Source organism: Erythrolamprus reginae, unplaced genomic scaffold (genome assembly GCF_031021105.1).
Source record: "Erythrolamprus reginae isolate rEryReg1 unplaced genomic scaffold, rEryReg1.hap1 H_70, whole genome shotgun sequence".
NCBI lineage: Eukaryota > Metazoa > Chordata > Lepidosauria > Squamata > Dipsadidae > Erythrolamprus > Erythrolamprus reginae.
This window is the reverse complement of record NW_027248529.1, coordinates 1-120,417: the sequence shown is the minus strand read 5'-3', so window position 1 is coordinate 120,417 and position 120,417 is coordinate 1. Positions and strand designations below refer to the sequence as shown.

The 120,417-nt window shown below is 45.0% G+C and overlaps 3 protein-coding genes across 3 annotated transcripts; 1 reads left to right on the top strand and 2 right to left on the bottom strand.

The window, feature by feature from the left end:
- Nucleotides 1–1,094: 1,094 nt before the first annotated feature.
- LOC139155866 (transmembrane and coiled-coil domain-containing protein 4-like) lies at nucleotides 1,095–15,878 on the top strand (the record flags this gene model as incomplete). The annotated part of the gene is made up of 5 exons (XM_070731207.1): nucleotides 1,095–1,280; nucleotides 3,345–3,429; nucleotides 3,710–3,827; nucleotides 6,063–6,180; nucleotides 12,369–15,878. Coding segments are annotated over 5 exons (870 nt in total), but the record flags the coding sequence as incomplete, so codon positions are not given.
- Nucleotides 15,879–20,446: 4,568 nt separating this feature from the next.
- Nucleotides 20,447–65,801, bottom strand: LOC139155865 (5-hydroxytryptamine receptor 6-like). Its single transcript, XM_070731205.1, has 3 exons — nucleotides 65,079–65,801; nucleotides 24,189–24,347; nucleotides 20,447–20,842 (listed from the first exon to the last, which is right to left on the bottom strand). Exons 1-3 carry the CDS (start codon nucleotides 65,799–65,801, stop codon nucleotides 20,447–20,449), a joined length of 1,278 nt encoding a protein of 425 aa, XP_070587306.1.
- A 7,702-nt stretch (nucleotides 65,802–73,503) lies between these two features.
- Nucleotides 73,504–87,470, bottom strand: LOC139155864 (neuroblastoma suppressor of tumorigenicity 1-like). Its single transcript, XM_070731204.1, has 4 exons — nucleotides 87,099–87,470; nucleotides 78,304–78,492; nucleotides 75,660–75,771; nucleotides 73,504–74,632 (listed from the first exon to the last, which is right to left on the bottom strand). The coding sequence occupies exons 2-4, from the start codon at nucleotides 78,468–78,470 to the stop codon at nucleotides 74,477–74,479; spliced, it is 435 nt and encodes a 144-aa protein (XP_070587305.1). The 5' UTR covers nucleotides 78,471–78,492; nucleotides 87,099–87,470; the 3' UTR covers nucleotides 73,504–74,476.
- Nucleotides 87,471–120,417: the final 32,947 nt, after the last annotated feature.

The window sequence follows — 120,417 nt, the reverse complement described above, 5'->3', positions numbered from 1 at the left end:
TCCTGACTCCCTGAGGTCAGTAAGGGGCATGCATAAGTGCATCAGAGTGCCTTCTGTCCCCTGTCCTAATGTTTCTCTCTTACTACCATCATGTATCTTATTATTATATCTTTGTATACCACCAATACATTCTTGACGAAACAAACAAATAAATAAATGAATAAAATAAAACCCGATACTGATCCCCATCCTCCATTTCCTGATTTCCAGTGGGCCCATTAGGCCTATTTTTCACCCTCCCAGGCTCCAGAGGCTTTCTTGGAGCCTGGGGAGGGTGAAAATGCCCTCCTCTGCCCCCCAGCGGCTGAAAATACCCTCCCAGAGCCTCCATGTGAGCTGAAAATCAGCTTGCCAGCATGCACATGGTGCGCTGGAGCTGACCTAGAGCAACGGCTCGCATGGCCAGCAGATATGGCTCCATGTGCCACCTGTGGCACCCGTGCCATAGGTTTATCACCACAGATATAGGGTCTCCTGCCCAAGCAGGGGTTTGGACTACAAGACTTACAAAACTCCTGTGTTCTATGATTTCACACCAACTTATCCAGGCCGTTTTCTTGGCGTCTCCAAAAAAACAAAATAGAATAACACAGTCAGATGGGACCTTGGAGGTCTTCTAGTCCAACCCCCTGCTTAGACAGGAAAGCCTATATCATTTCTGACAGCTGGTTGCCCAATCTCTTCTTAAAAACTTCCAAAATTGGAGCATTTACAACATCTGGAGGCAAGCTGTTCCACCGATCAGTTATTCTAACTGTCAGGAAATTTCTCCTTGTTTAGTTTCCACCCATTACTTCTTGTTCTACCCTTAGGTGCTTTGGAGAATGGTTTGACTTGTTCTTCTTTGTGTCAGCCCATCAAATATTGGAAGACTGCTATCGTGTCTCCCCTGGTTCTTCTTTTTGTTAAACTAGAGACATAGAAGGACCATCTCTCTTTCCCCTGTCCGAGGATGAACCTGATTCTATCTTTTTCATTGCCATTATTAAGAGGGCACAATGGCCCTTCTCCTCCCCCCACCCCCCCACCCCATGGGCTTAATCCATGGCAGCTGAAGTCCCACAGCTTCACAAGGCTACGTCGATTCCCCTCAGGCATTTTTTCTCATTTTTCACCCATCCCGTTGGCTCCTCTTCCTCCCAGGGATCGTGACAGCCCTCACCTTGCCTGCTTCTCTGCTGGCGGTGGCTGGTGTGATCGACAACCCCTGGGGTGTGTGTCTCCATCGCTCCACTGAGGTCGGGAAACACTTGGCACAGATACTACTCAGCCGGCAGCAGGTAAGTCGAAGAAAGGCTGCCCCCTCCCACTCCCATACCAACCCTGTTGTAAGCCTTATAAGCTGTTGTGACTCTCCAGCAGAGCTGGCAGTAGATTCGGACAGCGAGGAGGTTGGGGAGTCTGATGAAGGCTCAAACGAGTGCTCTCCACCCAAGGCAGAAACAGGGCCAGAGATGTCTGACAGTTATCAGCTGCCTTTGGAGTCAGACGTCAGTGACGCAGAAGAACACCTGGAGCCTTTTCCCAGAATTGCCAGATGAAAGGAACAGCTGAGGAACAAGGGTCGACTTGGGAGTAAGGCCACAGGTGGACGATGAATGGGAATCCTCTCCCAAAGGGAATAAAAAAGGAGAAAACGGGGAGGGGAGTTTGCAGAAGACAATTAGTTTGCTTAATTGGTTCATGATTCTTAGAGACTCCTTGCCAGGTTTTCAATATCTCGGCCTGGCAGCTCTCCAAGCCTGATAAGGTCTGTGACTGTAGATTCACCCTTGAAAGAGTTTGCTGTATGCGAATGAGAAGAATTCATGGTAACTTAATGAAAAAGGGATTTTTGCCCTCACACAGAGTCTGCTTTATGGTTTGGAGAATGCCTAGGTCGGACTCGGAACATAAGCTGTGGAATTATGGGAGTTGAAGTCTGCCCATCTTAAAGTGGCCGAGGTTGAGAAACACTGGGCTTGATAGGGTTTCTTTAAAAGGCATGTCATCCGTGTTCGTCTCGGGCTATAACACAGAGCCTGCCCTCCAGTTTTGTAGAAATCCACACTGGCCAGGAAAAGATTCCAAAGCCAGAGGATTCCCAGTAAGGAAGGTGCTGAGACTCAGCTCCCTCGTTTGCTGTCTCATTCCCACCCACCACCCACCTACCTCACTGCTACCACGGGTGGAAGAATATAAAATGCAATTAGGAAAATGGCTGCCTTGTTTCGGATAGCCTGAAAGCAAATAAGCCACTCCAGTCACAGGGGTGGGCGTTGCATGTTCTCACCACCCGCATCCTAGGGAACTTTGGCTTGCATCTCCCAAAATGAGGACTAGAGACAAGATAGTTCAGGGGTGTCAAACTCGATTTCATAGAGGGTTGTATCAGGGATGTGTTTTGAGCTTCGGGTGGCAGGACTTCTCTCAACCCCCTCCCTTTCCTCTCTTTATAATCCATCCTTCCTTCTTTCCTTCCTTCCTTTCTGGTGTCCAGCAAACCCGGAAAACAGGGAAATCAGAGAATTATCAGGGAAATCGACAGTTCGGGAAATATTAGGGAATTATCAGGGAATTCGTGAAAAAAACGGAATAAACCAGGGGGGGAAATCAAACTGTATTAAAATGTTTAAAAGTCAGAGAAAAGTCATGTTTTTAAAAAAGGATCGGCTGCCTAGCAGAGTCAAGCAATAATTGTGCAACAATTTGCTTCCTCAGCTTCCTCCACGGCTTAGCCATTTGGTATGACGTCATCTACGACCGTGCCTTACCTAGATCGCAAGTTACAGGAAAATGTCAGGGAAATATCAGGGAATTTCAAAATGCTTTCCCCCTGGACACCCTATTCCTTCCTTCCTTCCTTCCTGCCTGCCTGCCTGCCTTCCCCTCTTTCCTTCTTTTTCCTGCCTTGCCCTCTTCCCTACTTTGTCTTCCCTCTTTCCCTTTCTCCTCCTTTTCCTGTCCCTTCTTGGATGCTCAAATGCAAAAGGAGGAAACATTTCTCCTTCTGTTTTGTTTTTAGTTTCTTCTGCTGGCCCTCTGCCAGTGAAAACAGATCCTGGAAAGCATCCCTTCCCTGCGTGTCCCCCAAGCCCAGTTTTTGGCTGTGACAGCCTCCTGAAGCCCTTCACCAGAGAAAAGGAGCCTGCTAGGCACATTTCTCTCCCAAGCTCCATTTTCACTGGCAAAGGCACCGTGGGCTAGTCATTTGCTGTTTCCAGGGCTGCCCAGAGGGCCAGATCTAAGCACCTGAGCCTATGGGCCTTAAGTTTAACATTCCTATGAGAGCTGTTAGTTTGTTTATTCGTGTCGGATACCTGTTTTTCTCTTCTCATTTTTCTTCTCTCCCCTTCCTCTTGTAGGGCAAGCGGCCAGTGACCCTGGTTGGGTTCAGTCTTGGTGCGAGAGTGATCTACTTCTGCCTGCAGGAGATGGCCAAGGAGAAAGGTAGGACAGCTCTCCCTCCCCACTTCTGTTTTGGGGTTCCTGCTCTGAAGCTAACCCCCCTGCAACCCCTCGGTGCGGATGACCAAATTGATTTTGCTCAGATCCTTCCAGCAATCCTTTTGATTATCCTTCGAATTTCAGAGAGACACGCAAACAGCTGGCAGTTCAAACCGCCCACCAAGGGGCAGCGCTGGGATCTCCCTGCAGGGGATCCAAAGCTCAGCGGGTTTCTTCTGGGATGCCACGGGGGCTGATCTTTGGGTGGCTCTCTTTTTTCCAGACTGCGAAGGGATCATTGAAGACGTGGTACTGTTGGGGGCCCCTGTAGAAGGCGATCCCAAATCCTGGAAACTGATCACCAAAGTCATTTCAGGCAGGATCATCAATGGCTTCTGCAGGTATTGTTGGGCTTAACAATGGTACATACACACAAACACACTTTTCTTTTTCTCTTCCTTTCCTTTCAGTTTCCTAATTTCCTTGAAAAATTGGCTTTTTTAATTTTGACCCTCCACTCTGACTTCAATTCTCTCCCGAGAGAGAGCCACAGGCTTTAAGCTGAGGTTCTGAAAAGATATTCATTCATTCATTCATTCATTCATTCATTCATTCATTCATTCATTCATTCATTCATTTGGATTTGCATACAGCCCAACTCCCAAGGCACTCTGGAGATCCCTTTGCTAGGATTTAGTATTGGGAAGATTAAATTTAGTTTTTCTCTTCCCACTCCCCCCCACTAATCTATATCCCCAAGCAGCGGTCCATAATCTTTACAACTGGGCTGGGCTAGTCTAGTGAAGAGAAGGACCAGGGGAGACAGGATATGGCAGCTGTCCAATATTTGAGGATCTGCCACAGAGAGGAGGGGGTCTAACTATTTTCCAAAGCACACGAAGACCAGACAAGGAATAACGGATGGAAACTAAAGAAGGAGAGATTCAACCTAGAAATAAGGAGGAATTTTCTGACAGTGAGAACAATGAACCAATGAAACAGAAGTTGCCTTCGGAAATTGTGTGAGCTTCATCACTGGAGGCTTTCAAGAAGAGACTGGACTGCCATCGGTCAGAAATGGTGTAAGGTCTCCTGCTAAGGTAGGGGGGTTGGACTAGAGGACCTACAGGGTCCCTTCCAACTCTGTTAATCGGCCCAGAGAAGAGGAGAACTTGAGTTGTGTATGCAAGTCCGCCCACTTCTTGCACAAGTCGAGCTGTGTGCGTGCACACCAACCTGCCACTCACACAAGTCAAGTTGCATTGCCGGCTTGCTTGGCCCGGTTCTGAATAGGCCCTATCCCAGTAGTGGGCCACACCCCATGCATTGGTGAACCTTATCCCAAAGTTTAGGAACTATGTGCACAATGACAAATAATCTGCATGCAGACAACTGGTGAGGGAGAACTGGGAAGGAGGCTGTGGGATTTAAAATCTCCTTTCTGGGTGAATTGAGAGGGGACTGCGGCCTCTGTGCTCCATTGTCATTTCTGTAGATCGCGTCTTTGACCCATCCTGGATTCTTGACTTCTGCCTGGCAGCCTTTCCGATTTATTTATTTATTGTATTTATATGCCGCTCACTCCAAAACGGACTCAGAGCGGCTAACAGCACTCATAAATACAACAGTAATAAAAAGAGCGATAAAACACAACAATAAACTCTACAGTGCGATAAAACTATACAGGGAACACTTAAACAACACCATATAACTCCCAAGTAAATCAAACTTCTGTGAAATCAAACTGTCCACTTAGGAATCAACACTGATTGACCATCCATTTCACATGCTGTTGTGCACATTCAACTTTGTACAGAACAAAGTATTCAATGAGAATATTTAATTCATTCAGATCTAGGATGTGTTATTTGAGTGTTCCCTTTATTTTTTTGAGCAGTGTATAATATAATTTTAAAAATCCATAGATACTTGCAATCAAATTTAATTCCAGGCCTGCTGGAAAAACCAGGTCTTAACAGCTTTCTGGAAGACTGATAGGGAGGAGATAATACAGATCTCTGGGGACAGTTGATTCCACAGGGTCGGAGCTACCACAGAGAACTTCACCAAGGTCCCGCCAACCAATATTGTTTGGCAGATGGGACTTGGAGAAGTCCGACTCTGTGGGCACTTACTAGCCACAGCGAGATATGAGGCGGTCCCGTAAGTAGCCTGGTCCTGAGCCATTTGGGCTTTAAAGGTGATAACCAACACCTGGAATTGCGTTCGGAGACCCACTGGCAACCAGTGCAGCTCGCATAATGATGGAGTAATACGGGCGTACCTCATTGCTTATTTGACCCCTATGACAGTCATTAAGTGTTGTACGACATGATTCCTGACAAATGTATCTTTTTCTTTTATGTACACTGAGAGCATCTACACCAAAGACAAATTCCTTGTGTGTCCAATCACACTTGGCCAATAAAGAATTCTATTCTATTGCACGCACCACTGCATTTTGCACCAGCTGAAGTTTCCGAACGCTTTTCAAGGGTAGCCCCATGTAGAGCACATCGCAATAGTCAAGACTGTTGACAATGTTACAAAGACTTCAGCCCCACGTCCCACCCATGTTCTCCAGCTGACATGTGAATCCAGCCCCGTTCCTCCCTCTCTCCTCCTTCCTCCGCCAGGGGAGACTGGCTGTTGAGATATGTCTACCGTACCGCGTCCATTCAGCTGAACGTCGCAGGGCTTCAGCCCGTCTGTCTGGAGGACCGCCGGATGGTGAACGTGGATCTGTCTTCCTTGGTAAGTCAGCGGGAAGCAACGGCGGAGATCCAGCAAAGTTCAGAGGTCGACAAAAGGGGCAGTTGGGGGGGTTGAGTGGTGGTTGAAGAGATGGTAGGGTTTGGCGTTTTTAGGTGGCCTGAATACAGACACAAAGCCGTCTTTCTCAGCCTTAGTGGCTTTAAAATGCATGGACTTGTGAGTGGTCCACGACCGGGTCAGTTAATGACAAATTCTGAGGAGAGTGAACTGAGCCCATCTTGGTACCCTAAGCCAGTGTTCTTGCCAGCTGAATCAGAGAGTGAGAGTGAGGGAGAATTGGAACCTGAGAAACCTCCAGAGACTGTAGAAACTCCAATGATGGTAATGTCTGACTGAGAGGAGGAGGGGTAAATTGGGGGTAAGGAGCCCTTATTAGATGCCCAGGTCAGAAGATCAAGAAGCAGACAGGAATATCTTTATGGGAAAAAGTTCAGAAAGTGAGTCTATGAAAGGAAGTTTAGACAGTTACATCTTTAGGAAACAGTGGGCCACACCCAGACAGTATATAAAGGAAGATTTCTAGGTAAATGGGTGTGGTGTTCCAATGTTCATAATTTATTTATATATTTTATTTATTTTTTGGATTTTTATGCCGTCCCTCTCTGAGGACTCAGGACGGCTTACAACATATAACAGAACAATATATAGTACCTTAAATCCAATTAATTAAATTTAAAATCTAACACACACATACCCCCAAAAAACCCCATAAAAAGACAGTCATTCACATTTGGTCAACTTTCTCTCAACACATTCATCGGCCAGGGGGCTAGAGTCTAGTGGCCTCAAGCCTGGCAGCATAAATGACTCTTGCGGGAGGCAAGGAGGGTGGGGGAAGTACGAATCTCCGGGGGAAGCTGGTTTCAGAGGGCTGGGCCCCCCACAGAGAAGGCTCTTCCCCTAGGTCCCACCAAGCAATATTGTCTAGGTGACGGGACCTGGAGAAGGCCAACTCTGTGGGACCTAACCAGTGGCTGGGATTCATGTGGCAGATAACCTGCTGCTCCATTCTCCACCATCCAGGTAGAGCTAAAAAAGATTCTTTGGAGGAAAAACAAAACATCTTCAAAAGAAAAACCAGAAAGTCCAGTTGCCTCTTGCGGGAGGGGGAGGAGGGGGAAAGGCACCTTTGGGATTCCCAGAAGCTGTTTTAAGATAATATTTTTTTAAAAAAAACTGTTCTCCGTTTCTCTTTGAGAAGCCAACAAGAATTGGAAATGCCTTTCTAAACATATACTGCATTGCATGAGGCAGGGGTTCAAGCGGGGGGGGGGGGGGCTTGGCAGCAGAAAGGACCAGGTGGGGGGGCACTGTACTTGCTAAGGTGCGCACCTGCGCGCTCGCGCAACCCAAAACACCCCCCTGCCACCCAGCACCTCTGGCCCCCTCACGCCCCTGGCTTCTCGCCGCTACCCCTCGCCCGCCCACCTGATCAGCCCCTTTTTCTCCTCCTCCGCTTCCCCCCTTGGGGTGCGGCTCCTCCCGCAGTGGTGACTGCAGCAGCTGCAGCTTCTCGTCCTCCTGATCCAGCCGCTAGCCGCTCCGAACGCTTTGGAAACGCCCGCCCCACCCTTCTCGCAGTCCCTTCACCGAGAGCACTTTCGTCCTGGCTGTCAGCAAAGGGGCTGCAGGAGAGGTGGGGCAGGCATTCTTCTCACAGCGGAGGCCGGTGAAGGTTAGTTTGAATGTTGGACGCACATACGTGCGCGCTCCCCATCCCCCTGCCAGCCCGCCCAGAACATTCAAACTAAGGAAAACCTTTTACTGGCCTCTGCAGAGAAGAAAGGAAGAGAGAGAAAGAGAGAACGAGAGAGAGAGAGAGAGAGCAACAGACAGAGCAAGATAGAGAGAAAATGAGAGAGAGAGAGAGAGAAAGGGGGGAGAAAGAGAGAAAGCAAGAGAGAGAGAGAGAAAATGAGAAAGAGTGAGAGAGAGAGAGAAAGCAAGAGAGAGAGAGAGAAAATGAGAAAGAGTGAGAGAGAGAGAGAAAGCAAGAGAGAGAGAGAAAGCAAGAGAGAGAGAGAGAGAAAGCAAGAGAGAGAGAGAGAGAGAAAGAAAACCAGAGAGAGAAAGAGAACAAGAGAGAGAGGAGAGAGGGAGACAGAAAGTGAGAAAAAGAGAGAGAGAACAAGAGGGAAGAGAGAAGGAGAGAGAAAGAAAGCAAAAGAGAGAGAGAGAAGATAGGAAGGAAGCGAGAGAGTGAGAGAGAGCAAGAAAGAGAGAGAGAGGAGAGAGGAAGGAAGAGAGTGAGAGGGAGGAAAAAAGCAAGAGAGAGAGAGAGAAGAGTGGAAGGAAGAGAGAGAGAAATGATAGAAAAAAGGGGAGAAAAAAGAGAAATGAGAAAATGATTGAGGCAGAGAATGACAGGAAAGAGAGAGAAACAGAGAGAGAAGTGACTCTTGATTTAAAGCATATGGTAAAAGCACTTAAATAATAACAGAGAAAAAAAACCCAGCCCTCACCTGTTTTTATTAATAGTTATGTTTTTGATTTTGCTGGTTGTTTTAGTTTTAATAGTAATAGATTTTGGTTTTGTTTTTTTATTAATTTCTTTTAATTAAAAAAAAGGTATTTATTTATTTATTTATTCATACATTCATACATACGTACGTACATACATACATACATACATACATACATACATACTTCTATGCCGCCTAGTCCCAAGGGGACTGCCACTCAGACACTATACTTTTCCGCCCACTCCGAAAAAAAATTAGAGGGAACATTGTGGGGGGGCTTCCTGTGTTGCACATTTTGTTGGCACATCTTGTTCCCCAAACGGAGCCCAGGGCCAAATGGCGCTTTTATCCTCCCTCTCTGCCGTTAATTCTGACGGTTGTGTTCTGATGCTAAACCTTGATTGGTTTCTAGGCCATCTGCTTTCTTTTGTCACCCTTTGAGCTCCCCGGCTGGCATCAGAAGATCAGAGGCACATTGGGGGCTTTCGACAGGGCTTTTTAAAAAATTAACGCTCCAGTCTTGCTAAAAAATTAAAAGAAAGCAGCGGAAAGGCAGGCGGGAGAATTGTCTATAGTGGCAGATTGCCTGGTAAAGCCAAGGATCAGGCAACCGGGAAGCCCAAAACCTTTTGGCATTTCGGGATAATATCAGCATCTCCAGATGCCAACGGGCTTCCGGTTCCTCTTTGCATTCAGCCAAGACAGTTCAACCAAGCATTTTAAATACAGGAGCTAAGTGGAGCCTCCATGAATAGGGACAGTGCGTCCCTGTATTCTAGAAGCAAACAGAAGAACTTTTTTAAAAAAAGAAACTGCCCACCGTCCACATTCAGAGCCATTGCACCAGGACACATGGCAAATGTTCTTTTGGCAGAGCTGGGTGTGTGTTGGTTCAGTTAAATTCTAAATTTTAAATTCAGTTGTGGGGAAAAATAAAAGAACCAATTCAGAGAATAGAATAGAATTCTTTATTGGCCAAGTGTGATTGGACACACAAGGAGTTTGTCTTTGGCACAGATGCTCTCAGTGTAGAAAAAAGAAAATATACTTTCGCAAGGAATTATGAGGTACAACATTTTTGTCATAAGGGTCAATTAAGCAATCACAAAACAATATTAATAAAAATCTTAAGGATACAGTCATAAATGGGAGGGAATGGGTGATAGGAATGATGAATAAAAACTAGTAGTAATAGTAGTGCAGACTTAGTAAATAGTTTGAGAGTGTTGAGGGAATTATTTGTTTAGCAGAGTGATGGCATTCGGGGAAAAACTGTTTTGTTTCTAGTTGTCTTGGTGTGCAGTGCTCTGTAGCGATGTTTTGAGAGTAGGAGTTGAAACAGTTTATGTCCAGGATGCGAGGGGTCAGTAAATATTTTCACTGCCCTCTTTTTGACTTGTGCAGTATACAGGTCCGCAATGGAAGGCAGGTTGGCAGCCATTGTTTTTTTCTGCAGTTCTGATTCTCCTCTGAAGTCTGTATCGGTCTTGCTGGGTTGCAGAACCAAACCACACAGTTATAGAGGAGCAGATGACAGACTCAATGATTCCTCTGTATCAGCAACTGTATCAGAGAAACATGTGGGTGAAGTTTAACCTAATTTAATTGATCAGGATCCGAAAGATTGATTAAATAGAACAAATGTAGGTTGCCCTACCTGATTTATTTACATCAGGTTAGGCAGTGGAGATTAATAACTTTGCAAATTGAGCTTTTGGGGAGCCACTGCTCCCCCTGGATTGAGAGGTCACCGGACGTCTGGCCGTGCTGGGTCCTTTCCAGAGGGAGGAATGTCTGTGTTGTGGCCTGTCAGCAGCCGAATCACATGAGGAGGCGGAGTGGGAATCAGGGTCAGCATCAAGGCAGCCTGAGAGCTCTGAAGGGGAAAAGGGAATGGAACTGGTAAACAGAGAGAGAGAGAGGCAGAGCCTGGGCCATCCGTCAGCCCTCAGAGAGTCAACAGCCCCCAAGTCTGGAGGTAGCTGATGAGTAAGAAGAGGAACAGCTGGGCCCAGTGCCTGACGCGCGAATGTGCAGAAAGCAGAGGAGAGGAGAGCAGTGTGAATCTAAAGACAGGTCTGTGGCCTTTCGGCCGGCCACTTCTTCCCCAGTTGAATCAGAGGAGACGGAGGGGGGACCAGGGTTGGCATCAGGGCAACCTGAGAGCTGTGAAGGGGAAGAGGGAATGGAGCTGGCAGAGAGAGAGAGATTGTGCTGTCCATCAGCCCTCAACATCTTGAGGTCTGGAGGTGGCTGATGAGGAAGAGGAGGAACAGCTGGGCCCAGTGCCTGATGCACAGAAGGCAGAGGAGAGGAGAGCAGTGGAAATCTATGGGCCGGTCCTTGGGACGGAAGAGCCACCACTGCTAGCGAGGCTCCACCCTAGCTCTGGGGAGAAAAGGCATGGGGTGGAGATGAATAGGTGGGGCAGACAACTCTTCATCTCCCTGCCGGATGGACTTGGCCTGAGGTGAGAGAGAAACTTTTTGCCGAGACTGCTGGCGCTCCTAATAAAGGAAGTGTTGATTTAACTTCAGGAATTTTTGTCGACTTTGGGGAGCTGGGTCAGAACAGTCTATTTCTGCCTGTGAGGAGGGTCTTGTTGGCTTTTTACTACTCTACCACATGCTTGCACTGTCTTGTAAACACGTCTCTATGATCAGGTCGTGGTTAACTGACCAGTGTGTCACCTTTTGATGACCAAAAGAGGCATGTAATCTGCAGACTATATAAATAACTGCAGAATAGATGGCCCCTCCCTTTTGACCCTTCACTTCTTCCTTTCTCCTCACACGTCCTTCTACCTTACTCTGTGCTCCATTGTCTTCGGTTGAGGACATATGTGCAAAGGTGGGCAATCCAAAACCATCCCTGCACATGGAAGCATCCAGAGACTATTAATATGGACTGGAATACTGTATAAGCCTTTCTGCCTGCAATCTGTAAATGCATGAACCAACACAATTGTAAGTAAAGATTGCACTTTTCATCTTTATGAAGGAGTGGTCATTTATTGCTAACAAATGGGATTCACACAGTCACGGGTTAATTTCTTGCCATGCTGAATTCGCTGCAAATTAAGCCAGCTGAACGCTGCTAATACTAATAATAGTAATACAGTAATACCTCATCATACGAACTTAATTGGTTCCAGGAAGAGGTTCGTAAGGTGAAAAGTTTGTAAGATGAAACAATGTTTCCCATAGGAATCAATGGAAAAGCCAATAAGGCGTGCAAGCCAATTAGGAAAATCCAAAACATTAAGGCTTTTTTTTTAAAAAGCTGCCAGCAGACGAAGTTGAGGCGAACGGAGTGGGGGGAGGGACAGCGAGAGGTGGCAAGAGGTGGCAGTCCCAACGAAGCAAGGCGAAAAGAGCCTCTCTTGATCTCCATGAGTCCCTCCCGTTTTTTCCCACCCTGTCCTGCACCTTTCTCCCCTCTTGATCTCCATGAGTCCTGGAGAGGAGAAAGGTGCAGGACAGGGTGGGAAAAAATGGGAGGGACTCAAGTCTGGAGGTGGGGCATCCCAGCGGCCGGCGGCAGGTTCGTAAGGTGAAAAAAGTTCATAAGAAAAGGCAAAAAAATTCCGAACCCTGGGTTCGTATCTCGAAAATTTCGTATGACGAGGGGTTCGTATCATGAGGTACCACTGTAGTAACCAAAATACCCAACAGGTCTGACCCTTGATTTTGACTTCCCTTTCAGGTAAATGGTCACCTGGACTACATGAAGCAGATGGACGCCATCTTGAAGGCCGTGGGGCTCAAAACGAGGCCAGGCCTGCAAGGACAAGGGGGCCTCCTGGCAGGGCCTTCCCCCCCGAGCGAGGAGGAGGTGGAACAAGGGAGACCTCCAGACAACACAGCCTCCAAGGGACCCAGTGAGCAGGACAAACCTGATGTGGGTGGATCCAAGGAAGCAGGTGGCCTCGACGGCGATGAAGACTCCTGGTGCTGGGAGCCGGTCTCCTCCACTCGTGCACAAGATTGCAGGGTTTCTCCAGCATCTAAAAAGGATCAGCCTCCTGAAATTCTCTCCCAATCCCCCTCCTCCTCCTCTCCCTCTTGACATTCCCAAAATCTTTTTTTGCAGACTTTGGGGTGGCCGGACACCCAGGATAGATGCAATTTTGCACGGAGCCGTTCAGGAGAACCGTGTCTTTATTTTTGTCCTGTGCTTGGTCTCACGGCAGCTGGGGACCTTGGAAACCTCCAAAAAGTTGACATGAGAGTCCGCAACTAACTCCCTCTTGCACTCTTTTCTCTTTGACGCCTGGTATCCTTCCCCTGAACGTGGAGGCTCTGTTTATTGCCGCCCCCCCCCCGGCACGGTCTCTGGGCTGCGTCAAAAGCAGCCACTCCGAAAAACCTCAGCTCTGCAAGGTCCCTGACTACAGATCCCATTCTCCACTGGCAGCAGAAGTGGCGGCTTTGTAGTCCAATCATTTTCCGGGAGGAAGCAAACCACGGAAGGGCTGCCCCCGACCGCCCCCCCAGCGCAGAGCGCGTCTTTTTTTCCCTTTCTCTTTAAACAAAAATAGCAAGATCATGTGAAGAAGATCTGTTTTGATTGCCCCCCCCCCCTGAGCCAGATGGTGAGGAGGAAGGATCTCTCTGGATTTAGGAGCCTTGGATCCTGCGCCGCCCTGGGGAGCAGAGCAGAACAGAGCAAAAGAAAGGTAGCCTGCTTCTGAAGAGAGAGGCTCTACTGCTGCAGGGATGGCTAACCCCAAAATGTGCATGCGAATCCCCAAAATGCAGTGTATATGTGGACCTCATGCATGCACCTCATGCATGCGCCCCACACATGTGCATATATTCCTCCACATGCAGTCAACAATCTGCATGCGTCCTCTGCATGCAGCCCACCCACCGCCCGCATGCACACGTGGCACCTCTGCCCTCCCCCTGCACAGACACATGCATGGCCCCAAATGCGCCCCCCACCTACAAACATGCACAACAGAGACCTGAAGACCAGCTGGCCAGCGTGAGGCACATGCGCAAGCATGGTGGAGCTTAACTGGGGCGACGGCTCGAGTGCCCACAGAGGGCTCTCTGTGGCACCTCTGGCACACATGCTATAGGTTTGCCACCACGGCTCCATTGCATACGTGCAGATATGGGATTCACTAACTACGCCACTTAAGAATTTCAATTGCCCTCCCCGCTTGGAAATGGGCAAAGGCCAGCCGTTGTTAAAAATGAGCCGTTTTAATTGATAAATTCCTTGTTTTTCCACCCCTCTGAGCACCCCTTGACTGAAAGCAGGGTGCAGATCAAAATTTAAGAGCAACCCGATCTCTCTAGAATCAATAGTTTCCTTGGAAGGGGGTCTTTGGCTGTCCATGGGAAGGAAGGAAGGACGCTCAAAAACAATAAATTTAAAAAAAATCACCACTGGAAGGAATCTCTGGCTGGGGTGGCCTTATCCAGCAGTTCCCCGGCTGTTTTCATTTCATTCAGTGATGGCGAACCTATGGCACGGGTGCCATAGGTGGCACGCAGAGCCATATCTGCTGGCACACAAACCTTTGCCAATCTCATCTCCAACATGCATGTATGTGCCAGCCAGGTGATTTTTTGCTCACACAGAGGCTCTGGGAGAGTGGTTTTGTCTAACAGAGAGCCTCCGGGGGGGTAGGGGAGGGCATTTTCACCTTCCCCCGGCTCCAGGAAGCCTTTGGAGCCTGGGGAGGGTGAAACACGAGTCTCCTGGGCCCACCAGAAGCTTGGAAACAGGCCATTTCCGACCTCCAGAGGGCTTCTGGGGGGGGGAAGCTGTTTTCACCCTCCTCAGGCATTGAATTATGGGTGTGGGCACTCACGCTTGCGCGATAGCATGCACACATGCTCTTTTGGCACCCAAGAGAAAAAAGGTTTACCATCACTGTGTTAACCTGTCAACGCAGGCTGTAGTGACCACAGGCATCCACAGGAGGGCAGGCTTGCTTGCCCTTCACTGCTCTCCTTGCAAGGAGATGCCGTCATAATCCAAACTAGTGTTTTCAAAAGGTACCGATCAGAAAATAAAGGGCTGGTAATAAGAGGACAGGTAGCCCTCGACTTGTGACCGCAGTTGAGCCCGACATTTGCTGAGTGAGACATTGGTTAAGTGGATTTCTGCCATAGCTGTCAGTGACCACAAGAGAGCAAATTCCCTGGCCTCCAATAGCTACTCTCGGAGAGGATGTCAATTGGTGTTTATAATCTTTCATTATTATTTCATTTCTAAGTGCTTAGAACGTTCTGAGTCATTGTCCGAGCAGAGAGAGAGAGAGGGAGAGAAATTAAGAATAAATGACCCCCAGAAAGGCTGTCCCATCCCTCAAAGGTTCAGTCTCAGCTGGCCTTTGCTGTCGGGTTAAGTTTAATTTGTATTTTTCATATCCTCTTCCCTTTTTAAAAACATTTTATTAGCTCCCTTGGGTCTCCTCAAGAGCGGAGAGGGCTCTGGCAGTGGTAACAGGAGCAAGAATCATCACACAAATGGAGCATTTGTCTTGCAAATTCACTGCTCTGTGCAGCATTGGCCATGCTGAGTCCTCGGAGCATTAATTTTTTCAGCCAGGGAGCCTAGAAGAAACGGAGCAGAGACTAAGACAGCAGGCGGGTGTAAAGAGAGACAGATCTCTTTACTTTGAAATTTTCAATTAGTACAGAAGACTTATCAAAAGGCAACCAAACTACAAGGGGGGGGACTGAGGGAGACCACCCGCTTTGCCCAGCACAGGACTGCCATCTTTGGCGCTACTGATGCACCCTCTCAGGCCATCATGGATGCACGCACATCCAGCAGGAATGCGCAGGCCCTTTGATGTGAGACTTCTGCGCAAGAGAAATCTTGCACGAGGATGGGCAGGCAGGATTTCGGCGATTTTTGGGGATATCTTTGCTTCCGAACATCTGCTGAAGCAAAAGAAAAATCATTGAAAATCGCTGAAATCTCACTCGCACAGGCGTCTTCACGCGGGATTTCGCTTGCTGCTCATGCGCAGAAGCCAAATCTCACACAGGTGTTCCAGTAGCGGCCCATCTCTGGCTTTGCCCTATATAAGTCCCAAGTCCATATGAACAAACACACTGGGTAGAGTGGGGGGTGCAGGGGCCATTATCATTGCTACTGTGCATTGCGTGCACAGTTTCAGTTCTATTTAATTTGACTTCTATGCCACCCAATCCCTTAGGACTCAGGGCAGCTTACAAAAATAAGAAATAATACAATAATACAGTGGTACCTCTACTTAGGAACTTAATTTGTTCCGTGACCAGCTTCTTAAATAGAAAAGTTTGTAAGAAGAAGCAATTTTCCTCATAAGAATCAATGTAAATGCAAATGATGCGTGTAATTGGGGAAACCACAGGGAGGGTGGAGGCCCTGTTTCCTCCCAGGAGATTCCTAGAGAGGCCCCACGGAGGCTTCTCCCTGCCTTTTCTGGTTACAGTTTCAAAGGCTCGGGTTTGTAAGTGGAAAATGGCAAAAAAAATCTTGAACACCTGGTTTTTATCTAGAAAGGTTCGTAAGTATCGGCGTTGTTAGGTAGAGGTACCACTACAATAAAAAGAACTTGAACAACAATAGTAATTAAAACCCCATAAACCTAACAACCCATTAAACCCCCCAAATAAATCTAACAACTTACCAAACAAACATGATTCGGGCACGTCTGGTGTTAAACATCACGGCTCCCAGGCCTCTCGACAAAGCCAGGTTTTAGCAGCTTTTCAAAAGGCCAGTAGGGTGGGAGCATTGCGAACATTGGGGGGAGAGTGTTGGTACCATAGAGCCAACTCTTATGTGTGCGCACATGCATCCCAGCATGTCTTTGCTTCTGCCTAGGAAGCAAAAATGAACTGAAATGTTGTGATGTGCGTGTGCGAGAGATTTAGGCAATTTTTTTGCTTCCGTGCCTGCGCAAAAGCAAAAAGTCACCTAAATCTCTCGCACATGTCACCTCATGAGATTTTGCTTCTGCGCATGCACATGAAGCAAAAGTACGCTGGGACGCACACGTGCACACAAGAACTGAAGCTGCACCATGTACTACCAGTGCTGTATCCTCTATCGCAGAGCTCCCCAACCTTTTTTTGCATCAGGGACCGGCTTTAAGCTAGACCAGTTTTCCATGGCCCGGGGGGGGGGGGCTTTGGTCATATGGGGGTGGGGTTATGGAGGGGTGGAGCTTAGTGACACAGCCCTCCACACTTCTCCACAGGGCGGGGAGAATCAGGAGGCTCCTTTGGCGGCTGGGGGCTGCCTGGCTTTGTGATTTTGGCTGGGGGGGGAGTTAGGAAGGTCCTACTTCTCCCCCCCCAGCCAAAAATTCAAAGCCTATCTGCTGGATACGGGCGATGAGTGGGACAGAGCGGCGCGGAAGCCTCTTGCAGCAGCTGCCACAGCCACCAGCTTCGGCGCCGCTCGTCCCGCTCATCGCCCGTATCCAGCAGATAGGCTTTGAGTTTTTGGCTGGGGGGGGGAGAGGTAGGACCTTCCTAAGTCCCCCCCAGCCAAAAACTCAAAGCCAGGCAGCCCCCAGCCGCCAAAGGAGCCTCCTGATTCTCCCCTTTGAATCCCGCCGGCCAAGAGCACTCGGGCAGCAGCTTCTGCCAGACACGGGGAATGAGCGGGACGAGCGGCGCCGAAGCCGGTGGCTGTGGCAGCTGCTGCAAGAGGCTTCCGCACTGCTCGTCCCACTCATTGCCCGTATCCAGCAGATAGGCTTTGAGTTTTTGGCTGGGGGGGGGAGAAGTAGGACCTTCCTAAGTCCCCCCCCAGCCAAAAACTCAAAGCCTATCTGCTGGATACGGGCGATGAGTGGGACAGCGGCGCAGAAGCCTCTTGCAGCAGCTGCCACAGCCACCGGCTTCGGCACCGCTCGTCCCGCTCATCGCCCGTATCCAGCAGATAGGCTTTGAGTTTTTGGCTGGGGGGGGAGAAGTAGGACCTTCCTAACTCCCCCCCAGCCAAAATCACAAAGCCAGGCAGCCCCCAGCCGCCAAAGGAGCCTCCTGATTCCCCCCACCCTGCCCGACGCCCCACCCTGTCCTGCATAATGTCCTCTGCCGGGAGGGCAGCAGCGCCGCGGACCGGCTGGAAAACCCCAACGGCCCGGTCCCGGTCCGCGGACCGGCGGTTGGGGACCTCTGCTCTATCGTATCGGTTGCAACCCACTACTGGTGTGGGGGGGGGCATGTTAAGGTCACAAACTAGACTCGACCTTACTTAAGGTTCAGATATTGAAACAGAAGGTAAATTGCCACCCACCATGCTTAGAAAGCCCTTAACTGGCCTATAATAATCACGACCACAACTGGTACTCGGATTCCTTCCACGCCGCAGTCAGATAGCGCTCGGACAGGCAGGCAGGCAAACTCGGGATAATAGGCTGCCGTGGCTGGTAAAAAATGCAGAAAGCTGGCCAAGAGCTGTGAATTGCGAGGAGGGGAACCAGTGGTCCTTTTCTTTTAGAAATAGCAGGTTTCCCGTCCAAAAAAAAGGATGTGATAGAATGTCACTCAGATGCTGGCAGGGGCACAGCATTGGAATTTCAAACTGTAAAGGGAGGCCAGGATTAAGCCACCGACAGGTGAGACGATCACTGATTATCCTGGCTTGCTTGTTGCTAACCCTGATTTGAAAAAAAAAACGATTTCCTGTTGGGCATTGTGTGTGCAAAGTGGAACACGGGGTTCTGGTTTGGGGAAAATGGCAGTGGGGCAGTGAGTGGCCGGTCTGTAGGTTGGAGATGTTCTAACCTAGGCATTCCCAAACCATGAAGCAGATTCTTTGTCTCCACAAAAATCCCTCTTTATTAAATTCCTGGCAATTCTTCTCATTCACATCCAGCAAAGTCTTTCAAGGGGGGATTTACAGTCAGAGACCTTATCTGTCTGGGAGAGCTGCCAGGCCGGTATCTTCAAAACTTGGCAAAGTCTCAAGAGTCACAAACCAATTAAAAGAACTAATTGTTCTCCCCCTCCTTTCACTTTTATTTTATTCCCTATGGGAGGGGCCATTCATCGTCCACCTGTGGCCATATTCCCAAGTCAAGCCTTGTTCCTCAGCTGTTCCTTTGGTATGGCAACATTGGGAACAGGCTCCAGCTGTTCTTCTGCCTCACTGATGTCTGACTCCAAAGGCAGCTGATAATTGTCAGACAGTCCTGGCCCTGTCTCTGTCTCGGATGCAGAGCCAGACTCCAGGACTGGCCCCTGTTCCTCCCCAGCCTCCTCACTGACTGAATCTGCTGCCAGCTTTGCTGGCAGGTGACAAGAGGAGAGGGGATGGGAAGATTGCAGCAGGTGTAACTCCAGGAGGTAAAAAAATACAGCCGGGGTTTTTAATTAATACTAGTATCAAAGTATATACCAAAATAAATAATAATAATAACAACAACAAATGTGTTTTAAGATAATTTTAAAAATAAGAAAATTGATAAAGTAATAAATTAAAAATACCAGATTGATAATCTGCCAAATGAAAAGGTTTTCTTTTTTTTCGGGAAGGAGGAATCACTCAAGAAAGGATTAAGAAGGAGAGGGAGGAAGTAGGTTTTCTTGGAGAAGGTTAAAGGAGAAGAGGCGAGAGGAAGAGGGAAGGTTGGAGAGGGGAAGGAAGGTAGGTGGGAGAGATAGAGGGTGCAAGAGGGGAGTGAAGAAATGAATTTTGAATGCAGGCTCTTGATTTTAAAAGGTGAAAATCAGGATATAGAAATGGAGTAATGGACTATTTGTAACATGTATGTAAGATATATGCATTGACATTTGTATGGGTATGTGATGAAAAAATAAAAAAATTCTTCAGGAAAAAAAAATACAGCCAGGGCAGGCCTCTGCTGTGCTTCCCTCTTAAACACTAACACACATGCACACATATGTTTACTTGGCCATGTTCTGCAACCGCATACAAACTGGGGGGTTGGGGAGTGGTGGAATCACGCTAGATGCCATCCAAACATAGAAACATAGAAGATTGACGGCAGAAAAAGACCTCATGGTCCATCTAGTCTGCCCTTATACAATTTCCTGTATTTTATCCTAGGATGGATATATGTTTATCCCAGGCATGTTTAAATTCAATTCCTGTGGATTCACCAACCATGTCTGCTGGAAGTTTGTTCCAATCATCTACTACTCTTTCAGTAAAACAATATTTTCTCACGTTGCTTCTGATCTTTCCCCCAACTAACCTCAGATTGTGCCCCCTTGTTCTTGTGTTCGCTTTCCTATTAGAAACACTTCCCTCCTGAACCTTATTTAACCCTTTAACATATTTAAATGTTCCCATCATGTCCCCCCTTTTCCTTCTGTCCTCCAGACTATACAGATTGAGTACATGAAGTCTTTCCTGACCAGTTTATGCAGTGGGGCTACCAAAATTTTGACTACCACACTATGGGGTGGCTTATGCAGGACACCCTGCATTTTCTTTCAACATCTTTTAGTGCAAATTGGGTGCCCTGGGGTGGAGCTCCATTTTCACTGTGTCCCCCCCTCAATCCGGGCAGTAGCCCATCCCTGGTTTTATGCTTAAGACCTTCCACCATTTTTGTAGCCTGTCTTTGGACCTGTTCAATTTGATTCATATCTTTTTGTAGGTGAGGCCTCCAGAACTGAACACAGTATTGCGTTCTTAACTGTGAGCAGAAAAATCAAATCTGAGGAAGGAGAAGATGAATCTGGGTGGGCCTGAAAGTGGATGCTTGACCGGTGGAATTGTCTCCCCCACCTCCCCAGCACAAGTCAGAAAAAAACAGTCAACCCAGAGCTGAACGAGGCAAGTGGTCAGTCTGAGGGTGTGTTCAGATAGATGAGGTTCAACTTCGGCTCTGTCCGCTCAGTGTCAGAAAGATGAAGGGAGCTGGCCCGTGTGACTGGGAGGAAGCCAAGCGTCTGGCTGCTGGGGTCGTTGGAATGGGCCGAGTCTGTTTCCCCCGGCAGAGTCATGTCGTTCCTGAGGGAAACCCCCAGCCGAGGGCCGCTATTGGAATTCCTGAGGGAGAGCGAGACGCGGCTGGGCCTGCGTTCCCAGGCGCGAGGACAGCAGGGCAGGTACTTGGCCATGGCCCTCTTGAAGTCCCGCATGAAGAGCGGATAGATGATGGGGTTCATGGTGCTGTTGCAGTAGCCCAGCCAGGTCAGGAGGTCGAAAAAATCATCCGAAATGCAGTTGCAGACCGCCTGGAGGAAGCAAGGAGAACACCCCCATTGAAGGAGAAGCGAAAGAGAAGAAAGACGGAACAAGAGGGGCTGCCAAAGCCGGCGTTTTGCAAATACGTACGAGCCCAAAATTTATGTTGCTTATCAGGACAGTCGTTAAGTGAGCTTTGCTCCATTTTAGCACCTTCCTTGCCTCAGTCGTTAGCGTCTGCTGTATGAATCTCAGTGATCAGTGAGGTCTCACAGAGTCGGCCTTCTCCAGGTCCTGTCAACCAGACAATGTTGCTTGACGGGGCCTAGGAGAAGGGCCTTCTCTGTGGGGGGCCTGGCCCTCTGGAATCATCTCCCCCCGGAGATTTGCACTGCCCCCAGCCTCCTCACCTTCTGTATGAGTCTTAAGACTCATCTATGTTGCCAACCCCTGTTCCAACCCCTCATAGATTTATTATTATTATTATTATTATTATTATTATTATTATTATTATTATTATTATTATTTCTTCAGTGGTACCTCTAGATATGAGCTGCTCCACATGCGAGTATTCCTAGTTATGAGCCGCGACACGAGCGAAATTTCTGTTTGACACCTGAGCTCAAATTCGGGATACGAGCCGAGCTTCCACTAGGTGGCGCAAAAATCTCCTTGCTTCCAGTTATCTCTGCGTGAAAAACAAAGTCTAAAGGCATTCGTTTGAGATGCGAGTTGATCGACTTACGGGTCTGAAATGAATTAAACTCGTATGTCGAGGTACCACTGTATTATTATTATTATTATTATCATCATCATCATCATCATCATCATCATTATTATTATTAATTAGATTTGTATGCCGCCCTTCTCCCAAGATTTATGGCAGCTCACAGGATACAAAACCACACGACAAATCTAATTAATTAAAAATTACTACTAAAATCCCAGATATAATAAAATCAGTCAGCCAATTCATTCACAACCACACATTACATCTCATAAACAGAGGAAGGGAGCTTGATCTAATTGCCCCATGCCTGGTGACATAAATGAGTTTTGAGGCTTTTGCGAAAGGCGAGGAGGGCGGGGGCAGTGCAAATCTCTGGAGGGAGCTGATTCCAGAGGGCTGGGGCTGCTACAGAGAAGGCTCTTTCCCTGGGCCCACCAGACGACATTGTCTAGCCGATGGGATCTGGAGAAGGCCAACTCTGTGGGACCTAACCGGTCGCTGGGATTCATGCAGCAGAAGACAGTCCCATAAGTAATGTGGTCCGATGCCATGTAGGGCTTTATAGGTCATAACCAACACTTTGAATTGTGTCCGGAAACCAATCGGCAGTCAGTGCAGTACACAGAGTGTTGGAGAGACATGGATGTATCTGGGAGGAATCATGACCGTTCGTGCGGATTTCAGCTTAGTTATCTAGGTCAGTGTTTCCCAACCTTTTTTGAGCCGCGGCACATTATTCATATTTTCAAAATCCTGGGGAACACTGAACGGGGGGGTGGGGGGGTGGCTAAAGAAAAGTTTTGACAAAAAAAAATCTTCCTCCATTTCGCTCTATTTCTCCCTCACTCTTTCTCTCTCTTCCTTCCCTTCTTTCTCTCTCTCCATCCCTCTTTCTTTCTTCCTCTCTTTTTTGCTCTCTTTCTCTCTCCCTCCTTCCCTCCCTATATGTCTTTCTCTCTCCCTTGCTCTCTGCCTCTCTTGCTATCTCTCTTTCATTCTCTCTCTTTCTTTCTCTTTCTCTCTCTCTCTGTCTCTCTTTCTCTGTCTCTCTTTCTCTCTCTCTTGCTAGCTCTCTTTCTCTCTCTCTCTGCCTCTCTTGCTATGTCTCTCTTGCTCTGTCTCTCTTTTTCTCTCTTCCTTTCTTCTCTGCGGAGGCCGGCGAAGGTTTTTCTTATTTTAAATGTTCCGGGTGGCAGGGGGATGCGGAGCCCGCACGCACACACACCCGACATTCCAAATTCTGCCTCAGCTGTGAGAAGAACGCCTGCCCCGCCTGTCCTGCAGCCCTTTCGCTGACAGCCTGGGACAAAAGCGCTCCGTGAAGGGACTGCAAGAGGGGCCGGGCGGGCATTAGCAGCCGGATGAGGAGGACGAGAAGCCGCTGCAGCCACCCCCAATCCCCCCCCTTCCCTGGGTGCCTTCCAAAGGCCCCTGGAAAAAGGCAGGAGGTAGCAACAAGGCGCGAGGACAAGCAGGCAGCTTGGCGGAGGGGAAGCGCTGAGGGGTTCTCCTCCTTCCCCACCCCCGCGCTTCTCTCCCGCCCTGGCTTTTGCTTCGCCTGCAGATTTCCCCGCAGTTCAAAAGGAGGCAAGAGGTGGCCTGGATGAAATTGCGGGGAAATCATGGGGCGAAACGAAAGCCAGGGCGGGAGAGAAGCGCGGGGGTGGGGAAGGAGGAGAGCCCCTCAGCGCTTCCCCTCCGCCAAGCTGCCTGCTTGTCCTTGCGCCTCGTTGCTACCTCATGCTGCTCCCACCATGGCTGCGTGCGGTTCCGGTGCCCCTGGCTGAAGGTCGTCCTGTGGCTGGTCTTTGGCTTTACGGTTGCTTTCTGGTTCCCTCTCCTCCCTTCGCCTGTGTCTACCGCCAGCGCCTCATTCCTCGGAGCTGCCGCTTCCTTCCAGGCAGCCCAGCCACGCTGCCGTAGAAAGTGCAGAGGTTATTGCCGCCACCTCTGCCTCCACTCAGGGAGCCACCGTGGTTGAGCTGAGGGAGAGGAAAAGGCGCGGTGACCACGGTGGCTCCCTGAGTGGAGGCAGAAGCGGTGGCAATAACCTCTGTGCTTTCTACGGCAGCGTGGCTGAGCTGGACGGAGGGAAGCGGCAGCTCCCAATCGAGGAACCCACGGCAACGGGCGACGGCTTGGTGGGAGGTGACGGCGGGAGACACAGGCGGTGGGAGGAGAGGGAACCAGGAAGCGACTGTGAAGCCCAAGACCATCCACAGGATGACACTCAGGCAGGGGCGCCAGCAGCGCCCCGCCCAGCTTGAGCTTCTCGTGGCACACCTGGCCATGTCTCGCGGCACACTACTGTGCCGCGGCACACCGGTTGGGAAACGCTGATCTAGGTTGTGCTTGCATATTTTTGTTTAAATTTCAAGTAGAAGTACTTTTTCAAACAATTTTTTGCTTTTCCAAACAATGCATTGCTTTTAGAGAATTCTTTTTTAAAACCTCTTCCTTCTGTGCAACTTTAGTTGATGCAAAAGTGGGCCATGGAAAAGGTTTACAAATAAAAATAACATGACTTTTGGGTGAGAATAAAAGGAATAAAAATGTGCAAGTCACTGGGAGCACATTAGCAATGCCAGTGATGGGCAGCCCTGCACTGCTTGCAACCTTACCTGGAAGCGGGGTGGGTGGGTAGAGAATTTACCTTCAGTGCTTACCTGGGCCATGTTGCAGACAAAGAAAGGCAGCCAAGCCACAAAGAACATGCCAAGAAGGATACCAAGGGTCAAGCTGGCCTTGAGCGCCCGTCGGCTGTGCTTGTTGACAATTTTGCGGGTGTTACTCACCCCGCTTCCTCGGCCCCGATCGTGGGGAACCTACGAAGAACCCCAAAAAGAAAGAAGGAAGTCAAGAGACATTTGGAAAAGGATCGTGTCCACATGCCCAAAAACTGAAAAACTGAAACGCTGGAGAAGGGGCTGACTACTGGAAGCGGGGGGCAGGGGGGGAGAAGGGGGCAATGCATCCCCTTTTCCCCTTTAAAGCAGCTGGTTTTTATCTTATTTCCTCTTTGTGGCATAAGTAAATTAATTATTCCCCTTTTCTTTTTCTCTTTTGTAACCAATTATACCATTTATCCCAGGTTTCATAGAAGACAGTCTTCTTTTCCTTTAATATGCATAGGGAATCTGTTCATTTCTGCCAGTTCCATTATTTTGTTTTTGATGTGTGGAGTCTTTTTTCCAGTTTTGTGCATAACAAATTCTAGCGGCCGTAATCAAAGGCATAATTAAATATTTGTCATCCTTTTTAATGTTCATATCAACCATTCCCCAATACTTTCTTTTTATTTTCTCTTTCTTCCTTCCTTTTCTTAATATAAATTATGTATTTAAGTCTTTTTTTCTTTTTTCTTTTGGTTTGTTTTATTCTCTTTTTTCCTTATATATGAACATAGAGATAGGTTAGAAGAACAAAAAGAATATCGATATGAAAAACCACATAAGATGTAAAATTGTATATATAAAATAAGCAAGGAAAGAGAGATTAAGATATTTTTCTACATTCTGTATGTACCTTTATTTGTTTTTATGAATTTTCAATAAAACTTTTTTTTTTAAAAAAAAAAATAAAGCAGCTGGACAGGAACTGCTCACCCAGGAGCAGGCTACCAATTTTAGCCCTACTGGAACGCGCTGGGAGCACACCCCTGTGCACGCGCCGGAGCGCCTGTGCCCGATGCACCCGTGCTCGACACACACATGCCCGTGGCGTGATTCAGCTTCTGCTCCACCACGCCACAGTTCTTACCTTTGATCTGGTTGATGGGCCATGGCGCGGAGAGCAGGCAGGGCGGCCCCGAGCCCTCTGCTCTCCCACGTGCGTCAAGAGATGCCTGCGGCATGGGACAGCAGACAGCAGGCCACCCGGCTGGAGCTGTTCCTTACAACAGCGAGATTTGGGTAAAAATTGCCGTTTCTTTGCTTCTGTGCACGCACAGAAGCAAAAACCCAGTTATTTTTACGGGAATTGTGCCAGCTGCATGTGCATGGCGCATGCACGCCCAGCAGCAACAGAGCGGGCCTATGCGCTCCATTGCCGCTGCCGGAATGGCGGTCCTGCCCACCCCACCCTCAGTAAAAAAGGTTTAGCCTCGTGGGAGCCATTCTTGACTACTCAGCTTTGAGCATTGGGGGGGGGCTTTTCTTTCAAGCCCAGATGGTGAGTTGCCTGGCTTGAGGGGAACTCAACTTTGGACAGCTGAGATTTTGTGTGGCAGGGGTTTCCTTGCAAAGAAGACCCTCCTCATATAGATAGACAAGGGAGAGAAGATAGTGATTTCTGACAGTCTCAAAATGGGTGAACAGTGCAGTCAGGTGGCAGGGAAAGCAAGTAGAATGCTTGGCTGCATAGCGAGAGGTACAACAAGCAAGAAGAAGGATATAGCAACAAGCAAGAAGGGATATAGCATTGCTTCCAGCTGTACGGATTCAGCTCCAGTGATCTTAGAAACCGATGTCTTAGAAGAACTTAAACGATTAAAGATAAATAAGGCAATGGGTCCAGATGGCATCCACCCCAGAGTTCTTAAAGAACTCAGATCTGTCATTGCTACCCCCCTGACTGATTTGTTTAACCAATCCTTGTTAACAGGAGAAGTTCCTGAGGATTGGAGAATGGCCAGTGTTGTGCCTATTCACAAGAAGGGCAGTAGAGAAGAAGCTGGTAACTACAGGCCAGTTAGCTTGACATCAGTTGTAGTTAAAATGACGGAGACTCTACTCAAAAAGAGGATAAATCAGCACCTAAAAAACAATAACTTATTAGACCCAAATCAGCATGGCTTTACTGAAGGCAAATCATGTCAGACTAATCTCATTGATTTCTTTGACTATGTCACAAAGGTGTTGGATGAAGGTGGTGCCGTGGATATTGCCTACCTGGACTTCAGCAAAGCCTTTGATACGGTTCCACATAAAGAGCTGATAGATAAATTAGTGAAGATTGGACTTAATCCCTGGATAGTTCAATGGATTTGCAGCTGGCTGAAGCGTAGACATCAGAGAGTTATTGTTAATGGCGAGTATTCTGAGCAGAGTCAGGTTACAAGCGGTGTGCCACAAGGATCTGTTCTGGGTCCTATTCTTTTTAATATATTTGTGAGTGACATAGGGGAAGGTTTGGTAGGGAAGGTTTGCCTATTTGCCGATGACTCTAAAGTGTGCAATAGGGTTGATATTCCTGGAGGCGTCTGTAATATGGTAAATGATTTAGCTTTACTAGATAAATGGTCTAAGCAATGGAAACTGCAGTTTAATGTTTCCAAATGTAAAATAATGCACTTGGGGAAAAGGAATCCTCAATCTGAGTATTGTATTGGCAGTTCAGTGTTGGCAAATACTTCAAAAGAAAAGGATTTAGGAGTAGTGATTTCTGACAGTCTCAAAATGGGTGAACAGTGCAGTCAGGCGGTAGGGAAAGCAAGTAGGATGCTTGGCTGCATAGCTAGAGGTATAACAAGCAGGAAGAGGGAGATTATGATCCCGCTATATAGAATGCTGGTGAGACCACATTTGGAATACTGTGTTCAGTTCTGGAGACCTCACCTACAAAAAGATATTGACAAAATTGAACAGGTCCAAAGATGGGCTACAAGAATGGTGGAAGGTCTTAAGCATAAAACGTATCAGGAAAGACTTAATGAACTCAATCTGTATAGTCTGGAGGACAGAAGGAAAAGGGGGGACATGATCGAAACATTTAAATATATTAAAGGGTTAAATAAGGTCCAGGAGGGAAGTGTTTTTAATAGGAAAGTGAACACAAGAACAAGGGGACACAATCTGAAGTTAGTTGGGGGAAAGATCAAAAGCAACATGAGAAAATATTATTTTACTGAAAGAGTAGTAGATCCTTGGAACAAACTTCCAGCAGATGTGGTAGATAAATCCACAGTAACTGAATTTAAACATGCCTAGGATAAACATATATCCATCCTAAGATAAAATACAGAAAATAGTATAAGGGCAGACTAGATGGACCATGAGGTCTTTTTCTGCCGTCAGACTTCTATGTTTCTATGTTTCTAAGGAGATTGTGATCCTGCTGTATAGAGTGCTGGTGAGACCCCATTTGGAATACTGTGTCCAGTTCTGGAGACCTCACCTGCAAAAAGATATTGTTAAAATTGAACGGGTCCAAAGATGGGCTACAAAAATGGTGGAAGGTCTTAAGCATAAAATTTATCAGGAAAAACTTAATGAACGCAATCTGTATAGTCTGGAGGACAGAAGGGAAACGGAGGACATGATCGAAACATTTAAATATGTTAAAGGGTTAAATAAGGTTCTGGGTGATAGTGGTTTTAATAGGAAAGTGAACACAAGAACAAGGGGGCACAATCTGAGGTTAGTTGGGGGAAACATCAGAAGCAACGTGAGAAAATATTATTTTACTGAAAGAGTGGTAGATGCTTGGAACAAACTTCCAGCAGACGTGGTTGCCAAGTGTATCGGTGGTTATTGAAACGGATGTCCATGTGCCGCCTCTATGCTGGTTGAAGCAGGCAGGATTCCCTTGAGTCCCATTTGTTGGAGGTCAGGGGAAAGGGAGGGTCTTGGACAATTGGTGGGCCACTGTGTGACACAGAATGCTGGACTTGATGGGCTTTGGCCTTATTCAGCATGGCTCTTCTTATGTTCTTATGTGGTTGGTAAATCCACAGGAACTGAATTTAAACATGCCTGGGATAAACATAGATCCATCCTAAGATAAAATACAGGCAATAGTATAAGGGCAGACTAGATAGAAGGACCATGAGGTCTTTTTCTGCCATCAATCTTCTGTTACTATGTTTCTACTGGAAGTGGGATGGGGGGAGAAGGGGACGATGCAGCCCTTTTAAAGCAGCTGGACAGGAACTGCCCGCCTGACCCTCAATAAAAAAGGCTCAACCCTGGGGGAGCCATTCTTGATTACTCAGCTTTGGCTAGCCATTGGAGTGGGTGGGGGGGCTTTTCTTCCAAGCTCAGGTGGTGAGTTTCCTAGCTCGAGAAGGGCACTGAGCCAGCCAGGACCAAGCTGACTTTGGACAGCTGAGATTTTGTGGGCAGGGGCTTCCTTGCAAAGAAGACCTTCCCCATGTAGCTAGAGAAATAAGGGATAAGGGATAGAATCGTGCAGAACGCGGCCGTGAGAGCAATCATGGGCTTTCCCAGATATGCCCATGTCTCGTCAACACTCTGCAGCCTGCATTGGCTGCCGATTAGTTTCCAGTCACAATTCAAAGTGTTGGTAATGACCTATACCATTACCTATACCCCTACATGGCATCGGACCAGAATACCTATGGGACTGTCTTCTGCCACACGAATCCCAGCGGCCAATTAGGTCCCACAAAATCGGCCTTCTCTGGGTCCTGTCGACTAAACAATGTTGTCTAGCGGGACCCGGGGGAAGAGCCTTCTCTGTGGCGGCCCTGGCCCTGGCCCCAGAGATTCGAACTGCCCCCACTCTGCTCGCCTTACGCAAGACTTGAAAATTAATCTATGTCGCGAGGCATGGTTAATCCCTAGGCTAGTAAGATTTATGTATGGTTATGATTGGGAGTATGGTTGGTTTTTTCATTAAAGGTTTTTAGTCATAGTTTTAATTATTGGATTTGTTATACATTGTTTACTGTTGCTGTGAGCTATCCTGAGTCTTCAGAGAGGGGCGTAATACAAATCTAATAAATTTTTATTTTTATTTTTATTATTATTATTGTTGTTGTTGTTGTTGTTGTTATTATTATTATTATTATAGAAACATAGAAATAGAAGAAGAGAGAGAAGTAGTTGGATGGATATGAGAGTAGGTTGGATAGGAGATAGATAAATGATAGGATAGATAAATGATAAATTGATAGAGGTATATGAGGGTTATCTGGAAAGTACGGTTACAAGACACGTAGCTCTCACGGGGAATGTTCATGGGGGAAGTTGGCATTACTATTGTGTAGCGGGAAGCCAGCGGAAGAGAATGAGCAGGGCCAGTGGTCAGTAGATCATCGGCTGGCATTGTGTGCGTTGTAATACGCTACCTGAATGCTAAGGGCACGAACGCTGCTGCGATGGGTGCGCAAGATTTTTCTCACTGATTGTTGAGTTTTGAATTTTTTGGCTGAAGGAGGATAGGTATGGTGCCATTGCATTGATTGACGTTTGCTCTCTGGAGTAGGATGATAAGCCCAAGTTTCATCTCCTTTCACTACACAGTTGAGAAAAGCCCTGGCTTCAATCTCAAAATGGTCCAGAAATTCTCAGACGGCACCGACTCTGTCAATTTCATGTGCTTCAGTCAGCATTTTGGGCACCCATCGCAGCAGCGTCCATGCCCTTAGCATTCAGGTAGCGTATTACAGCGCGCACTTCGCCCTTGGAGGGAAACAGAATGAGGATGCTCATCTCTCAGCTTCGCCACAACACCAGTTTATGATCTATTGACCACTGGTGTTGCTCGTTTTCTTCCGTTGGCTTCCTGTTACACGATAGTAATACCAACTTCCCCCACGAACATTCTCCACGAGAGCTACGTGCCTTGTAACCTTACTTTCTGGATAACCCTGGTATGTAGAATAGAATAGAATAGAATTTTATTGGCCAAGTGTGACACACAAGGAATTTGTCTTGGTGCATATGCTCTCAGCTACATAAGAGAAAAAGATACATTTGCCATGAGGTACAACACTTAATGATTGTCATAGGGCTCAAATAAGCAATGAAGAAACAATCAATATTAATAAAAATCTTAGGATACAAGCAACAAGTTACAGTCGTACAGTCCTAAGTGGGAGGAAAAGGATGATAGGAAAGATGAGAAAAAAACTAGTAGAAATAGAAGTGCAGATTTAGTAAAAAGTCTGACAGTGTTGAGGGAAATATTTGTTTAGTAGAGTGATGGCGTTTGGGAAAAAACTATTCTTGTGTCTAGTTGTCTTGGTGTGCAGTGCTCTGTAGCGACGATTTGAGGGTAGGAGTTGAAACAGTTTGTGTCCAGGATGTGAGGGGTCAGTAAATATTTTCACAGGCCTCTTTTTGACTCGTCCAGTACACAGGTCCTCAATGGAAGGCAGGTCGGCAGCCATTGTTTTTTCTGCAGTTCTAATTATCCTCTGAAGTCTGTGTCGGTCTTGTTGGGTTGCAGAACCAAAACAGACAGTTATAGAGGTGCAGATGACAGACTCAATTATTCCTCTGTAGAATTGTATCAGCAGCTCCTTGGGCAGTTTGAGCTTCCTGAGCCGGCACAAAAAAACATTCTTTGTTGTGCTTTTTTGATGATGTTTTTGATGTTAAGTGACCATTTTAAGTCTTGAGATAGAACCTAGAAATTTGAAGGTATCTGTTGTATCCTGGAATGGCTACCTTGTAACGCTGTAAATAGTTTGTTCCTCTTTTCCAGCGCTGTCTGAGCCCAAGCAGGAAGTCGCTCCTGATTGGCTCAGACGCGGCCGGCTCTCGCTTTGGCGGGAACCGCAAAAGTATAAAAGAAGCGGTTTCTCCCTGCAGAGCCAGTCGGTACTCGCTGAACTGTCACTTTACCTTGCTGAGCTGTCACTTGTTCTCTGAGCTGAATAAAAGTACCGATTGCTCAAAACCCTGTCTCTGGGTCTACTTCACTGGCGACGAACGAACGGAAGAACTTCGCGTGCAACATGGACAAAATCCAGATCGGCCAGGCTCCAGAACTCTTCGATTCCGAGAAAATGACATGGGACGAGTACATGGCCACCTTCGAGATATTCCTCGAGGCGGCGGGAATGCAGGACGCCGGAGCCGATCGCAGACGGGCTATTTTTCTCAACTACTGCGGCGCAGAGATCCGTAGACTTGCCCAAACTCTCACCGAGCCAGAACAAGCAAGAGCCACAGCGTGGGACGTCCTTCAACAGAAACTAGCGAGCCATTTTAAACCAACCAGACCAGCCATGGTTTACCGGCATCAATTTCACATGATGGCTCAGAGAGAAACCGAGTCAATCAGCCAATTCACAACGCGGCTTCGAACGGTACTTGCTCAATGCAAGTTTCAAGACCCGGAAGCTCGCCTTACCGACGCCTTGGTTTTCGGCATGAAGAGCAACTCGGTGAGAAACAAACTCCTCACCGAAGAAGAGCCGACGCTACAAACCGTAATTAAATTAGCACAAACCGCGGAAGCAGCCGACGCAGCGGCAAGAGAATTAAAGGAGCACGGAAGGCGAGAAATCATTGCCAAAATCAACGCCGAGTCTCCCAGCGCCGAGGGAACAGACGACCTCAGCCAGCCGACTAGAAACGGGGACAACTGCCTCCTCCTGCAAGACCAGCCGAGACATCCTAGAGCTACTCACCCAGCCCCCTGCGCGGGCTGCCGGGGAAATCACCAGCGCCATCGATGCCCCTTCCGAGACGCTACTTGCCACCGTTGCAACCGGAGAGGCCACATCGCCATCGCATGCAGAGCAACGGCACCAGAAGAAACGTTTGCCACACAACAATACCAGCGACCTCAAAACCAACCCCCCCAATCGCGAGAAAGGAGACCGTTCCGCAGCTCGGGTCAAAGGAACTACTCAAGCGCTAACCGCGACTACAATAGAGGTAACTCTAAATTTTCCGTGAATAACACGGCAACCAAAAAGGGGGCTAAAATTGTTATCTCATTGTTACTAAATAACCAGCCTTGCTCAATGGAGCTGGATACGGGCTCGAGATATACCATCATGCCCTGGGAAAAATTTAAACTATACATGCCTAATGTGTCTAAGGCTGACTTAACTCAAACCTCATTGGTGATCAGAGACTTCCAAGGGGGGGTAATCTCGGTCCTGGGAACAGCAAATGTACCTATTGCCTTTAAGAATGTGAAATGTACCCTTCCCATGCTTATTGTGACGGGGGCCAAACACTCCCTGCTGGGTCTAGCGTGGATGGAACCATTGGGGATCGAAATTTCGGGTGTGTGTAATGTAAACTGTGATAATATGCCTAACTTTGTGAAAGAGTTCCCTGAAGTGTTCAGCCCCACCTTGGGATTGTATAAGGGACCCCCTATATCTTTCTCTATCGACCCCAAGGTCCCACCGGTCAGACTGAAACCTCGCAGGGTTCCCCTTCCGCTTCTCCCCAAGCTAGACATGCAGCTGGACAAACTCATTAGTCAAGGTATTTTGGTCCCTGTGGAACAGGGGCCATGGGAAACTCCCATAGTGACACCATTGAAGCCAGATGGCTCTTTAAGAGTTTGCGCTGATTACAAATCAACCTTGAATAAGGCACTCCAACACCACCCCTACCCCATCCCGGTCGTGCAACAACTCTTACACTCCCTGGGGGAGGGAAAAAGGTTCGCAAAGATCGACCTGGCCCAGGCTTACCAGCAGCTTCCGGTCGATGAACAAACAGCAAACGCCCAAACGATTGTAACACACAGGGGGGCTTTCAAATGCACGAGGTTACAGTTTGGGGTAAGCATAGCCCCAGGAATATTCCAGAGCATCATGGAACGCCTATTGTCAGGGGTAAATGGGGCAATTCCATATTTTGATGACATCTTAATTGCAGGGGAAAACCAGGGACAAGTGAACAAAAGAATAAGGGAAGTACTTAAGAGGCTACAGGACAAAGGGTTACGAATCAAGCCTGATAAATGTGTCTGGGGAACTGACAGTGTTGAATTCCTTGGGTATAAAATAGATAAGGAAGGTATCCACCCCACAACAGAGAAGCTGAGAGCAATTAGAGAAGCCCCAGAGCCACAAGATAAGAATGAGTTGCAGGCATTTTTGGGCCTCCTTAATTTTTATTCCGTTTTTTTAAAGCAGAAGGCAACAGTAGCAGAGCCTCTCCATCGTTTACTCCAGAAGGAAGCCCGCTGGACATGGGGGAAAACTGAACGTGAAGCTTTTTCTCAAATAAAAAATTTAATAACTTCTAAAAGTGTAGTAGTCCAATATAGTGCTTCACTACCCATTAGGCTCACGTGCGACGCTTCGCCGTACGGCATAGGAGGAGTCTTAGCTCACGTTCTACCGAATAAGACAGAGGCCCCAATAGCATTCTTTTCAAGAACCATGACCAGCACAGAGAGGAATTATAGCCAGTTAGACAAGGAGGCTCTAGCATTAGTGGCAGGGGTAAAGAAGTTTCACAATTACATTTTTGGGAGAAGCTTTGAGCTAGTCACTGACCACAAACCCCTACTAGGCCTGCTAGCCCCCAACAAGCCCACTCCACCTTTTATGTCTCCAAGACTAATCAGATGGGCCCTTTTCCTCTCAGGGTATCAGTATGAGCTCACCCACAAGGGGGGGAAGGAAATCAATCATGCAGACGGCCTCAGCAGATGCCCCATAGCAGACTTGGTAGAAGACCCTGTTCCTGCCACAGATGTGCTAATGATAGAACTCGAGGAAAACCCACTAACCACAGCAAAAGAGGTAGCTGCACACACGCAGCAAGACCAAATCCTTAAACAAGTGGTGAACTGTGTTCTAAAGGGATGGCAAAATGATATTGTTAAACCTGAATTGTGTGATTTTAAGAACAAAAGGCTTGAATTATCATATGTAAAAGGTTGTTTGCTGTGGGGGGATAGAGTGATCATCCCCAAACGCCTAAGGGAAAAGGTACTCAAAATGTTACACGTGGGCCATCCTGGGATTGTCAGGATGAAGAGCCTAGCAAGGGGGCATTTATGGTGGCCAGGGCTTGATGCTGATATTGAAAGTTGGGTTTCAAAGTGTGACCCGTGCCAAGAGTCTAGGCCCAGTCCCCCCAAAACAACTCCGGCTGAGTGGGAACAGCCTGCTGGCCCTTGGTCTAGGATCCACATTGATTTTGCTGGCCCAGTGGGGTCTCAGTACTTCCTAATAGTGGTTGATGCTTTCTCCAAATGGTTGGAAATAATAGCAATGAACAACATAACCACAAGTGCCACTATCAAGGTATTGAGCAGACTGTTTGCATCCCATGGTTGCCCTGATCTATTAGTGTCTGACAATGGACCACAACTAACAGCCAGGCAATTCGAATTATTCCTAGATGGCCTAGGGGTCAGACATGCCCTCATCTCGCCTTACTCGCCCTGGGCTAACGGGTTGGCAGAACGTTACGTAAGGGTGGCAAAGGAGGCATTGCACAGGTCAGGCCCTGGAGATGTGCAACAGAACTTGGACCAATTCTTATTAACCCAGCACATTACCCCTAACTCGCACACACATGTAAGCCCTGCAGAGTTATTGATGGGGAGAAAGTTGAGGTCACCATTAGACAGGTTAAATCCAAGGTTCTGTGTGAATAATAACCAAATGTGCATGAAACCAGAAAGAGAAATGTATTTGGGTCAAAATGTATATGTAAAATGCTTTGATGGAAATGTAAACTGGATGAAGGGAATTATTGTTAAGCAAAACGCACCCAAGACTTATATTGTTAAACTGGAGGATGGTCGTTTGTGGAAACGACACATAGACCACATTCGGAAACGAACTGAAAACCAATTGCAACAACCCGCTGACTCGGACTCTCCCCCTTCAACAGACTTTTGTACATTGCCCGAACTAAGAAACACGCAAAGAGACTTATCGGGCCAGGGGGAACCATCCAGCGACGCCGAGCCATCCTCGTCCTCCGAGGCCTTCGTTGGGCCCGCCAGGCCAAGTCCGCCGCACCGGGAGAGCAGCGGCGAGCCATCCTCCACAGTCAGTGGCGAAGGAGAAAATGGACTGCGCAGGTCAGCGCGAGAGCCTCGAAGGCCTCACCGATTGGACGACTTCGTCACGTGGCTTTCTTGATGGATGAGTCCAACTATGAGGGGAGGGGTGTTGTATCCTGGAATGGCTACCTTGTAACGCTGTAAATAGTTTGTTCCTCTTTTCCAGCGCTGTCTGAGCCCAAGCAGGAAGTCGCTCCTGATTGGCTCAGACGCGGCCGGCTCTCGCTTTGGCGGGAACCGCAAAAGTATAAAAGAAGCGGTTTCTCCCTGCAGAGCCAGTCGGTACTCGCTGAACTGTCACTTTACCTTGCTGAGCTGTCACTTGTTCTCTGAGCTGAATAAAAGTACCGATTGCTCAAAACCCTGTCTCTGGGTCTACTTCAGTATCTACTGTTGATACTGTGTTGTCTAGTATTGTGAGAAGTGGAAGGGTAAAAGGGTTTCTCCTAAAGTCTACCACCATTTCTACAGGTTTGAGTGTGTTCAGTTCTAGGTTGTTCCAGTCACACCACAAGGATAGTTGTTCAACCTCCTGTCTGTATGCGGATTCATCATTGTCTCGAATGAGTCTGATCAGTGTTGTATCGTCTGCAAACTCCAGTAGTTTAACAGATGGATCGTTTGAGATGCAGTCATTAGTGTATAGAGGGAAGAGAAGTGGTGAGAGTACACAGCCTTGGGGGGCACCTGTGCTAATTGTACATGTATCTGATGTGACTTTTCCTAGCTTCACCTGCTGCTTCCTGTCTGTTAGGAAGCTTGTGATCCACTTACAAGTGTGTTCAGGTACTGCTAGATGATTTAGTTTGGTTAAGCAAATGTCCAGTATGATGGTGTTGAATGCTGAACTGAAGTCCACAAAGAGGACCCTAGCGTAGGTCATTGGAGATTCAAGATGTTTAAGGATGTAGTGTAGACCCATATTAACAACATCATCTGTCGATTTATTTGCTCGGTATGCAAATTGCAGGGGGTCTAACAGTGGATCCGTGATGGTTTTCAAGTGGAACATCACTAGCCTTTCAAAGGTTTTCATAACTACAGATGTTAGAGTAACTGGTCTGTAGTCATTCAGTTCCTTGATGGAGGGCTTCTTCGGCACTGGGATGATAGTCGAGCATTTGAAGCAGGAAGGAACATAGCACAACTCGAGCGATTTGTTGAAGATTTGGGTGAAGATGGGGGCCAATTGGTCAGCACAGACTTTTAAGCAAGAAGGAGTTATCTTGTCTGGGCCTGGTGCTTTTCCAGGCTTCTGTCTGTGAAATAGATCTTTCACTTCCTTTTCTGTGATCACTAGGGGTTGTAAACGCAATGGGATGGGCTTATATGCAAGAGGTGAGAGGTGATAGATAACAGACAGAAGAATAGATGATAGAGATTACAGAAAATTATAAAGTCATGATAGATAAGACATGTAGAATTAGACAGATGTAAGATAAATGATAGAGAAAGGCATAATAGATAAAAGATGCAGATTAGATAGATAGATGGTAGGTACGTAGGTAGTAGGAAAGTGAAGGGATTAAGTGGACAGGTAGCCCGGCTGGGCTCTTTAGGTAATCAACCCCAAAAACGTTATGAGAGAGAGAGAGAGAGAAGGAGGGGAGGGAGAGGGAGAAAGAAAGGAAAGAAAGAAAGATGTACATCTACATATCTTTCTATATCAATCTTACTATCTACATACTATCTAATCTGTCTATATATTGATCGGTATCATATCTAGCTATCACCTATCTAGCTATCATCTACCTGTCTCTATCATCTATCAGGGTGAAATTCAAAAATTTTCCCTACTGGTTCTGTGGGCACCCAGCATGTTCCCACCCACCCCGCCCAAGCAGATTAAATTGTGATCTTTCCACCTTGCTGTTAATGAAATAAACTCTAGCTCATTCCAAATAATTCCAATTTCTTGCATAGCTTTCTATAGTTTCTAAATTCCCCCCCTCCTGGAAAAAAAAATTAGAGTTCATTTATTAGCTTTTTATAACATGGGGTATATTACTTTGCACAAAAGAGGACTGGAGGCTAAAACATAGGAAGAACAGTTGCAGGAACTGGGGAGGTCTAGTTTAATGAAAAGAAGGACCAGGGGAGACATGAAAGCAGTGTTCCAATATCTCAGGAGTTGCCACAAAGAAGGAGGAGTCAACCTATTCTCCAAAGCACCTGAGGGTAGGACAAGAAGCAATGGGTGGAAACTAAACAAGGAGAGAAGTAACTTAGAACTAAGGAGAAATTTCCTGACAGTTGGAACAATTAATCAGTGGGACAGCTCTCCTCCAAAGGTTATAAATGCTCCAACACTGGTTTTCAAGGTTTTTAAGCAGTTGGATAACCATCTGTCTGAAGTGGTGCAGGGTTTCCTGCCTAAGCAGGGTGTTGGACTAGATGACCTGCAAGGTCCCTTCCAATTCTCTTGTTGTTGTTATCATCATTATTATTATTATCATCATCATCATCATCATTATCATCATCATCATTATTATTATGACAGTCAGGCATTTAAATTGGATCTATAAAAATCTTTCCTGCGACTGCTAGGATTTTTCCAAGTTTGTCATGTTAAAAATAAACAAGCAGCAGATTGCTGTAAAAAGCTGTGTGTATCAGACTTCAATTCAGCACCCTCTAAATAATTTAGACAATTATTTGCCTCACCACCCCTACTGATAACTTGGAAAATTGGAGACAGTTTTTCTGTTTTTTCTCAAAAAAAGGGGGAGGAATTCTAAGCCAAAAAACCCAGCAAATGGTTATTTGCGTTGACTAAGAACGAGGGGAAGTAAGATTCTAAAAAAAATCTTAGCATTTAAACGCAATTACAATTATGTTCCTTTTTCTCCTGCCGGCTATGGAGTCAATTAAAGGCAATTATTGCCAAGTTAAATTACTCGGCACTTATGACTCTTTCCTACCGCCTCAAATTAGAAATGATGAAACTGTAGGTCTAATTCTAAAAATAATAATAATAATAATTCTAATTTCTAAAATTCTAAGAAAAGGAGGCATCGCTCCTGACATGCCTTTGAACTAGCCATTGCAAGAACGGAATTTAAAACGTTGGTGGATTTGAACTATTCCTACCTTTAGTTGAGTCTGCATAAAATGTTGATTAACGTATTATTAGTTAGAGAGCAAAAGGCCATCATGTTAATGACTGTGCTATTCCTTTTTTTTCTTTTCTTTTTACAACTCTTCTAATAGATGTTACCCTACGGTGGATCTTATCATAGTTACTTGGAAATTGAGAAAAGTTTTCCGTTAAATATACCTCAAAAATGCCAGTACTTCCTTAGTTTTCCCTCTACATATTGGTTTACATATGGCACTGAACCATAGTTTAATCCTCGTTGAATAAGCCCTACTTAAGATCAGATGTGCTATAAACTCTGGTTTATAAACTACCCTGCTGAATTCCAAATGTGAAACCAATGACATTAAGGCTTAATGGAGTAAGATCCTTTCACCTGTCAAATGTAAGTTCATTAGAGTTTATTTTGTGTCAATAATGAAGGAATTATAGTCTAAATAGGCAGTTAAATAGGCAGGTTTTTAATTCATTTCTTTAAGCACTGGATAGTGGTTGAGAAGTTCCTAATTTTTTTTAAATTACATCTTTGGAGGGGGAGGAAAATGAACAAGGTTGTGTGGCCTAAAGATTTGGACATCAGACCTGGAAATAAAAAGGGTTTAAAACCGCTGAAATAACATAAGAACCTGCTGGAAAATTGTGTCATTGGAAGATAACGTCAAAAGAAAACTGCAGAGAAAGGGTAAGTTATAATTTATTATCTTGGTAGTATTTATACCTTTTCATTTTAGATGCACTCAAAGACAATATGGTTGTCTTAGAACAACTGTATTTTTCGGAGTATAAGACGCAACTTAATTTTGGGGAAGAAAATAGGGAAGAAAATATTCATCTGATTAGCATCCTTAATCTGATCAGTTTCAGCACATTATTTTATCTCCTGGTTAGGGCTTTAAAAAAAAACCTTATTCAGAGAGAGTAACAATGAAAGAGCTTGCAACCAGTAAGAGATGGGGAAATCATTAGCACCTGGTTAGGGCCGGAAAGAAACATTCAGAGCAAGTAGAACAATGAAAAAAACCTGCAAAGGCTTGGGGTTTGAAAAACATTATTCTCAAAGAGTAACAATGAAAGAGTTTGCAAGCGGTAAGAGCTGGGAACATTGCTAGAACCTAGTTAGGGCCAGAAATAATGACAACTACAACAAACTCAGATCCAGACCAGATCTAACTCTACTTCAACGCATCCGCTCTCGTGAACTACGGGCCGAACTCAAGAGACGTCTTGAGCTTGGTGAAACCAACCTATACGTAGACTACCGCAATGAATGCATCAAAACCAAGACCTATAACCCTCCTTTCAAAAATCCCATCCCTCCTCAACCATCCCACACTTCCCAACCCACCACCCCTCATCAACAAATTGTCATCCCTAGTGCTTCCAACCAAGAATAGGAAAGCGCACCCCTTACTTCCTCAGTTCAATCCAACCTCAATCCATTCCAATTTAAATTCAACTCAACTCAGCCCAACTTTAACCCAGAACCCAAACTCAATCTCAAATGTAAACTAATCAATGCAAGAAGTATAATTAACAAGTTGTCTGAATTCCTCCTCCTTCTAGACACCAACTTATTTGATCTTTGTCTGTGAAACATGGCTAAATACTTCCTATCCTGACTCCATCATCACATCAAGTAACTACCTTGTCCTTCGGTCTGACCGTGAATCCCGCAGAGGAGGCGGTGTAGCCATATTCTATTAAAAAATCACTCAATCTAAAAAACATCCAAGTTGCACATGATCTTATCCTCCCAGAAACCATTATATATGATCTTTCCCTCAATACCACACTTGAGGGAACTACTATGCTACAGAGCTCCTGACTCCGACATCACTCATGCAACCAAATTAACCTCACTGCTAACATGGGCAACCTCCTGCCCTTACCCCATTATCTTCCTTGGTGACCTCAACCTACCTCACATTAACTGGACCTTAAATGAATGCAGCATGGAACCAATCCACACTACCTTATACAATGCCATCACCAGCCTGGGACTTGACCAATTAGTATTATGTATTGTTTTTATTACAACAAACAAACAAACAAACAAAAAACAAATAATTAAATCCTTCTTTGAGGAATTATACAAAAAAAGATGACGTAAATGAACAACTAATAAATAAACTATTCAAGAGCTTAGAAAACACAGAAAAAATAAATAAGGAAGATCAGGATATGCTAAATGCAAAATAACATCAATAGAACTAACTAATGCAATTACAAAACAAAAAAATAATAAAACCCCGGGCACAGACGGTATACCTGCCGAATTCTACAAACAATTTCAAGAAATTCTGGAGCCTATAATGTTACCCCTTGTTAATGAAATTCTCGAGGGTTCAAAACTTCCTTCCTCCTAGAACGAGGCCTATATAACTTTAATACCTAAAGATACACAAAATAGAGTTTACATTCAAAATTATCGCCCAATATCCCTGCTTAACTCAGATTATAAATTTTTTGCATCCATCATAGCCGAAAGATTTAAACGAATACTAACTGTTAGAATACATACAGACCAAAATGGCTTCCTTCCAGCAAGAAACATAGCAACAAACACAAGGATTATCTTGGACTCTTTAGAATACTACGATAAAAACATAGATAAACCAGTAGCATTCCTATTCGTAGATCTACAGAAAGCTTTTGATAGTTTATACTGGCAATTCTTCACAACACAAATAGCGTCAATGCAACTTGGTAATAAATTTACAGAACTCATTAAAACTATATACTCAATACAAACAGCCAAAATACTGATAAACAATGATATGACAGAAACAATAAGTATAAAAAAAGGAGTGAGGCAGGGCTGTCCCTTAGCCCCCCCTGATTTTTATCTTTGCACTAGAAGTTCTACTAAATAAAATAAGACACAACAAGGAAATCCAAGGATTAAAAATTAAAAATGAACACTATAAACTTCAAGCTTTTGCTGATGACATGGTGTTCATTGTACAAGACCCCTTAAAATCTGCACCTATCTTAATTAATGAAATAAATAAATTTGGAGAGATTGCCGGACTAAAAATCAATAGAGAAAAAACAAAAATGATAACAAAAAATATGACAAAACAGCAGATATTGAAATTAGAAGAATCCACTAAAATAAAAACCGCCAAAAAAGTTAAATAGGACTATGGATTACCGCAAATTGCAGTACTATCAAGAAAGACAATTACGATAAACTAATCAATGAAATGGACAAAGATTTTTGCAGATGGTCGAAGCTCCCACTCTCTATAATGGGGAAAATTGCTGTAATTAAAAGCAATATACTCCCTAGATTTCTATACCTTTTCCAAACTGCACCCATTAAATTAAACAGGACCTTTTTCAAAAACTTACACAAAAAAATACGCAAATTTATATGGACAAAAAAAAAGGCCAGGATAAAACTTAAAGACCTACAAGACCATAGGTCAAGGGGTGGATTTGGGTTACCAAACATGGAACTATACTACCATGCCTCAATTGCAAACCTACTGAAAGAATGGATAATACTTAAAAATTCTAGAATATTAACACTTGATGACCTTCAATCCGGGTGGCACAAGTTTCTGATGACAGACATAGATAAAATACCAACATACTTCAGATCACACTACATCCGAAAAACCTTAATTAACACCTGGCACTTTATTAAAAAAAACACTACCTCTGCATCCCAAAATGGATTTCCCCAACAGAAGCCATTATATACCCGAATGCATTAACCCCTGACAAAATTATAACATATGACCAACTACTAAACGAAAATAATGACCTAATCCCTAAGCAAAAACTCATGGAAAAAGGTATTAAAGTAGATTGGTTACACTACCTACAAATAAAATCAAAATATAATGAAGATAAGAACAAATCAGGCTTCCAAAAAAACAACCCCCTCGATAAGATAATTTTTGGTCCGCAAAAAAAGCAAATATCAAACATATACAATATCCTCCTCCAACACGATACTATAGAAGAAATAGTTAAAGGAACTATGATAGCGTGGTCACAAAATTTTGGGTACACAATTTATTTAAATGAATGGGGAAAAAATTGGACTGCTAACTATAAACTAACGATGGCAAACTCATATAAGGAAAACCATTATAAAATGTTCTACAGATGGCTCTTGCCACCTGCTAGACTTGCAAAAATGTATCCAAATCTATCGCCACTATGTTGGAAGTGCAGGGAAAAACCAGGTACATATTACCACATTTGGTGGACATGTGAAACCACCCAAAAATATTGGGAAAAAATCAAAACTATGCTAGAACAAATTACTTCTCAGATCATCCATGCAAAACCTGAACTATTTTTACTAGGAAACATAAGACAAAATTTTAGTAAAGAAAACAGATATATTATAATCCACATTATTACAGCCGCAAGGATTTTATATGCACAATTCTGGAAACAAGAAAAAAACCCAACTGTTCTATCACTCTTGATTAAAATAATGGAATGTGCAGAAATGTCCAAACTAACAATGGAACTGCAAAACAAGGATGAGACAGATTTCTTCAAAGCTTGGGACAAATGGTACCTCTGGTTAAAAAAAAGGAATTATCTAATAATTATTCATCAAGAAAAATATCCAACAAAAACAACTTGAAAAATTAGCAACTTACATCACAAATCATAACATCAAATTGAAACAACAAACTGTAAACATTGATCGACACGGACTTCAAATTTACAAAGAAAGTAAACCCCTAAATCACTTATACTTATGGTGGACCACATATCGATAAAACCTTAGGGTAAAACACACCAACTACGGGCTCAAACTACAGGCCGCAAACCATGAAAGACCCAGCTCTAACGCTGGTTTTCGCTTCTTAGCTCCCCCTTCTTTTTTTGCTCCATTTTCCTATCCCCCTTCCTCTTATATCTACTTCCCTCCTTTCCCAACTCCCTATCCTTCTCTCACTCCCCAATTACTACATAAGTAAATTGTAAATGTTAAAAAGTACAGTATACATATCCCTTTTGCCTTTCTGTACCTTGTTTTTATTGTATATATTCAATAAATTTATTTTTTTTTTAAAATCTTAAAGAAAAAGTGCCCAACACCAATAAACCCCAACAACATTTAGGGGGTTAAATTATTTACAATAAATTTCAATTTCTTCCTTGGCTCCGGTTTACATTTCTTTACATACAAAAAGATGTAATTTTTCACCTTATTCCATCATGCCATCAGCTTGTCCAATTTATTTTCATCAAAGTTATTTCATCTTATTTCCATAATTTCGAAGTGGATGTGGTCCACCATATACCAGTACCAATTCTGGATTGTCCATTTATTACTATCCTTCCACCCTAGTACCACTACTGCTTGAGCGCTTTCCAAAGCTGCTGTTTTGATTTCTTTAAATTCTCGTAATTCCCCATGTTTAACTAGTGTTACTAATTCTTTCGTGATTATCCAATTAATGTTTAGCATATTGTTAATTTCATTCTGTACTTCCTTCCAAAATTTTTGAACTTCAACACATTCCCAGAGCATATGCATAAAAACTCCTTTTATTTGGCAACCATGCCAGCAATTTCCTTTTCCTTTCCTCTGGAAGTGTGCTAGTTTTACTGGCGTAAAGTACCATTTATGTAAAATTTTCCTTCTCATCTCTCTAATTCTTGTGTTCTTTATCTTATATATATTTTCTACTACTTCTTCCATCTCGTTTTCCTTAATCTGTAATTCATTTTGCCAGTATCTTGTTAGGCCTTTAATCACTTCCTCTTCCACTTGTAGTAACATGCTACTAGCCTGTCCTTTTCAATCATTAATCTTTTCTTTCAATATTTTCTCTAGACAGTTTTCTTCTCTCAAAAATGCTTCTTTAATTTCACTTTTATTCAAATATTTGCATATTGCATTAATCTGCAACCATTTTTGTTGGCCCAACCACCATTCGAAGCGAGTTCTATTAATTCTTCCATCTGTCTCATACAATTGTTCTATTCTCATTATGCCTTTATCATTTAATTCCTTTATACCTCTACCTAGATTAACATCGTTATTTATATTCAAAACATGCAATGTTGATAATTTTGAATTCCTATTTGCTAATTTCCCTTGCCATTTTGACCAAATATCTAGAGCTGCTTTGCAAGGATCGTCTAATCTATTGATTTCTATTTTACTCCATTTTTTAAATAAAATCTCTTTATTTTTAATATTGTTAATCTCCCTTTCAAGTTTCACCCACTTCTTTTCTGACAATGATTGTAATTCCATTAATCTTTCTATTTGAAATGCTTCTCTATATAATTCTAAATTTGGGCACCCCCATCCTCCATCTTTTTCTCTGACAATCAGCCATTGTTTCCTTGTTCTAGGTTTTTTATTTCCTTCAATCCAAAAGTTCATTTTATTGTCCCATTCCCTTAGTTTTACTCCTGGGAAGGTACCTGGTAAAACTTGGAATAAGTACATCATTTTTGGAATAATCATTTTAAGAGCTCTTATTTTGGCCATTTTTCTCAAAACTTTTATCTTTCCACTTTTTAATTTGCTTTTGCATTTTTTTCCATATTAAATTGTAATTTGCCTCAGCAATTTTGTTTGGGTTTTTGAATAACCAAATTCCTAAATATTTCATTTTTTTACATCCTAATTTCAATCCTGAAATTTTTCGTATCTCGATTTGGTCTTTGGGACCTGTATTCAAACAAAATATTTCTGATTTCTCAATATTAATTGAGAGACCTGATTGGTCTTTAAATTCCTGAAGTACAGGGTTTCAGACAATATTATGGCATCGTCTGCAAAAAGATTTTATTTCAATTCAAGTTTTCCAATTCAGTAACTCTTCCAGTCCTTATCATTTCTAATTTTATTTGCTAGAACCTCAATTGCCATTGCAACAAGATGGGGGAAAGTGGGCATCCCTGCTTATTTCCATTTTGGATATTAACTTTCTCTGTTCTATTTCCATTTACCCTAACATAGGCCGTATTATCCTTATAGATTTCTTTTATCATTTGACAGAAATTTTCTCCCATATTTAATTCCTTACAAAGTTGAAACAGGTAATTATGGTTTACTTTATCAAATGCTTTATACACATCTAACTTTAAGACGCATAATTTCTTTTTGGTAGTGGTAGCATGGTGTAACACATTAACAACATTTCTAATTGGTTCGTGAATTTTCCTTCCTTTAACAAATCCGTATTGGTCTTCACCAATTATTTTTGGTAAGATACTCTCTATCCTATTTTCTATAATTTTCATAAATATTTTATAATCCTGATTTAGTAAACTGATGGGGCGATAGGATCCCGGGTCTAACAAATCACGATCTGGTTTTGGGATAGTAATGATCTCAGATGTCTTCCATGACTGTGGAATATTGAAGGTTTGAAGTATGTTATTAAATAGTTTCTCCAAATAAGGTAATAATTGAGTCAAAAAAGTCTTATAGTATTCCCCCATAAGTCTGTCTGGGCCTGGAGCTTTGGCAGGTTTCAACCCATTAATAACTCTAATAATTTCATTATTTGTTATTATCCCATTTAATATTTGTTTATCTTCTTTGGTTAGTTTTTCCTTAATCTCTATCTTTTGCAAAATGACCTGATCTTTTTAATATAACTTTTCATAAACCTCTTTCATTATTTTTTGCAATTCATCGTTACTACATTTTATTACACCTTTTTTGTCCTTTAATGCAACAATACAAGATTTTTCTTTTCTTTTTTTAAAATAATTTGCCATTTGTTTCATTGATTTATTCCCCCATCCCATAATTTTCTGCTTTACAATCAATCTCATATTATTACATATTTGTTGATCCATAAGTCTCAGTTGCTTTTTTTATTTTTAATAAATTATTCCACTCCCTATTTCTTGTAATTTTCAATCTTTCTTGAGTTAACTCAATATCTTTCATTAACTTTTTCCTTTCTACCTCACATTTTTTTAAAACATAGATTTCAGTACTAATACAATTCCCTCTCATAAAGGCCTTATGTGCATCCCAAATTATTGATTGCTTCATATTTCCCGTATCATTTATTTTAAAATATTCAGTCAATTCTTTTTGGAGTTTCAATTTATCTTCTTCTCTTCCTGACACAAGAGGATTATATCTCTATATTTTTTGATTATTATTTGAATCAAATACAATCACTGCTAATAATGGGGCGTGGTCTGATAACCAAATGCTTTCAGTTTCAGCTCTTTTAAGATATGTATTCCCAGTTTTATTCATTAATATATAGTCAATGCAGCTAAACTTATTGTGCCTAGCTGAATAAAACGTAGCTCTATTTGTCGCTTCGGCATGAAGATCCATCATACCTAATTTATTTAAAGGCAAATTATTTTTTTCCTGTTTCCCTGCTATCAATTCAATATTAAAATCACCTGCCAGAATCACTGTGCCTTCTGTAAAGTTATTCAATTTACGCTTTGTATTTAATATAAATTGCTTTGTATTTGCATTTGGGGCATAAATTACTGCTAATGCTATTACCTTATTATTCATTTTTCCTTTAATAAATAACATCCTTCCCTCCCTGTCCCTTTTAGTCTGAATCAGTTCAAAGGGTATTCTTTTGTGTATTAGTATCACTACCCCTCTACTTTTATTATTCCCCCTAGATTCATATAGCCAACCCCAGTCCTTACAGTTAGTTAATTTATCTTCTCTTTTTCTCCCTTTATGTGTTTCTGATAAAAATAAGAAATTGACTTTTTTATCCCTAGCCAGTTTCATAATTCTATAATGTTTAATCTGTGACGACATTCCATTCACATTTAATGACATCAAAACCTTTTCCCCCATTCCTTTCAGAAATGTTTCTCTCCTCTGTAAAGCGAAGCATATTGGAAGATTCTTCATTTGTAATCTTAAACCCCCACCCAAGTGCCCCTCCCTCAACATTCCCCCAAGGGGGAATCAATGGAAAAAATATCCATTGGCTCCGAGAGGCACCCATGGCTTTGCTATCCCTCAAGTACGCTCTAAAAATTTGCCCATTTAAGAAACAAATGGTAACCCTCAACCCCCCCCCTCTATTCCTTCCTTCCCCCTTATTAAGTATTGAAGGGAAAAGAATACCCAAAAAGCTAATCAGCTGGGAACAACAATGCCAGTTATACAATACAGTGCTTATTTCTTCTTTTGACGTGTGACACGCCCCTCCTCCTTCTTTCCCTTCTCTCGGAGTAAAGCTAGTTCCTTTTCTAATGCAACAATTCTTTCCTCCTTCTCTTGGCTGATAGGACCTCCTGTAGATAACTCAGGAATTGCTTCTCCTGTTGCTTCTCCCCCTTCGGTTCCAGTTGCCTTCTTTGTTAACGTTGCCTGCTGATTTATATCCGGATTTATTCCCAACTGTCGAAGCATTTGCATTCCCTCTTCCAGAGAATTTGCAAAATAAGTCTTGGCATCTTTGAAGATCAGGATCGTGGCTGAAAATTTCCAAGTAAAACGTAAATTATTTTGAAAGAGCATATTCATCACTGGTCTCATCTAATTTCTTGCCAGCAGTGTTTGAGCAGACAGATCTTTCAAGACACGGACAGGAGAACCTTTGGAGATTTGGAGTCTGTTTAAGCTGTCTGAAAACTTCCGCGGCCCTCCGCTCCAAGGAAAATCTTACCACAATATCTTTTTGATTGCCTGAATTCCGAGGACTGTAAACCCAATGAACTCTTTCAATTTCATCCAAATCCACCGTAATTTTGCTTTCCAAGAGCCATTGGTAAATCAGTTGAATTAATTTCTTATTTTCACCAAAATCCTGCTTAAATCCCCTCAAACGTAAGTTTGATCTCCTCTGCTGGTCTTCTAAGTTGTTTATGCGCTGCTCTTGTTTTTTTCTATCTGCCTCAAGTCTCGAGATCCTTATCTCTTGATCTTTGGATTGAACTTTCAGTTCATTCATATTGCATGTCTTTAAGTTGTTGTCCTACGTTTGCAAATGCCTGAAGGAGTGTATCCATTTTCCCCCCTAGATCTGGAATAGTCGCCATTTCCCTTTGTTGTTTTACTCACTTTTTCAACAGTGAAGTTCTGGTCTGTAACTCCTCTATTTAGCTGATCCCAGCAGATTTTCCAAGGTTCTTTTAAATTTTCTACTTCTCAGTCCACTTTCACTTAGTTTGAGAGGGCTGTTAAGGGTTAAGATTTGTTTTCTCTAATCACATCTGGAGAGCGTTCCGTGGGAGCGTCTACTCTCGACGCATGCGCAAAGCCTCAACTTCTGTAATAGCAAAAGCGCAATCTATGGTCTGCCTGTAAAAGAACCTTTTTCCAACAGTGATCATAGTATGATTAACTTCAATCTCAATCTACACCAGGATAACTTTCACCTGTATAATGTGTCACCTAAGTACAATTTTAGGAAAGCCAACTACGAACTCATAGATGCCAGTCTCTCAATTCTCGACTGGCAAACTATATTTTCTAACTGCAACACTATTGATGATTTCTACAACACATTCTTGCTACAAGTTAAAAGACTTATCAGACTACATGTTCCACTAACTTCAACCAGAAGAAAAACAAAAAAATAACTTACCTGTCTCAATAAGGAAACTACAAACCAAAAAAAGATCTCTCTGGCGTAAAAATAAAAAAGGCCAAGTAACAAACTTCAAAAGACGCTACAAAAGCATTTGCCAAGAAATAAAAGCAGAATGTCTCAACTACCACAGCAAAGAAGAGGAAAATCTCCTTCGCACCAAATCTAACCGAGCCTTCTACAATTTTGTCAACAACAATCTCAAAGACTCTAGACCTATTCCACCTCTCGTTGGACTCAACAACAAAGAATACCATGACGATCCATCCAAAGCTAACCTCTTCAACTCTTTCTTTGGCTCTGTCTTTGTTAACAGTAATGGTTCATCCCCCATCTTCACAAATCGCACCTCAAACTCTCTCAATGACCTAACCCAAGTAGACTTCACTATAGACCATGTTGAAAAAGCAATCTGAGACCTTAAACCTTCTCTATCAGTTGGAACAGATGGTCTTTGCGCATACTTCCTAAAAAAACTTTCTTCAGCTTTAGCCAAACCACTAAGCATCATCTTTCAAAATTCCTTCAGGACCAGCACACTCCCCAAGCTATGGTCAAAAGCATCCCCATCTTCAAAAAAGGAGACCCTTCTCTCGTTGACAACTACAGACCAATTTCGCTATGCTGCTTCTCATGTAAAGTCATGGAATCAATTATAAATCAATCCATCACCCTTTACTTAGAATCTAATAACCTACTCTCTAACAAACAATTTGGATTCAGAAAGAAATTATCCTGCAACCTTCAACTACTTCACTGCAAAAACATATGGACTACCCACCTAGATCAAGGAAAATCCATTGATGCAATTTATATTGACTTTTGCAAAGCCTTCGATTCAGTGGTCCATGACATACTACTCCTAAAACTCAAATCCTATGGCATCTCAGGATTCCTCCACAGCTGGATTACTGCATTCCTGTCAAACAGGCAACAAGTTGTCAAAATTAGAAGCGCCATTTCCACCCCTGTCCTGGTTAAAAGTGGCGTTCTTCAAGGCAGCGTACTAGGACCTACTCTATTCATTCTCTACATCAACGACCTCTGTGATCATATCACAAGCAATTGTGTTCTTTTCACCGACGATGTAAATCGTTTCAACACCATGGACAACACATCTACTCTCCAAAAAGACCTCGACTTTGTCTCACATTGGTCTAACACATGGCAACTTCAAATATCAACCAGCAAATGTTCTACCCTCCACATCGACAAAAAGAATCCGAACCTCATATATAAACTGAATAAACAAAATCTCACAGCCAACCCCCACTCAGTAAAAGACCTTGGAATACTAATATTTATTTATTTATTTATTTATTTATTTATTTATTTATTATTTAGATTTGTATGCCGGCCCTCTCCGAAGACTCGGGGCGGCTCACAACAAGATATAACAAATCATAAATAATTCAAATAACTTTAAAATATTTAAAGATTTAAAAGAACCCCATATACTAACAGACACACACACAAGCATACCATGTATAAAATTGAACAAGCCCGGGGGAGGTGTTTCAATTCCCCCATGCCTGACGGCAAAGGTGGGTTTTAAGGAGTTTACGGAAGGCAGGAAGAGTAGGGGCAGTTCTAATCTCTGGGGGGAGTTGGTTCCAGAGAGCCGGTGCTGCCACAGAGAAGGCTCTTCCCCTGGGGCCTGCCAACCGACATTGTTTAGTTGACGGGACCCGGAGAAGGCCCACTCTGTGGGACCTAATCAGTCGCTGGGATTCGTGCGGCAGGAGGCGGTCCTGGAGATATTCTGGTCCAGTGCCATGAAGGGCTTTAAAGGTCATAACCAACACTTTGAATTGTGACCGGAAATTGATCGGCAGCCAATGCAGACTGCGGAGTGATGGTGAAACATGGGCATACCTAGGTAAGCCCATGACTGCTCTCGCAGCTGCATTCTGCACGATCTGAAGTTTCCGAACACTTTTCAAAGGTAGCCCCATGTAGAGAGCATTACAGTAGTCGAACCTCGAGGTGATGAGGGCATGAGTGACTGTGAGCAATGAGTCCCGGTCCACATAGGGCAAACGCCCCCCTCGCCACAGCTGAAAGATGTTTCTCTAATGTGAGCTGTGGATCGAGGAGGACGTCCAAGTTGCAAACCCTCTCTGAGGGGGTCAATGATTAGGGTAATAGATGGACAGATGGAATTGTCCTTGGGAGGCAAAACCCACAGCCACTCCGTCTTATCCGGGTTGAGTTTGAGTCTGTTGGCACCCATCCAGGCCCCAACAGCCTCCAGGCACCGGCACATCACTTCCACCGCTTCGTTGACTGGACATGGAGTGGAGATGTAAAGCTGGGTATCATCAGCATATTGATGATACCTCACCCCATGTCCTTGGATGATCTCACCCAGCGGTTTCATGTAGATATTAAATAGCAGGGGGGAGAGGACCGACCCCTGAGGCACCCCACAAGGGAGAGACCTCGGAGCCGACCTCTGACCCCCCACTAACACCGACTGCGACCGGCCAGAGAGGTAGGAGGAGAACCACTGGAGAACAGTGCCTCCCACCCCCAACCCCTCCAGCCGGTGCAGAAGGATACCATGGTCGATGGTATCGAAAGCCACTGAGAGGTCAAGGAGCACCAGGACAGAGGATAAACCCCTGTCCCGGGCCTGCCAGAGATCATCCATCAACGCGACCAAAGCAGTTTCCGTGCTGTAACCGGGCCTGAAACCAGACTGCCGGGGACCTAGATAATCGGCTTCTTCCAAGGACCGTTGGAGCTGGAGTGCCACCACCTTCTCAACAACCTTCCCCATAAAGGGAAGGTTGGAGACTGGACAATAGTTATTAAGTACGGCTGGGTCCAGGGAAGGCTTCTTGAGGAGGGGGCACACAAGCGCTTCTTTATAGAGTGTTGGAAAGACTCCCCTCCCCAAGGAAGCGTTGGTAATCTCCTGGGCCCAGCTCCATGTCACCTCCCTGCTGGCCGAAACCAACCAGGAGGGACACTGATCCAGTAAACAGGTGGCGGAACTCACAGCTCCAATGGCCTTGTCCACTTCATCAGGTGTCACCAGATCAAACTCTTCCCAGACAGGTGGACAAGTACGTGCCCCAGTCACCTCGACTGACTCGTTGTCAGTCGACTCTGTTTTACAATTGGAGTCGAGGTCGGCCCGGATCTGAGCAACTTTATCAGCGAAAAACGTGTTAAAATCCTCGGCACTGCTCTGCAAGGGCTCTCCAACTCCCCCCTGGTTAAGAAGGGAGCGGGTCACCCTAAACAGAGCGGCCGGGTGGGATTCCGCTGATAATAAAGTGTTTGATCAGATTCAGACCTACTCTTCCTCCATCGCTTCTCTAGACGTCTCTTTTGGCGTTTCAACTCCCGGAGCTCCTCGTTGAACCATGGGGCTCTACGGGGTCTAGCGCCACGGAGAGGTCGCAAAGGTGCAATCCGGTCAAGAGCCTCCGCCGCAGCCCTGTTCCAGGCCTCTGCAAGAGACTCCGCCGAACTGTGGACGAGTGCCTCTGGAATAACCCCAAGCGCCGTCTGAAAGCCCTCTGGGTCCATCAGGCGTCTGGGGTGGAACATCTTCATTGGTTCCGCCTCCCTGCGGGGAAGGATTGGAGCCAGGAAGTCAAGCCGTAGTAGGAAATGGTCTGACCATGACAAAGGCAATGCTTCTAAGCCCCTTAGTCTCAGACCATTACTCAATTGCTCAGGAAGAAATACCATGTCAGGTGCGTGCCCTCCCTCGTGAGTCGGACCCTGAACTACTTGAGTCAGATCCATGGCTGTCATGGTGGCCATGAACTCCTGTGCCAACCCAGAGGTTTAGCCGAGTGATGGCAGATTGAAGTCCCCCAGGACAATAAGTCCGGGGAACTCCACAGCCAACCCGGCTACCTCCTCGAGTAGCACAGGCAGGGCTTTTGACACGCAGCTGGGAGGCAGGTACGTGAAAAGTAAGCCCACCCATCAAATGATCTAAGTGCCAAAGCCCACTGCAACAATATCGCCAAAAAGGCTTCTAGAGTTGTTAACCTGATCCTACGCAGCTTCTGCTCTGGCAATCTCACACTACTCACCAGAGCCTACAAAACTTTTGCCAGACCCATCCTTGAATACAGTTCATCTGTCCAAAATGTCCAAAGATACTTCACCAGAAGAGCCCTTCATTCCTCCACTCGAAACAGAATACCTTACAAAAGCAGACTATCAATCCTAGATCTAGAAATCTTAGAACTACGTCGCCTAAAACACGATCTAAGTATTGCCCACAAGATCATATGCTGCAACGTTCTACCTGTCAATGACGACTTCAGCTTCAATCGCAACAACACAAGAGCACGCAACAGATTCAAACTTAATATTAACCGCTCCAAACTTGAGTGTAAAAAATATGACTTCAGCAACTTAGTTGTCGAAGCGTGGAACTTATTACCTGATTCAGTAGTGTGAACCCCTAACCCCCAACATTTTTCCCTTAGACTATCCACGATTGACCTCTCCAGATTCCTTAGAGGTCAGTAAGGGGCGTGCATAAGTGCACCAGTGTGCCTTCCGTCCCCTGTCCAATTGTCTCTCCTTATCTCATTTATCTTTTCTTCCTTTCAAATATGTTCACCTATACTTTTATATCTTTTCTTCTATTCTTTTTTTTATTTATATTATTACATATTTATTCTCTTCAATGTGTATTATGTATTGGACAAAATAAATAAATAAAATAAATAAATAAATTTGGAGCAAGTTAGAGCGATGGAAAAAAACTGCAAAGACTTAGGACTTGGAAAACATTCTTTGCAGAGAATAACAATGAAAGAGCTTGCAAGGTAAGAGCTGGGAAGATTGTAACACCTAGATAGGACTGGGGGGGGGAAGCGCTTTTTTTTTTAAAAAAAAGCTACATTCAGAGTATAAGACGCACCAGAATTTTCAGTCTCTTTTAGAGAGGGAAATGGTACGTCTTATACTCCAAAGAAAATACAGTACATATTAGCATTATGCCACAGGCCCTGAGCGAAGTTAGCTTTTGCACCCATGAGGACTAGAAGCTTAGTCCGCTGTTTTATTTTCAACCCTCCATAATTTAGAAGGGAGAATTTTTTTGGCAAGCCAGATTCCTTTTTTCTGGATTTATGCTGCCGCAGTCCCAGTGTCTTTTCCTTCTTAACAAGCTGCTTGGTGACTAAACGATATTAGCTAATTACATTTTATTCGCTGAGAACATTTGTCTTGTTTTCCCACCCTGCCCTGCCTCCCAGGGAGAACTCCCGAGCCTTCTCATGCCAAGAGAAAAATAAGATTATGTTATTCATCCAAGCTGGCTCTGGTAGCCCACTCCTTCCACGGCAGAAATCCTGCTGGCGAGCTTAATTTCCCACCAACTTAAATGCCTATTGAACTCTGCAAAAAAAAAAAAGGGTTTAATTAGATTTTTTTCTTCTTCTTCAGAAATGACTCGGTTGAGCTGCCTTAACAGGGTCTCCGAAGGCAAAAAAAAAACCCTGGTCTTTGGAATTGTTCTTTTCCGCCAGGGTTAGGAGAGGGGCAGGAGCATGGGTGGGCTTCGCATAATTTAGAAACATAGAAGATTGACGGCAGAAAAAGACCTCCTGCCCTTATACTATTTCCTGTATTTTATCTTAGGATGGATATATGTTTATCCCAGGCATGTTTAAATTCAATTACTGTGAATTTACCAACCACGACTACTGAAAGTTTGTTCCAAGCTTCTACTACTCTTTCAGCAAAATAATATTTTCTCACGTTCCTTCTGATCTTTCCCCCAACTAACCTCAGATTGTGCCCCTTTGCTCTTGTGTTCACTTTCCTATTAAAAATACTTCCCTCCTGAACTTATTTAACTCTTTAACATATTTAAATGTTTCAATCATGTCCCCCCTTTCTCTTCTGTCCTCCAAACTATATAGATTGAGTTCATGAAGTCTTTCCTGATAAGTTTTATGCTTAAGACCTTCCACCATTTTTGTAGCCCATCTTTGAACCCGTTCAATTTTATCAATATCCTTTTGAAGGTGAGGTCTCCAGAACTGGACACAGTATTCCAAATGTGGTCTCACCAGCGCTCTATACAGCAGGATCACCATTTCCCTCTTCCTGCTTGTTATACCTCTAGCTATTCAGCCAAGCATTCCAAGCTGTGAGTTCTGCCACCTATTTACTGGATCCGTGTCCCTCCTGGCTGGTTTCGGCCAGCAGAGAGGTCACACGGAGCTGGGTCCAGGAGATTGTCAACGTTTCTTTGAGGAGGGGGTCCTTCCCGGCTCCCTACAAAGAGGCATTTGTGCGCCGCCTCCTCAAGAAGCTCTCCCTGGACCCAGCCATTCTCAACAACTATCGTCCAGTCTCCAAACTTCCCTTTATGGGGAAGGTTGTTGAGAAGGTGATGGCGCTCCAGCTCCAGCGGTCCTTGGAAGAGGCCGATTATCTAGGCCAGGGATCCCCAAACTTTTTACACAGGGGGCCAGTTCACTGTCCCTCAGACTGTTGAAGGGCTGGACTATAAAAAAACCCTATGAACCAATCCCTATGCACACTGCACATACCTTATTTAAAGTAAAAAGCAAAATGGGAACAAATACAATATTTAAAATAAAGAAGTAATTAAGTAATTTATACTTCTTTTATTAACAAGTAAATTTAAACTTAAATCAACAAACTCCCTCCATTTCTCCTTCCTTCCTTTCCTCCCTCCCTCCTTCCTCTCCACTTCTCTCTTCCCTCGCTCTTTTCTTCCTTCTCTCTCATTTGTTTCATTTTCCTCTCCCTCGTTTTCTCTCCATCATTTTCTCATTTTTCTCTTTTTCTCTCTCTCTCTCCATCTATCCCCCTTTCTCTCTTCCTCTCTATCTCTCCCTCTTCCTCTCTCTCTCTCTTTCTTTCTCTGTACCTCTCTTTCTCTCTCTCTTTCTTTCTCTCCCTCATTCTCTTTCCCTCTCCCTCTTTGTATCTCTCCCTCTTTCTCTCTCTCCCTCTCTCTATCTCCCTTGCTATCTCTCCCTCTTCCTTTCTCTCTCCCTCTTTCTCTCTCTCCCTCTCTCTCTCTTGCTTTCTTTCTCTCTCTCTCTATTTCTATCTCTCCCTCTCTCATTTTCTTTCTCTCTCTCTCACTCTATTTCTATCTCTCCCTCTCTTTCTCCCTCTCTTTCTCTCCCTCTTGTTTTCTTTTTCTCTCACTTTCTCTCTCTCTTGATTTCTTTCTCTCTCCCCTCCTTTTTCTCTCTCTCTCGTACACCACGCTGGCAACAGAGAGAGAGAGTGGAGGGTGGCTTGCCAGTCCATGGCCCCCTGGATGAGCGGCTCCACATGGCCCCCGCACTGGACTTCGCCGTCGCCTCCGCCCCCGTCCAGCTCTCCAGCTAACCCCCTGAATTCGCCCGAACGGAGGAGGAGGCGGTTTCAAGGGACCAACAGCTGGTCCTTCTCAGCGCTGCTTTGCTGCAGCCTCTGAGCTCCGCTGCTGTCCCCGGGCACTGTTATGTCTAAGCTGCGCTGAGAGAGAAAGAGAGAGAGAGCGGAGAGCACCGGATTTTGCTGTCATCTCTGCCCCGTCCGGCTCTCCAGCTAAGAGGCAGCAGCCATGTCCACCCTTTCGCCCTCCACGGTGCCTAGCACCTGGCCCCACGCCGCCTCCGTCTCCCGGTAGTGCGCCCGATCTCTTCCTGCAGGAACGGGTGGTGGGGTGGAAGTGGTTGGACTTTCGCCGCACCACCCTGCTGACTGGGAAGAGGGGAAAGAAAAAAAATCCACACCTCCAAAGAGAGGAGAGGGGGGGAAAAGAAAGAAAAAAAGAGCTCCAAATTGGCGGAAGGCAGGAGGGGAGAACCGAGCGTGCCGCAGGAAGTTTGCTTGGCAAAAAGGCAGCTACTCCTTTCTGGGGCTTTCCCCCCCCCCCCCCATCACCCCTTTCCGAACGTTGTTTGCCGCTTAGAAGTGACCCTCTCCTAGGCTTGTTGTGGATGAGGTGCGGATGAGGGGAAAAGCCATAAGCGCGAATTCGCAAAACCAGTTTGGCCTCTTCTTCGCCTCCTTACCGACTACTGAAGAAAAAAGAAGCTTTGTTGGGATTTTGGCTCTCCGCAGACTTTCCCCGCATAAACTAGTCGCAGGGCCAAGGGGCGCGCAGTGTAAGTGAGGCTCTTCCTGCAGGAACAGGTGGCGGGGCACCGCGAAGGGCCACGCTTGAAGGCCGCCAGGGCACCGTTGTTGTTGTTGCGGTGCAAAGCCACGCAGTCCCAGATCGCTCACTTCTCCGGCCAACAAATCCGGCTGCCCGGGAAAGCACATTTGAAAAGCACGCATTTAAAAAGTGCACTGCTTTCCCGGGCAGCATAGGGCAGCAACAGTTTCTCTCTCTAAAGGTGGCAAAGAAAGGGGCCAATTGCAGGCCCGCTTTCCTCCCCACCCCTTGCCTCTGTACCACCTCCTCACACAGCAGCAGACCGCAGTGAGTGGACAGGAGATTCGGGAGCTTATTATATCTATTGATAAAATATTGTGCGCTGCTGCGAGCCGGATAAATTGCCTCAGTGGGCCGCATGTGGCCCGCGGGCCGTAGTTTGGGGACCGCTGATTCTAGGCCCCCAACAGTCGTGTTTCAGGCCCGGCTACAGCATGGAAACTGCTTTGGATGCATTGATGGATGATCTCTGCTTGGCCCGGGACAGGGGTTTATCCTCTGTCCTGGTGCTTCTTGACCTCTCAGCGGCTTTTGATACCATTGACCATGGTATCCTTCTGCGCTGGCTGGAGGGGTTGGGAGGCACTGTTCTTCAGTGGTTCTCCTCCTACCTCTCTGGTCGGTCGCAATTGGTGTTAGTGGGGGGTCAGAGATTGATCTATAGGTTTCTCCCTTGTGGGGTGCCTCAGGGATTGGTCCTCTCCCCCCTACTATTTAATATCTACATGAAACCGCTGGGTGAGATCATCCAGGGGCATGGAGGCTGATGATACCCAGCTGTACATCTCCACCCCATGTCCAGTCAACGAAGCAGTGGAAGTGATGTGCCGGTGCCTGGAGCTGTTAGGGTCTGGATGGGTGTCAACAGACTCAAACTCAACCCTGATAAGATGGAGTGGCTGTGGGTTTTGCCTCCCAAGGACAATTCCATCTGTCCGTCCATTACCCTGGGAGGGGGGGCGTCCTCCTCGATCCACAGCTAACATTAGAGAACCATCTTTCAGCTGTGGGGAGGGGGGCGTTTGCCCAGGTGCACCAGTTGCGGCCCTACCTGGACCACGAGTCACTGCTCACAGTCATTCATGCTCTCATCACCTTGAGGTTCGACTAGTGTAATGCTCTCTACATGGGGCTACCTTTGAAGAGTGTTCGGAAACTTCAGATCGTGAAGAATGCAGCTGCAAGAGCAATCATGGGCTTTCCCAGGTATGTCCATGTTACACCAACACTCCGGTCTCCATTGGTTGCTGATCAGTTTCCAGTCACAATTCAAAGTGTTGGTTATGACCTATAAAGCCCTACATGGCATTGAACCAGAATATTTTCGGAACCACCTTCTGCCACATGAATCCCAGCGACCGGTTAGGTCCCACAGAGTTGGCCTTCTCTGGGTCCTATCAACGAAACAATGTCATTTGGCGGGGCCCAGGGGAAGAGCCTTCTCTGTGGTGGCCCTGGCACTCTGGAACCAACTCCCCCTGGAGATTAGGACCACCCCCACCTCCTTGCCTTTTGCAAACTTCTTAAAACCCACCTCTGCCGTCAGGCATGGGGAAATTGATTCCCCTGGGCCGTTCCCACTTTACGTATGGTTTGTCTGAGATGTATAACTGTTTTTATATTAAGGGTTTTAAATAGTTTTTAATTATTGGATTTGTACTGTTTTGTTGTTGTGAGCTGCTCCGAGTCTTCGGAGAGGGGCGGCATACAAATCTAATTAATAATAATAATAATAATAATAATAATAATAATAATAATAATACTCGCTTTCCCTACCGCCTGACTGCATTGTTCAGCCATTTTGAGACTGTCGGAAATCACTACCCCTTGCGGAGAGGGGCGACATATAAATCCAATAAATCTAATCTAATCTAATCTCTTCTGAAGTTTTTACCTACCAGTTCGCCCAGCACCAAAAATGTACCCATGTACATATGCTTTGCTCACACACGTGGCTCGCATGCATTCACGTGACTTAGAAAAAAGTGGCAAAATAGGACGGCATAGCGCCGGGGTGGATGGGCTACTACCAGTTTTCCCTAAATGGCTGAATCCCAGACAGTGTTGATCAGCATACATCCGTACGAATTGCCATTTCCACTACTATGGCGGTCCTGCCGTTCCGGGAGCGGGCCAATATCAGTTTCGATGTCTCCCCACCCAATCCTGAGATATTTCATGGAGAGGTCCGTGCGAGGTGGAGGGACATGCGGTGATGCTTGGCTTTGTGGTGGCTGGCTGGCTGGGAGGGGAGGATGGGCCCTGTAGCCAGCCATGCTTGGAAAAACGCCGAGAACAGGCTAAAATTCAACTTCCCTTCATGTAAATTGGATTCTTGGGAATGGCAGCATCCTCCAGACATAGCAAGCCGGTCCTAGCCTCAATTTTGACATTATTCTGCAACTGGGTGCAGCTGTGGACATTTCGTTCAAAAATCTGCAAACCTGCCTTAATGCCCCTTCGGAACTGGGCCAGCCTCATTGTCTACGGAACTCCATTTCATCCATTGAGGAAGAAGTAATTTTTTTTTGCAGTTCACGGCAGCGTTCCCTGTAAGCTGTGCGCGTGCGCACGTGTGTGCCCCAAAATACCCCCCCGCGCACCCTTTTCCATGGGCGCGTGCTCCCCATCCCCCTGCCAGCCTGCGGGGGGGCGGGGAGCTGCCGGCAGTAGGAGGAAAGGGAGCCGCGGCCGCCCCTCCTCCCCACGGTGCATCTAGCCCCCTCGCACCCCTGGCCTCTCGGCCCTGCCCCCCACCCACCCGATCCGCCCCCTCTCCTCCTCCGCTGCCTCCTGCCTTGGGGCGCGACTTCTCCCGCGGCGGTGGCGGCTGCGGCTTTTCCTCGGGATGAAAGCGCTCCCAGCCAGGGGACTGCGCGAGAGGCTTTCTCCGTACGCTTCGGGAATGTCCACCCCGCCCCTCTCACAGCCCCTTCGCTGAGAGCGCTTTCGTCCTGGACTTTCAGCAAGGGGGCTGCAGTAGAGGCAGGCCAGGCGTTCCCAAAGCGCTCGGAGAAAGTGCTCTCGCAGCCACCTTGCTGACAGAGAGAGAGGGAGAGAGAGGGAGAGAGAAAGTAAGTGAGAAAGAGAGAGAGAGAGAAAGGGGGGAGAGAGATAGCAAGAGAGAGGAGAAAGAAAGAGAGATAGAAAGAAAGAGTGAGAGAGAGAAAGCAATAGAAAGAGAGAAAGAAAAAGAAAGAGAGAGAGCAAGAGGGGGAGAGAGATAGAAAGAGAGGGAGAGAGAAAGTGAGAAAAAGAGAAAGAGAGCAAGAGTAGGAGAGAGAAAGAGAGAGAAATGACTCTTGATTTAAAGCATATGGTAAAAAGCACCCAAATAATAACAGAGAAAAAAAAACCCAGCCGTTTGTGTGTGTGTGTGTGTGTGTGTGTGTGTGTGTGTGTGTGTGTGAACTCTTGAACCATTTCCAATAGCTCACCCGTTATTGGAAATGGTTCAAGAGTTCACACACACACACATACACACACACACAAGGGTGGAGAAGACAGGGATGGAAAAAGAGGAGAAAATAGTAATAATAGTAATAGATTTTGGTTTTGTTTTATTATTAATTTCTTTTAATAAAAAAAGAAGGGAATTTTTTTCTTATTTATTTATACATACATACATACATACATACATACATACATACATACATACATACATACATACTTCTATGCCACCCAGTCCCAAAGGGACTTTCACTCAGACACTATACTTTTCCGCCCACACCGAAAAAAAATTAGAGGGAACATTGGTTCATGGACACTTTTCCTCGGTGCTACACACCAGATGCAAAGCCCTCTCTTGCACTGTCCCATCCCCTCCACCCTTTAGGATGGGCAGATAGACTAGCCTTGAAGGAGGAGGCTCCGCACCCAACTCAGATCCAAAGGCCGTTCTTGTGTAGCTTTAATTTCTTGGCTGCATCGGGGAAGCGATTAGAAGTCACTCTGTGCTTCCTCCCGAGCTGAGTAGTTGCTCCCTGCCTACTTACACATGGTACAGGGTGGTGGTGGATTACGGGGGGGGGGAGAGGAAAACAGGACTGGCACTGATATTCAACCCCCACCCCCACCCCTTTTCTTCTTCTTCTTCCAAGGAACAGTTTATCTCCACCTCTGCTCGTGTTGTTTGAGAATTGCAGATATTTTCCAGAGGACCCGAGAGAGTGAAAGGACAAGGGGCCAGGCATTCAAACCGGAACCTTCCCCAAACTTCTGTATTAGATGCCATTGATTGATTTGTTGATTGATGATTGATTGATTGATTGATTGATTGATTTGGATTTATATGCTGCCCTTCTCTTAGGACTCGGGGAGGCTTACAATGTATAAAAAACAATGCAACATCCTAATCCAATTAATTAAAACAGTTAATTTATTTATTTATTTATTCAATTTTTATGCCGCCCTTCTCCTTAGACTCAGGGTGCTTACAACATGTTAGCAATAGCACTTTTTAACAGAGCCAGCATATTGCCCCCACAATCTGGGTCCTCATTTGACCCACCTCGGAAGGATGGAAGGCTGAGTCAACCTTGAGCCGGTGTGATGAGATTTGAACCGCTGACCTACAGATCTACAGTCAGCTTCAGTGGCCTGCAGTAAAGCAGTCTACCTGCTGCCCGACCCCGGCTCTAATCTAAAAGCCCCTTAATATTAAAATCAGTCATTCCCACTCACACAACAAACATACACTACATTCGTTTGGCCACGGGGCAAGAATCTAAAGGCCCCACTCCTGGCGGCATAAATGAGTCTTCAGACTCTTGTGGAAGGGAAGGAGGGTGGGGACTGGGGTGAATCTCTGGGGGGAGCTGATTCCAGAAGGCCGGGCCCCCCACAGAGAAGGCTTTTCCCCTAGGCCCCACCAAATGACATTGTCTAGTTGACGGAACCTGGAGCTGGCCGACTCTGTGGAACCTAATTGTCACTGGGGACTCATGCTGTAAGAGGCGGTCGCGAGGTAATCTGGTCCGATGCCATGTAGGGGTTTATAGGTCATTACCAACACGTTTGAATTGTGTCCCAGAAACCAATCGGCAACCAGTGCAGTCTGCGGAGTGTTGGAGAAACATGGGCATATCTGGGGAGGCCCCACAGTCGCTATTTTGTCTGCAGGGCTGAGTGTTTTTCCCAAAGGAAGCATCTGATTTTTAGGAATTTGGGTCTGTGCCTTGTCTTCTGAGCCACTGAGCCTTCGTGGCGTAGTGGTTAGAGTGCAGCATTGCAGGCTACTTCTGCTGACTGCTGGCTGTAGTCAGCAGTTCGAATCTCACACTGGCTCAAGGTTTGACTCATCCTTCATCCTTCCAAGGTGGGTCAAATGAGGACCCAGATTGTTGGGGGCGAGAGGCTGATTCTGTAAGCCGCTTAGAGAGGGCTGTCAAGCATTGTGAAGCAATATATAAGTTTTAAGTGCTATTGCTATTTTCCCAAACCTTTCCATCAAACCTGGCGTTGCTGCTGGCCAGCCCCTCCCACCTAGATGCAACCTCCTTCTTCAAACACTCGGGCTGGGATGCTTAATTTGTGGGTGGACCGCCACCGGCAGCCCCCACATCCTGGTTCTCACTTGACTATGTCACCTCCGATCTGATCTACTGTAGTTCATAACATCATATACCATATACCACATCACTCTGTATGTTTAGCATTAGAGATTGGGCTGGACCTGTCATTAGATGGAGGTTTTTAGATTAGATTAACAGAGTTGGACGGGACCTTGGAGGTCACCTAGTCCCAACCACCCTCACCCTCCCAAGCAGGGGACCCTACCCCATTTCTGACAAATGGCAATCCAGTCTCTTCTCAAAAGCTTCCAGTGACAAATACAATTGAGAGAGTCCAGAAATATACTGCTCAAAAAAAATAAAGGGAACCCTTAAATAATACATCCTAGATCTCAATGAAAGAAATATTCTCACTGAATCCTTTGTTCTGTACAAAGTTGAATGTGCACAACAGCAGGTGAAATTTATTGTCAACCAGTGTTGTTCCTAAGTGGACAGTTTGATTCCACAGAAGTTTGATTTACTTAGAGTTATATTGTGTTGTTTAAGTGTTCCCTTTATTTTTATTTTTTTGAGCAGTGTATTTCATAAGAAGAGTCCTCCACTTCTGTGCTCGCAACGGAATACCTTGTTCCACCAGACCTGAAATTTTGGGCTTATAAAACCTAGAGCTACATTGCTTTTGATCTGATCTAGATGTGTAGTTCATAAAATAATCTACCACAATGTCCTACCGGTCAATGACTACTTCAGCTTCAACCGCAACAACACACGAGCACAGAAAAGATTCAAACTCAATGTAAACCACTTGAAACTAGACTGCAGAAAATGCCGACTTCGGCAACATGGCCTTCTCTGTGGCGGCACCAGCTCTCTTGAACCAGCTACCTCCCTGTAGATCCGCACTGTCCCCATCCTCCTCGCCTTCCAAAAAGTCGTAAAAACTTGGCTCTGTCAAGAGGCCTGACGCCATTGAGCAATGCCATGTCGCTCCGGCCAAGAATAAATGAATGATATTATTCTTAGGGGTTTTAATTGTTTTCATATTGTTTTTATTCTTGTATGCCACCCAGAGTCCAGAAGGAGTTGTGCGGCCTATAAATCTAATAAATAAATTCATCCCTCTGGAGCCATCACATGGTATGTTAATTCCCCAGGACAAAGATTGTTAACAGGAATAACCTCATTCAGAACTGCCATTATGTATACTGCTTGGGCCTTCTCTAAGGTGACCAGACATCCCGCTTTTGGCAGGTCAGTCCCAATTTTTAATAACAAGCGTCCTGTGGGGTTTTTAAAAAGTCCCAATTTCCCTTTTTCTGGACTGCACAGAGTGAATGAAGCATTTTCCTTTCTCTGGGCGGTGGGAGAAGCTTCCTCCTACTGGCTCACAGAGAAAGAAAATGCTTTATTCGCTCTGGGCAGTCCAGAGCGAATAAAGTCCAGGCTACAGGTTGCTCTGCGCATGCCTGAGAGAGAGAGACAGAGACAGAGAGATTGGAGGGTTGGAGAAGAGACTGAGCACGCACATTTCTGATGTTGTGGTGGGGGGGAAGAGTGCTGCTTCCAGTAGAAGAAGCAGCCCGAAAGCAGAACAGGCAAACTACTTTGCTCTCTTCCCTCATCTTACTGTTTTTATGCTTTTCAAAAATGGGAAAGATAATAAATTGATAGAAGTGCTAGAGTGTGAAGCAATACACAAAAACAAACGTTGAGGTAAAAGTCTGTAGAGGTTTTTCAGTCGTCCGTCGTACCTCTGTCCCCCAATGGTGTCCCGTTTTATCGAAGTTATAATCTGGTCATCTTAGCCTACACAGATCAGAACAAAAGCACCCCCTCGCAGAAAAATTCAAACCAAAAACACAACTATATTTAAGAATGATTTGTACAAAACCAAGTCAGTATTTTTGTCCATGTTGGCACCGTTCCCGGTCAAATTGGCTAACAGATAAGAAACTGATGTGGCCGAGAGCCAAATTCAATTTAGACCTTATTTTAAAACACACTCATGAATCTTCAGGTTTTCCTCAGACAGCTGCATCTCTGCACAACGAACTTAAAGGGATAACAGCAGTTTGCCAGCAAAGCATTTCCGGAACCTCGGATCTAGGACCTCTACCATTACAAATGTTGAAACTCCGCGCCTCTTTACCCATAAATCCTCATATATACTGTCTGGTTGTAGTCAATTGCTTCCTAGAGATATTCACTGTCTAGACTCTTTCATACACTTACCTTCTGAACCTTTTGCCGTAAAGATATTCCTGTCTGCTTTGTGACCTTCTGATTCTAGCATCTAACAGGGGCTCCTGGTTTCCCAAGCCTCCATCCTCCTCTGAGACAGACATTACCATAATTGGGGTTTCTACAGTCTCTGGTGGTTCCCCAGGTTTCTCAAGTTCCAACTCTCTCTCACTCTCACTCTCTGACTCAGCTGTCCTCGGGTACCAACACTGGCCTCGGGTACCAAGACGGACCCGGTTCATCCTCCACAGAATCTGTGACTAACTGAGCCAGTTGTGGACCACTCACAACATTAGGTTTACCTGTTGGGTTTGTTCGCAGCTGGGCTTGTTGTTGGTGAGAGACGCCACCTGGAAGGCCTGTTTCCGCGCAGCCAGCAGGATTCGGCAGTAGGTGAACAAGATGGCCAAGGAGGGGAGGAAGAAGGTCAGGATGGAGGCGATGAGGGCGTAAGGCAAGCTGACCAGCAGGCGGCACTGCTCCTCTTCTGGCTGCAGGGTGGCGTTGAGTGGGCGACGGTCGAAGTCCATCTTGTGCCAGCCCATTTTGATGGGCAGGAAAGAGACCAATGCGGCCAGCGTCCAGGTGGCCAGAATGAGCCAGAAAGCCCGGCCGGAGGTCATCCGCAGCTTGTACTTGAGCGGGGAGATGATCAACAGGTAGCGGTCCAGGCTGATGACGCAGAGGTTGAGGATGGAGGCGCTGGTGCACATGACGTCAAAGGAGAACCAGACGGAGCAGAAAGCGCCGTCCAGCACCCAGCGCCCGTAGAGCTGGTTCAGCATGGCCGGGGGCATGACCACCAGGCCCACCATCAGGTCCGAGAGAAAGAGAGAGACCAGGAAGAAATTGGAGGTGTTGCGCAGGAAACGCTGGCTGAAGATGAGGAGGATGAGGGTGGAGTTGCCAATCATGGTCAGGAGGATGACGAAGCAGAGGAAGGCAGTGGTCCAGGCATTGCCACGCAGCCCAAGGTCCTGCTGCCCGAGAAGGCTGACATTGAGGCTGCCCAGCTGCCCATCCATGGGGCACCCTTGGCATAGGGAAGACCGGATGCCAGGCTAAGTGGTCACACTCTCTCTGTGTCTCTCTCTGTCTCTCTCCCCTCTCTTTTTGTCTCTTTCTCTCCTCCCCCCCGGTCTCTTTCTCTCCCTCTCTTTAACTCTCTCTCTCTTTCTCCCCCTCTCTCTCCCTTCCTTTTCCCCCTCTCTCTGTCTCTCCCTCTCTTTCACGCTTTCTCTCTTTCTTTCTTTCTTTCTCTCTCCCTCTCTCTCCCCCTCCCCCTCTCCCTCTCTCTCTCCTTCCCTCTCCCACCTCTCTCTTTCTCTCCCTCTCTTTCACACTCTCTCCCCCGTCTCTCTCTGCCTCTCTGTCTCTCCCTCTCCTTCTCTTTCACTCTCACTCTCTCTCACTCACTCTCTTTCTCTCTTTCTCCCTCTCCCTCTGTTTCACTCTCTCTTTCTCCTTCTCCCCCTCTCTCTTTTTCTCTGTCTCTCCCTCTCCCTGTTTGTTTCACTCTCTCTCCTTCTCCCCCCCTCTCTTTTACTCTCTCTCCCTCTCCCTTTCTTTCACTCTCTCTCCCTCCCTCCTCCCCCTCTCTCTTACTCTCTCTCTCTCTCCTTCTCCCTCTCTTTCTCTCTCTCTCTTTCTCTTCCTCCCTCTCTCTCCCTCTCCCTCTCTGTCTTTCTCTCTCTGTCTCTCTCTCCGTCTCCCTCTCTTTCACCCTTCCTTGCTAGGAATCTGGGGATCGCCCTGCTCTTCAGTTGTCAGGGTATCCCCACCAGCTGCCCTGACCCTCCTCCTGGCCGCCTGGCACCCCTTCCCCATCTCCTACCTGTAGCGTGTTCAGATTCTCTTACAGGAGATTAAAATAAAACAAGGAGAAAAGCCAAGCAGCGACCACCCAGAGCCTCTCCTGCCTGCCCTGCTCGCCTTGCCAGGCGTCGTGAGTGCCTCTACTACTCCTTTCCCGATCTGGAGGAGCAGTGAACCTCCCGGGAGACGCAGAGCAAGGATCTTTCTCGGCACGGCGCTCAGTTGGCAGTGGAAAGCCAAGCAGCTGGTGGTGCAGGAGAAGGAAGGAGAGTCAATCTGGACCCCTCCGCTGACTGCCACTCGCTTGGGAACAGTTTGGGGGTGGGTGGAGGGTGGGAACGCTTTGGAGGAGTCAAGTCGGGGGGGGGGGGGCGGGGGGCCTGCCTATGCAAGGATGCCGGTTGGAGAGTGTGCCAGGCAAACAATAGGCATCATTTATTTGTTTGTTTGTCAAACAAGTATAGGATTGCAGTTTGTAGAAGCACAATATAGGTAGAAAATAATGATAATAGAAGTGGTAGGCATAGACCTTTAGAAAACCTTTTTCAACCTTTTCATCTCCCCTACTATTATTTGACATTACTTCCATAATGAGCAATGTTTCTGTTCGTGACAATGCTCCCAAAAGTTTTTTGGGGGAAAAAAGCCTTAAGATTATTCGAGTTGTCCTTATTTGTCTAGGACGATCCTTCACAGAACAGGGTTGCTGATTTAAGGCAATCAAATGCTATACATATTTTCATATTTTCCTCTACATGTGCCATCATCATTCATGGATGTGGAGCCAAACAGGATCCAGAACCAGACTAATCCAGCAATTGATGTTCGTTTGGAGAAGGAATTCCGAATTATTCAGAGAACTTTAAGTGAGTTTTTAAATCTTTATCTATCTATCTATCTATCTATCTATCTATCTATCTATCTATCTGTTTATCATTTATTTATTTATTTATTTACTTATTTATTTGTCAAAACATGTACAAGATAACAGGTATAAACATAAACAAAAGCAAAGTAGGTATAGGTAAATTTGGACAATAAGACAATAGGACAGGGACGGTAGGCACAATGGTGTGCTTATGCACGCCCTTTACAGATCTCTTAGGAAAGGAGAGAGGTCGAGTGTAAACAGTCTAAGGTTAAAAGTTTTGGGGGTTTGGGAAGAAACCACAGAGTCAGGCGGTGATCACTCTGTTGCTGAAGTCGTATTTTCTGCAGTCTAGTTTGGAGTGGTTTAAATTTAGTTTGAATCTGTTACATGCTTGTGTGTTGTTGCAGTTGAAGGTGAAGTAGTCACTAACAGGAAGGACATTTTGGTATATGATGTTATGAATTACTGTTAGATCAGATCGGAGGCGACGTAGTTGTGAATTGTCTAATCGCAGTATTTCAAGTCTGGTGGAGTAAGGTGTATCGTCGCGGGAGGAGGAGTGAAGGACTCTTGTGAAATATTTCTGGACTCTCGATTGTGTTTATATCTGATATGCAATGCGGATTCCATACAGATGAGCTGTATTCTAGAATTGGTTAAAAAAAATTAAAATTAAAATTAAAATTAAAATTAAAATTATTAAAATTAAAATTAAAATTAAAATTAAAATTAAAATTAAAATTAAAATTAAAATTAAAATTAAAATTAAAATTAAAATTAAAATTAAAATTAAAATTAAAATTAAAATTAAAATTAAAATTAAAATTAAAATTAAAATTAAAATTAAAATTAAAATTAAAATTAAAATTAAAATTAAAATTAAAATTAAAATTAAAATTAAAATTAAAATTAAAATTAAAATTAAAATTAAAATTAAAATTAAAATTAAAATTAAAATTAAAATTAAAATTAAAATTAAAATTAAAATTAAAATTAAAATTAGGGAATAGAGGAGGGGGTGACCTTGGCTAGGTATTCCTGCTGGCAGTGAAGGGTGCCTCTGTGCATGTGGTAGATTCTTGGGATGCATATAACATCACCTTTGGTTCCCCACCTCAAGGGGGGCAGTTGTACATTTTCTTTTCTACAGAAAAGAAGAATTGGAGGCCAACATGACAGCAGTATTTGAGGGCTGCCACCTAAGAGGAGAGGGGTCAAATTATTCTCTAAAGCACCAGAGGGCAGCAGGACACAAGAAACAACAGATGGAAATGGATCAAGGAGAGAAGCAACCTAGAATTAAAAAGAAACTTCCTAACAGGGGGGACAATCAGCAAGTGGAACAGCTTGTCACCAGAAATCTATTCTGTTCTGTTCTATTCTTCATTCTTTCTATTCACATTCTCCTAAATTCAAGATAAAAATTGTATTTTTTTTAGAGCTACCACATCAAAAAGAAAGAAAACCATATTTTCCTTGATGCTGTTGGACATGTGGGCATGAGATGTGCTAAATTGTAGATGCGTCATCTAGCGATTGTCTACCTGTAGGTAATTTTGCATTACAGGCTGCTTGGGTGCCTTGGGAACAGCCTGGGCCTTGATGGGATTCCACTTAAAAACATGAGCCTTGGAAACTGTAACCGGAAAAGGCAGGGAGAAGCCTCCGTGGGGCCTCTCTAGGAATCTCCTGGGAAGAAACAGGGCCGGAAAAGGCGGAGAGAAGCCTCCGTGGGGCCTCTCTGGGAATCTCCTAGGAGGGAACAGGGGCGGAAAAGGCGGGGAGAAACCTCCATGGGGTCTCTCTAGGAATCTCTTGTGAGGAAACAGGGCCGGAAAAGGCGGGAGAAGCCTCCGTGGGGCCTATCTAGGAATTTCCTGGGAGGAAACGGCCTCCACCCTCCCTGTGGTTTCCCCAATCGCACACATTATTTGCTTTTACATTGATTCCAATGGGAAAAATTGCTTCTTCTTACAAACTTTTCTACTTAAGAACCTGGTCACGGAACGAATGAAGTTCATAAGTAGGGGCACCACTGTATTCTACTTGTGGCAGGCCAAAGACTCTAACTCAAAATGATGGCTTCGGTCTGAGAGTTACAACGCAATTGAAGTAAGCCATTGTCACATGACCATTGGAGCACACACCCCCGGGTCATGTGATCAGAATTTGGCAACCGTCTCATAGTTACGATGGTCTTCGCATCTGCCAGGGTCACGCAATCCCGTTTTGCGACCTTCTGACTGGCAAAATCCACTGAGGGGGGGTGGGCGGATTCACTTTATTACTCACTCAGTAACGGCAGAGGCTCGCTTAACGACGGGACCCCCCTCAGAAATTTTGTAATATTGGGGGGGAAACCTTGCTTTGTGGCAAGTGGCTCACTAAGCAACAGAAACAGTGGGCTCAACAGCAGTCGTAAGGTCGAGGACTGCCTACCCAGACTCGAACCCGGCCCTTCCTTCAAGACTGTTTTGCATCGGGCTTGATGGAGGCTGAGCAAACTCACCTATCACTGGGGGTGGGGTTTGAGACAATTCATGGCCAAGCATTGCTCATTTTAACAAGGTGTTTAACCAGAACCTACTGAGATTTTTTTTCCCCCGCCACCCGCACAAATGTCTCAAAAATAGTCACCACCACCCACTTGTGAAGCCAGGGACCAATTAACTCAGCAGTTTCGGATGGAATTTTTCACCTCGGCAGTTGGCTGGACCGAGCAAAGAGCAGGTGGGCCTTAGACCCTTGTAACATTTCGGTACCTGCTATGAAATGAGGGGGGGGGGTGTTGCGCACTGCAATTTCCCCCTTTTCCATATTCTGGGAGAGTTGGAGGTTTGTTTGTTTTTTTTACTTTAAAGTGCATTCAGCCTATTTTAACCCACTTAGCTCTGTGTGAGCAGCTTCCTGGCACTGGCTACTTTCGGTTAAGTGTGACATCAGTAATGGATTCCTGGGGCAGGGATGGACTCCTATGGGGACAGTTAGGTGCACAGAACCGGTAGAAAAATTTTGTTGTTTTTTTTTCCCTTCTGGGCTCTGTATAGGTTTTTCCTATCGCAGTAAATGAGGTTGAATGGGTATAATTTTAGAAGAGCTGTGTGTGTGTGTGTGTGTGTGTGTGTGTGTACATACACATACACTTTATATAGTAGATAATGTATATTTTTGTGTGCCTCTGTGTAATATGTATGTACCTATATGGCATATATACATAGAACTAAATAATATATTTTGGGTGTCCCGTAATAGTAAATAAATAGGGAAATTGTCTCTCTTTGAGGCGAGGAGAGGCCAGGCACCCTAACCCTAACCCTTGACGTGAGTAACATCAAGTTGGCCACCTTTAAGCCAGTCACATGACCTTTAAGCCAGCCCCGTCACATGATCGTCAAGCCACTCCCACATGGTCACATGGTTGGCAAGCCACACCCACAAGTAAGCCAAGCTCACAGTGTGGTAGTAAAAGAATTTGGAGTCCTTCACTGCCTGGAGGGGATGACATTCCAGTAGAGAACATGTAGAGTGTGCGCAGCTCCACGTCCTGGATGCGCCACTTGTGCAGGCGTGAGATTCAGCTTCTGAACATGCGCAGGAAGCCAAATCTCACGCGAGGATGCTTACGCACACGGTATTTCGCCCATTTTTGACTTTTTTTACTCCTGTGAAGCAAAAAAATGCCAAAAATTGCTAAAATATCAGGCACACAAGCGTCCTTGTGCAAGATTTCGCTTCTAGCGCATCTCCTGACAACGCACCTGCCTGCCAGACATGCGTGCCGGTACCGGTCTTTGGGAGCACACCAGTAGCACCGGAGCCAGGGAACACCCCCCCCCCATTTGATATGTAATGAATTTTGGGGGAAACTGAGACTTTGGCGTTTAAGTGGGACTTCTCTGTTGCAGCACCCACATTTTAGAGTCCTGATGCCTCCAAAGGGACCCACAAATTGCTTTAAAAAAACAACAATGCTTTTGTCTGGGTTTTTTCCTCACCCTCCCCTGTAGCAAAACTGAAAAACTTTTGAATTGCATCCTCCTGGCAGCAGCCCCTGAACAAAAAAGTTTGAGGACTGTAAACATACACACTCTAAAATTTATTTAAGGTGATAGTGGCAGTGGAAATAGCTACGTATGTTAAAAACAATAACAACAACAATAATAATACAGTTTGTGTACATGAATTAATGTGCGTTACTCCGCCTCGGAAGCCTTCCCTGGTTTCAAGAGCAAGAAAAGGGGCCGGTTTGTGCAAGGCCCCGTGTGAGCTCCTTGGTCTCAAGATTGAAGACCAAAAAAAAAGTCAAGAGAGAGAGACAAGTAACAACCTTTTTCGCACATAACGCAGAGCTCCCTATTTCTTCAGAAGACATGCCCGATGGACTGTTGCCGAAGGAGGATTTAATTCTTCCCATTCTGGTTGGGCTCATTTGGTTCCAAACAGCCAAGAGCAATCATTTAAAACCCGCCTTTTCTTCCTTCAACCCTTGTTTTTTAAAAGTCCCAGATGTTCTCCGTGCCTTTTTGTTGGCTTGTTAAAGTGCTACTTGGAAGGAAAGACAAGAGAGAGAAAGTAAACACGGAGAACAGGCAGGAATTAAACCCGCTATGTTTGGCTTCTAAAACATGGCTGGGCTTTAGTGGATCCAAGCAACGATTGACCGCAACGTTTTTTCTCCAAGGAAAAAGAACATGGGCATTCCTTACCCCCGCAGCCCTGTCCCCCTAAAGCACTACTTATTTTCTCTTATGCCCCTCCCTGGGAAAAAGTAAACATTTCACGCCCACCCCCACCCCCAACTCTCTGCCAGGATTATTGTTTGCGATATTCTGCACGTTTTTGCTGAAAAATCTCAAGCAGCTTCTCAGCGTAAATGGGGTGTAATGTGTTTAAGTGATGGCTTCATTTATTTGTCTTCATGCTGTCCCCTGCCAACATTTTTACACACGGTAAACACAGTGGTCTTTTCTTGTCTCGGTGAAGACAAGCGCTACGTACGCTTCATCATATTTCCTCGTCTTTCAGGAGACTTACGTTTGTCTCATGATCTCCGTCTCTCTCCTCCTTTCTTTTCATCCCTGTGAAATATGTTTCCACGGTGTCTCTTAAGGGTTTGCTATATGCACTTCATATCTCCTGCTCTGTGCTGTGTGCTATTGTTCGGTGCAAAAACCCTCCCTACTCCCTGTGGCAAAAAAAAAGCACATTCCCTGGGGTCACGCGCCCCTCCAGCATTGCTCCGCACCCCTCCCAGGGGCCCCCGCACCACTATTTGCGAAGCACTGCCCTAAAGCTTGTGATAGTGTATGAACATGTGGGGATCCATCTCCCAACGGTGTCACCTTCAGCATCACATCAAGGAGGATCAAAAGCCCGGTGGCAAAATAAGCTGCCCTTTTTCCTCCACCTCCTCCTCCTCTTTCCATTTTCAAGAGATTTCGCTCTTGCGGGGGGGGGGGGGTGGAGAGGAGAGCTAACTGAACATGCTTTCTCAAATAGGTTCCGTGTGCGTTGTATGGATTGTGTCCTGCACACCTGCAAATGGGAATTGCAACTGAACCTCACCTGGAGTGAGACAAAGTGGGGGGAAATTATGCAGGTACCACAAGCTCAGGCGGCGAAAATCATGGGTGACTCGGATAGTGTCTTCCGCCATAAATTCTGGACAACAACTCCCATCCCAGAGCCTTCCTGGTTGGTATAATGGGAGCCAAGGTCCAAGACCCCCTGAGGACCCTCCAAATGTGGTTCAGATGTTGTCCTTCAAAAGATACATTTCAAGATGGTCCACGCCAGTATTGGGTTGCACCTGTAATGGACGAGAACGCTGATCCAGTAGTGAAAATGGAGATGTGCACACATCTTTGCATCCATGACGCATGCATGTGTGCATCAACATGAGATTTTGCTTCTGTGCATGCGCTGGAAGTGAAATCTCATGCAAAGATGATCGTGTGCGAGATTTCACTGATTTTCAGCAGAAAATCGGCAAAATCTCACGCACGCAAGCATCCTCGTGGGAGATTTCACTTCCAGCTCATGTGCAAAAGCCAAATCTTGTGCCGACGCACACGTACTCTCTGAGAGCACACCAGGAGCATCGGTGACGATTCACACTACCAAGACTCTCCTAGGATTTCAACCGTGGTTACAGTGGTTTCTTCCTTCTGGTCCTTCTTCGCCATCTCTGCCCAGCTACTGAGTCCACAAGGAAGGAAGTTTAAACAAAGGTGCACTGTGTTATGATAAAAGTTCATAATACTGCTGAACAAGGTTTTCTCTCAGTCTGGTGTGTTTGCGTGTGTGTGTGTGTGTGACATATTTTTGCTGATAATGAAAAGGGAGACTAGTACAGATCTATTTCAAGCTTATTTCGCTCTCATCAGCTAGCCATACCCTTACCGGGATTTGAACCTGGGGAGTCTGCCTGTAAGGCAGTAGCTTTAACCTCTGGACCACAAGGTTCTTCTCCTCTCAGTTTGTACCAGGGAAGAGTTATATGTTGCTGTTTTTGTTTTTCTTTTCTGTCGAATCACTCTGGTATGCCCAAATGTGGGAGGGAGCATACTGCTTCCTTTTTGTGTGTGTATCTGTGTGTGTGTGTGTGTATTTATATATAGGATCTCAGAGTGAAGGGAAGGAAGACACCTTCCCTTCTGTGTCAGCCACCTCCCACTTCACCATCCCCAAAGTCTCCACCAGGGAACTAACAAACAGTTTTCTCCAAGAGCTGGTGTCGGTGACTCCATCATGGCAGGAAATGGGGTTTTCAGTTCTCCAGCCAGCCGCTTTGCTTCATCTTCATCCTTCCGATCCCAAATCCAGTCATCATCTTCGTCATCCCCCCACAAGCTTCCTGTTCTCTCCCGGGTGGGAAAAAGGCCCCCAGGATTGTGTGTCTCATTTTCCCTTCTTTTCACATTGGAACAGGATGGAAGATTGAGAGAAGAAAGAGAAAGAGAGGGGGGGCAGATAGAGAGAGAAATTGAGGAGGCGGGATCTTTTGGCGGAGGTTCAGTCATATTCAGCGCGGACAATGGGACGGCGGAGTCTAGCGTAGGGGTCAGAGTCGACGTTGTTCGCCTCGCACTCCTGGCAGCTGCAGTGCAAGATTATTTCCACCAGTTTACCCATCCTAGGAAATTCAGAGTTGGGGCAGTCCAGCAAGACCTGGGAAAGAGAGGAGCAGAGGAGAGGCAGCATGAGGACATGTGCAGCAGCATAGAAACATTGATGGCAGAAAAAGACCTCCTGGTCCATCTAGTCTGCCCTTATCCTATTTCCTGTATTTTATCTTAGGATGGATCTATGTTTATCCCAGGCATGTTTAAATTCAATTACTGTGGATTTCTCAACCATGTCTGCTGGAAGTTTGTTCCAAGCAGCTACTACTCTTTCAGTAAAATAATATTTTCTCACGTTGCTTCTGACCTTTCCCCCAAATCACTTCAGATTGTGCCCCCTTGTTCTTGTGTTCACTTCCCTATTAAAAACACTTCCCTCCTGAACCTTATTTAACCCTTTAACATATTTAAATGTTTCAATCATGTCCCCCATTTCCCTTCTGTCCCCCAGACTATACAGAATGAGTTCATGAACTCTTTCCTGATAAGTTTTATTCTTAAGACCTTCTACTATTTTTCTAGCCCGTCTTTGGACCCATTCAATTTGATCAATATCTTTTTGCAGGTGAGGTCTCCAGAACTGGACCCAGTATTCCAAATGTGGTCTCACCAGAGGTCTGTACAGCAGAATCACAATCTCCCTCTTCCTGCTTGTTATACCTCTAGCTATGCAGCCAAGCATTCTACTCGCTTTCCCTACCTCCTGACTGCACTGTTCACCCATTTTTAGACTGTCGGAAATCACTACCCCTAAACCCTTCTCTTCTGAAGTTTTTGCTAACACAGAACTGCCCTTGGGCTTGCAAAAAAGTAGCCCCCTTCCTTTCCTAAGAGATGCAACCTGACTTTAAAAGCACCGGATTCTCCTTGGCAAAATTCAATTTTTTTTAAAAAAAAAAATTGCTTCCCTTTGGTCTACCCTAGCCAGGATTTTGCTGCATCCTTCAGCATGCCTGGCTATCCTCCTTCTGTGCATCCATAAAAGGAAGGACTGTGTTTTGCAAACGGGCATGGTACCCACGCCCCCTTCATATGATCCGCACCCTCACCCAGGGCAAAGTGCAGAGACTCACTTCTTCCCACTGGAACTTCGAAGGCCTGCAGGAATCGCAATGTGCCAGGGACTCAGTCGACTGCGGCAAAGTGTTGGGGACGCTGTAGCTGAAGCACTGACCCATGCAGACTCTGTGGGGGGGGAGAAGGGATTAGGAATATAGAAACATAGAAACATAGATTGATGGCAGAAAAAGACCTCATGGTCCATCTAGTCTGCCCCTATACTATTTCCTGTATTTTATCTTAGGATGGATATATGTTTATCCCAGGCATGTTTCAATTCAGTTACTGTGGATTTACCAACCACATCTGCTGGAAGTTTATTCCAAGCATCTTCTACTCTTTCAGTAAAATAATATTTTCTCACGTTGCTTCTGATCTTTCCATCAACAAACCTCAGATTGTGGCCCCTTGTTCTTGTGTTCACTTTCCTATTAAAAACACTTCCCTCCTAAACTTTATTTAAACTTTTAACATATTTAAATGTTTTGATCATGTCCCTGCTTTTTCCCTTCTGTCCTCCAGACTATACAGATGGAGTTCATTAAGTCTTTCCTAATACGTTTTATGCTTCAGACCTTCCACCATTTTTGTAGCCCGTCTTTGGACCTGTTCAATTTGATCAATATCCTTTTGCAGGTGAGGTCTCCAGAACTGAGCACAGTATTCCAAATGTGGTCTCACCAGTGCTCTATACAGTGGGATCACAGTCTCCCTTTTCCTGCTTGTTCTACCTCTAGCTATGCAGCCAAGCATTCTACTCACTTTCCCTACTGCCTGACCGCACTGTTCACCCATTTTGAGACTGTCAGAAATCACTACCCCTAAATCCTTCTCTTCTGAAAGAACACGCACACATGTGTCGGTACCCATAATGCAATGTGCACACGCCCCCTGCATGCATCCCATCCCCCCATGTACGCACACATGCACACACACACACACATACACACACCGGTTCTCCCTCCAGCCTCTCCGGAGGGCCAGGGTAGGCCATTTTCACCCTCCCGGAGGCTCGAAAAAAGCCTCCGGAGCCTGGAGAGGGCGAAAAACAGGCCGCCCAGAAGTCTGGAAATGGGACAAAAATCAGCTGGCTGGCAGAGATGCGTGCGCATGCATGGTAGAGTTGAGCTGGATGATGGCTCACGTGCCAGAAGGAATGGTTCTGCATGCCATTTCTGGCATGCCTGCCAGACGTTTGCCATCACAGCCCTATAAGAGCCGGGGTGGCACAGCAGGCAGAGTGCTGTACTGCAGGCCACTGAAGCTGACTGCTAGATCTGCAGGTTAGCGGTTCAGATCTCATCTCAGCCTTCCATCCTTCCGAGGTGGGTCAAATGAGGAGCCGGATTGTTGGGGGCCAATATGTTGGCTCTGTTAAAAAGTGCTATTGCTAAAATGTTGTAAGCCACCCTGAGTCTAAGGAGAAGGGCAGCATTAAAAAATTGAATAAATACATAAATAAATAAATAACATTCAAGACAGGTGACTGCCCAGTTTCTTCTTAAAAACTTCCAATGTCAGAGCACTCATAATTCTGAGTCCCGGACAATGCTAAGACCTTCACTTCTGACCATCAGGCCTGAAGATGAGAGATAACTTTTATTGTCATTTTCAACATTCGACAATGCAAAGACATGCAAAGACGTTAACTTCTGACCATCAGGCCTGAAGATAAGAGATCACTTTTATTGCCATTTTCTTATTGTGCTGCTGTGACGTATTGAGACTCCCCCCCCCTTTTGCTAAACTGGGAATGGGCATGGCCAGCGTGTGCTTGAGCTGGGGGGGTGCAGTGGTGCAGCACTCAAGCTACTTCAGCTGAATACTAGCTGTAGTTCAGCAGTTCAGATCTCACCACCGGCTCAAGGTTGACTCAACCTTCCATCCTTCCAAGGTGGGTCAAATGAGGACCCCAATTGTTGGGGGCAAAAGGCTGATTCTGTAAACCGCTTAGAGAGGGCTGTATATAAGTCTAAATGCTATTGCTATTAGTATAGCTTGGCTCCAGAGATGGGCTTCTACGGTCATGTATGCAGAACCAATAGTAAAAGTTTGGTCAGGTACGCAGAACCAGTAGAAAAAATTGATTTTTTTTTCTTTTTTTTTCTTCTGGGCTCTAGGTATGTTTTTCCTATCGCAGTAAATGAAGTTGAATGTGCATAATTTTAGAAGAGCTGTGCATGCGTTTGTGTGTGTATATAGTAGATGATGTATATTTCTGTGTGCTTGTGTTTAATATGTATGGTATGTAGACATATGGCATATATACATGAAATTATATATTCAGTAATAGTAAATAGATAGGGAAATTGTATCTCTTTGAGGCGAGGAGAGTCCAGGCACCCTACTATCACCTTGACATGAGTGATGTTAGGTTGGCCACCTTTAAGCCAGTCACATGACCTTTAAGCCACCTCCGGGTCACATGATCAAGCTACTCCCACAAAATAAGCCACGGCCACAGCATGGTAGTAATTTTTTTGGGTGAGGACAAGAGGGAGGACACATTATTCCCCCCCCCCCACGTGATGCAGAAAATGCACACAGTGACTAAAACCCGCACATTTTTGAATCCCTAACAACACAAAGAGAGCGCAACCTCTGACCTCCAGGCCTTAAAAGAGACGGTGGAATCGTTAGCTGGAGTTAGGACCATACCTGTTTGGGACGGCTTTTGGCGTGCATCCGTTATTGCCGATAATCTGGGTGATGTTCTTGGCCTCGCACCAGGCATTCTTATCCGGAAAGAGAGCGAGTTTGTTAATGTGAGACGGGGCAGCTAAACTCAGGCAGGGGACGAAGACGCTCAGCAGAAGTCTCAGCATCGCGGCTCGCACCAACGGAAACCTGGATGTGGGTTCAAAATACACATTTTTTTTTATTCTTGATTTGTAAATACATAGTTATTGTACCATAGTTATTATACAGTAAGATACATTTATTTAGAATAATATATACATATAAATATATGCAGAGGTGATATATGTTGTTGTTTGATCTACTGGTTATTAATATGGTATTTGTTAGTTTCTATATTTGAAGTAAGGTTTATTTCTATCGGTTAGTGGCATGGTCTATTTATTTTGTATATCTTGTATGCCGGAGTATTGTTTATTTTGCATCTTTCATGCTTGGTAAATATTTTTTCTGATCCAACCATTTGTACCAATTTTCCCAGGCACTATAAAAATCAGATTCTTCCTTTTCCTGCAGTTCAAGAGTCATTTTGGTCATTTCTGCACACTCCATAATTATTAAAGATAAAATTGAAGTTGTTCAATTTTATCAAATACACTTTTAAAATTGGAAAATAATCATTTAACAGGGAAGAAGTTCAATATTCCTTTTTGGAGAGAAAGAGAACTAGCAGTCAAAGAGTTTCTTTCTTAAATCCTTCTGCAACCCTGTGATCCTAGTTTTGGAAGGCATTTGTGAGTACCTGCCCACGCCGAGAATTAATGACTTGAATTAATGACTTTCTTTTGGACGCTTGTTATCAGCTGTGCCGATAATGCTGGACATTTAAACTGACATTCCTCTGATTTCATTGCTGTTTCCAGCACATTTCTTTGTAAATAGACAAATAGAGAGAGGGATTTTGCATCCGAGTCTTCATTGGGGCTTAATTTCTGCTAATTAACTGGGCCAGACAGAACAGGAATAAGGTTGTTAAATGAATCTGGCTTCCCCATTGACTTGTCAGAAGGTCACCCAAATTGGGAGGTGGGGTTTTGTTACATGACCGTCGTAAATATGAACCAGTTGCCAAGCATGTGAATTTTGATCACGTGATCGTGGGGATTCTGCCATGGCCGCTAAGTTTGAAAAACAGTCCCAAGTCTGGGGTTTTTTTTCCAGTGGGGTTATAGCTTTGAATGGTCACTAAGTGAACCATTGCAAGTGAAGGAATTTTTTAAAAAATCCACCAAACCTCAAGACTATTCTAGTTCTTTTTTAAAATCCTTCCCCATTTCTAAAGAGAGAGAGCCTTTGGCCTCTTGTTGAGAACTGGGATTGTCCAAAAAAATATTTCAATCTGTAACGATAATTCCAAGAAAGGGTTTAGAAGAGCAGAAGTTAGATTGGAATAGAATTTTACACTAGAATTCCAAATTCTTATACTGTATAGCTAAGCTGGGGTGGGAAAATGCTGCAAGTTTGCATATGGCCAGCAGGGGTCACTGCAGGGAAAGGAAAATGTAGTTTTATAAATTTTTATTTTATTTTATTTGCAAAGTTTGCTTTTAAAAAAGTAAAGACAAAGGAAACAAAAACTGCAAATTCTGTGCTGTCTTCCTGAAGAGATCCATGTTGTTTTCGCTGCAAAAAAAAAAGTAAGTTTTTAGGGCTAGGTTATTCTGTGAAGTTTAGCTTCGCAAACTACATTGTTGAGATTTCCTGGTGGTGACTTGTCCGAGGAAAAACTTGGCCATGCCCTTCCTTTAGCAACTTGTTCTGGGTTTGTGAACATTTTCCCATGTTTCATATCAAAAACAAGCCTTCCGTCTGGGAAGTTGGTAAGCCACGTAGCAGGACTGCCCTCACCATTAAAGAGAAATTAGGTTCCTAAGCTAAAGACGTTATCTACGTTTTATCCTTAGGTAGAGGCAAATATTTCCAAACCTTTTCACCTCCCCTTGCTATTATTTGACATTATTTCCATGGTGAGCAATGTTTTGTTCATGACAATGCTCCAAAAGGTTTTGGGGGGGAAAGCCTTAACATTATTTGAGTTCTCATTATTTGTCTGGGATAGTTCCCCACAGAATGGGGTTGCTTATTTAAGCAATTGGATGGTATAAATATTTTCATATTTTCCTCTACGTGTGCCATTGTCATTCGTGGATGTGGAGCCAAACAGGGTCCAGAATCAGACTAAACCCAGCAATTGACATTCATTCAGAGAAGGAATTCTGATTTATTTCAAAGAACTTTAGGTGAGATTTTAAATTTTTATCTATCTATCTATCTATCTATCTATCTATCTATCTATCTATCATCTATCTATCTATCGTTTGTCTGTGTGTCTGTCTGTCTGTCTGTCTGTCTGTTTGTTAAAATGTGTACAAGATAACAGGTATAAACATAAACAAAAGCAAAGTAGGTACATGTAAATTTGGACAATAGGACAGTAGGACAGAGACAGTAGGCACGATAGTGGGTTGATGCACACCCCTTACAGACCTCTTAGGAATGGGGTGAGGTCGAGTGTAATAATAACAACAACAACAATAACAACAACAACAACAGAGTTGGAAGGGACCTTGGAGGTCTTCCAGTCCAACTCCCTGATTAGTGCTACTTAAGACAAATGGTTGCCAAACTCTTCTTAAAAACTTCTAGTGTTTGAGCGTTCACAACTTCTGGAGGCAAGCTGTTCAACAGATTAATTGTTCTAACTGTCAGGAAATTTCTCCTTATTTCTAAGTTGCTTCTTTCCTTGTTTGGTTTCCACCCATTGCTTCTACCCACAGCAGGTGCTTTGGAGAATAGCCTGGCTCCCTCTTCTTTGTGGCAACTCCTGAGATATTGGAACACTGCTATCAGGTCTCTCCTGGTCTTTCTTTTAATTAAACTACTAGACCTACCCAGTTCCTGCAACCGTTCTTCATATGTTTTAGCCTCCAGTCCCCCAATCATCTTTGTTGCTCTTCTCTGCACTATTTGTAGAGTCTCAACATCCTTTTTACATCGTGGCGACCAAAACTGAATGCAGTATTCCAAGTGTGGCCTTACCAAGGCCTTATAAAATGGTATTATTACTCCACAAGATCCTAGGGAAACAAAAGCAGCCTCACAGATCCCATTGGCTTGTGAATCAGTATGATTTCAGGAAATCAAACCAGATGCCTTAACGGAAGGTGATAAGTAGGTAGACAGACCGGCTGACGCTTGTCTGCCTAAAGTCTTCTTTGGATAAATAACTTGCCTCTAACACACCATCTAAGGTATGGAATGTGTGCCATGAACACGGTGGAATCAATACATCGGCATTCAGCACATTGACACCAATTAGTTTATGGCTCTCTCTCCTTCTTCCTAAGCAATTCCTGATCATTTGGGAAAGACTTGTAATTCTGAATGGAATAAAATAGTATAGAATTCTTTATTGGCCAAGTGTGATTGGACACCCAAGTAATTTGCCTTTGGTGCATATGCTCTCAGTGTACATAAAAGAAAAGATCCATTTGTCAAAAATCATGAGACACAACACTTAATGATTGTCATAGAGGTCAAAGAAGTAATCAGGAAACAATCAATATTAATATAAATCTTAAGGATACAAGCAACAAGTTACAGTCATACCGTCCTAAGTGGGAGGAAATGGGTGATAGGAATGATGAGAAAAAACTAGTAATAATAGTAATGCAGACTAAGTAAATAGTTTGACAGTGTTGAGGGAATTATTTGTTTAGCAGAGTGATGGCGTTCGGAGGGAAAACTGTTCTTGTGTCTAGTTGTCTTGGTGTGCAAATTCTGCTTTGGGATTTGAGCAAGGCGGCCTGCCAAGCGAAACGAAATTAGGACAAAGATTTGAAAGGTGCCCGCGGCAAAGCCAAAGCAGTGCAGAAAATCCCCCAGCGTATCCAGAGCAAATGGAACATTTCTACAGAAATGTTTTTGCTTTGCTTTTGGGAGAAGAAGAAGTAAAGTACCAGATTTGTAACTCGGTGAGAAATAAGAATGATTCGCTCACCAACACATTACTTGAGGGAGACTTTTGCATGAATCTTCTTAAGTGTGCGAAGTTAGAGAAGAACCAAGCCTTTTCTCTTCCTTTCTCTAGGTAAATGGGGAAAAAATATCTGCCTTTTTGCAGAGATCACAAGTTCAAATGGCTTTCTGTCTGGCAATTTGAAGGTACGGATTATCCCATTTGGGCATTGGGCTGAGGATGATGGTCTTGGATGCCATCAGAAAGAAACAGGGCTTTTTTCTTAAAACAGGCAGCCATATTTCGCTATTTCCCGAACCTTGGCTTAAAAAAAACACAAAACCCCCCACATTCCAGTGAATAGCCCAGCTGAGTTTGGGGGGGGAAATGCTAAAATTCTAGTTTCTGAACAGGAGATTTTTCTTTCTTTGTTTTTTGTTGGAAAAAGGAGACAAAAGACAGCAGGTGGGATCCAGCTGAACTGTTGAAGAGAATGGTGCAACCTTTATTTCAAGGAACCCAAGCTAAAGAGACATTCAACGGAAAACTGGGAATGCTTATAAATTTAAAAGCAAAATCACCTCTCCTGAGCAGACCAAAAAAACTTGTCATCCGTCTTTGCAACAAATGGACTTTGAAAAGTATACTGCTCAAAAAACTAAAGGGAACACTCAAAGAACACATCCTAGATCTGAATGAATGAAATATTCTCATTGAATACTTTGTTCTGTACAAAATTGAATGTGCACAACAGCATGTGAAATTGATTGTCAATCAGTGTTGCTTCCTAAGCGGACAGTTTGATTTCACAGAAGTTTGATTTACTTGGTGTTATATTGGGTTGTTTAAGTGTTCCCTTTATTTTTTTTGAGCAGTGTATAAATTCTATTTACGTCCAAATTAATAATCTTTTTTCTACACAGTAATAGAGACATTGCAGGACCCAATTTAGCAGCTGCATTATTACAAACAAACATACAAAGTAAGCAGGTAAAAGGACAGGAAGCAGAGAGTATGTATTAAACCCCTTCGGTGGTAGGTGATGAGGAGGGGCATTTATTTATGTACTTTCAGTATTTATTTATTTATTTCTAGTATGTATTATGATAAAGGGCTCTGGGTGGCATGCAACCCAGGACGAAAATAAAATAAAAATCAGAATTCAATTCTAACTGTATTTTAATAAGCCACCAAAAAGCAAAGACAACCCTACTTCCATCCTAAAAGCCCAGGTATGTTCAATATCATCTGGGAATAAAAACAGTTTTAACCTGTTTGTGGAACTTCAGGGTTTTACTACAAAATTGTGTCTAAAAAGATTTATTAACTGCTGACACACAGGAAGATTAGATGTTAAGGTCTATTGGTCAGTTAGCCAGAACCACCATGACACTCGCTCGGAGATCTGGAGGTGAACTTAGAAAAAAATATGTTTTTCTCACTTCTAACTTGGTTTGCACATCCAGGAAACATTAAGGCTCTCAAAAAAATGCCATTGTGCGAGGGTGAACCCTTGCAATCATGGCTATTTCTGGAGGAGGGGGTCACTTTTCTCCCAAACCAAGATCACAGGGGAGTGAGTAGCAATCAAGGTTAGCTTCCTTTGGAAGGGAAAGAGGTTGTGTGAACCTGACAAATCACCTTCGGAGAGACCGAGGGCCATGGAAGGAAACCAAGCTAACCATGTTTATAGCCTCCCATTTTCCTATCTCAGATTCTGGGAGTGGAAGGAGGGAACATAGGATATTCCCACCAGTTTTCTTTCCTAACTTGGCCCGATCCGGTTTGGCTTCTCAGGAGAAACAAGATGGGGCATGTTTTCAGGATTGAAAAGCCCAAATCTTTTAAGCGAAAGTGGAGTTCCTCTTTAGTGGAAAGCCAAATGTGTTGAAGCTTTTTTTTTCCATTCAGAAAAAAGGGGGGTCATTAAAGAAAATTAAAAGGGAAGGAGAAAGAGTTTCTTGTAACTAAGGATGTAGTAGTGTGTATGTGGGTGGTGGGAAGACTTTTTAGAAGCCCCCTCCCCTCCAAGTATTAAGAATCTGCTTAAAAACTTCTGTTGTCTCGTTAAAGGAATTTCTGCTCTCCCTTCTGAGTGTCTACGACTTTAAATCAATTTAAAGGGTTTTGTTTCCCCTTTAAGAGGCCAGATATAAAAGGAAGAAAACCAAAGTAGAACCTTCCTATCCAGGGGTAGTCTACCTCCCTTAAAAAAAATTCACCCAATGCGGGAAGTGCAAAGTAAAAGGGGATACTGTGATATTAGATTGATTTCAAACCACAGAATGATTTTAAATGGAGGGGGGGCATTTCCTGTCCTGTATTTTAATTTTTTAAACCGACTTCATGGGGGTCGCTTGGTTGGTCCAACTTGTGTTTTTTCCCAAATATAAGGGGGGAACACCCCACCCATTGAAGCTGCACTATGACTTGAGAATTATTTGATCTGATTTTCTTTAAGTGGCTAATAACAGCCATTGCACAAAATTTCTGGGGAGATGTTATGATAACATCATAAATCTCTAATAAAGCAAATTGGATGGTCAAACTATTTAGAATCACCTTAAAACAATACAGAGTTTTTAAAAAATCTCTAAGGCAGCCCAAGTAAATGTCATTTTAACAGAGGTAATCAGAAGTTGTTGGGGGAGTTTTAAAGTCCCTTTGGGTAACGGCGAACTGGTTGTTTTTTTTAAAAACGCACACAATGTTTTAACTTCTTTTTTTTTTAACAGTAAGAAGACAATTTGTCTTGTGGTTGTTGAAAGACAACGCTTTCCCCTCTGGTATTCAAAGCCAGGCCCAAATTAATACATTTCAGATCCTTCTTTTACCTTCTGAATCAGCGGTAAGAAAGAAGAGAAGAAAAGAAAAGTAAAGAGAAAAAAAGTGAAGAGAAGAGAAAAAAATAGAAAATATTCCTAAAACATTCCCAATTTGAGATTTTTCATGGATTTTCTCCTCATTTTTGAGGGAGGGGGGTGTCATTGTCAAGCAGAGAAAGGATCGAGGAAAGACAGATGTAAATATTTTAATGGCTGCAAAAACTGGTTTCCTTCAGCACATTTCTCATCTGTAACTGATTTATTTGCTCAGATTTCTCCTCTTTCAAACCATCCATCACAGGGGAGGATAAAGGGGAAGAAAGTGCATGGGGGAGCATTTAAAAAAATATCTGGTCTTAATAAGTGGCAAAGAGACCGCAGGTTTGCCCCCCTTTCACACAACTCCTCGGAAAGTGAGGATGAAGAAGAAATTATTATTATCTTATGGACTAGCATCTTTGATCTTTTGCTGCCTGGTGGGGGCGGGATAATTTTTAAATTTCTAGCGACCCTCCCACCCTACACACACAATCTTTTGGAATCACTGGTACATTTATAGCTGTAAGGAAAAGCTATTTATTTGGAATGAATGCATCTTGGTCCACCTAGGTGTGTCCATCTGTAATTGCTCTTTTGAATGTCTTTCCAGGTGAATTTCTGAAGATAACTTTGTTTCCATGATTGACACTCCAAATAAACACACCCACCTTCCAGGAGAAAACAAGGTGTGCGGATGTTTTTACAGCGAAGAAGTCGCAAGTCAAACTTCCTCTTCCAATCCATTTTTTTAACAACAAACACCCCCACCCCCCACCCCGGAGATAAAACAGATTGTGGTCACTATTGTGCAAAACTCCCTCAGAAACATAAATGGTAAGTGATGAATTTTTGAGATGCAAGAAGGGCTTGACCTCATCTCCCTTTGGGCATACAATGTGTAATTTCACATTTGTTCCCTTTGAAAGTTTGGAAGCTTGTAAGCGAGGGGACGAACCTCCTAACGCTCATGTGTGACTTGGACCTGTAATCCAGGATACGAAAACAGGCAGCTGAATCCACAAAACAGGTTGAAGCTTTCACTGCAGACCCCAAACTCTACATAGCCCGGGGTCAAATCCATGACATCTTCTCCTTAAGGATAAGTAAGTAAGTAAGTAAGTAAGGAAGTAAGGAAGGAAGGAAGGAAGGAAGGAAGGAAGGAAGGAAGGAAGGAAATGAATGTAAGAAAGAAGGAAATAGAAAGAGAGAAAAAAAGGAAAGAAAGAGCGAGAGATAATGAAAGAAAGAAGGAAAAGAAAGAAAGAAAATGAAAGAAAGAAGGAAATAAAGAAAGAGAGAGAGAGAATGAAAGATAATGAAAGAAAGAAGAAAAAGAGAAAGAAAGAAAGAAAAGAAAAGAAAGAGGATGAAAGAAAGAAGGAAATGAAGGAAAGAAAGAGATATAATGAAAGAAAAAAGGAAGAGAAAGAGAGAATGAGAGAGAATAAAAGAAAGAAGGAAGGAAAAGTAAATAAAAAAGAAATAATAATAGTAATAATAATAATTTATTAGATTTGTATGCCGCCCCTTTCAGAAGAAAGAGATAGTGAAAGAAAGAAGGAAAAGAGAGAGAGAAAGAAAGAAAAAAAAGAAAGAGGATGAAAGAAAGAAGGAAACAAAGAGAAGGAAAGAAAGAAAAAGAGATATAGTGAAAGAAAAAAGGAAAAGAGAAAGGGAAAATGAAAGAGAAATAATAAAAGAAAGAAGGAAGAGTAAGTAAGAAAGAGATAGTGAAAGAAAGAAAGACAGACAGACAGACAGACAGATCTTTTTGGATTATCAGTGAAGAAAAACATCAGACTTTCCCCTTTTATAAGTCGAGTTTAGCACAAAGTGCGGCCCAAGGTTAGCAGTCAGTGACACGCCGCAGAGCGGCTTGTAAACCTAAATGTGGAGATGTTATTTGGAAAAGGATTTTAAAACTCTGGACTCACCCTCTGGAACAGGAGTTTGATCCCGTGGGCGGGGGGAAAGAATAAGATCTCTTGCAGCAGCCAAAGATTTAAAACAGGTTCATCCAACCAAGTCCGCAGGAGTGGCTGCTCAAATCCAGGTTGAGATCCGTTGTCTAATAACGTCTCCAAAAATTTACATTTGCCAGAGCATCTCAGGATGAAAAGAAACACCGGAAAGGGTGGAAAGGAAGAAGCGAGACAATTAACATCTGAACCTCAAGAAAAACTTAAACTTTCCCTGCCAGTATTTGCATAGGGATCCAAATTTCCAAGTCGGTTGCAGGAGGGAACCAACCTTGGCAGCGTAAAATCGAGCTGCAGGAAATTTTTTTTAAAAATCTTGAAATTGTCATAAACGGGATGCGGAAAAATTACAAAACTCCTGTAGCCTGTAGCAGTGGAGGCGTGAGGGGAAAAAGTTACGGCTCTTCCAGCAAAACAGAAGCATCAATGACCCTTCCTGCTCAGGGAGAAGGGGTTCAGAATGTGCTGCTCCTGCAAACTGTCTGCAGCATCTTAAGGCAGAGTTGGTCCGTCCCTCAAGGGGAGGATGCAAAGGGCTTGCTTATAAGTCAGCCTAGTTTCTCCTCCTCCTCCTCCTCCTCCTCCTCCTCCACCACCACCACCTCCGTCTTTCACCTCTCTCGGTCAGTTCAGGAGGAGGAGAGAAAAAAGATAATTTTTGAACAGAGCAGCAAAGATGATTAGGGGACTGGAGGCTAAAACATATAAAGAACGGTTGCTGGTTGTCTAGTTGAATGAAAAGAAGCACTAGGAGAGACAGGATAGCGGTTTTCCAATATCTCAGGGGTTGCCACAAAAAAGGAGTCAAACTTTATTTTATAATCGTGTTTTTATTATTGTGTCTTTTTATTCTTGTACACCGCCCTAAGTCCACTTGGAGAAAGGCAGCCTACAAATTTAATAAAATAAAATAAATAAATAAAATAAACTATTCTCCAAAGCACCTGAGGGTAGAACAAGAAGCAATAGGTGGAAACTAAACAAGGAGAGAAGCAACTTAGAACTAAGGAGAAATTTCCTGACAGTTAGGACAATTGATCCATGGAACAGCTTGCCACCAGAAGTTGTGAATGCTCCAACACTGGAAGTTTTTAAGATGTTGGATAACCATTGGTCTGAAGCGGTGTAGGGTTTCCTGACTAAGCAGGGGGTTGGACTAGAAGACCTCCAAGGTCCCTCCCAACTCATTCCTATTCTATTCTATTCCCAATTCTCTTCTCCTATTCTATTCTATTCTATTCTATCCTATTCTATTCCCAATTCTCTTCTCTTCCTATTCTATTCTATACCCAATTCTCTTCTCTTCCCTTCCTTTCCCTTCCGTTCCATTCTATATTTCAAGAGGTAAGAGTGAGCGAGTTTGGAAGAAGAGAGGAGGAAAAAATTATTTAAAAATTTCTGGGCTAGATTTTGCCCTCCCCAAATACTTTGCAACTTGGTGGCTGTGTATGGGACAGGGTGTCAGTCAGCCTTATTGAAATCTCCAGGTTTAGAGGCAATCTACCATTTTCCATTTCCATTTTCATTTCTTTTGCCTTTGAATCCTGGAGGTGGGTGGTGCAAGGAGGCTTAGCTGGGCTCTGCCTTGGCGCTTCCCCTCGGATTAAAAGATTCCATTCCAGAGACCTGGAGAGGCAGCGCATGAGAGGTAAACTGGATCTATTGGGACACCCATTTGAAATCAGCTCTCCTCCTTAAAAGCATTAAGCAAAACCTCCCAATATCGGAGCAGTCTATCGGACTGCACCCATGGTTAAGAGGCGGCTCGCTTCCTTCCATGTGCCATGCTCCTGCGGGTACCCTAAGGGTGCCAGGGGGAAAAATTGAATGTTAGGCAGGGTGAGGTGGGCGCCGCGAAGGCCGGAAAGCCTGTTCTAACTCAAAGCCGGCTGGTGCCACAGGCTTGGCAGCTTCGTTTCTTTGGCTCCTGGTTCGGTGCCAGAACCGAGAACATGTCAAGACAGGGGGAAAGAGCCCTGCGTGGGAGGAGATGTCTCGGGCTTCCATCTGTGCTTCTTTTTAAAAAATACATTTTATTAATTTTTAATAATAATAGATACACACTACATAAAAGACAACATCATTCATCCGAGCCCTCCACCAAAATGAGGGTGTACCGCTTTTATATTATTTTAAACCAAGAACATTACCGTATTTACAAATTGTAGAGTGATTCCAGTTCTTTATAACTTGGTCTCGAAATCTACTAACCATAAAAACATAGAAGATTGTTGGCAGAAAATAACCTCCTGGTCCATCTAGTCTGCCCTTATACTATTTCCTATATTTTGCCTTAGGAGGGATATAAGTTTACCCCAGGAATGTTTACATTCAGTTCCTGTGAATTTACCAATCACCTCTGCTGGAAGTTTGTTCCAAGCATCTGCTGCTCTTTCCGTCAAATAATATTTTCTCACGTTGCTTCTGATCTTTCCCCCAACTAACCTCAGATTGTGCCCCCTTGTTCTTGTGTTCACTTTCCTATTAAAAACACTTCCCTCCTGAACCTTATTTAACCCTTTAACATATTTAATTGTTTCGATCATGTCCCCCCTTTCCCTTCTGTCCTGCAGACTATCCAGATTGAGTTCATCAAGTCTTTCCTGATAAGTTTTATGCTTAAGACCTTCCACCATTTTTGTAGCCCATCTTTGGACCTGTTCAATTTTATGAATATACAATTTTTCTGCTAGGGGTGCCAATGAACCAGAAACGATGAGAGGAAGGATGACCTCTTTTTAAAAATTCAATTACTGTGAATTTACCAACCACGTCTACTGGAAGTTTGTTCCAAGCTTCTACTACTCTTTCAGTAAAATAATATTTTCTCACGTTGATTCTGATCTTTCCCCCAACTAACCTCAGATTGTGCTCCCTTGTCCTTATGTTCACTTTCCTATTAAAAACACTTCCCTCCTGAACCTTATTCAACCCTTTCACATATTTAAATGTTTTGATCATGTCCTCCCTTTCCCTTCTGTCCTCCAGACTATACAGATTGAGTGCATTAAGTCTTTCCTGATCGGTTTTATAAAACCATAAAACCTCTATACCTGTCCAATCATCCCATCAGTTCTTTCACTTTATCTTCATTAATCATATTCGTCTTTCTATCCATAATTTCAAACTTAATGTGTTCCATCATGTACCGGTGCCAATTTTGTATGGTCCATTTTGTTGCATCCTTCCAACCTAAAACAATTGTCGCTTGGGCACTTTCTATAGGTGCTTCTTTAGTTTCTCTGAATTCTACCCATATCACTCCTTATTACTACCGTGTTTCCCCGATAGTAAGACCCCCCCGATTGTAAGACATATGGGGGGTTTCAGGGGGGTCGGCTTATATAAGCCATACCCCGAAAGTAAGACATATGTCTTACTTTCGGGGAAACACGGTATAAACGGTATTGCGGGGGGGGGCGATGACATTGCTTCCAAGCTCCCCGCGCGCCCCTCGCCTTCGCTCGCCGCGGCGCCACCGCCTCTTCCCCTGCCGAGGCTCAGCTGCAAGCGGCCAGCGAGGCCGATCGGCTCCGAGGCGAGCGGCCGGAGCTGCGCCCTCCTTCGCCCGCCTCCTTTCCGCTCGCCTCGGAGCCGCTTGCAGCTGAGCCTCGGCAGGGGAAGAGGCGGTGGCGCCGCGGCGAGCGAAGGCAAGGGGCGCGCAGGGAGCTGCCGGAAAGGAGGCTGGTGAAGGAGGGCGCAGCTCCGGCCGCTCGCCTCGGAGCCGCTCGGCCTCGCTGGCCGCTTCCCCTGCCAAGGCTCAGCTGCAAGCGGCCAGCGAGGCCGAGCGGCTCCGAGGCGAGCGGCCGGAGCTGCGCCCTCCTTCAACAGCCTCCTTTCCGGCAGCTCCCTGCGCGCCCCTCGCCTTCGCTCGCAGCGGCGCCACCGCCTCTTCCCCTGCCGAGGCTCAGCTGCAAGCGGCCAGCGAGGCCGCTCGGCTCCGAGGCGAGCGGCCGGAGCTGCGCCCTCCTTCGCCCGCCTCCTTTCCGCTCGCCTCAGAGCCGCTTGCAGCTGAGCCTCGGCAGGGGAAGAGGCGGTGGCGCCGCGGTGAGCGAAGGCGAGGGGCGCGCAGGGAACTGCCGGAAAGGAGGCGGGCGAAGGAGGGCACAGCGGCGGCCGCTCACCCTTTTTGACTGCCCATCCACCCCTTGACCTGCCTTTAGCCAGCCAGCCGAGCGTCCGTGTCGCCGCGGAGTTGGCCTCCCCTGCCGAGAAACATTGCCGGGAGCGGCGAGGGGATGCTCCCCGCAACCCGCCGAACGTCGAGGTCGGCGCCTGCCTCCTTTCCGGCAGCTCCCCGCGCCCGAAGACGAGCCGGCCCCGGTGCCCGGGACAATGTAAGACATACCCCCAAAGTAAGACACAGTGGGGCTTTTGGGGGTAAAAAGATAGTAAGACACTGCCTTACTATCGGGGAAACACGGTAATACTACCATCTCTTTTGTAATCATCCATTTTATGTTAAACATCCTATTAATTTTGTCTTGCACCTCTTTCCAGAATTTCTGCACTACCAAACACTCCCAAAACATATGCATGAACACCCCTCTCTCCTAGCAGAAGGGCTACCAAAATTTTTACTACCACACTGTGGATGTTGCTTATTTTGTGGGTGTGGCTTTATGGTCATATGACCAAGGATTTCCCAAGATTCTCGAAACAATATCCGTATCAAAACCAGCAGGTCATCAAATTCACCCACATCCTAGAAGTGAGCAGCTATGGAACAGTGAAATGAGAGAAACATCTCACTTAGAATTTTGAAAGGACATTTTGAGCATTGTCATAAAGGTGCCTTCATGATTAAAATGGCCACTCACAAAATAATCACTTACTCAAAGGCCACAATCTAAAGTGTTCCTTGCTACTTTCACAGCCTAAGTGAACATCCCAAAATGCTCCATTCCACATTGCAGTCTTAACCCTCCTTCCTGCAGACTACCAAACAAAATCAAGGTTTCTGGCCAAACATTAGGTTTCAAGCATCATTTATTTTATTTCTCTAGAGCAGGGGTCCCCAAACTTGCCAACTTTAAGACTTGTGAATTTCAACTCCCAGAATTCTCCAGCCAGCTATGAAGACTCCTGTTCCAGAGAATACTATAGCCATTCGGAAAGGAGGGGAAGGCAGAAACCCAGATCACATAGAACTAATTCTAGATCTTATCTCCTTATACTTTTCCTAGACACTTTTGTTTGTATCAGAATTGCCGGCTTTGGGGTTTTTTAAACGCTTTAAGGAATAACGCATGGGATGGGACTTTAACACAAAAATTAATGTCAAGAAATGGAATCTGGACCTTAAAAATGAAATTAAAGAGGAGGAATGGCAATTACTCTGGACTAGGAACTATAAATTGACTATTGCCACTTCCTATAAAGAAAATTTGGTCAAAATGTTTTACCAATGGCATATTACCCCAATTAAGCTAACCAAATTGAATAATAAACTCTCACCAAATTGTTGGAAATGTCAACAAGAATTGGGCACCTACTTCCACCTATGGTGGCAATGTACTAAGGCTAAACTATACTGGAACAAGATTGGAATTTGGATCGACGAAATATTAAATCTGTCACTAGACAAAACTCCTGAATGTTTTTTATTGGGTATAATCAGACAAAATCTATTGAAACCTCAAGTACACTTAATCATTCACGTAACAACGGCAGCAAGACTAACCTATGCGCAGTGGTGGAAAAACGATGAGCTCCCCCCAAATGAAGTAATAATTAAAAAAATAATATACTGCGCAGAAATGTCGAAACTGACTTTACTAGTTAGAAATGAATCGTTGGATACTTTTAATAAATGTTGGGACCCCTTCTATAATTGGCTAGGAAGCAAAAGCGAGAACATCAGGCTATAAGATTGAAATGTAAAATACAACCTTGAACTGTTACAAATCTGGTATAAAGTAATCAATTATCTTATAGAATAATATGAGACTTTATATATATTTAAATATGAAATTTTATTATTATTTGTTAACTTCTCTACAATATGTTTATTTCAATTCTGGCATTCAACATTTTTGATAATCTATTCGAAACATGGTATTAAGCAAATATAATTGGATCTAATTTTCGTTTTCAATACAACTCCCCTGTTTATTCGCCGACACTTTTACCTGTTCGATTTTTGTTTATTTGTTTTGTTTTTCCTTTACTCCGTATTGTGTGTTTTATGTTTTGTAATGTACCATATGTTGTATTATACGATGTACATGTTTATATTTTAATAATAATAATAATAATTAAAAAAGGAATAACGCAGAGGCTGCCCAAAGAGGACGCCATGCATTTTCTTTCAACATCTTTCGGTGCAAATTGGATGCTCTGGGGTGGAGCTCCATTTTCGCTACTCCACTGCGTCCCCCTTACTGGTCTGGGCAGCAACCCACCCCTGTATCCATGCCAACAGGCACCCTAAACATTCCAATAAATATAAGCAAGTTGTGCAGGTGTATGATACCTAAGGTGACCAGAGGTCCCACTTTTGGCGGGACAGTCACAATTTTTAATAATTTGTCCCGCGTCCCACAGGATTTTTAAAAAGTCCCAATTTTCCTTTCTCTGGACTGCCCAAAGCAAATAAAGCGTTTCCTTTCTCTGGGCGCTGGTGACCTAAAATGGTCACTTAACATCAAAAAAGCACAACAAAGAATGTTCTTTCTGCGCCAGGAAGCTCAAACTGCCCAAGGAGTTGCTGATACAGTTCTACAGAGGAATCATTGAGTCTGTTATCTACAGCTCTATAACTGTCTGGTTCGGCTCTGCAACACAACAAGACCGACACAGACTTCGGAGGAGAATCAGAACTGCAGAAAAAACAATTGCTGCCAATCTGCCTTCCATTGAGGACCTGTATATTGCACGAATCAAAAAGAGGGCGGTGAAAATATTTACTGACCCCTGGCATCCTGGACATAAACTGTTTCAACTCTACCCTCAAAACATTGCTACAGAGCACTGCACATAAGACAACTAGACACAATAACAGTTTTCGCCGAATGCCATCACTCTGCTAAACAAATAATTCCCTCAACACTGTCAAGCCTTTTACTAAGTCTGCACTTCTGTTTCTACTAGTTTTTTCTCATCATTCCTATCATCCTTTTCCTCCCACTTAGGACTGCATGACTGTAACTTGTTGCTTGTATCCTAAGATTTTTATTAATATTGTTTCTTCATTGCTTATTTGACCCCTATGACAATCATTAAATGTTGTACCACGCGATTCTTGACAAATGTATATTTTTCTTTTATGTACATTGAAAGCATCTGCACCAAGACAAATTCCTTGTGTGTCCAATCACACTTGGCCAATAAAGAATTCTATCTATCTATTCTATCTATCTGGCCACCTTAATGATACCACTTATGTAAAAGGGCTTCCATCTGTGCTTCGAGCCTATACCTGGGCACTTTCCTTAGAGGGGTGAACAGACTCCCTCTCGCGTTCGCCTGCCACCCGGATTTCATCTTGCTCCCTGGGCCCTGGGGCACTCTTCCGCAAGCAGCTGTGCCCATTTTCTGCCTTGTGATCAGGAACTTGATTGCGCAAAAGGGGCCCGCCTGGCATGTGTGAACTGTGGCAGGGGTTGTGTGGAGAACATCTGGGCTGGTTCCGTGGAATGCGGCTGGATGGCAGGGGGCAGATCTGGCTTCCTGAGGCCCTGGAATGCAAAACCTCAGCTGCTTCCTCTTTTTCAGATATCAGCTTTCATCCCTTTTTTTCAGATTCTTGATCTTTTTTTTTATTTGGAAAGAAAGGTTTAAAAAAAGGAGAATTTTTTAAGGTGAGTTCTTTTCTTTAAAAAAAACGGCACTGAAGGAGCCCAGGTAGCAGAATAACAGAAGTTGGAAGGGGCCCTGGAGGTCATCTAGTCCAACCCCCTACTGAGACCGGAGACCTTATATCTTTTTGGACACACACATCCTTGAAATGAAATGGTGAATAATAATAATAATAATAATAATAATAATAATAATAATAGTAATAATAATGATGATATCTGTGATCACAAGCTATGCATAGAAGTATTCAATGCCTAGATCTACATTATAACAACAACAATAACAGAGTTGGAAGGGACCCTGGAGGTCTTCTAGTCCAACCCCCTGCTTAGACAGGAAACGCTACACCACTTCAGACAGATGGTTATCCAACATCTGCTTAAAAACTTCCAGTGTTGGATCATTCACAACTTCTGAAGGCAAGCTGTTACACTAGTAAACCGTTCTGACTGTCAGGAAATTTCTCCTTAGTTCTAAGTTACTTCTCTCCTTGTTTAGTTTCCACCCATTGCTGCTTCTTCTACCCTCAGGTGCTTTGGAGAATAGTTTGACTCCTTCTTTGTGGCAACCCCTGAGATATTGGAAGACTGCTACCATGTCTCCCCTGGTCCTTCTTTTCATTAAACTAGCCATGCCCAGTTCCTGCAACCGTTCTTCATACGTTTTAGCCTGCAGTCCCCTAATCCTCTTGGTTGCTCTTCTCTGCACTTTTTCTAGAGTCTCAATATAATTTTTCATCATGGTGATCAAAACTGGGTGCAATATTCCAAGTGTGGCCTTAGCAAGGCCTTATAAAGAGGTGTTAACCCTTCACGTGATCTTGATTCTATCCCTCTCTTAATGCAGCCTAAAACTGTGTGGCTTTTTTTGGCAGCTGCTGCACACGGCTGACTCCTATTTAAATGGTTGTCCACTAGGACTCCAAGATCCCTCTTGACCAGGCTCTTCCTAAAAGCCTCCAGTGATGAAGCACCTACAACTTCTAAAGGCAAACATTTCCACTGGCTAATTGTTCTCCCTGTTTGGAAGTTTCTTCTCCATTCCAGGTATCAAGCTGGTGCAGGAGTTGGCGATGAATTAACGGCTTGCCACACTCTCTATAGAAAACCTGATGTTTAACTTGGGAGGGGTGATTTTCATGAGGGAGCAGATGAAGCCACAAAGCATTCTTCCAAGTGGTTTAAGGCCATCCTGTGCCCACCCAACTGGGCGGAAGCGGAAGGAGGACTGGCCACACTGGCACGATCTGAGTGGGCAATGTGACAAGTTTGTGGGTGGGGGACGAGGGGTGTAAACTTTCAACTGGGTGGAAAACTCAGATTCAGGTTTCCCAGTGTAGGTGCCAGGATGGCTCCAGCAATAAATTGGAACTTTTGAGGAGCGCTTGGACGTGGACTCTGATTTAGTTTGAATGCTACCTGGAACCTTGACAGCAGGTTGCTTCTTTCCTTGATTAGTTCTCATCTGTTGTTTCATGTCTTGCCTTCTGTTAAATCACGACTCCGGAGGTTGGTTAAACAGTATGCATTAATTGTAGCAAGTAAGACAGGAAACAATCACCAACAAGTACCTTCCGAATTGAGGGCAACGGCTAGCCCGTTGCCCTATTTATACTCTTAAAAACGGCGGGCTTTTCCCAACAGACAGTCATTTAACTTTCGCGGCTATTTTCCAAATAGCCGCGTCTTAACCAATCACTGAATTTCTTACAATATTTTTAAAAGAACACAACACCCCTCCCTTTTTAGAAAAAACTATAGCTACGTGTTAATCCACGTCACGTAGTCCTGCAAGCGGATTGGTGGCTTCACCGCTCTCTGTGACCTGCGCAGTTCATTTTCTTGGGAGCTGCCTGCCTGGACGGCCGGCGCTGGTGTTGCTCCGCTAAGGCTAGTCTCTGACGGGCCTGGTTGCGATGTTGCAATTGGATCTCCGCCGGCCTCCAGGGGCAACAGGCAGCCATCGCTGGAGTCCTGAACTGGTTCCGGTAAGTCCTCTGTTGATTTTTCTATAGTGGGTGAAATGTCTGTGTTAACTTTAATCCACTTGCATAGTTGGTCAATATGACGGTGCCAACTACGCCCATCTGCTAATACGATTATATACGTTTTTAAACCCGTTTTTTCTAATACAGTTCCTTCTTTCCACTTATCATTAGAATCATAGTCTTTAGCATAAATTAAATCCCCGTTATTAAATTGTCTATCGGTTTGTATTTTAAGTTCTTTTTGTTCGTTTTGGTAATTAGGATGAATTCGGTCTAGTTTGGAACGAAGGTTCCTGCCCATTAACAGTTCTGCTGGGCTCTTGTGCGTTGAAGCTGATGGTGTTATGTGTTGAATGGTTAATAATTCATCAATTTGTGTTTGCCAATCTCCTAGTGGTGCTTTACTTAATGCTTCCTTTGTGGATCTAACCATTCGTTCTGCTTGTCCATTAGCTTGAGGAAAATGAGGAGGAGTGAGCACATGTTTTATGCCTTGGTCTGCAAAAAATAACTCCATTTGTCGAGCTGTCAGTTGAGGCCCATTATCAGAAACCACAATATCCGGAATGCCATGTGTTGCAAACATTTTCCTTAAGGCTTTTATAGTTGCACTGGTAGTAGTAGATGCCATGAGTTCAATTTCCAACCATTTAGAATATGCATCTACGACTAATAAAAAAGATTGGCCCCTGATTGGTCCTGCAAAGTCAATATGTATCCTGGACCAGGGCCCTCTTGGTGTTGGCCACTCTGATGGTGTGGCTTTTGATGGATTGGGTCTTGATTTTTGGCAGGGTGCACAACCACCCACCCACAACTCTATGTCCTTGTCCAATCCAGGCCACCAGAGATGACTTCTGGCTATTGTTTTCATTTTGACTATTCCTGGGTGTCCTATATGTAATAGTTGCAAGGCTCGATTCTGCAATGCTTTTGGAATTACAACTCTGTCCCCCCATAAAATACAATCCTTTAATACATTGAGTTCAAGTTGTCTATTTCTATATGGCTGAAATTGTTCTGTTTGTTGTTCAGTTGGCCAACCTTTCAATACCCATTGTTTAATGTTTTTTAAAATTGGATCTTTTTGTGTTTGTTCAGCTATCTCTGATGCTGTCAATAAGGCTTGCTTATTTGTCTCGATTAATAAAATACTAGAGGCTGGAGCAGGATCAATAACTAAGTCTTTTAAAGGGCACCTACTCAGTGCATCGGCATTCCCTATGTCCTTCCCCCTCCTGTGGATTAAGGTATAATTATAACCGGCTAAGAAAATAGCCCATCTAGTCATACGAGGGGAAAGGCGGGAGTTTGTTTATTTCCCGCCAAAATACCGAGGAGAGGCTTGTGGTCTGTAACCAAAGTAAAAGAGTGGCCACAGAGGTAATAATGGAACCGTTTGACTCCTGCCACAGCTGCTAACGCCTCCTTATCAAGTTGGGAATAATTTCTCTCCGCAGAAGAGAGGGTTTTAGAATAATAGGCAATCGGGGCTTCAGTGCCATCTGGGAAATTATGACTAAGAATGGCTCCTATGCCGAAAGGTGACGCATCGCATGTTAATGTTAAGGGCATAGCGATATTATATTGAACTAAGACACTGTTTGATGAAAGTAAATTTTTTACTGCAAGAAAAGCGGCATGTTCTTTCGGTCCCCACGTCCAGGCAGAGTCCTTCTTTAGAAGATTATGGAGCGGTTCTGCCACCGTCGCTTTCTGTTTAAGAAAGACGGAATAAAAGTTAAGGAGTCCAAGGAAAGCCTGCAAGTCCGTCTTATTGGAGGGGGTTGGGGCGTTTTTTATGGCCTCGACTTTATCATTAGTGGGGTGAATTCCAAATCTGTCTATGTTAAAACCTAAAAATTGAACATTGGGGACTGCCCAGGAGCATTTGTCTGCCTTCAAATGGAACCCTGTCTCTTTAAATTTCGTTAAAACACTTCTAATTCTGTCCCAGAGTTCTGGTTTTGATGTGGCCGAAATTAATACGTCATCGAAATATGTGACGACCCCAGGAATGTTATTTAAAATTCGCTCCATGAGGCCTTGAAAAATGCCAGGGGCAGTAGAAACTCCGAACTGGAGTCTAGAGCATTTAAAGGCGCCCCTGTGGGTGACAATTGTTTGGGCTTCTGCGGTGTTCTGATCGGCGGGGAGTTGCTGGTATGCCTGAGCAAGGTCCAACTTCGCAAAGATTGTCCCGTTACCTAAAGTGTGTAGGAGTTGTTGCACAACTGGTATTGGATAAGCATTGTGTTGTAATGCTTTATTAATTGTGGCTTTATAGTCTGCGCAAATTCTAATCGAGCCGTCTGGTTTAATAGTGGTAACTATAGGTGTTTCCCATTTGGCGTGATCCGTTGGGATCAAAATGCCCTGGGCTATTAATTTATCCAATTGTTCGTCTACTTTAGGCAAAAGCGGAATGGGAATTCGGCGGGGCTTTAATCGAATAGGAGAAACATTTGGATCCAGATTAAAAGAAATAGGGCTGCCGGTGTATCTACCCAATTTGTTAGAAAAAACTTCAGGAAATTCTTTCAATAAGTCATTTGGGTCAAAAGAATCACATACATTATTGACGCCTGAAATTTCGATGCCCAAAGGTTTTAACCATTTAAGTCCCAATAATGTGTGTCTAGGGCCATCGACCACAATAAGAGGTAAAAGACCTCGAAATTTCTTAAACAAGACTGGTACATTTATGCTTCCTAACACTGGAATTTTCCGACCTTGAAAGTCACTCAAACCCGCATCCCAAGGTTCTAAATCGGTTCTTTCCACACGGGGTAAATACAATTTAAGTTTTTGCCAAGGCATTATGGAATGTCTCGAGCCCGTGTCCAACTCCATCTCACAGGGAAAGCCGTTTAGGGAAAGAGAGACAATTAGTTTGTTTTCCGCGGTGGGAGAATTGAAGTTTACGGAAGAGGGGCAATTACCTCTTTGGCTGAAAGAGTGGGAGTCGTCAGCTGGACGGGAAGCGTTGCGAGAAAACGGCGGTCGTCTATTTCTTGGTGCAGAAAAAGATCTTGAGTTTTGCGGGTTAGCTGGAATGGGGGTGACGGCTCGGCAGACCTCTGCGATGTGGCCACGACGCTGGCATCGGCGACAGTAGGCATCTTTGAAATGGCAGCGGTAGCGTGGATGATTTCCATTGCAGCCGGCGCACTTGTCCTGGCGGGGCGGCTCTTTGGTGTCGCGGTCAGAAGGTCTGCGGATTTGAAGACAGGTGTCGTCCGCTGTGCTGGATTCCAGATGTTTGTCTTCGTTTGGGCAGTTGTGCCAGTCGGAGTCATCTGGGATGTGATGGACGGTCGGCGTTGTGCGTTTAATTTCAGCTACAGAAGTTTCGGAGACCTCGGAAGCTTTTGCAGCTTTAAGAATGTCTTGGAGTGAAGCGTCTTCGTCCACTAGATATTTCTTCTGTAGCGTGATGTTGGTTAACCCGAAGATGTGGCAGTCAACCAGTTGTTCCTCAGGATCCTTATACCTGCATTTCGGAAGAAGGGTGCGGAGACGGGTGATGAAATTGTTGGTTGATTCCCCGTCCGCTTGCCGCATCTGGGCGAATTGGTGACGGTGTACACGAACGGGAGTCGTGGGTTGATAATGTGCAGCGAGTTTTGTTTGGAGGGTTGACCATGCGACAGTTTCCAACGTGTCTGGGTCAACGAGAGTGGAAGCCAAGCTGTAAATTTCTGGACCACAGTAGCTCAAAAATGTGGCTTTCTTCCTTTCGTCTTCTGCGTCGTGCAGGTTGCTCGCTTTGAGGAAAAGTCTGAATTTGGACATATAAGAAGTCCATGATTCCGACTCCGAATTGAAGAGAGGCGGTGGTGGAGCCATGACCGAGTTCATGGCTGCGTTTGCGGGAGTTCGACCTCCTCGTCGCCACTGTTAAATCACGACTCCGGAGGTTGGTTAAACAGTATGCATTTATTGTAGCAAGTAAGACAGGAAACAATCACCAACAAGTACCTTCCGAATTGAGGGCAACGGCTAGCCCGTTGCCCTATTTATACTCTTAAAAACGGCGGGCTTTTCCCAACAGTCATTTAACTTTCGCGGCTATTTTCCAAATAGCCGCGTCTTAACCAATCACTGAATTTCTTACAATATTTTTAAAAGAACACAACACCTTCAGGTGCTTTGGAGAATAATTTGTCCTCATCTTCGAGAGCAACCCTTCAAATATTGGAATACTGCTATCATTGATTGATTGATTAATTGAATTATTGATTTTATTTGATTTGTATGCCGCCCTTCTCCGAAGACTCCCCCCCACATCCTTGGTTGTCTTCTTCAAAGGTCATGGCCCTAGAAAAAAATGTGACACAGAGAGGAGGGGAGACAACCTATTTTCCAAAGCCCTCGAAGGCCAGACAAGAAATAATAATGGATGGAAACTGAACAAGGAGGGATTCAACCTGGAAATAAGGAGGAATTTTCTGACAGTGAGAAGAATCCACCCGTGGAACAAAAGTTGCCTTCAGAAGTTGTGGGAGCTTCATCCCTGGAGGCTTTCAAGAAGAGACTAGACTGAAAATCGTGTGGGGTCTTTCTGCTTGGGTGGGAGATTGGACTAGATGACCTCCAAGGTCCCTTCCAACTCTGTGCATGAATTTCTACCTTCAATGAAGCCCTTCATTGCAACATCCTAACTGTGCCTCTCCTTTTCTCAGCCAGTCGGTTCTGGAGCACTTCTCCCTAGGAAGAAGTAAACATTTCACGGCCCCCTCCCAACTCTCTGCCGGGACAATTGTTTGCAATATTCCGCATGTTTTTGCCAAAAAATCTCAAGCGGCTTATCAGCACGATTAAGTGAGGCCTTAATTTATTTGGCTTTCTACTGTCCTCTGCAAACATTTTTAGACACAATAAACATACCGGTATTTCTTCATCTCCCACCGTAGTCACAGTGAAGCCAAGCGCTACATATACAATTGGTCTATTTCCTCATCTTAGCTTTTGGGAGACTTACGTTTGTCTCATGATCTCCGTCTCTCTCCTCCTTTCTTTTCATCCCTGTTAAATATTTTTCCATGGTGTCTCTTAAGGGTTAGTTATCTGCGCTTCATATCTCTTGCTCTGTGTTGTGTGCTGTTTTTCTGTGCAAACCAACACCACCCACTCTCCGCAGCAAAAAATAATCATGTTCCCACGGGTCACGCGCCCCCCAGCATCGCTCCACGCCCCCCATCCCCATTATTTGAGAAGCACTGACAGTGTGTGCTGAAATGGATAAATTGACATATGAATTTAAAAAACAAAGACAATTATAAACATTGGGATAGATTTTACTGCTGGATAGAAAAATGGAAAAGCTCAAAATAGATAGTTAAAACAAAAGATGAAATGATTAAAGAGAAAGAAATAGAAGTTTAAATATCGGGGGAAGGGAAAATAAGGGGGGAAAGAAGACCTATCTCAAAGGATGTATAGAAACTGTAAATGAATTGTTAATATTAGCTACGTAAGAATGAATAAGTATTAATAAATATCATGAGAAATGTAAACGGACCTGTCATGTAACGTCCACTGTTTTTAAATGTTTTTTGTTTGCTATACATGTTTGTAAATTAAAGAGAGAGAGAGAGAAGCACTGACATGGGGTAACCACAGCCTCTTAAATGTTATTTCCCAGGGGAGACTCACTGTCACAAGGTTTGATGCACTTTAAAAATGAGATGGGTATCACCCAGAGAAAAGACCAGAGTCATAACTAGTCACGTTTGAACCTCTTCTAGAGATGCACTACCTGCCAGGTTGGTTCTTGACTTAAGACCATGAGCGAGCCCCAAAGTTTCTGTTGCCGAGTGAGGCGAATTGGGAAGTGAGTTTCGCCCCATTTTACGACTTGTGTTAACCATGGTTGTTAAGCAAATCCCTGCAGTGAAGTTGGTTAGTACAGTGGTACCTCTACCTACAAACGCCTCTACTTACAAACTTTTCTAGATAAGAATCGGGTGTTCAAAATTTTTTTTGCCTCTTCTCAAGAACCATTTTCCACTTACAAACCCGAGCCTCTCAAACTGTAAGCGGAAAAGGCAGGGAGAAGCCTCCGTGGGGCTTCTCTAGGAATCTCCTGGGATGAAACAGGGCCGGAAAAGGTGTGAAGCCTCTGTGGGGCCTCTCTAGGAATCTCCTGGGAGGAAACGGGCAGAAAAGGCGGAGAGAAGCCTCCATGGGGCCTCTCTAGGAATCTCCTGGGAGGAAACAGTGCCTCCACCCTCCCTGTGGTTTCCCCAATCGCACACAATATTTGCTTTTACGTTGATTCCTATGAGAAATATTGCTTCTTCTTACAAAATTTTCTACTTAAGAACCTGGTCACGGAACGAATTAAGTTTGTAAGTAGAGGTAGCACTGTATCTCTTGGTTGTTAAGTGAAACTGACTTCCCTGTTAACTTTGTCAGAAAATCGTAAAAGGAGATTGTGTAAGCCCGAGACCCTGTCATAAATGTGAGTCAGTTGCCAAGCATCTGAATTTTGATCATGTGATCACAGGGATACTGCAACAGTCGTTAAGTGTGAAAAGTGGCCCTCGCTTCTTTTGGTGTTTTGTCACTTTGGTCGCAAAATGAACTATTGTTAAGTCCGAGACAAACAGTCCTGGGGCAGCTCTAGATGTTGGAAAATAGCCCTGGGGGAACTGTTTCTTTGGACCTTCCATTAGCTAATAAAGAATATTTGCCATTTAGAGTTGACGTGAGGGGTCCTTGGTAGCTTTTCTTGGAGACGTTTCAAGACCCAACTATGTAATGTTATCAGTGCTAGTCCCTAACAGATTAACAGAGTTGGAAGGGACCTTGAAGGTCAACTATTCCAACCCCCTGACCAAGCAGGAGATCCTATACCATTTTGACATATGGCAACCCGATCTCCTCTTGAAATCTTCCAGGGATAAAGCTCCCACAACTTCTGAAGGCAACGTTTGTTCCATGGGTTGATTGTTCTGCCAGAAAATTCCTCCCCATTTCCAGGTTGAATCTCTCTCCTTGTTCAGTTTCCATCCGTTATTGCTTGTCTGGCCTTCGAGGGCTTTGGAGAATAACCTGACTCCCTCCCCCTCTCTGTGGCAGCCTCTTAAATATTGGAAGGCTGTTATCCTGTCTCCTCTGGTCCTTCTCTTCTGTAGACCAGCCATGCCCAGTCCCTGCAACTGTTCGTCGTATGTTTTAGCCTCCAATCATCCCCTAATCATTTTGGTTGATCATCTTAGATTCAGATTAACAGAGTAGAAAGGGACCTTGTAGGTCATCTAGTCCAACCCCAACTCAAGCAAGAGACCCTACACCATTCCTGACCTATGGCAGTCCAGTCTCTTCTTAAAAACCTCCAGTGATGAAGCTCCCACAACTTCCGAAGGCAACTTCTGTTCCATTGCTTGATTGTTTTCGCGGTCAGAAAATTCCTCCTTATTTCCAGATTGAATCTCTCCTTGGCCAGTTTCCATCCATTATTCCTTGTCTGGCCTTCAGGGGCTTTGGAAAACAGCCTGACCCCTTCCTTTCTATGGCAGCCCCTCAAATTTTGGAAGATGCTATCCTGTCTCCCCTGGTCCTTCTCATCACTAGACTAGACAGGCCCACTTCCTGCAACACTTCAGCGTATGTTTTAGCCTCCAATCATCCCCTAATCATCCTGGTTGCTCTTCTCTGCTCTCTTTCCAGAGTCTCAACATCAATGCTCCTACATTCTGAGATTATTCACCAGGCAGATAGGGATGGTGGGCTGATCCCTGCCATCTGCTGCCTATCCTTCCCACAATGCTCTGGAACTAACTGGAGACCCGAGATAAAGGCAGAAACGGGAGAAAAATGTGGTATGGCTGAGTGTGTGCAAACAAACATTGCGAGATCGCCTTACCCCTTCCATGCCTAGAACGGCCTGTTTTGACATCCAGCCAGGCCCTGCCTGCATGCAGAGATCAAAACAAATGTCCACTCTTTATTTAGGCATAGCGTTGCCGCTGTGGGTGTCTCGCAATGAAAGCATCTGTGCCCCCTGCCAGCTCTTCCTCCTAGGACACTGGCAGAGTCACCCCAAAAACGATAGATGATTCAGACATGCCACCTAAAAGGTCTCCAAAATGGTGCTGGGCTGGCCACTTTGCTGCCTTGGGTGACTAAGCTAGTGGTCTGGATAAGACCAGACACGGAACAACAGAATACCATATTTTTTGGATTATAAGACACACCTTAATTTTTTGGGAGGAAAATAGGGAAAAGAATCTGCTTACTAGATATTCATCTGATTAGCATCCTTAGTCTGGTCAGCTTCAGCACATTATATTATCCCCTGGTTAGGGCTTTTAAAAGCTTTATTCAGAGAGTGTAACAATGAAAGAGCTTGCAAGCAGATAAGAGCTGGGAACATTGTTAGCACGTGATTAGGGCTGGAAAGAAACATTCAGAGCAAGTAGAGCAATGGAAAAAACCCTGCAAAGGCTTATTCACAAAGAGTAACAATTAAAGAGTTTGCAAGCCAGTAAGAGCTGGGAAAATAATTAGCACCTGTTTAGGGCTGGAAAGAAACATTAAGAGCAATGGGTGGCGCAGCAGGTAGAGTGCTGTACTGCAGGCCACTGAAGCTGACTTGTAGATCTGAAGGTCAGCAGTTCAAATCTCATCACCGGCTCAAGGTTGACTCAGCCTTCCATCCTTCCGAGGTGGGTAAAATGAGGACCCGGATTGTGGGGGCAATAGCCTAGCTCTGTTAAAAAAATGCTATTGCTAACATGTTGTAAGCCGCCCTGAGTCTAAGGAGAAGGGCAGCATAAAAAAAAAAAATCGAATAAATAAATAAAATAAATAAATAAATAAGTAGAGCAATGAAAAAACCCCTGCAAAGGCTTAGGGCTTGGAAAACATTATTCGCAAAGAGTAACAGTTAAAGAGTTTGCAAGCCAGTAAGAGCTGGGAAAATAATTAGCACCTGTTTAGGGATGGAAAGAAACATTAAGAGCAAGTAGAGCAATGAAAAAAACCCTGCAAAGACTTAGGGCTTGGGAAACATTATTTGCAGAGTAACAATGAAAGAGCTTGCAAGTGGGTAAGGGCTGGGGACATTGTTAGCACCTGATTAGGGCTGGTGGAAAAAAAGCTTTGAAAAAAGCTACATTCAGAGGAGAAGACGCACCTGAATTTTCAGCCTCTTTTGGGGGGATGGGGGGAAGGTGCGTCTTATACTCCAAAAATACGGTACATTCCCTCAGGCATTATAAAAAAAACCAGAACAAAACCTCTGAACAGTAAGAGCTTAGAAATGGATTCTTTTAATCTGCAGAACATCCTCCACAGGAGCAGTCTACCTTAAAAGCAGGGCTCTGGTGGAGACCTTCCCAGAGGCACTGAAAAGGTGGGAGATGCTTGACCGGAGAAGGCTTCGCATTACAATTGACCGGTGGTTTATTCTCTTCTTGAACTCTGGGCAGATTTAAACCAGGATCTCCTGGCTTATCTATCGTTTCCCTTTGAGGGGAAAAATCTCCCTTTTCTGGATCAAATCTTGAAGGCAAAACCATCTTGGGTCTCTCTCTCTCTCTCTTGCACCCCGAGACCAGCCTGGTACTGCCTTCGAGGGGTGCCTGGCGAGAGGGTTCAAGAGCCAGAGGGGTGTGTGTGTGTGCAGTCTTTCCACCGCCCCCTCTTGGGTGAATTTTAACCTTGAGAGAGAGAGAGGCCGTTTTGTGACCCCAGGAGGCTCCGGATGGAGACATAAAGAAGGGGGTGAGATCTCTAGGGGGCAGGGATGCTGTTTTCTCAAGAGAAACACAAACTCTAAAACTTGGACGGAGGGAGAGGAACCGAGGACGGAGGGAAGGGAGAGCAGAAAGGAGGCCACAAGCAGGTGATTGCAGCTGTGAGTTCAAACTGGAAGGCCTTCCCCTCCCACACCCTGTTCGACACACAAAGGCAACAGAGTCTGGGCGAAGGGGGCTCTTGCATACACAACACACACACACATACGCCGATGGTGAACGCTTTGCCAGTTTTATTGCCTTTCCCAGAAGGGCACCTTTCTCTGCTGCTCCCTGAAGAAGATACAAAATCAAGGTTTGCTTGGAGGCCTGGTGGTGGTGGTGGTGAGTGGCGGCTGTCCCCTCCCCAGATGGGTAGCCGGCAAGTCCATGGGTCTCCAGGGTGCCCATCGCCCCACGGAGAGGAGGCCGAGTTGTCTCCGCTGCTCTGCCGTGAGAAAGGTGAGGGGCCATCACTGCTCCTGTGGAGGAAACACAGCCCATGTTACAAACACAAAGACCCCCTAAAACAGCATTACTTTATGATATGGTAGAGGGTCTCCAGATGTGGCTTCCCTCGGGCCAGGACCCTTTCCTGCCTCTTGGGGAGTGAGGTGGGGGGAGAGATAGAAGATATAATATAATATAAAAGAATAGAATAGAATGAATAGAATAATAGAATATAAAACAATATAGAATAGAATGAAGAATAGAATAGAAAATAGAATAGAATAGAGAATAGAATAGAAAAGAATATTATAGAATGAAGAGTAGAATAATAATAATAATAATAATAATTATTATTATTATTATGTATTAGATTTGTATGCCACCCCTCTCAGAATACAATAGAATAGAAAATAGAAAGAATAAAGAATAGAATATAATGTAGAATAGAATAGAAAATAGAATAGAATATAGAATATCATAGAATAGAATGAATAGAAAAGAATAGAACATAGAATGAATAGAATGAAGAATAGAAAAGAATAGAATAGAAAAGAATAAAAATAGAATGACGAATACAATATAAAATAGAGTAGAATGAATAGAATAGAATGAAGAATAGAACAGAAAAGAATAGAATGAGGAAAATAGAATAGAATAGAATTCTTTGTTGGCCAAGTGTGATTGGACACACAAGGAATTTGTCTTTGGTGCATAAGCTCTCATTGTGCATAAAAGAAAAGATACATTTGTCAAGAATCATAAGGTACAACACTGATAGTCTGGGTACAAATAAGCAATCCAATCATATTAGGAACCAGTCAATATAAATTGTAAGAGTACACACCACAGAGTTACAGGGCGAGGCCAGTGGAGAGCAGAGCGATCAGCTCCTGGGCCCAGCGCCCTGTTTACACATGCACCCCTTCCCAAATCCCACGCAGGGGGTGAACACTCTCCCTCCGCCTGCATCTTTCCCCATCTTTCCCTACTCAGCTGCCCCACAGATGTCTCGGGATGCCAGAAGGGAAAGGTCCCTCCAGCGCAGGAGGGGAGAAGAATTAATGAGGGGCAGGCAGGCGAAGGAACAATGAAGCCGAGGTGGCGAGAGAGGCGGAAGGATTGGATCAATAAGAGGGGAAGACAGGCTAAGGGGAGGAAGGGAAGCCCCCACCCCCATCAGCCGCTTCTAACTTTCCAGAATGCAGACCTCCCACTTCCACTCCCAAGATTGCATCTTTTATCTCCCAATCCCGCTCATCTCATCGGCAGGCAATAGAAACCAGCCGCCTTTTCTCGTTGACAACAAATCGGAGCAAACATGGAAATGGGGCGGGTGGGCTGTTATACCAGGGGTTGAGGGTTACCAAGGGTTGGAACCAGTATTGGATTTCTACCGGTATGGATGAGGATGTACCGGTAGGTACGCAAGAAGCAAAAATTCATGAGGGGATGTGCATGTGAGATTTCGGCAATTTTTTGCTGTTGTACATGCAAACTTTTTGTGATTATTTGCTTCTGCGCATGCGTGGTTTTGGCGGTTTTGCTTCTGCGCATGTGAGATTTTGGCAATTTTTTGCTGTTGTACATGCAAACTTTTGGTGGTTTTTTGTGAGATTTTGGTGATTTTTTGCTTCGGCGCCTGTGAGGTTTTGGCAATTTTTTGCTGTTGTGCATGCAAACGTTTTGTGATTATTTGCTTCTGCGCATGCGTGATTTTGGCGTTTTTGCTTGTGCGCCTGTGAGGTTTTGGCAATTTTTTGCTGTTATGCATGCAAAATTTTGGTGAAGCAAAAGAATTGCTGAAATCTTGTCACACGCACATCCCAAGATTTTGCTTCCTGCGCATGTACAGAAGCAAAATCTCACCGGGACACACACACACACACCAGAGACCTGAAGCTGTACGCACAGCGCATTGGGAGCAGCGGAAGCAGCAACCCCTGCCTGGCTGGAACCCTCTTTGTTGGGATTTATTTGGGCCCCCAACACTGCTCCCTTTCCTCCTCTCCCGTCACCGGTAAACCTATAAAGGCATCAAGGGAGACACACAGGGATCCTCCGGGCGCGCCACCCAGGCGGCTTCTGTTTCCAAGGATCTGCTAGTGGGGTTGGCGGGTCTGCTAAGCCTCTTGCGCCAGGTGGGCTGGGCCTTTGGGGGAGACTCACCTTGATGAATCTCCCATGGAGAAGGTAAGGAGCCTGGAAGTCGTGTTGGCAATTCGAATACGCCATTCCGAGCCCCATCCCTGAGCCGAAAGCGAGCGGCCAGGTCTTTCCTGCAATGAAATAGGAAACCGTAAGGATCACAGGCCGGAAAAGTCCGCAATCAAATGTCCTAGAAGGGCAAAGGGGATGGCGGAGAGAGGGGGGGGAGGGAGAGAGACAGTGGAAGAGGGAGAGAGAGAGACAGAGAGAGAAAGAGAGAAAGAAGGAGAGAGAGAATGAGAGACAGAGACTGAGAGGAAAAAGTTATAGACAGAGGGGGGGAAGAGAGAGAAAGGGGGAGAGAGAGAATGAGAGGGAGAAAGACAGATAGAGAGAAACAAAGAGAGAGAGCGACAGAGAGGGAGACAGAGGGAGAAAGAAAGAGATAGAGAGGGGGAGAGAAAAAGGGAGAGAGAGAAAGGGGGAGGGAGAGAGACAGAAAAGGAGAGGAAAAAAGAGAGCGTGAGATAGGAGAGAGAAAGAGACAGAGAGAGAGGGAGAAAGAAAGACAGAGGGAGAAAGAGAGATAGAGAAAGAGAGACAGAGGCAGAGAGGGATGATAGAGAAAGAAAGGAAGACAGACAAGGATGGAGGGTGGGGGGAGGGAGCGAAAAAGAGAGGGGAAAAGACACAGGGAGAAAGAGAGACACAGACAGAGTGGGAGAGGGAGAAAGAAAGCGCGAGATAGAAGAAAGCGAGACAGAGAGAGAGAAAGAAAGAAAGAAAAAGAGAAGGGGAGAGAGAGAGACTGTTTGGTGTTAAGGTCTTAGTAAGAGCACACCTGGAATACTGCATCCAGTTTTGGTCATCACATTACAAAACAGATGTTGACACTTTGGAAAACGTGCAAAGAGGAGCAACTAAGAGGATTAAAGGCCTGGAGGCTAAAAAAAATACAAAGAACAGTTGCAGGTTTGGGTTATGGCCTGTCTAGGAAAAAGAAGGACTGGGGTGGGGATGGGACATGATAGCAGTCTTCCAGTATTTGAGGGGGCTGGCCCAAAGAGTGGGGGATCGACTTAGTTTTCAAAGCACCTGAAGGCAGGCAAAGAAACCATGGATGGAAACGGACCAAGGAGAGAAGCCAACTGGAATTCAGGAGAAACTTCCTAACAGAGAGGACAATCAACCAGCGGAACAGCTTGCCACCAGAAGTTGTGGCTGCTCCATCACTGGAGGCTTTTAAGAAGAGACTGGACAGGAGTAGGCAAAGTTGGCTCTTCTATGACTTGTGGACTTCAACTCCCAGAATTCCTTAGCCAATCATGCTAGCTCAGGAATTCTGGGAGTTGAAGTCCACAAGTTATAGAAGAGCCAACTTTACCTACCTCTGGACTAGATAGAAGACCTCCAAGGTCCCTTTTGCAGTTCTCCTTACTTGCTCATTTTTAACATTAGCTTTCCCCACTGGAGATTCAGGGCTGTTTTTAAAAACATCGAACTTGGTGAGCTGCCCTGGGTACATGCTAAGGTAGGAGGACAGGTGTTTTTAATCTGAGTCTTTGCCAGTCTCCAAACCGCTTGGCAATTACCCGTGCGCCTGTAACCCGCGAAGTTGAAGTATTTCCTCATGCTATTTTTTTTCACATCAAACTGTCCAAGACACAAACGCCTGGAGCGAGATACGCACCCAGTTTCTCCACAAAAAAACGCCCCAACTTTCTCACCAGATTCCCTTCCTTGCCATAGGCGACGCCAACCTTGCAAGCCTAAACAAAGGGTTTCGGAGGTGAAGCCGGGAGAAGATGCAAAGCCCAGCCTGAACAGGGCTAATCCTGAACTCCAAAATGGCGCTGTGGATCTCTCGGTGGATCCCTTGAAAAAATGGGTGCCGAGGTGCCCCCATATCTCCGAGGGGCAAAGGAGGTACAGTGGTACCTCTACCTATGAACTTAGAAACTTTTCCAGATAAGAACTGGGTGTTCAAAATTTCTTTGCCTCTTCTCAAGAACCATTTTCCACTTATAAACCCGAGCCTCTGAAACTGTAACCGGAAAAGGTGGGGAGAAGCCTCCATGGGGCCTCTCTAGGAATCTCCTGGGAGGAAACAGGGCCTCCACCCTCCCTGTGGTTTCCCCAATCGCACGCATTACAGTGTTCCCTCGATTTTCGCGGGTTCAAACTTCGCGGAACGTCTATACCACGGTTTTTCAAAAATATTAATTAAAAAATACTTCACGGTTTTTCCTGCCTGATGACGTCATATGTCATTGCCAAACATTCATCTGCCTTTAAAAAACATTTTTTGAAATAAACTTTAATAAATAAACATGGTGAGTAATAATCTAAATGGTTGCTAGGGGAATGGGAAATTGTAATTTAGGGGTTTAAAGTGTTAAGGGAAGACTTGCGATACTGTCCATAGCCAAAAATAGTGTATTTATTTCCGCATCTCTACTTCGCGGAAATTCGACTTTTGCGGGCGGTCTCGGAACACATCCCCCGCGAAAATCGAGGGAACACTGTATTTGCTTTTACATTGACTCCTATGGGAAAAATTGCTTCTTCTTACAAACTTTTCTACTTAAGAACATGGCCATGGAATGAATTAAGTTCGTAAGTAGAGGTACCACTGTACGTTGCTGACCCCGCCCGGCCTTACAACAAAAATAAATACAAAAAACAAATGTGTAAGAAATCTAATATTAAAAACCTAAAATTCTAAAACCCCATTTTTCTAAAAAGGAAAAATCATCTACATTCATCCAATTGGATTAGCCATTCATAACATTGGCCGGAGTTAGTTCTTAACACTCATGCCCCCTCCCACATGCCTGCCAGCAAAGATGGGGCTTCAGGGCCTTGCAAAAGGCCAGGAGGGAGGGTCCAATATGAAGCTCTGGAGGAAGTTGGTTCCAGAGGGCTGGGGCCACCATAGAGAAGGCTCCTCCCCTAGGCCCCGCCAGACGACATTGCCTGGCTGATGGGACCTGGAAAAGGCTGACTCTGTGCGACCTGACCGGTCGCAGGGATACATGAGGCAGAAGTCTGTCCCGTAGGTAATCTGGTCCTAAGGAAAAAAATGTGGAAGGAAAAAAAGGAGCAGTGGGTGGGCTGGAAAATAATGAACACTCACTTTTGAAGAAGATGACGGAGAAGATCACGCCGAGGCCAAATCCAGCACCTGAAAGAAGGCGGAAGAAGGCAAGAGTTAAGGCACGCTTGCTGGCTTTCCACAGCTTTAATTGAGGAGGGGAGGGCTGTGTTTCTACCACAGCCTTCAAGGCAGGGGGCCAAAACCTCAAAGGTTGGTACTTGGGCTCTTTCGCCAGGATGTCCAGGGGGAAAGGCATTTTTAAATTCCCTGATATTTCCCTGACATTTCCCTGTAACTTCTTATCTAGTTAAGGTGCGGTCGTAGATAACGTCATACCAAACGGCTAAGCCATGGAGAAATATCAGTAGCTGAGGAAGCAAGTTGTTGCCACAGTTAGGCTCATTTTTGCTTGACTGTGCCAGGCGGCGCAATCTGGGGTTTTTTACATGATTTCCCCCTAACTTTTAAACATTTTAACAGAGTTTGTTTTCCCCCCGATTTATTCCGTTTTTTTCACGAATTCCCTGATATTTCCCAAACCGCCGATTTCCCCAATAATTCCCTGATTTCCAGGTTTGCTGGACACCCTGTTTGCGCAAGAAACATCAACCTGCCTTCGTACACGGACAGCACGTGAATCAGTTAGAGGGCATGCCAACACGCCTCAAAAACATTTAGCATCTTGTCTGGGAAAGTTGTTCCCTGTTCAGCCCTTCCTCCGTCCTCCGACCCACACGCAGGGCTCCCCTTCAGGGCCTGAATTCCCTTCCCTACTGGTATCCAGCCTCAAAAACGTGGCTAAATAGAAATGGCATTACATCTGTGATAGGGCGACACTACCAGTTTCCCCAAACTGGCTGAACCCTCCTGCTCCCATCAGCCAACACAACTGCAAAATGTGTCCCATCTCTTCCCTCTTTTGGGGCAGTGACAGCTGCAGGCAGAGAGACCCTCCTTCCCCAAAATCCTGGTGATGCAAAATCCCTTAGGTTTAATTTTCCTGGCGAGCGAGACCTTTTGTTTTATTGTTACAAAGTTTGAAGGCTAGGCCTGGAGTTTGAAGGCTAGGCCTCTAGTAGAAACAGCTGCGGGTCGATTTGAGGGGGTGCTGCCTATTTGCCCCCCCCCCACCGAAAAGAGAAGAAAAGGAAGGTATGAAGCCAGAGCGCGGGGCATAGCTCTCTGTCTATGCTCAGGGGCTCTCTGTGGCTTTCTGTGCACTGAGCTGTGCCGCGCAAATGGGTACCAGCTGACGAAGGAGAGAACGTTGACGTGCGAACAGACCGCCGGAGATGGTGATGAAACAATCAAGTCTTCACATCTGGTTATTTCCAGATGGGTTGGATTACAAGCCACCACCCCCTAGAGGCCGGTTGGGAAGGATGGGAGCTGTAATCCTGAACATCTGGCTGGCAAAAGGGAGGACGTCAGAAACAGAGGAAAAGCCAAGGGTCGGAGGGGCTGGCGCTCGGCAGAAACGCCCATCCGGGGACCTGGAAACTTGAATTTTCGACCCAGCGGAGAACCACTTTTGGGAATATTTTGGAAAACTCATTTCACCTCCAGAGACAACTCTTAAACGCAACCACCTTCTGCCAGGCAGCTGTTCTGGATTGCAACCCCTGGGATTCCAGCTGCCCTGTTTCCCTAAACTGCATTTAACAGAGGGATACAATCAAGATCAAGGGGAGATTTAATGCCACTCTATAAAGCCTTAGTAAGACCACATCTAGAATACTGCATACACTTTTGGTCACCACACTATGAAAAGGATGTTGACACTCTGGAAAGAGTGCAGAGAAGAGCAACAAAGATGATTAGGGGACCGGAGGCTAAAACGTACAAAGAACAGTTGCAGGAACTGGGTCTGGCTAGTCTAGTGAAGAGACGGACCAGGGAACACAGGATAGCAATCTTTCAATACTTGAGGGGCTGCCCCAGAGAGGATGGGGGTCAAGCTATTTTCCAAGGCTGGACAAGGAATAATGGATGGGAACTGAACAAGGAGAGATTCAACATAGAAACAAGGAGAGACAGAACAACCAACCCAGGAAACAGAAATTGCCTTCAGAAGTTGTGGGGGCTTCATCCTTGGAGGTTTTCAAGAAGAGACTGGACTGCCATTGGTGAGAAATGGTGTAGGGTCTCCTGCTTGGATGAGGCTATTGACATACAACAGGGGTGCCAAACTGGATTTCTTCAAGGGCCGGATCAGCAGTGCAGTTCTTTCTGGGCTGGTGGGGAAGGGGCAGGACAGGTGGGATGGATGCCTCCGGGAGCATCCTGGTGGCCAAAATGGGGCACAGGGGGTCCATTTTCACCTCTGCTCTCCTGCATCACTCCACTGACCGTTTTCAGCCATTTTTTGGCCCACTGGGTGAAAAACACATGCAGCCTTGTTTTAACTGCCACAAGCCGGTCCTTTGATATTTCCAGGCTGGCCCTGTGGATTTAAACACCCCGCAGACCAAACTGGCCTACGGGCCTTGAGTTTGACACCCTTGACCTAGGTCGAACTCTTGTTAATCTGCACATCTGAGTGAGAGATGCCAAACCCCAAAGGCAAGTAAGGGTATTTGGGTCTGGCAGCCAAAGAGGCTGTTTAAGAGCAAACTAGATCCTTTTCATGTCAGTTTCCAGATGTAGCTGCTGGTGCTGGACTGGGGTTGTGTGGTTTTATGTACATGTGTGTGTGAAAGAGAGAGAGAGAGTGAAGAGAGAGACTTTGTGGCAGTAACCCAACTGTGGGGATCTACTGGACATTCGGCATACACCTGGTTTGGCTCCTTTTGGAGCGTGAGCACTGCTGGAATTCAGGAAGATAAATATTGCAGTGGCTAAACAGATACAGTTGGAGGATTTGCGTGGACTATCATGGCTTTACGAAGCTGGTTTTGAACCTCCTGAGTCCCAACCCAGAAATGGTTTGTGAACTGCGCAGAATTGATATAGATGGGTGGCCTGCGATAAACATTCCTTCCTTTTCGTTTAGCCGCAAAAAAACTAGAAAGTGGTTTTAAAGGCATCTCCTGCAAACCCAAATTGGAGGGGCTGGGAATCCCAGGGCCTCTGAAAAGAAGCCCCGTGCTGGGAAGGCTGGGCTACGGAGTAACACAGCCTTTGTTTGGACGATCTTCAGATTTCTAGTTACATTATTTTGAAAGAGCAGATGAGAAGGAAATTGGTTGGGGGAGGGATTTGCTGCATTTAGGTTTGATGGAAGGGAAAAGAAAGCTGAAAAAATATTTCTTGGACAATCCGGAGGATAAATAGAAAACAGGAGAAGGAATCCCCACGACGGCGTGTCACACCTGTTACGTTTACACCTCTTACCTAGTTTAAATTTTGTCCTGTGATTCTCCTATCTTGGATTCCTTGGAATTTAAACTTCCTAGATCCTCTTCCTTGGAAAAGGGGGAAAAAAAAAAACAACCCCCAGCAAGGACGGTCAACAACAATGGCAAAGATTCCTTGGTCTTGGCTGGGGAAGACATCTGGTGACCTGGAAGCCTTCCTGATCTCCCAGGGCAGCAAATGGGATTTTGGGCTGAAGCCAAGGAAGCAGCAAAGGAACCTGATTCAATGTCTCTTGGGATGTGTGTGGGGGAGGAGACAATTGCTCCCGGTAAATATTGTGCAGAACAGAAAAATCTCCAGCATGTTGTGAGATTGTAGAGTAGGAGGAAGACAAGGGGAGGAAGAGGAAGGCACACCAGTTGGCCAGGGAACCCTGGGCCTCTGCATATTCTATGCTTTGCAATGCCCCATTTCCTTACAAGAGGGCTGTCGGAGAGCCACCTATTTGGCTGCTTTGGAGGGGGGACAACAGAAAGAACTAGCTAACATCTGGAACAGCTGTTTCCACTAAACCTTGCATCTCTGGGCTAGCCTTTAGACTTTGGAACACTAAAAGATAAAAGGTTTCGCTTGCAAATAAAACAAACGGAGGCAGAGAAGAAAAGGGAGGGAGCTTTAGGGCCCCCACCCCTAGCTAGGAAGGCCTGAAGGAAATGGGAGTTTGGGGATGGGTGGAAAGAGTCATCTCTCTCTTTTTATTTCTCTCTCTCTCTCAGCACTTGCAGATTTAAAGTCAAGTCAAGAAAAAATATGCGTGAAAAATTGGAAGCCATGTTTTGAAAAATGGGACTAGAGGAGACAGGCTTGAAGGATTCCAATATTTGAGGGGCTGCCACAAAGAATAGGGGGTCACCTATTTCTAAGACACCCAAAGGTCAGACAAGGAATGATAATGGATGGAAACTGAATAAGAAGAGATTCAATCTGGAAATAAGGAGGAATTTTCTGACAATGGGAACAATCAACTGATGGAACAGAAGTTGCCTTCAGATGTTGTGGGAGCTTCATCCCTGAAAGCTTTCAAGAAGAGACTGGACTGCCATCAGTCAGAAATGGTGTAGGGTCTCCTGCTCGAGAAGGGGGTTGGACTAGATGACCTCCAAGGTCCCTTCCAACTCTGTTAATCTGTAATTCCTGAATTAATCCTTCGAAGGATCTGCTGCTCCCTTGGAATGAGTAAACGGTTCTTGGAAGAACTGTGGGCAGGGCGATGGTTGGTTTGCCAAGTGCTGCAGAATCTCTGGCTCAAAACGTGCACCAAGAGCCTTGGTGCCACAGTGGTTAGAGTGTAGTACTGCAATCTGCTTCTGCTGGTTATAGTTCACCAGTTCAAATCTCACCAGCCTCAAGATTGACTCAGCCTCCCATCCTTCTGAGGTGGGTAAAATGGGGACCCAGATTGTTGGGTCCACTTAGAGAGGGCTGTAAAGTACCATGAAGTGGTATATGTCTAAGTGCTATTGCTCTTATCTTCCTGAAAAGGGGGCCCAATGCCAGGAGCAGCTGATAGATTACATGCAAGGCCCTTTTACTAACAACCCAGATCCTCTGACTTAGAAGAGAAGGCTCCCCACACACCCCAATATCTCAAGAACAGAGCTAGCAACACTTTGGGGGGAAGAAGTAACCATGCTGGTTGAGCAGGGGTCCCCCAAATTTGGCAACTTTTAAGACTTGTGGACTTCAACTCCTAGAATTCTCCAGCCGGCTATACTAGAGTTCTCAAACTCTGGCAACTTTATGAGGTGTGGGCTTCAACTCCCAGAATTCTGGGAATTGAAGTCCACACCTGATAAAGTTGCCAAGTTTGGAGAACTCTGAGCTATGCTATACTGGCATGAGAATTCTGGGAGTTGAAGTCCATCCGTCTTAAAGATTATCAAGTTTGAAGAGCTCAGTGGCTAAAAAGACCCCCGGTGAGGCTTCTACATAAAAAAACCTCCAGCAAGCCAAATCAAGGCTGTGTTGGGGGGGGGGAGAGGAGGGTGCAGAAAATGGAGGTATAGGAAGTCCTCAAGTAACAGCAGTTCATTTAGTGACGGTGCTGGAAAAAAGGGACTTTAGGACCATTTTCCACGCCGATAACCGTTGCAGCTTCCCTTGCTGGTCTCGAGAGGAAAACTTGGATGCTTTGGCAAACCAGCTCGTATTTATGATGGTTTGCAGATGGCATGCGGAAGCATATCTGCCGGCACGCGAGCTGTTGGCCTAGTTTAGCTCCAGGGCACATGTATCCCCCAGCCAGCTGATTTTCGGCTCATGCAGAGGTTCTGGGAGGGCATTTTCAGCTTCCAGAAGGCCTTTGGATGGGTGGGGGAGGCATTTTCGCTCTCTCCAGGATCTAGAGAAACCTCTGAATCCTGAGGAGGATGAAAATGGGCCTATCGGGCCCACCAGAAATCAGGAAATGGGCCCTCACTGGTCTAGTGTCTTTTTAAAAGCCTCCAGTGATGGAGCGCTCATGATTGCTGGTGGCAAGCTGTTCCACTGGTTGTCAAAACTGTTAGAAAGTTTCTCCTTGGTTCCAGGTTGCTTCTCTTCTTGATAATGGTTTCCATCCATTGTTTCTGCCCTCTGGTGCTTTGAAAAATAAGTTGCCCACCTTTTCTTTGTGGCAGACTGGAATATTGCAATCACGTCACCCAATTCTTCTTTTCCTTAGACCAGCCACCTCTTAGTCCTCTCTGTAATGCTAATGATGAACTGAGTACACTTTATTAGGAAATTATTTATCCCTGGAGTCCCAATCAATGAGCAAAGTTTGCAGTCAAAGAAAGCAGTCTGGAAAGGTTTCCGACGCCCAACTTAAGAACCAACAGGTTCTCGTCTCTCCTTGCAATTTGCCAATGCTGCAAAAAGGGATTTAATCCAGGCCCAGCTACAAGCAGATGCAAACAAGCCATGGGCTCCTTGAGGGGCGACACCTTTGTCTTGGATGCAAATTCAATTGAGTCATGCATGTTTCTGTAAGGCGTTAACAGCCTTTGGAAGGGGAAGTGGCTCCGGGCCAAGAGGGGTGAGATAAACGGAGACTGGCAGCAGTCAAAGGGTACGTTTGCCCAACCTGGGTTGGCGTTCACACAGACAGGACTGTGCAGGCCAGAAATGCGCAGGTGGCCGTGACAGCAGAATTGAGGGCCATTGGGTTCGTGGGCCTCCTCTGCCGTTGCTGGAAACCAGGCTGGTGGCCTTCAATGCCTGTGTGCCCCAATATCACAAGGACTCTATGCCAGGATAAAGACAAATGTATATTTTATTTTTACGTACACTAAGAGCATCTGCACCAAAGACAAATTCTGTGTGTGTCCAATAAAAAATTCCATTCTATTCTATTCTATATTCCAATATCCTCTCCTCTTCTCTATCCTATTCTCTATGCAATTCTATGATATTTTATTCTAAATTCCAATATCCTCTCCTCTCCTCTAGAACCTGGTTTGGTTCTGCAACCCAACAAGACCGACACAGTCCTTCAGAGGATAATCAGAACTGCAGAAAAAACAATTGCTGCCAACCTGCCTTCCATTGAGGACCTGGATACTGAAGTTGTTGGTGGAGTCAGCAAACAGCGGTGGCGGCGCCTGATCTTCCAAGACTTTCTGGGGCTAAGGAGGGCTCAGAAATTACCCGTCAAATAGGGCAATGCTGCATTTATGCTTAGCTCTGCAACTACAGCCCTGGCACCGTGAGGCATGCATTAATTCCGGGTACAGCTGAAATCAGCAGATCGCTCCCCCGCTTGCGCTCTGGGCCAAAACCCTTGTGGCCTAAACACGATGCCAGGTCAAATCGGCGGGCGCTGAGTAATTCCTGCTGGGCACCTTTGGCAAGGGGGTGGGGGGAAAAGGGCAGGTGTGCTGGTTACGCAATGGAAATCTGCTCTTCAAAACAAGCCTGGTTTAGATGAGGACACGCCAAAGATTGGTAGGTTACACCAGGTTAAAGGATGGAGTTCCCTCGCCAAGAATTGCCTACGGAGAGCAATTATTCATGTCCTCCCGTGGGCTTACCAGATCGCGGAGTAGATAATTTCTCCATGTCTGCAAGATTTCATCTGACTCATGTCAGAAAGTCGCTTAAGGAAGGCAGCGGGGGGTGGGTGGGTGCACAAGGGGCACCCAGGGGTACTGATTTCCCTTGGCATCTACCAGCTCCATGTCCAATCTCACGAACTGGAGTTATTTTTTTTTTAAAAAAAGCCTTTTCTAATCACAACTGAAACCAAGAACGAAGCGCCCCAGCAAGCTGTTGCATTTGATTTATCGATATGCCCACCAGCCTGGGGAAAAGATGAAAGGTCAGGAAGAAGGGTTAGGTGAACCTTGGCACCGAGGTGGGATGGGGGTGGCAGGGGCAGAGGATGGCAAGTAGCGTTTTGATAATATGGAGCTTGCAAAGTTAATAGAAGGGCTGCCGATGGACCTCCGGCATGTTTTCAAATGTGAGGGGGGGAAAACTTCCCTTCCTCAAACGGAGCTGGGGGGGGGAACCTTCCCTTCCCCAAATGGAGCTGTGAGGGGGGAGAAAGCTTCCCTTCCCCAAATGGAGGTGTGTGTGTGTGAGGGGGGAAAGCTTCCCTTCCCCAAATGGAGGTGTGTGTGTGGGGGGGGGGGAAGCTTCCTTTCCACAAATGGAGGTGTGTGTGTGGGGGGGGGGGGAAAGCTTCCCTTCCCCAAATGGAGCTGTGAGGGG

Excerpts from the sequence above, each read along its gene's own strand:
- LOC139155865 (XM_070731205.1), bottom strand. The coding sequence starts at position 65,801 with ATGGATGGGCAGCTGGGCAGCCTCAATGTCAGCCTTCTCGGGCAGCAG. Across the intron at positions 24,348-65,078 it reads GCTGCGAACAAACCCAACAG|GTTCCCCACGATCGGGGCCG; the intron begins GTAAACCTAATG and ends GGTTCTTCGTAG. Across the intron at positions 20,843-24,188 it reads TTGTCTGCAACATGGCCCAG|GCGGTCTGCAACTGCATTTC; the intron begins GTAAGCACTGAA and ends TGCTTCCTCCAG.
- LOC139155864 (XM_070731204.1), bottom strand. The coding sequence starts at position 78,470 with ATGCTGAGACTTCTGCTGAGCGTCTTCGTCCCCTGCCTGAGTTTAGCT. Across the intron at positions 75,772-78,303 it reads CCAAAAGCCGTCCCAAACAG|AGTCTGCATGGGTCAGTGCT; the intron begins GTATGGTCCTAA and ends CCCCCCCCACAG. Across the intron at positions 74,633-75,659 it reads CGAAGTTCCAGTGGGAAGAA|GTCTTGCTGGACTGCCCCAA; the intron begins GTGAGTCTCTGC and ends TCTCTTTCCCAG.